The 121,896-nt window shown below is 42.6% G+C and overlaps 3 protein-coding genes and 1 non-coding gene across 14 annotated transcripts; 1 reads left to right on the forward strand and 3 right to left on the reverse strand.

The window, feature by feature from the left end:
• Positions 1–17,251: 17,251 nt before the first annotated feature.
• On the reverse strand, positions 17,252–26,263 carry ets2 (v-ets avian erythroblastosis virus E26 oncogene homolog 2). Its single transcript, XM_020464328.2, has 10 exons — positions 26,032–26,263; positions 25,123–25,192; positions 23,611–23,731; positions 22,253–22,372; positions 21,013–21,213; positions 20,730–20,804; positions 20,424–20,627; positions 19,976–20,245; positions 19,682–19,800; positions 17,252–18,988 (listed from the first exon to the last, which is right to left on the reverse strand). Exons 2-10 carry the CDS (start codon positions 25,183–25,185, stop codon positions 18,773–18,775), a joined length of 1,389 nt encoding a protein of 462 aa, XP_020319917.1. The 5' UTR covers positions 25,186–25,192; positions 26,032–26,263; the 3' UTR covers positions 17,252–18,772.
• A 9,625-nt stretch (positions 26,264–35,888) lies between these two features.
• Positions 35,889–111,193, forward strand: erg (ETS transcription factor ERG). 10 transcript variants are annotated; one of them, XM_031807739.1, is made up of 12 exons: positions 35,891–36,000; positions 55,337–55,423; positions 95,520–95,737; positions 99,779–99,933; positions 104,561–104,764; positions 106,864–106,944; positions 107,397–107,471; positions 107,991–108,053; positions 108,338–108,394; positions 108,489–108,536; positions 108,869–108,931; positions 109,097–111,193. In XM_031807739.1, exons 2-12 carry the CDS (start codon positions 55,385–55,387, stop codon positions 109,615–109,617), a joined length of 1,524 nt encoding a protein of 507 aa, XP_031663599.1. In that variant the 5' UTR covers positions 35,891–36,000; positions 55,337–55,384; the 3' UTR covers positions 109,618–111,193. The 10 variants fall into 10 exon arrangements, with proteins under 10 accessions (XP_020319215.1, XP_031663602.1, XP_031663599.1 ...); XM_020463624.2 differs by lacking the exon at positions 106,864–106,944; XM_031807741.1 differs by lacking the exon at positions 108,869–108,931 and having other exon boundaries at positions 35,892–36,000.
• On the reverse strand, positions 89,973–91,237 carry LOC109872429 (uncharacterized). The gene is made up of 3 exons (XR_004205948.1): positions 91,153–91,237; positions 90,917–90,953; positions 89,973–90,824 (listed from the first exon to the last, which is right to left on the reverse strand). It is a non-coding gene; the product is annotated as an uncharacterized LOC109872429 (transcript).
• A 260-nt stretch (positions 111,194–111,453) lies between the features above and the next one.
• kcnj15 (potassium inwardly rectifying channel subfamily J member 15) lies at positions 111,454–116,060 on the reverse strand. 2 transcript variants are annotated; one of them, XM_020463631.2, is made up of 2 exons: positions 115,838–116,060; positions 111,454–115,195 (listed from the first exon to the last, which is right to left on the reverse strand). In XM_020463631.2, the coding sequence occupies exon 2, from the start codon at positions 115,151–115,153 to the stop codon at positions 114,131–114,133; it is 1,023 nt and encodes a 340-aa protein (XP_020319220.1). In that variant the 5' UTR covers positions 115,154–115,195; positions 115,838–116,060; the 3' UTR covers positions 111,454–114,130. The 2 variants fall into 2 exon arrangements, with proteins under 2 accessions (XP_020319220.1, XP_031663605.1); XM_031807745.1 differs by lacking the exon at positions 115,838–116,060 and adding an exon at positions 115,442–115,659.
• Between the last annotated feature and the right edge of the window lie 5,836 nt (positions 116,061–121,896).

A 121,896-nucleotide genomic window follows, 5' to 3' on the forward strand; every position in this document is an offset into this window, starting at 1 on the left:
GAAGCCTTTGCACTACTGTTTTGTCTTGGCCTCTACTGTCAAAGACAGATGGCAGCCTGCCACTTTAAACAAACAGCCAAGCCTAATTTGCTCTGATCAGATATGGGGCGATAAACTTCCCACAAGTTAGCACTGGCGGAGGCGTCAGTGTGGGGGCAGCATGCATAGTCTGCCCAAGGTTCCAAATACCTAAGAAATTTAGGGCCTCTCTCCTTTCACTTTGACTAAGGCATAGATTCAATCAGATCAAGTGCTACCCGCCGACAGCCGAAATCTGCATAGCTGATGTTTTTCCACTGTGGGAGGTGTAACTGCGTTTGAGCTGTCAAATAGTTGAGCAGCTGCTCTTGATCATTGCCACAAAGCCACATCGGTCTCAGTCGAGTTAGAAGTATAGAACAAGAAAATGTAGGCTATCTATGCAATATGGCCCGAGGGGGTGTGGAATATGGCCAATGTACCATGGCTAAGGGCTGTTCTTATGTGCCTGGACACTCCCCTTAGCTGTGGTATACTGGCCATATATCACAACTACCGAGGTGCCTTATTGCTATTATAAACTGTTTACCAACGTAATTAGAGCAGAAAAAAATAGCTGTTTTGTCATACCCGTGGAAAACGGTCTTATATACCATGGCTGTCAGCCAATCAGCATCAGGCCTCAAACCACCAATCAGCATTCAGGCCTCAAAACACCCAGTTTATAAATAGAAATAATGACACTCAAATAAAAAATAATTAAACTTAATAATGAGCATTTATATCAGCCTAATAGAGGTGAAGATTACATCTCACATTCCAGTGTTCAAACTTATAAAAAAGGCTGCATGGGATTTCTCTTTTACGCGACTCCATATAGCCAATGGCAGTGTCTGCTTTAAGTGTAATGCCAGGAGCAGCTTGTGGATTTGACAGCTCTAATGCGGTTCCACCACCGCCACCGCCAACCCCAAACCAACCCCTCGCCTCTGTCTCCTTCCCTCTATCTACCACCTCCCACTCTCCTCTGTCCCCTTCCCTCTACCACCTCCCTCTCCTCTGTCCCCTTTCCTCTGTCTACCACCTCCCACTCTTCTCTGTCCCTTTCCCTTGTTCTCCCTTGCTCCTCTGTCCCCTTCCCTCGACCACCTCCCACTCTCCTCTGTCCCCTTCCCTCCCCACCTCCCACTCTCCTCTGTCCCCATCCCTCTACCACCTCCCACTCTCCTCTGTCCCCTTCCCTCTGTCTACCACCTCCCACTCTCCTCTGTCCCCTTCCCTCTATCTACCACCTCCCAATATCCTCTGTCCCTTTCCCTCTACCACCTCCCTCTCTCCTCTGTCCCCATCTCTCTACCATCTCCCACTCTCCTCTGTCCCCATCCCTCTACCACCTCCCTCTCCTCTGTCCCTTTCCCTCTGTCTACCACCTCCCACTCACCTCTGTCTCCTTCCCTCTATCTACCACCTCCCTCTCCTCTGTCACCTTCCCTCTACCACCTCCCACTCTCCTCTGTCCCCTTCCCTCTACCACCTCCCACTCTCCTCTGTCCCCTTCCCTCTACAATCTCCCACTCTCCTCTGTCCCCTTCCCTCTACCACCTCCCACTCTCCTCTGTCCCCTTCCCTCTACCACCTCCCACTCTCCTCTGTCCCCTTCCCTCTACCACCTCCCTCTCCTCGGTCCCCTTCCCTCTGTCTACCACCTCCCACTCTCCTCTGTCCCCTTCCCTTTACCACCTCCCACTCTCCTCTGTCCCCATCCCTCTACCACCTCCCTCTCCTCTGTCCCCTTTCCTCTGTCTACCACCTCCCACTCTCCTCTGTCCATTTCCCTCTGTCTACCACCTCCCACTCTCCTCTGTCCCCTTCCCTCTATCTACCACCTCCCACTATCCTCTGTCCCCTTCCCTCTACCACCTCCCTCTCTCCTCTGTCCCCATCCCTCTACCATCTCCCACTCTCCTCTGTCCCCATCCCTCTACAACCTCCCTCTCCTCTGTCCCCTTCCCTCTGTCTACCACCTCCCACTCTCCTCTGTCCCCTTCCCTCTATCTACCACCTCCCAATATCCTCTGTCCCCTTCCCTCTACCACCTCCCTCTCTCCTCTGTCCCCATCCCTCTACCATCTCCCACTCTCCTCTGTCCCCATCCCTCTACCACCTCCCTCCCCTCGGTCCCCTTCCCTCTGTCTACCACCTCCCACTCTCCTCTGTCCCCTTCCCTCTATCTATCACCTCCCTCTCCTCTGTCCCCTTCCCTCTACCACCTCCCACTCTCCTCTGTCCCCTTCCCTCTACCACCTCCCTCTCCTTCGTCCCCTTTCCTCTGTCTACCACCTCCCACTCTTCTCTGTCCCTTTCCCTCGATCTCCCTTGCTCCTCTGTCCCCTTCCCTCAACCACCTCCCACTCTCCTCTGTCCCCTTCCATCCCCACCTCTCACTATCCTCTGTCCCCATCCCTTTACCACCTCCCACTCTCCTCTGTCCCCTTCCCTCTGTCTACCACCTCCCACTCTTCTCTGTCCCCTTCCCTCTATCTACCACCTCCCACTATCCTCTGTCCCCTTCCCTCTACCACCTCCATCTCTCCTCTGTCCCCTTCCCTTTACCACCTCCCACTCTCCTCTGTCCCCATCCCTCTACCACCTCCCTCTCCTCTGTCCCCTTCCTTCTGTATACCACCTCCCACTCTTCTCTGTCCCTTTCCCTCCATCTCCCTTGCTCATCTGTCCCCTTCCCTCGACCACCTCCCACTCTCCTCTGTCCCCTTCCCTCCACCTCCCACTCTCCTCTGTCCCCTTCCCTCTATCTACCACCTCCCACTATTCTCTGTCCCCTTCCCTCTACCACCTCCCTCTCTCCTCTGTCCCCATCCCTCTACCATCTCCCACTCTCCTCTGTCCCCATGCCTCTACCACCTCCCTCTCCTCTGCCCCCTTCCCTCTGTCTACAACCTCCCACTCTCCTCTGTCCCCTTTCCTCTGTCTACCACCTCCCTCTCCTCTGTCCCCTTCCCTCTGTCTACAACCTCCCACTCTCCTCTGTCCCTTTCCCTCCATCTCCCTTGCTCCTCTGCCCCTTCCCTCGACCACCTCCCACTCTCCTCTGTCCCCATCCCTCTACCACCTCCCTCTCCTCTGTCCCCTTCCCTCTGTCTACAACCTCCCACTCTCCTCTGTCCCTTTCCCTCCATCTCCCTTGCTCCTCTGTCCCCTTCCCTCGACCACCTCCCACTCTCCTCTGTCCCCTTCCCTCCATCTCCCTTGCTCCTCTGTCCCTTCCCTCTACCACCTCCCACTCTCCTCTGTCCCTTTCCCTCCATCTCCCTTGCTCCTCTGTCCCCTTCCCTCGACCACCTCCCACTCTCCTCTGTCCCCTTCCCTCCATCTCCCTTGCTCCTCTGTCCCTTCCCTCTACCTCCTCCCACTCTCCTCTGTCCCCTTCCCTCCATCTCCCTTGCTCCTCTGTCCCTTCCCTCTATCACCTCCCACTCTCCTCTGTCCCCTTCCCTCTACCATCTTCCACTCTCCTCTGTCCCTTCCCTCTACCATCTTCCACTCTCCTCTGTCCCCTTCCCTCTACTACCACCAATCAAATGTATTTATAAAGCCCTTTTTACATCAGCTGATATCACAAAGTTCTATACAGAAACCCAGCCTAAACCCCCAAACACCAAGCAATGCAGGTGTGGAAGCACAGTGTCTAGGAAAAACTCCAGAGAAAGGCAGGAACCTAGGAAGAAACCTAGAGAGGAACCAGGCTCTGAGGGGTGGTCAGTCCTCTTCTGGCTGTGCCGGGTTGAGATTATAACAGTACATGGCCAAGATGTTCAAACGTTGATAGATGACCAGCATGGTCAAATAATAATAATAATCACAGTGGTTGTAACAGGTCAGCACCTCGGGAGTAAATGTCAATTGGCTTTTCATAGCCGAGCATTCAGAGTTAGAGACAGCAGGTGCAGTAGAGAGAGAGAGTTAAAAACAGCAGGCCCTGGACAATGTAGCTCGTCCGGTGAACAGGTCAGGGTTCCATAGCTGCAGGCAGAACAGTTGAAACTGGAGCAGCAGCACGACCAGGTGGAATGGGGACAGCAAGGTGTCATCAGGCCGGGAAGTCCTAGAGGGGAAAGAGGTCCTCCGGGAGGGGAGGGAGAAAATGAGAGGGAACATACTTAAATTCACACAGGACACTGGATAAGACAGGATAGATAAACCAGATATAACAGACTGACCCTAGCCCCCCGACACATAAACTATTGCAGAATAAATACTGGAGGCTGAGACAGTAGGGGGCGGGAGATACTGTGGCCCTGTCCAATGATACCGCCGGACAGGGCCAACCAGGCAGGATATAACCCCACCCACTTTGCCAAAGCACAACCCCCACACCACTAGAGGTATATCTTCAAACCACCAACTTACTACCCTGAGACAAAGCTGAGTATAGCCCACGAAGATCTCCCCCACGGCAAGAACCCGAGGGGGGTGCTAGCCAGTACTCGCGCTGTAACATTCTGTATGTTTTGCAGTTGACCAATGGCTTTCTTGGGTAGGCCAGACAGGAGCGCATTAGGCAAGCCTGATAGTAATAAAAGCATGGATGAGTCTCTCTGTATCAGCCTGAGAGAGAAACGGCTACACCTTGGCAATGTTGCTCGGGTGGTATAAAGCTATTTTGGTCACATTCCTAGTGTGTGATGCCAAATTGAGTTCATAATCTAAAATAACACCTAGGTTTTTTACCTGGTGTTTTATCTTTATTGCCCGTGAATTAATATGTGCGGCCAGATTCTCTCCCTGTGCTTTGGCTCCATTTAGCTTTGTCTTATTTAGCTGGAGGAAGTTATGTGCAATCCAAGTATTTAAATCACTAATACAGTCTAATAATTTATCAGTGGAGCTGAAATCCTCTGGTGACACAAATGTAAAGTTGTGTATCGTCTGCGTAGCAGTGGAAATTAACGGTGTGCTTTCTGATAACGCTGCCACGGGGTAACATGCTGTATATAAACTGGACAGAACCGGACCCAAAATCGAACCTTGTGGAACGCAACATGTGATATGTATTTATCATTCAGTTTGAAGTGTGCTGTGTGCTGCCATATCAACTCCTTTACAGTGCCTTCATTGTAAGAGTGACATGAGGCTGACCGTGACAGCTCCAATGACTAACTGTCATTCTCTAATGACCACATAAATCTGTAATGACACATGAAACTGACAGCATGGTATGTTTGCCAGGCACTGTGTAAACGTGCCATCACCTAATGCTCTACTATCATACTATTCAACTAATGAGAGAGATATGATGATGAGTATGGTGACTGATGAGTCTATGAAAGGTACAGTATGTTTCCCAGGGTAAGCCTAAAGCCAATTTCCCCTTGTTTGTAGGCCATGCTTCGCCTGTGTAATAAAACCATGTTGCAATGATTCGCTTGAGCACATTAATGAACCTCTAAATGAACACTGGGGATGGTTACCATAGAAGCCAGACATCACAGCCCAGTCTGATGATAGGGAGAGGTTTTTGGTTTCTGACAACCTGACTACTCATAGTGTTTTGGTTAGAGCTACTGTGTAGGCTACGATGTAGTGTCACAATGATTTTAAGCACAGACAAAAAGGAGCACCAAAATAATATGTAGATAAAATGTTACATTCATATGGAAATTGCAGGGGTTGATGCACTTTGCTGCTATGAAACTATATTTTTGGTAATCTTTTTGTGTAACTAAAGTGAATGTGTGATAAAATAATTTTTCCTTACAATGTGTAATATACACTGTAGGTGTGAGGACACCGTCTATTAACCAACAAATATAAAAGTGCATCAGGAATTCTATTGGTTCAATCTGAAGTTCTAAGGACACCATGATAAAGCAGTAAAAGCTACCAGAGAGCCATTGGACTAAGGAAACCCTTGCATAAGCTAGCTATTATGTGTCATTGTCTGGAACTAATGGAGGAAATCTGTAACTCTAAACAGGAAAAATACCAGAGCAATGCAAGGTTTACTTCTACAGCCAACTTAAACTTGAAGAGACATGAAGAGACATTTTAAGATCCAAGAAAATTATACATTTTGTAAATATCAGGGTATATGTTTCTTGTCAAGTTTTTAAGAAACCACTTTCAAGCAACTAATTTTTCTGAGCACTAAAATTGGACATTTTCATATTTCCTTCAATGCTGATACGTGGTAAGGATGGCCTAAAGGATGACACTGGGAGACTCCCATCCTATAGCTCCTCCAACCAGCCTCCAGAGAGCTCTAGTCCAGGGAAAGCACTTGTGTAACAGTACCTCTGACTCAGGTTGCAATGTAGTGCCGTTTTCCCCCATAATGTGTAGCTCTCTGTAAAGACAGTGCTGACTTATGGAATGTTCTTCCAGATGTCCTCAGTTACTGCTTGCATTCCATATTCTAAGATAAAGCACACCTACCCAACCGACATGCCAGCCCACTCCATAACAACGTAAACATCTGAAAGCAGTGGGTTTTGCTTTGTGGAAGTTGTGGTCTGAACGTAAACAACAACTACAATATATGGCACTTCCCCATACCTCTAGTGGCAGTGTGTACATACTAGAGGTCGACCGATTATGATTTTTCAACGCCGATACCGATTATTGGAGGACCTTAAAAGCCGATACCGATTAATCGGCCGATTACAACAATACTGAATGAACACTTATTTTAACTTAATATAATACATCAATAAAATCAATTTAGCCTCAAGTAAATAATTAAACATGTTCAATTTGGTTTAAATAATGCAAAAACAAAGTGTTGGAGAAGAAAGTAAAAGTGCAATATGTGCTATGTAAGAAAGCTATTGTTTCAGTTCCTTGCTCAGAACATGAGACCATATGAAAGCTGGTGGTTCCTCTTAACACGAGTCTTCAATATTCCCAGGTAAGAAGTTTTAGGTTGTAGTTATTATAGGAATTATAGGACTATTTCCCTCTATACCATTTGTATTTAATTAACCTTTGACTATTGGATGTTCTTATAGGCACTTTAGTATTGCCAGTGTAACAGTATAGCTTCCGTCCCTCTCCTCGCTCCACCCTGGGCTCAAACCAGCAAAACAACAACAACAGCCACCATCGAAGCAACATTACCCATGCAGAGCAAAGGAAACAACCACTGCAAGGCTCAGAGTGAGTGACGTTTGAAACGCTATTAGCACGCACTAACTAGCTAGCCATTTCACTTCGGTTACACCAGCCTCATCTCGGGAGTTGATAGGCTTGAAGTCATAAACAGCGCAATGCTTGACGCACAAGGAAGAGCTGCTGGCAAAACCCACGAAAGTGTTGTTTGAATGAATGTTTACGAGCCTGCTTCTGCCTACCACCACTCAGTCAGATACTTAGATACTTGTATGCTCTGTCAGATTATATGCAACGCAGGACACACTAGATAATATCTAGTAATATCATCAACCATGTGTAGTTAACTAGTGATTATGATTGATTGTTTTTTATAAGATAAGTTTAATGCTAGCTAGCAACTTACTTTGGCTTACTGCATTCGCGTAACAGGCAGTCTCCTTGTGGAGTGCAACGAGAGAGAGGCAGGTCGTTATTGCGTTGGACTAGTTAACCGTAAGGCTGCAAGACTAGTTCCCCGGGCTGACAAGGTGAAAATCTGTCGTTCTGCCCCTGAACAAGGCAGTTAACCCACCGTTCCTAGGCCGTTATTGAAAATAAGAATGTGTTCTTAACTGACTTGCCGAGTTAAATGAAGGTATAAAATCGGCAAATCGGCACCCAAAAATACCAATTTCCGATTGTTATGAAAACTTGAAATCGACCCTAATTAATCAGCCATTCCGATTAATCGGTCAACCTCTAGTACATACAGTATCTACCTCCATCACTACAGTATTTCATATTTTCTCATCTTATTTCTCGTTTTTTTCCCCCAGTAATACATTGCTAGTGTTGGGTTTTGAGTTTGCGAGAAAGGCATTTCACTGTACTTGTGCATGTGACATTAAAGCTTGAAACTTGAAATACCTTTGTCAGATAAAACTGCGAAACTAAGAATTGATGCTATAGCTAGGTATCAAGAGGAAACTGACCGAACAATTCAAAAACTCCCCACCTTATGCTCTACAACTGGACGGTAGTTGTGAGGCCCGAGATGCATTGACTTTTGTTCGTTACATGTCGGAGAATGCAATTCACAAAGACATATTGTTCAGTCTCACGATTCCCGAGCATGAATCGGCACAGGGGATGTTCAGTGCGCTGCATGGCTATATTGATGATTAACAGATTCCATGGGATCGAATGGTGGGCTTTTGCACAGATGGGGCTCCATCTATCACAGGACGGCAGGCCGGCCTCTGCACTCTAGTTATGAATGTGTCTCCTTCTGCTAGATGAACACATTGTATGAACGCACTGAGCTATTATGGATAACATTTGTTTCCATTTGTTTTGGACACTGCTGTTACTCGCTGTTTATTATCTATGCATAGTCACTTCACCCCTACCTACATGTACAAATTACCTCAACTAACCTGTACCTCCGCACACTGACTCGGTACCGGTACCCCCTGTATATAGCCTCGTTATTATTATGCTATTGTGTTACTTTTTATTATTTTATACTTTAGTTTATTTGGTAAATATTTTCATAACTCTCCTTGAACTCCACTGTTGGTTAAGGGCTTGTAAGTATGCATTTCACAGTAAGGTTTACACTTGCTGTATTCGACGCATGTGACAAATAAAGTTTGATTTGATTTGATACACCGAGAACAACTGGTAGCAAAAGAGCTGAGCGCAGAACTTTGAGATGTGCAGCAGGTAACTTCAACATGCATCAAGCACACCCATCTCATTAGTGGTTGTGAGATAAAATAAATGATGTCAGATGATGGTGAGTTGAGAAGACAATCAGAAATGCTGTTAGAATGTTTTGCAATTGACTGCCATAGCCCCAACGAAAAAAACGAAACATTGGCTGTTAATTACACCATTTTTTGCTTACATGGTTGGGTCCGCACAAATGTTCAGATATCAAAATGGGGTCGTGAGCCAAAAAAGTTTAGGAAACCCTGACGTATGTGTATATATATCTCTGTGTTTTTTAGTACCAAAGTGTGCATTGGAGTGGGACAGAGTATTTTTTCTGTATGTAAATCTTTGAATGTTTGAGGTGGGGAGATTGTCTCTGAGTGTACATGAGTGAACAAGTGCAAGAGGATGGTGTGTGGCTGGGGATCTGCTCCCACCTCTATTGATTGGAGGCCAGCAGCACATAGCCTTATTCTCATTTAGGGTGTGACGTCGGTGGCAGTGCCAGGGGCAGTTTCTCAGGAAACGACTTGCAGATGCAACTGGCTAGCTGGGCCTCCCATAACTCTGTTCCTGGAACTGAACAGCCACCGGGTGCCCTGAAAACAACACAGCACACAGTTTAGTACAGTACACAGCACTGTTTGATCAGAGGGAGTTTTTACTGTGTTTGTGAGCATTTTACTTTGTCTAACTAGCATATTATGTTGTAGCATGTCTGCCATGCCATAACATGTTTTGCATGAGAATTGTAGCTGTGCGTAATGAAGGTGATGAAGTGTCCTACTGTAGTGTACAGTAACACACCTTTCATTGCATGGTATTAGTGTGTTGTGTTATCTGCCTGTCATCTCTCCCTGAGGCAAAAACATAGTCCGTGAGTAAACGTCTGACAATTCCATATGCTCATTGTAGGTGGGCTTACTCATTGTGTCAATGTTTCATAAGAATATGTTATCAAAGATAGTAGAGGGTAATAAAGGGATATTTAAGATTGTGCTATCTGGTGTGTTGTAAAGTCTATTGTCACAGTCCATGAATAATCAGTTGTGCTGCCCATTGATGGTAACAGTCCAGATATGAAAAGGAGTTTCCAGAAAAAGGTTATTACAGTGTTATTGGAGTACGCAGTGGAATCCTCCGGTGGCTTGTTTCAATTTGCCATGTGGTAGAAACAGGCATGCTGGTTCCATTCATCTTTGTAGAGCAATTGAGACATGAGGTAGAAACTCAAAAACACCCCTTTTTAAAAAGCATACTGTCTGAGCATTTGCCAAATGTTAACTAACACTGTTATATAATAACAGCAATCGGGGGAGAAGGACGAAGGGAGAAGGGACTTGGTCAGGGAGGTGACCAAGAACCCGATAGTCCCTCTGACAAAGCTCCAGAGTTCCTCTATGGAGATTTGAGAACCTTCTAGAAGTACAACCATCTCTGCAGCACTCCACCAATCAGGCCTTTATGGTAGAGTGGCCAGACGGAAGCCACTCCTCAGTAAAAGGCACATGACAGCCAGCTTGGAGTTTGCCAAAAGGCACCTAAAGACTCTCAGACCACGAGAAACAAGATTCTAAGGTCTGATGAAACCAAGATTGAACTCTTTGGCCTGAATACCAAGTGTCACATCACGTGAAGCATGGTGGGGGCAGCATCATGCTGTGGGGATGTTTTTCAGAGGCAGGGACTGGGAGACTAGTCAGGATTTAGGGAAAGATGAACAGAGCAAAGTACAGAGATCCTTCATGAAAACGTGTTCCAAAGCGCTTAGGACCTCAGACTGGGGAAAAGGTTCAACCCTAAGCACACAGCCAAGACAACGCAGGAGTGGCTTCGGGACAAGTCTCTGAATGTCCTTCAGTGGCCTAGCCAGAGCCCGGACTTGAACCCGATTAAACATCTCTGTAGAGACCTGAAAATAGCTGTGCAGCCACACTCCCCATCCAACCTGACAGAGCTTGAGAGGATCTGCAGAGAATAATGGGATAAACTCCCCAAATACAGGTGTACCAAGCTTGTAGCGTCATACCCAAGACGGCAGGGTAGCCTAGTGGTTAGAGCGTTGGACTAGTAACCGGAAGGTTGTGAGTTCAAACCCCCGAGCTGACAAGGTACAAATCTGTCGTTCTGCCCCTGAACAGGCAGTTAACCCACTGTTCCCAGGCCGTCATTGAAAATAAGAATGTGTTCTTAACTGACTTGCCTGGTTAAATAAAGGTAAAATAAAAAATAAAAATAAAAAGACTCGAGGCTGTAATCACTGCCAAAGGTGCTTCAACTAAGTACTGAATAAATTGTCTGAATACTTATGTAAATGTGATATTTCAGTTACTTATTTTTAACAAATCTGCAAAAATTTCTTTACCTGTTTTTGCTTTGTCATTGTGGGGTATGGTGTGTAGATTGAGGAGGGGAAAAAACTATTTAATCCATTTCAGAAGAAGGCTGTAACATAACAAAATGTAGAAAATTCAAGGGGTCTGAATACTTTCCCGAATGCACTGTATATCTATAGGTTACTTACTTGAGGACATACTCAGGCATCAGCCAATTTCAATTGACAGTTCACTATCTGAACATGAGCATGAATCACATTACAGAGGGTGAAGCAGCAGTTGCTTCAGTAATAATTGCTTGTAGATGACAGACCTGTACTCCTTCAAACCATATATGCTACTACTTCCTTCCAGAGTATGTGAGCGGAGCTGGAGCGGAGCTAGGAATGGACCATGTCCGATTTCACTGGAGCTCAGAGAGAGTTTCCTAAATGCTGGAATGTGAGCCTTCTCGCTTGATCCAATTTCGCTCCAGTAGCGCTCCAAGTCACGAGCTCATGGCATGCCCGGCCCAGCATGCAATTGTATTATACTTGTGTACTGCTATAGGCTCCCGAGGAAGGCCCCTAAGATTCTTTGACAATTTTTAGGGCCTTCCTCTGACACCGGCGGGTATAGAGGTCCTGGATGGCAGGAAGCTTGGCCCCAGTGATGTACTGGGCCGTACGCTGGGCCGTTCCCTCTGTAGCGCCTTGCGGTCAGATGCCGAGCAGTTGCCATACCAGGCGGTGATGCAACCAGTCAGGATGCTCTTGATGGTGCAGCTGTGGACTTTTGAGGATCTGAGGACCAATGCCAAATCTTTTCAGTCTCCTGAGGGGGAATAGGCATTGTTGTGCCCTCTTCACAACTGTCTTGGTGTGTTTGGACTAGAGGTCGACCGATTATGATTTTTCAACGGCAATATGGATACCGATTATTGGAGGACAAAAAAAGCCGATACCAATTAATCGGACAATTTTTAAAAATGTATTTGTAATAATGACATTTACAACAATACTGAATGAACACTTATTTTCACTTAATATAATACATCAATAAAATCAATTAAGCCTAAATAATGAAACATGTTCAATTTGGTTTAAATATGGCAAAAACTAAGTGTTGGAGAAGAAAGTAAAAGTGCAATATGTGCTATGTAAGAAAGCTAACGTTTCAGTTCCTTGCTCAGAACATGAGAACATATGAAAGCTGAGTCTTCAATGTTCCCAGGTAAGAAGTTTTAGGTTGTAGTTATTATATGAATTATAGGACTATTTCCTTCTATACCATTTCTATTTCATTAACCTTTGACTATTGGATGTTCTTATAGGCACTTTAGTATTGCCAGTGTAACAGTATAGCCTCTGTCCCTCTCCTCGCTCCTCCCTGGGCTCGAACCAGCAACACAACGACAATTAGCGCGCGCTAACTAGCTAGCCATTTCACTTCGGTTACACAAGCCTCATCTCGGGAGTTGGTAGGCTTGAAGTCATAAACAGCCCAATGCTTGACGCACAAGGAAGAGCTGCTGGCAAAACGCACGAAAGTGCTGTTTGAATGAATGTTTACATGCCTGCTTCTGCCTACCACCGCTCAGTCAGATACTTAGATACTTGTATGCTCAGTCAGATTATATGCAACGCAGGACACGCTAGATAATATCATCAACCATGTGTAGTTAACTAGTGATTATGATTATGATTGTTTTTTTATAAGATAAGTGTAATGCTAGCTAGCAACTTACCTTGGCTTACTGCATTCGCGTAACAGGCAGTCTCCTTGTGGAGTGCAACGAGAGAGAGGCAGGTCGTTATTGCATTGGACTAGTTCACTGAGCTGACATGGTGAAAATATGTCGTTCTGCCTCTGAACAAGGCAGTTAACCCACCGTTCCTAGGCTGTCATTGAAAATAAGAATGTGTTCTTAACTGACTTGCCGAGTTAAATGGTATAACATTAAAAAAAAAAAATATTGCCAAATCGGCGCCCAAAAATTCAGATATGAATTTAGTTATGAAAACTTGAAATCGGCCCTAAATAATCGGCCATTCCGATTAATCGGTCGACCTCTAGTTTGGACCATGATAGTTTGTTGGTGATGTGGACACCAAGGAACTTGAAGCTCTCGACCTGCTCCACTACAGCCCTGTCATTGTGAATGGGGGCGTTCTTGGACCTTGTTTTCCTGTAGGCCACGATCACCTTTGTCTTGAGGAAGGGGTTGTTTTCCTGGCACCAGACTGTCAGGTCTCTGACCTCCTCCCTATAGACTGTCTCATAGTTGTCGGTAATCAGGCCTTTTTACCAGAGCGGTTGGAAAGGACATGGAGTGCCCGCTGTGAGCGATGAGCAGGATTTTCTAAACACTCAACTGCACTCACATACTCTGCTTCCTCCACTCATTCCTTAGAAACCATGTTCTGTACACTTCAGTGTTGCCCTTCACTGTAGAACACCATGTTCCACAAAAGATGAGTGTGTATTATATGTTATGTCAGGCACACAATGCAGAGAGAAAGTCATGTGTTCGTCTTAGACTGCAGGATCAACACAATAGCTGCAGCATGTTAGGTTAAGGTTGTGTGTGGGTGCTGCTACTGTAGCAGCACTTGAGTTGAGTCTGTCATATGGAGGTTACTGCTTCCAGTAAACACTATGTTCACTTTTCATTTCCTTAGCAGTATTATCTCACTATCTTTGACCAATATTATTTGTAAGACTATAAGATGTGGGAGAGTTTGTGAAAATGATCAGAAATATAGTATTGTAATTCTTATGGCATGTATTTTGTTAACTCAACATAAAAATCCTAAGAGGTATGATCAGTCAAGCAAATGTATGTTTAGTTACTTTCCTTTAGTTACTGTTCTTAAACACGGAACCCAAATGGCTGCGCACGTGAAGCATCTTTTGCCATCGTGCATAAATTAAATTTGTGCCCCCACACCAAACGCGATCACAACATGCAGGTTAATATATCAAAACAAACTCTGAACCAATTACATTCATTTGGGGACAGGTCGAAAAGCATTAAACATAGATGGCAATTTAGCTAGTTAGCTTGCACTTGCTAGCTAATTTGTCCTATTTAGCTAGCTTGCTGTTGCTAGCTAATTTGTCCTGGGATATAAACATTGAGTTGTTATTTTACCTGAAATGCACAAGGTCCTCTACTCCGCCAATTAATCCACACATAAAACGGTCAACCGAATCGTTTCTAGTCATCTCTCTTCCATCCAGGCTTTTTCTTCTCTTGACTTTATATTGCGATTGGCAACTTTCATAGATTAGGTGCATTACCGCACTGACCTCGTTAGTCTTTCAGTCAACCACGTGGGTATAACCAATGAGGAGATGGCACGTGTGTACCTGCTTCTATAAACCAATGAGGAGATGGGGGAGGCAGGAATGCAGCGCGATCTGCATCAGAAATATTTTAGCCCTTGGCGTCGCAGACGCTTGTTGGCGCGCGCGAGCAGTGTGGGTGCAATAATTGAATAACATAGATTTCTAAATGTATTTTGCAACACTTATTTTGCAACACTCCATTGCAGCCGTTTATATCTCAATACCAAAACATTTCTGGGTTACAATTTAGTACCTTACTGTGATTGTTTTCAATTAAAATGGTAAAGAATAAACCAAAATAGCTTCTTAACAAAAAGCAATTTCTCAAGCAAGAATTTTGCTATGACTATCTACGACTGTCTAATGTCACCAGGAATGCCAAAATTCCATCCCACCAAAACAGGCTGAACTATCAGGCGATCTTTTCAAACAGCTCTTACACTAAAAGGGCATCATTATCATTTCACAGTATTATTCCAACCTCAGTGTGGAAATATATATAAAACATAGGAAAATCACAGTTTTGGCTGCACTGGGCCTTTAAATTGAACTTTGTTTCTGAGTTTGAATATGTATGAGTAGTGTTTTAAGGCTGTTGTTAGTGTGCACAAAACAGAGTAGTCTACAATCAATTTGGAGCTGGATCAACTATTAACAGTATTAGGCAGTGGCATACTGTACAGTGTTCATTCTTGTTTGCATTGACAGACCTGCCTATTGTGTTGCGATCACACCAACTTGTGGTTTGTGTTGCTCAATAGAGGTTATTATACAGATAGAACTCATTGTTCTTATAGCATTGACAGTAAACCCTACTCATATATGTGTAATCACGCATGCAGGCATAGACACACACACTTTATTGCGGAGACAGATGTTGACAGTGAGTCTTTGAGTCATGTAGGTGAATACCCTGGACCACGACAGGGCCCAGTGTAGGCCATGTTGACACAGCTGTCGGAGACTCGCTGGACTGTGTGTGGAGAGTGTGTTGTGTACAGTTGTGTACAGAGCCGGGACTGGGGAGCTGTCTGGACATATCAGATATGTGAGAGATCTCACTCCACATGCTCTCAAAAGGAAAGAGGCAGCACGTCTCATGTAGCTAAAGCTTCACGTGACTATTTCATATTTCGATTAATGATCATGAGATTATTATGTTCCAGCCATTATTATGAGCCGTTCTCTCCTCGACAGCCTCAACTACTTAGTAAATAGAACGCTGAAAGTGCATAAAGATGTCGGCCCCCATGTACTTACCAAAAAGGCATCGTTTGCTAAGTTCGCCGTATTGTACATTGCTCTCTATACATTATCCAAATTCTATCTCCAAGACGCAGCAATTTGAAAAACCAAAAAAGGAGATTGTGTTGATTTACTGGAACATTGATGATTTACTGGCACATTGAACATGTCGCACACCGTAGTTTAAGATCTCTGTGGGTAGTACTTAAAACAATGACGTCATACCTGAATTCCTCCATCGTTATGCACCTTCCCTTTGGAATGTATCCTTTTACATGGGTGTTTTTGCCTGGGTCAATCAACGCATAGGGCTGTGATGATTAAGGAATTTTGGATGACGGTAATTGGCCAGCCAAATGACCATGGTCACCGTTACTAATAACTGTTGAAATTAGTTTTTTTTTTGTGCACATTTTCTCCTCTCCTCCACTCCTGCAGCTATTGAAGCCATATAAATAGTGAGCTGCTGCTGCATTGTGGGGTGCGTTGCTTAGGCAACTGAAGATTCCTTTGCTTGTTTCAGGAATTATTAAGAGTCCATGTTACGGCAGAAACGGACTCAAATTCACAAATATTGTCCCGTCTTCAGTCAACAGTTCCACACATGTTTCTTCTTCTATAATTTTAAAACGGTTATGGCGGTTATTTATGATGGTCTTCATCCATAACCGTTGGTTGCACGGTTATACGGTCATTGCGCCAGCCCTAAAACTACACATATTGATCAGTAGCTATAAATGACTGATAATGATATACAAAAGACAACATGATTATAGTGCATAAATATAATAAAGTGCGTCATTCCCCAGCCTTGAACATTGCGAGCTTCACAACGAAAAGTCTAACCTTCCTAAGCTTATCCATGGGCTTACATACAGTAGGTGTTTGATCATTGTTGGGCTCCTGAGTGGCACAGTGGTCTAAAGCACTGCATCTCAGTGCTAGAGGCGTCAATACAGACACCCTGGTTTGAATCCAGGCTGTATCACAACCGGACGTGATTGGGAGTCCCATATCGTGGCGCGCAATCGACTCAGCGTTGTCTGGGTTTGGCCGGTGTATGCCGTCATTGTAAACTATAATTTGTTCTTAACTGACTTGCCTAGTTAAATAAACGTTAAATACATTTTAAAAATGTAAAAATCCTGCACACATACACTATGAAGCAATTTATTTCATAAGACTATGCACTGGTGAGAAATTCATACCGTACATTGCATGGCATTTTTGAAAATGGCAAAGGTGCTGGAGATGGAAGTAGTATCCGATAAGATAAAATGTTCAATGGTCTAATGTGCATTGAGACTAGCTGTGGATTGACAATAGATTTAAAACAGAGAAACAAAGAAAAAACCCAGTACTTTGGCAATTTAAAAAAAATCACTTCTTAATTCTTGGTGTGACAGATATTTATCCTAAGGGCTTAAGAAACTCCCACACATTTTGGTACTCAACTAAGTGTTCTTTAAAAACCATGGCTCTTTAATTAGCTACCCCTCCTTATATTAAGCTACCAAAAGTCAATAAAAGAAACATAATACCATATAAAAATAAAGCTTTTATTAAAATGTCAAAGCCATTTTCCATTTAAAAACCACTGAAATGCTGACAAAGTAATTTAAGTAAAGTCATTCTGATGAATAAGTTACACAGGTCTTTGGCATGCCGATGACATGCACATCTTTAGTTACAGCAAACAGCACAACATGTCACGCTGCCAATGATATATTCAGAGCTTAGATGTTGTAGCAAGACCAACATTCTATTATAAAACAATATACAATAACCCTGTTGCTTCACATGTCAGTTCAAAATGTTCTATTTTTATTAAGATTTCAACAACAGAATTCTTAAGATGATCTTACTTTTCATTGTGTTATACAATATCAATTAATAGAAGACGGCTAAAATGATTAAGAGAACAGCATAAACACACATGGGCTAGACCGTACCCATGCCAAAATTATGCCATTTTTGTGTGTCTGTCATCTGTACAACAACTTCAAAAAGGCTGCTTTATCTTCTTCAGTAAAACACACAGTGAATATTCATCGTATTTATAACAGGTACAGTAGTACCAATATAATATATACACAGGGACTTTGGTGCAGAATATAAAAACATACAACAAAATGCAACTATAGTTTAGAATAAACCATATACATCCACATGTCGCTTTGGTCACATCAAAATAAATAAACAATCAATTCACAAATTTATCCCTGATAAACCTGCTACAAAAATAAATTCTGATAGCTGCTACACCGTTACATTCAACCTTTAAAGCCATATTCACCTGTGAATTGTGTATAACTCGCCAAACATGACAAAATATTCATATTTATAGAACAATAATTAAATGATTTCCTTTTTGATAGAGGAGAAATGCAATAGCCACAATGACTGGTATTCCAGTTGCGCTGCAAGCTTGTCAGCAGGACAATGCATTAGTAAAAGCACAACAGTAAAGGCAATCTTAGCTATTCCGTAAAATCATGAATACATTCTCCATCAAAACTCCTATTTAAGGCGCTGGATCCGCCACCTCAAAAGCATTCTTGTATGGTAACCTCAAGATCTTTCACAGTAAGTCTAAATGTCCAATGCTCAGACTCTGTAAACACCATACTTGCTGAGTATAAAGCAAGAATGAAAAAATCAGCTATGTTACATTGATCACCATTGTCATCTGTGCAATTAACAGCTCTCCACTTTGCAGATGGATACAGAGCTGATCCATTACAACTTGCACAATAACACTTTCACCCAGAGGGAATGCTTGATTTAAATACTGGCACCCCTCTCAACCAAAGCTTGCACAACGATGCACATTGATGGCACAAGAGCCGAGACATGAGCTGCCTCTCCAAATTAGAGATGCTCACTGTCTGCCCACCAGTGTAGCCACTATCAGTGGACATCAATCAGTGCCACCTGTTCAATGACCAGAAATGACTTTCAGATGGCCTGTAACATTAGCAACTTCTGCTAAGTTGGGGTAGTGAAGCCCCACTGGCTACATCTCCAACCCCTTCCCTTTCGATAAAACACCAGTTGGTTCAATCCTCAGTGTCAGGCTGGACCCCTAGCATGATGTGGAGCTCTTCAGCCGAGTAGCCCAGAAGATTCTGCAAGTCACAGACGAAGCGGTAGACGTATCGCTTGCCCGAGGTCTTGTGGATGATGTTCTTGTCGTAGTAGTATCGCAGGCCACGGCTCAGCTTCTCGTAGTTCATCTTGGGCTTGTTCTTCCTGCGGCCCCAGCGTCTAGCCACCTGGAAGAGGAAGGAGAGAATGATAAACACCAATGGAAAACAGAGTCTTACACTACATCTTGATGTCTTCTGATGGCTCTTTTGTTGAAGACTTTTTTAGTCCTGTAAACTAGAGGTGTTGCCAATCTCGTCATACTCGTATTTGTAATTGTATTAATATTTATTTAAGCTACTCAGTAAGTACACAAACAAAAACAAACATATGTCCTCAGCAAAGTATAACTAATATAACTAGATTGATAGCTAGAACAACAATCACTAGCAATTCTGATTCACACACAATGTTTGTAGAAGTGGTGTAATGTGCCCTGAGATGAGTGAGAGAGACGGAGCGCCCCGTATGTCTGTCTGGGGAAATAAGTGCAGAGGGAGAACGGCTTTTTCTAATCCAATCGTTGCAGCAGGCTCAAACGATACCCTGCTTGTTTCTTACAGATGGAAGAACTAGCCAATAGTTATTTAGAGCATAAAGGGCTTCACACTTTTTGAGGGACAGAGAGATGCGTGCTGGCAGCTGACAATTACTATTTTAATTACAAAAAATACTTGTCATAATCGCATTCCGAAAATTCTCCATATCCGTTGCAATACTCTTTTTATCAGAGTACTTGGTACACCCCTACTGTAAACCCTTGTGGCTATCTCCTCCACAACCTGATATACACATATTGTATGAGGCCAATTGACACTCACCTCATCTGGGTCAGTGAGTTTGAACTCCCAGCCGTCTCCGGTCCAGCTGATGATGGCCTGACAACTCTTATCAGTCAGGAGCTCCAGCAGGAACTGCCACAGCTGGATAGGACCGCTTCCTGTTGAGAGGGAAAAAAAGGCATAGGAGTCAGACGGCGATCAAAAGGCATAGTTTGTGTATACACAACTGTAGTGTACTGTTTTGAACTGGAGTTAAAACTGGGGTTGACAGAGAGATAGATAGTATTTCATACAAGATGAGCTGGGTTTGACTGTGTGGGTTCATAAACTCACCAGTGAAGCCAGCCAGCACGGCAGCAGGTATGACAGGCTTTCCCAGTTCCACAGGCTCGTTCCTCTCCTGGACGTAGTCCTTGAAGGATAGGCCCTGATTCCCCAGGCTCAGGGTGCTGCTGTTGCACTCGTCCTCAAAGCTGTCGTGGGACGGCACCCTCTGGTTGTCCGCCAGGGAAGACTGGCTACCCCAGGATTGCAGCATGGACTCTGGCCCCTCAAAGCTGTCCATGCTCTCCAATGAACACAAACTCTGGTCCTGGGGCGAGACTGTAGATAAACAAAGCACAGAGATGGTTAGTTCAACTGAAACTGAATCAAGTTAAGGAAATATCACTGAATTTAAATATCTGTTGGGAATCGCTTACATGTGTTCCCTTGGAAAATGAACACTAATGAATTAACATTGATTAATAGCTTCTAGACAACAGTGAGTTGGCCTACTCACAGGCTTTGCAGAGTTGCCCTGCGTCTGGGTTGCTCCTGAGGTAGCTGACATTGACCGTGCTCAGTTGGGGCTTAGAGAACATGGAGAACTCCTGATCTCGGGTCAGCAGGGTAGTCTTGTCCGCAGTCTCAAACAGTTCTCTCAGCAGACTACCGCTGTTGTCAGGCACCTGCAGGGCACACTGGGTCTCCTCCAGACTGAAGCCTGTAAAGAAGAACATATGCCCACTTAACTGTTTTGTCTATCTGATGTTTACTTGGATTTGAACCCTCTGGTGCTCAGTATGTTTTTCTAATGGACACTCACCGACAGAGCTCATCCAGTTGGTTACTGAGGGCACAACACTGCTGAGGCTTTTGGATTCTTCTCTCTCTCGACATTCTGGAAGAAAACGGAGGATAAAGTCAGGAACCGTCAGAAATACTGTTATTTGATTTTAGAGTGTATCATTTACCTAAGGGGTACAGTAATTCTACAGAATAAAGAAACCCTTTCCACCTGAATACAAAAAAAACTGACGACTCCACCTATTCTTTCCCCCATCTTCCTTCCTCACAAATACCATCTGACAAAAAAATTCCACTGTTACCTTTCATCATCTGGTCCAGGTGCTCCCACAGGATGTCGCCCACAAAGTCTGGGGCCAGGTCCAGGAAGCTCTCCTTGCCCAGGTCACACAGCTCCTGGCCGTTCATGTCAAACTTAAAGAAGTGGACGTTGGCCAGGCTGAACTCACTGGCTGCCCAGTGGAGCCACTGCATCACGTGCTGCTTGGTCCACTTATGGGGGTCTGTGAAAGCGAGGAAGAAAAAATATATGGCTTAATATACAGCCATTTTAAATTACTAAAAAGTTCATTCACAATTCCATGGAAACGTCACCAAAATCCACCAGTCTTTGACTTGATTTTAGTTAACTAGGCTTACTTTTTAATGATTAAGGGACAGGCAAAATGTTTTACCAAATCTCAATTTTTGATGTAAATGGCATGTTATAGAAGAGTCCAGACACAGTTTTTTTTTTCCGATTTCACTTGGTTTTGAGAAACTTACCCCACCAGCAATATACTTCATTATTGCTTGTTCTGCAGTATAGATAAACATGAACAAATAAGTCATTTTCCGAAACGGGCGATACTTTTCTGTGTGCGAGCATTTATGTATTTTTTGATTCCCATTGTGGTGACACGAGAAATGAGAAAGCATGTGCATGCTCGCACATGGAAAAGTATCGTCTGAGTCCAATAAAATGGAATATAAAGTTGTGTATAAAGTTTGGAATTACACAATTTCATGTGTATAACATCTAAAGACCTGCATCACTATGCTGAGAGCTTTGCCATTTCTAAAAGGGGATATTTGGGTGTTTTTGGAGCCTTTGTTCATGTTTATCTGTTGCTCCCATATTGCAGAATGAGCAATGAGGAAGTCTATTGCTGGTGGGGAGCTCTCTTTCTCCAAACCAAGTGAAATTGCAAAGAAAGTGTCTGGATACTTCTATAACATGCTATTTACATCAAAAATAGAGATTTGGTTAAAAAAGGTGAACCTGTCCTTTAAAGAGGGGAAGAAAAGAAAAATACTTAAACACTCAACAAGTGGGAATATGTCAATCAAACATGGTGTTAACGAGTAAGAATCAGGAGTTAATCTATTGTGGAAGCTGGAGTAAGTGCAAAGCTTTCGAAATGAGCCCAAAATGACTGACTTCCAAACCAGTTCAATATTAGCTAGGAAATGAGCAAATTGTCATCCTTGTAGAAAACATTTCAATAGAAATGAAGAAAAAGGGAGGACAATGAGACTGAGCAGGTGTAGAAAGTGACTCACTGTTGGAGATGCCACAGCAGCGTTGGACCTTGGAGAAGCCACTGAAGCTGTCCTTCAAGGCCTGACTCATCACTGCCTTACTGCACGGGGTCAAAAGTGGAACAGAGCAAGGGCCCATGTCTGGAGAGTTTACAAAAACAAATGTTTGATTACTCTATTAATCAACCTTTCTAGACCTTTCTTATGTAATAACATTGCTTTAACAGTGTGATAATTGTTTAAAGACCCAAATCAGTAAAAAACACACATTTCCTTTGTGCCTGCGTATGTGATTACACATATATGAGCAGGGTTTACTGTCAATGCTATAAGAACTTTGCCTTTTAGAAATGGCAAAGCTCTCAGCATAGTGATCTGTATAATAACCTCCATTGCGCAACACAAACCACAAGTTGGTGTGATCTCAACACAATAGGCAGGTCTGTCAATGCAAACAAGAATGAACACTGTACAGTATGCCACATCCTAATACTGTTCATAGTTGATTCAGCTCCAAATTGGTTGTACACTACTCTGTTTTGTGCACACTAACAACAGCCTTAAAAACACTACTCATACAAACTCAGAAATAAAGTTCAATTTAAAGGCCCAGTGCAGCCAAAACTATGATTTCCCTGTGTTTTATATACATTTACACACTATGAGGTTAGAATAATACTGTGCAATTTTGAAAATTATGACGATGCCCTTTTAGCGCAAGAGCTGTTTGAAAAGATCGCCTAAAATGTCAGTCTGTTTAGGTAGGATGGAGTTTTGGCATGCCTGTGACATCACCAGGTGTTAAATTAATTAATAGACCAATAAGAAAGAGGTCCAAACCACTCTGCCAATAAAAGCTCGTTTTCAGTTTTCCCCTCCCCACTCAGACCACTCCCAGCTAAATTCTTGCTTGGGGAAATTGCTCTTTGCAAAGAAGCTATTTTTGTTTCATTTTAATTCAAAACAATTACAGTAAGGTACCTAATTGTTACCCAGTAATGATTTAATATTGAGATTGAAAAAAAACCCAGCTGCATTGGGCCTTCAAAAAAAATCTAAATAGGGTTCAGACAATTTAAGTGGGCTAGCTGCCATGCAACCGGATGAGCTTGATTAACAAAGTTTGGGTTATGGATAATTGTTAACCACAAATAAACACCTGTTTTTCTGTTAATCATGAATTAAAACAGTTTGTATGCCAGCAATCACTACATTGTTAACTTTGTCACCTCATGTCTCGCAAATAATCTTCCTAATAGAGTTTGGTCTAACTTTGGCCTGGGGTGATTAGTTGGTATTGGTGTTATGAAAGTGTTTTGGTGTAAAGTAGAAGGCTAGAGTGATGTGGCACTCATTGGTAGGTTGTGGTGGTGGCGTACCATGTGAGACACAGTTGAAGCCAGAGGGCACCTCCTGAAAAGACTGCTCATCGTCTGAGGGGAGGAAGTATCCCGAGAACAGAGACATGGGATCTTCAAAAAGATCGAACGCTGCCTGCCGCTGTGGAGGACAAACACATAAAAAACAACATACTGTTAGTTTAAATTAAAAGACACAAAACATGTATTTTGCCTGATGATTTGAGAAAGCCCCATTCTACTGTATGTCTACATAATTGGATATATTAGGTGAGACAAGCATCGTCCTGAACGGATGACCAACACCTGATCACTCACAGATACTGTGAATCATTTAGGAAATACCTTATTCACTTCTTTAGACGGAGTCACATAAAGTGAGATAAAAGACAAAAGATAACAGAGCAGGCAAAGTATTGACAGAAACAACTCTGTATGTGGGCACTCCCTTTCAGTAGAGCCAATCTGTCATCATTAGTCAAACACATCAGGCCTTTCTCATTCTCCCAGCTAAGCCTGGCCCTGAACCGCTGGGAGAGGATGACCATACATAGTCTTCCTGTTCCGTAGCAGAACTAGAAACTCCCCTTGATGCAGCTGGCAGCAGTTCAGCTCTGAGGGTTTATAACACAGCGTAGGCTGTTGCTTTTTGAGAGAAAAAAACTCTACCCCCTCCTCCCTCTATCCTTCTCTCTCCCTTTTCACTCTCTCTCGTTCCCCCTCTTCAAATCAGGTTAGACAAACCAGGCTCTTCTTCACAATTCTATTAGGTAAAAACAAGCCCTTTTAAGATGAGCTCTGCTTGAATCTGCACTGTACCCATCTCAGCATTTTACAGTTGCTGATGAGACTTCTTATGACGTTATACAACCAAGCCGCACATGAAACGTTAACAAATCATTAGGACATCTATAGTAAAGATGTACGCTAAAGTGCCATTTGTGCACCTGACTAATACAGTAAGGCACAATGATTTTTTATTCAAATAACTCCCCACAAAACATCATCCTTTTTTATCCATAAACTGTTTAATAGGCTGGCACAAACAGGTCCCTCAATGTCTTGAGAGCCTTTTTTCTTGCTAGTTACCAAGGGGACCAATTGAGTTAGTGGCCATAGAGAAGGTGGAAAGACTGGGAGCCTCTCCTCCATCAGCTTCCCAATTATCTTCACATTTAATATGCCTGGCTTTGTCCTCTTACTTTTCATTTATTATTTTATGGTTAAAGTTATGGGGAGAGGAATAGCAGACTCAAGTGTGCTGCAACACACAGGATTTAAAAATACATCTCTGCTGATATTTGATATTTGGAATCCGTGCTTTCTTAACTCCCCAATAGCCTTGAGTGAAGGGTGCTCCAATTCCAGTCCTGGAGAGCTATTGGGTGTGCAGGATTTTGATCCAGCCTTGCAGAATCAGTTGTGATACAGTGGTCCTATATCTACTATACACAACTCCATCTCCAGCACTACGATGTATGTGATTTTCCTACTTATCTACTATATTAGATGCACAGCCTTGTGAAGTCTCACCTTGAGGCTGGAGCGATAGCCAGTGGACAAGGGGGCCACTTTGTCCATGCTGAGGTCACACATCAGTAATCTTCAGGTAAATTACAGAGAGAAACTTTATGAGCAACACTAATCACATCAGTAATGACATCACACTGAATGGAAATTTGTATGATACTGTATCTGTCTCTGAGGGTTGTAATACGTTTCTCTACAATGACAATGAATTCACATGCAACCTATAGATCAACTGTTCTCCTAAATAGCAACAACAAAATATGCAATGTATAAATATGAGAATATTACAATGTCTTATTTTATACCGAGCACATAATGGCTTAATAGTGCCTAAATTGTGTTAGTACATTATATAAATAAAGCCTGCACATTGAATTCAATATCCTAATGCATTGGCACACTTTCCAAAGCAACCTGAACACAATTGAATAAATAGGCTATTGATTTGGCTAGTTTGGGGAATTACATGTTAAAAATATATGTTTTACATTAGGCCAACAATTACACACACACTATCATTATGACATCACGAATGTCTGAGACAGAAATATTGCATAATTCTCTCATTGGTCACAAGTTTAATCGGTCCCGAAATGACTCAAGGCCCCTCATGGGGGGGTGGGGGGGGGGGGGGGGTCTTCATATTAGATTAGCGGCCACACGTTCAATAGTGATTCTATTGACATAGCCATGTAGAATAATTCGTAAAGATATATTTAATATCATATGTGTCGCATAGACCATAAGGCATGGAATGGGATTTACCGTTGGTTATTATTCCACCAGAAACAATTATCGCAAATGTCATGTAGAACAGAAACAAACTATTCAGGAAAGCAGTACAGAGTCAAATGGCACATTGTCTGGGAATAGATCAAAGAACGAGAGAAGAGACACAAATCAGGGACCTACCTGTTGAATTGATCGGCTGTTCTTCAAAACAGCAACAGTGTAACGTTAAATTGTATTCCTTTTCGATATTGAATATTTATCCTATTCAGTGTTGTATGTGCGCAAGCCTATGCTGTATTTGAGTTTTTGTACCTCCCAGATACACTGACCAGTATAAAATCAAAACAATGCACAGCCTTGTTTCTTCGTGTGTGCTTGACGAGTGTATCTAGGCAATGAGGAAGTGCAGCTTTTTTGTTGCTGTTTTCATAGCGCGCTATGTAGCTCAGTGGGAGGAGCGTGTCGTTAGCAATGGAAAATGATCATAGTGGAACATATTCAACGCGCTTTACCGGATGTAAACAGTGTTACAGTTCTGTCAAAATAAAACATTTATTAACGCTGAAAACGTGCAGAAGCCAAGCAACTCTGACGCACTTATCCAGAAATATTGTCAGGGATGAATGCTGATCGAAAACACACTCAGCTCAGTAGTTCATATTAGCCAATTGTGGAATGGCCCTGTCAATCTTATACTTTGAGGTTTCAAAGGCAGTGCCACTTGAGAATAAATAAAAAAGATGAGAAAAGTTTCCTCAAGGATATCAATCAATCAATTAACCAACAGCAATATTTTTGTTCACTGATATGTTTCAGCCTAGATCCAAAACATGGGCCAAAGAAAGATCAGGAAGTTATAGAACAAGAACATTAAGTATGGCCTGATTATTTTGTGTTGGTCTATTTAAAACTTCTTAGGGCTGCAATCCCGTTAACAGGATCGATATGACAATAGTCAGTGAAAGTGCAGGGCGCCAAATTCAAAACAACAGAAATCTCATAATTAAAATTCCTCAAACATACATGTATGTTATACCATTTTAAAGGTAATCTTGTTGTTAAACCCACCACAGTGTTTGATTTCAAATAGGCTTTACAGCGAAAGCACCACAAATGATTATGTTAGGTGACCACCAACTCACAGAAAAGCACAGCCATTTTTCCAGCCAAAGAGAGGAGTCACAAAAAGCACAAATAGAGATAAAATTAATCACTAACCTTTGATGATCTTCATCAGATGACACTCATAGGACTTCATGTTACAAAATACATGTATGTTTTGTTTGATAAAGTTCATATTTATATTTAAAAAATCTCAGTATACATTGGCGCGTTATGTTCACTAGTTCCAAAAACATTTGGTGATATTGCAGAGAGCCACATAATTTGACAGAAATACTCATTATAAATGTCGATAAATCCAATTGTTAGACATGGAAATATACATATACCTCTCCTTAATGCAACCGGTGTGTCAGATTTAAAAAAAAACTTTACGGAAAAAGCAAACCATGCAATAATCTGAGACGGCGCTCAGAAAATAAATACAATTATCCGCCATGTTGGAGTCAACAGAAATCAGAAATCACATTATAAATATTCCCTTACCTTTGACGATCTTCATCAGAATGCACTCCCAGGAATCCTAGTTCCACAATAAATGCTTGATTTGTTCGATAATGTCCATTATTTATGTCCAAGTAGCTACTTTTGTTAGCACGTTTAGTACACAAATCCAAACGCTCATGCAGGTCCATCTAAACTTCGGACGAAAACTTCAAAAAGTTATATTACAGGTCGAAGAAACTTGTTAAACTAAGTATAGAATCAATCTTTAGGATGTTGTTATCATAAATCTTCAATAAAGTTCCAACCGGAGAATTCCTATGTCTGTAGAGAAGCCATGGAACGCAGGTCGCTATCATGTCAAATGCTCATGACCAGGACCTGGCTCTCTGCCAGACCACTGACTCAAAGAGCTCCCATCCGCCTCCACAACACAGTAGAAGCCTCATTCAAGTTTCTAAAGATGGTTGACATCTAGTGGAAGCCCTAGGAAGTACAACTTTATCCATATCCCACTGTGTATTCAATAGGGGCTGGGTTGAACAGTCTACCTGGCCATGCTGCTGCTCCAGTTTCAACTTCCACCTGACTGTGCTGCTGCTCTAGTTTCAACTGTTCTGCCTTATTATTATTCGACCATGCTGGTCATTTATGAACATTGAACATCTTGACCATGTTCTGTTATAATCTCCACCCGGCACAGCCAGAAGAGGACTGGCCACCCCACATAGCCTGGTTCCTCTCTAGGTTTCTTCCTAGGTATTGGCCTTTCTAGGGAGTTTTTCCTAGCCACCGTGCTTCTCCACCTGCATTGCTTGCTGTTTGGGGTTTTAGGCTGGGTTTCTGTACAGCACTTTGAGATATCAGCTGATGTACGAAGGGCTATATAAATAAATTTGATTTGATTTTGATTTGATTTGAAACTCGACCAACCTCAGATTTCCCACTTCCTGTTTGGATTTCTTCTCAGGTTTGTGCCTGCCATGTGAGTTCTGTTATACTCACAGACATCATTGAAACAGTTTTAGAAACTTCAGAGTGTTTTATATCCAATACTAATAATACTATGCATATATTAGCAACTGGGACTGAGGAGCAGGCAGTTTACTTTAGGCACCTGTCATCCAAGCTATTCAATACTGTCCCTTGCAGCCATAAGAAGTTTTAACATCTGTATATCACAGCATTTCCCATCATGTCTGCATGAGTGGATACCTCCATCCCTAAATGATACAGTGTAAATGATATTGACTGTTGACACATCCTCCCAGACACACAACTGTGGGGGACAATGCCTGGACAATAGAGAGATGTACAGTGTGTGATGAAGTGTCACCCTTTATTCTCACCTCGACAACGAGAAAGACGGTAGGTATAGACCCCCTGCTACAAGTGAATCAGTGAATAGGGTGTATCCGTATTGTAAAAAGTGCCCTCCCCACTACTTTCAGTCAAATGTAGTTGAGAACTCTTCCAGAGGTGTGGAATTTGGTAAACCTCGTTGTGATTGGTGGGGCTTTGCTCTTATGTTCTCTATTGCTCCTCTATTGTTCCTCAAGCAAAGGGGAGACTGATGACATCAGAAATTCCCATCAGACCAACTCTTTGAATGCCCTTCACCTTGAAGTTTTTTGATGATAACATGTCTTTTACCCTTTAGTGTGTGTAATTTACTGTATTTATACTTGGGATATCGCTTTTCAATAATAAACGTTTAAAAATCACTGGAGGACGTCTTTAAATGAAACCTTTGGAAGAGAAGTTTTAGATTAGTAAAGTTTCAATGTCCAAGCTTGGTTGAGAAGGTTGTGTTTTGATTTGTAACAATTAACCTCAAAATGTGCTGTAATTATTTTGAAACATGTAGTATTTGTACATGCCAGTCTGTTGGACACATGCAGTATCTAGCATGGTTCTACAGGCCATGGACCATTTTCATCAACATAAAGTATATCAGGTGTTTAGTCAGTTCTACCTCTATGTGTGGAATGCTTTGACATATTTCAATCCATTTGGAGGATGGGGTTCATCTTTGGAATTGTACCCACGTTTCAGGTAGTAGAATAGTAGAGGGCCAGACTTTGGTAGCCTTCATTGAACATAACAGAGGGCTCAAATAAAGTGTTGCCATTTGTGTCTTAGTGAGATTGAGGTATTTCTTCTTATTATGAGGTCTGTAAGCCTGCAGTGACCACCTTTAAAAATCACACTTACATAAAAACCAGGAAAGAATAAAAGGAAATCATTTCAGAATGCTGGCACATAGCCTTGAAATTAATTGCTGATCTACAAAAGTTGTGGAGCACAGTACTAACCCTTAGAATGTCTACCTTGATATCACATTTACGCCGTTTAGCAGACACTCTTATCTAGAGCAATTAGGGAAAGGGGATACCAGTTGCACAACTCAAATGTATTTATCCAAAATGTGTCTACCGCATTTAACCCAACCCATCTGACTCAGAAAAAAGATTTGGGGCTGCCTTAATCAACATCCACAGTGCAGTTGTTGGGGGTGAACTGCCTTGTTCAAGGGCAGAACGACAGACCTTTCACCTGGTCAGTTTGGGATTCAAACCAGCAACATTTCGGTTACTGGTCCAATACTCTTAACCACTAGACTACCTGCCACTGCTTATATTATAGACATAAAACCTCACTGAAGGACGCCATGCTCCGTTTCCCCTTTTCTCTTGTATTGAAATCAACCTGTTAATTCATACATACAGTATGATGAAGATGAGGATCCCAATGACTATTGCTTAATTTCAATGGACAGCAGCCCTGTATTGAAACAGCCATGAGAGGTCAGATGACAATGAGAAATTATGTAAAGCACTCATTTTTATGTAACATCGTTCAACCAATGAAAATATTAATCTGCCCTATTGAAAACATTGTTGGGTCGCAGGGCAAGTTGCCCGGGTCTGCAAAACATGATTTAGCTTTTCATTGCACTCATTGCATCTACTGTTGCTAAGCAACTCCCAACTCCTTCTCTGTCTGTTTCAGTGCTAAATGTGAAAAGAGAGGGAGAGAGATGAAAGAGAGAGCGATGAGGGAGATAGAGATAAGGGGGAAAGAGAGATGAAGGAGAGAAAGGTATGGAGGAGAGAGAGAGGAGGAACACGAGATGGAGAAAGAACTAGGGATGGGTGTGTGCTGACTGCTGACAGGACATAGACCTGCTTTGAAAATAGTTTGTTTAAGGATGTTGATACCTGGCTGCCAATTAATCTACTGCAGATCTGGAGCCTATCACTGATTGATATAAAGAGCAGCATGTGGAAACAGTTATCTTGGAACCGTGAATCAAATTCTCTTGTGAACGCTGGCCTCCGCCCTGGTCAGTTATGGATGTTGGGAAAGACTACAAAAACAGTGGCAATGAAAGGTTTCTCATACTCACGACCAACCATCACGACCCATCACTCATCTTCATTTTTTGGTACACATAATGTCTAACAAGAGGGCAATGTATTTAATGGCGCCTACACAGAAGACCTCTCAAACTACTCCCCATAAGACATTCTATGTGTTTCCCAGATAAGCTTATCCTACAAAATCATGACACATTCTAACATGACCAACACATCACACCCTGAGTGATGCTACTTTCTTTTCAGTGTTTTTCTTTTCACGGCTTTGTTTTGGCCTCACCATTTTATTTTGCATGACTCATCAAGTTTTCTTCTTTTCTTTTCTTGGAGTATTCGCAAAGCCTGAACGATTGAGCGTCCAAGTTCAACAGAAATAAAAGCTGAGTACAGTGCACACACAGCAGTGAAATGTGCTCAGGCATCTGGATGGACAGATCCCTGCCCCACCGTCAGGCCCCCCTGGAGTGAACCCACCATGAGAAATTCCTCCATAAAATCATCTCCCAGAGTCGATCTGCTGCTTCGCTCAGAACACTGCCACTCACCGACAGAGAGTCTCTCAGCAGATGACTGCGCGGCATACCAAAATAGGAGTTTGCATATTTGTATTTTCACTGGAGTCGTTTTTCAGTCCTGAGTGCATGATGGCTTTTCCATAGAGAACGACACATGTTGAAGCTGATACTCATTGTATAGTAACGTTTCCCCTTTTTTTGAAGTTTTACTGAAGCGTTTCACACTTAAGAGGCAGTCACTGTTACCATATCGACTCCTGGAAGGATTGGTGCCACTGTGTACCATTAAAACCATTGTGTATTACATGTGGTCATGACTTAGCTACTGTATGTTGGAATCAAATGTTCCTCTCCTTACTAAATATCTCCCCTGACGAGCACTAGCCTAGTTCTCTTTAAGATCCACTGGTCCACAGAAACACAGAGACTCACCTGAGCCTAAGGCTCAATCTGTGGAATGAATGTAAGCCTAATGGGCATTGTAAAAGGTAGAGTACCAAATACATTTGAATCTTGACACTAAATCTACCTGGTCATCTGTCCATATAAAACTTTTGTTATGACTGACATCATCATCTGTGATAGAATGACCCATTTCTACATCTCCATTCGATTGACAGTTCTGTGAAAAGTACATGCAGCCATTTGTTTTTATTGGCTGGGGTTTATTTGCTTGGCTATACCTCCCTCTGTTGGTCGAAATCAACTAAAATTAGACTTTGCAAATGTATACCAGAAAAAAATTGAAATGAGCTGAGGTTTTCAGTCCAATTACTCTGCTTAATTTTATGGCTGAAATGTACATACCGGTTCACACATTTATTCATACTTATTTATGCAATAATTTGATTATCATTTGCTAAAATCATAATACTGAACTAGTCTTCAATTACAAAAATACCACATTATAGTTTAGATGGCCTTGTCTAGGGGCTTGTATGATTTGACACACTGGAGTGTACATTAAACATTTACATTAAATGTATCCAGAGATAACAATATATCCATACAGCATAAACAGTTAATAAAAAGGCTATTGACAATGGGCACACAATTCAGCCTCCAACTATACTAATACTGATATCCCAAAACATGATCTGGGCACAACAGCTTATTCAGAGCCAGCCTCCCCCACCCAGTTTTGTGTGTAAAAAAAACAAGAAGCAAAGTGAAAAAATTACGTGACCATTTTTCATGTGTAATTAGGCAGTGAAATGCGATCCCTTTCTGCAGAGAGAGAGAGGCAACCCCGAGCACCGAGCTGGAGTCAATGGCTTCCAGATTTCAATCCCAACCTCCACTGTCTAGACTCAACGTTGCTCTTTTTCTCCCTCCCTCCCTCCCTCCCTCCCTCCCTCCCTCCCTCCCTCCCTCCCTCCCTCCCTCTTGAAAACAGATTCTACACAGAACAGACTCTACACAAAACACCAAGAAGCCGGGAGGTTCGGTTCTCTGCCCCCCACTCCTTCTCTCGCCTTCTCCCTCTCTCTATTTGGGGGGAGAGAGGGATGTGAAACACATTGTGGCAGGCCAGATGTGGCAGTGTTGTCGCTCTCTCCTCACACACCACACGTGTCATCTAGGAGCGGCGAGAGTGGCGTGTCTTGGGTGCCATGGCGGGGTCACACAGACCCCCTTTTACACGGGACAGTCTAGCCCAGGTCCCTATCACTCAACACTAACCACTGGACCATTAGGCTCTACAACCTCAAAGTATCTACACATGACATAGCTACTGAAAAATGACAGAAAGTGCAATAATGTCAGCAACATTCATGCTTGGTTTATTTGAACTTTTCCTGATGACAAGACAATGGTTAATATTCCATTGAGCATAGATGTTTAATGTGGGGATGAAGCAGATATGGTGATGAATGACAACAGATCAACAGTTTTTTTTCTCATTCAACAGATCATTTGATTGTCTTCATTCAAACCAAAAGAGCTCAGATCAAGGGTCCTGTTGGTTTATCCAATAAGACATTGTACATCGGTTGTCATTGTCAATCAGCACTGTTAGCTCTCTGAGCTAAAGCCTATAATTTGCAGGCAAGATTACACATCACAGTAGGCTAGCTCTGTGAACTAACTTTTCTACACAGGTATAGAAAAACTATCTCAGACAGCAAAGTGCCATTGAGCCATCTGGGTACTTTTTCAGATAGCCAGTGTTCATTTTGCCATCTGGTAGTTGTCAATTCTGCACCACTGTACTCTGTGTGCCTCAAGCTATCTAGGGGAGGATTTTAATTCCCTAAATATTTCAATTTTGTTTGTTTAGAGGGAAGAATTCTATGTCTGCATTCTTTGTGTACTGTATAAAAGGATTGATGTTTGTTTCCATGATTTTACTAAAGTGGAACGACCTCTGCTTGGCTGTCACAAGAAAGTAAATCCTGGCTCAGTCTGCCAATATTCTGTTTACTGACTTACTGGGACAATAGATACTTGAAGGAAGGGCACATAAGTGTATCAAGCACACCTTACCTGGATGCATTGCAGGTCTGGGGCAAATTGATGTAAAATGCTTTTAAATATGTCAGGTGCACTTGATTTAGCTTTCTCAGCACAATGGAACCAATAGAATAGCCCCAAAATTATTAATTCCACCTTGTCTGCCGGTCAAGCTAAAACAAATGTACCACAAGTAATTGAAAGTACTGTATTTAAAAAATGTGCAGGCATGCCCTAATATCAGATTACAATATACACTGAGTGTACAAAACATGCTCTTTCCATGATATTTTGTAGACTGACCAAGTGAATCCAGGTGAAAGCTATGATCCCTTATTGATGTCACCTCTCCACTTCAATAATTGCAGATGAAGGATTTAAAAATAAGGATTTTTAGCCTTGAGAAAATTGAGACATGGATTGTGAATGTATGCCATTTAGAGGGTGAATGGGCAAGACAAAATATTTAAGTGCCTTTGAACGAGGTATGGTAGTAGGTGCCAGCCGCACTGTTTTGAGTGTACTAAGAACTGCAATGAGGCTGGGTTTTTCATGCTCAATAGATTCCCATGTGTATCAAGAATGGTCCACCACCCAACGGTGGACATCCAGCCAACTTGACACAACTGTGGGAAGCATTGGAGTCAACATGGGCAAGCACCCCTGTGGAACGCTTTCTATACCTTGTAGAGACCCTGCCCTGACAAATGGAGGCTGTTCTGAGGGCAAATGGGGGTGCAACTCAATATTAGCAATATGTTCCTAATGTTTTGTACACTAAGTGTACTACATGATTCAATATTGAACTATCCATCTACTGGTACATTATTGGTGGGCGGATCTTTTCGGAGTAAAAGTGCTCTTTAGATGACCATTAGATTACTCTGGTGTCTCCCATTTTGATAATGCAAATGATTATAGAGCATCTAAGAAAATATAGACAATTGCCATAAGTTGTTTTTGCACAAGCAACAAGTATAGGGATCAGAATGATTCAGGGTGTTCAAACAGAGGTGGGGTGAGGGGAAGAGGGGGAGGACGGGGCCCTTAGTGCCCATTGCATCGCCCCTGACCCAGACCTGGGGGTCCATGTGTGTGTGTGTGTGTGTGCGCGTGCGTGTGTGTGTGTGTGTGTTTCTTTCGTATTCTACCTTTTTTCCCCTCCTCCTCTTCATTTTCTGGCAGACTGAAGGAATGTCTGGGTGCAGAGGGGATTGAGCCTTCACTCGTGGTGCACCATTCTGAAATGAGAGAGGGAAAAAATAGGGAAAGAGGGAAAGTTAGAGACTAAACCACAGAAATGTAAACATGTCTGGAGCTAAAATAACTTAGCTTTCATTGAAAACACCCCTCTGTCACAAGCAGACTTCTGTGTGCTAGACCCTGTCCAAAACTGTCACCAAAGGGCAGTTTGTTCTGCAGAATGGTATTGTTTTGCAAATAAAAACACAAAGTATTTTCCCTTTGAAACCTTAAACCTTGAAAACAGAGCGCCGAAGTGGATATTACAAAAATTATTATTATTATAGTGTGTTCTTGCATAATGTAAGATTTGTGATTATTACCATTATTACCATGTTTTTCAATGTTTGAAAAATCATTATTTGTAGGCCTATCAATAATTGTGGTTATTTCAAAGACAAAAGCCATGCATGTCAGTATGCAAAAACAAAATGCATTAAAATGTTTTTTTGTATATGTAAGTCACTGACATTTACATAAATTATTACAAATAATTTTGTGGTCATGTCTTATCATTGGACCTTTGAATATATCTTGCTTATTACTGCTGATTATCATTTCTACCACATCTCTGCTCTAAGAGACACTACTGTTTTAATATAGGAGACCTCTCACCAGGAACCTGATGCTTGACCTCACATCGTGAGGGGGATTCTTTAAGCCTGGAGAGTTAGCAATTTGACACAATAACTTTATCATTAAAGTCAATTAGCTCTGTCACATGTATTTTACTCCTCAGTTACGACTCTAGCTGCCGACCAACTCTCTCCCTCCCCCATCCATCCATCCATTCTCTCTCTCTGTCTCTTTCTCTCTCTCTCGCTCTCTCTCTTTCTCTCTCGTGCGCAGTTGTGTTTTGTGTGTGACTTGCCTCCATTCTCCAATACTTAGTAGTAGATGCAGTTTGGTCGCATTGAAGAGCAGTTCATTGAAACATCGTGGCAGCTTTAGTTTTTCTCACCGACAACGATTCGACGTTTCACGACCAAACCGTAAGTCCAAGCGATATTATTTTTCTTTTACAAAGATAGTTGATGTAAGTTGATGCGCCGAAGCTGAGCTGGAAGCTAGCTGTTTAATATCAATGATTAAATTAATATGTTTGCTATCACAAATTTTTTATGAAAACGTTTTTGTGAACTTAAGGAAGGGGTTGCATTGAGTATTCTCAATGATGATGCATGATGCTCTGAAGTGATGGTCCGTGAGTGACAGTTGACAGGTAGGATATTTTGGTCACTCCCCGATGAGAAGGCTACATTTATGGCAGAACTTTTAATCAAACTATTACAAAGCACGGGAAAGAAGGAAAGAAATTATAGAAATGGGTGATGCAATACTGACAAAAGTTGTTGTGTTGTGGTTATGGTAATTGTGAGCTAATAGTGTATAATTTTGATCAACAATATGAATGATTGTTCACCACTTACTGTTTTATCCCACACCCGTCCTTTTTGTTGTTTTGCCTTCTTACCTCTGTGTTTACATGTGTAGGCCCTATCTTTTTTACTTCTATTTTGTATAATTTTCTACTATTGTTTTCTGCTGACTTTATAAGTATGCTGTGGCCTACTATACAGAAACTATTGTCATTTTGCTGACACTTTTCTCCAAAGCGACTTAAACCACTGTCACTATTGACATTGATTCAGTATATCACTGCACACTCTTGGCCAGGTCATTATTGTAAAAGACAATGTTCTCAATAATCTACCAGGATAAATGAATAATAATACTTTTCTTTAGTGTTAGTCTGAGACTCTTAAATATTAGTCTCATGCTCTCTGTTAATTGATCTATATTTCTCCTGGATTGAAGGAAAGGGCCTTGCTTAATCTTGGAATGGGCTTGATCCAACCATAGACATTACACATTAAGACAATTAAATCTTTCATTTACTTGTTCAATAATGAGTTCAGTTAATCAGCTACTTTTATAATGAACACAATATAATATTGACATACCTTTTGTAACTAAGCTTTCAATGGCGAATCACAAATAATTAAATCAATTTAGAATTAAATCTACACAGTGATTTAAAAATGTTATCAACCGCTTATAAACCACCAAAATGAGAGTTCAGGTCACGTAAGAGGGTTGACCTTAAAATGAGGGACAAATGTAAATAAATTAATATATTAAATAAGTAATAATCTTCTGAAATTACTTTGTCAAAGCAACAAAATAACTAGGGCTTTACAATGATGGTGATTTTGGGGTTAAGTGGGTTAAACATTTGGGGTTAAGTGAATCTTCCTAGAAGTCACAGAGGGTGCACAGAGGGACATGTCAAAATGCTGAATTTTAGCACCTAAGCAAGTCTTTATTCATATAAAAAAATCAGATTTATTGAATTCTCCATGTGGTCTATAGTAAAAGGCACTTCATTTAATATAACAGGCTTTTCAAATGCAATATTGGTACACAATTTCCACAATATCAAAGGCACTCTTTTCATGGAACGACCCAAAAAGCAACTTCTCTGGTTGAAAACATTGATATTTGTCAGAAACATTTATTCCAGTGCCAAAATTGACTAAACAGTATAAGTAGGATCATTTTGGTAATAAAGTCAGTATATTCCAAAACAGAGTTCTGACTGATGTTGTCATGACTTACATGAGGGTTGGGCTTGAATTACAATCATGCTCACTTGCCCAATAACACGGCATTGTACAGCTGCGAGGATTGCACTCTATCAAATCATATTAGCGAACCTCCAGACAGTGAGACAGACCTGCCCAATATGCAGCACCTCTGACTCTGACTTGTTTACATAAGACAACATATCGCCAGGGAGCCCATAGGCTTTAGGGTGCACTAAGCAAGATTTGGTTGGGAGGCCTCTCAGGCAAAACGTTTTAGTGCCCCCCCTCTTGGCAGTGCATCATTTGTTTTGCAATGGTAAAGATAATTTCCTACAATTCTACACATTTTGCCATGAGGAGGATAAATATTTTCAGGATTAAAGCTAATTTCCTGCAGTTCTACACATTTTGCCTTGACGTGGTGAGAAACTTTTCCAGTTAGAATTTTTTTTTTCCTGCAATTCTACACATTTTACCATGACTTATGCCATGTTCATGGGGCGGCAGGGTAGCGTAGTGGTTAGAGCGTTGGACTGGTGACCGGAAGGTTGCAAGTTCAAACCCCCGAGCTGACAAGGTACAAATCTGTCATTCTACCCCTGAACAGGCAGTTAACCCACTGTTCCCAGGCCGTCATTGAAAATAAGAATTTGTTCTTAACTGACTTGCCTGGTTAAATAAAGGTAAAATAAAAATATCTGAGTGAGTGACTAACAAAATCAATGGGGCCCCCTGGTGGTCAATGCTAGACTACCTTACCTAGCTATCTAAAAAATTGCACCTTGTCTATTCTACTTGTATAACTCTCAACAGTAAGTTGAGACCCCTGAGTTCCTTTTTTAGGTCAGGCCCCCTAGCGGCCGAGGGGCCCTATAGGCAGAGGCGGCACTGTACATGCCCAATGTTGAAAGAACAAGGGGCGGACAAGAATTCAGCATTTTATGCTGAATAATTCCACCCCAGACATTTTATTCACACCAGCCCACTGTGCGCTCCGCCAACTCACCCCCCCAAATCAGGAGTAATCATGGACGGATCCCAAATCATGACTAATCATCTTATAAAGTCATTCATAGTCTTTCTTAAGTATTATAAGTATAATAAATTGACTGCTGAGGTATTCAAGAAATAAATTGTGTCATCTAATACGTCCAAGCAGGAATATATTATTCAAGATTTTTTGATGTGCAACCTGATCCAGGGATTGTCATGAATTTTGGGTTGAGAATTAGACTATAGTTGCTATATTTTACTGTCCAGAATGTTTTGTTTTGTTCAATATAGATGAATTACATACATAATTCATTTTGGTTTTAACAACTCAAAACACTTTAAATAGACTGCTAACTCTAAATATAAAACCCACTGCGCGTAGCCAAGTATTCATCCAACAGTAAACGTAATATCATAAAAATATTTTTTTTCAGTTGCAGGCTACTACCCACGAGACCTATAGGCCTATACCCTCACAATGGCTGGTGTGCATTTCACACACCAGCCATTTCGCTCCATATCTCAAAGCCATATCAAATTGCTTGGTTGTAAAATAGTTGCTATTGAACTGAAAATTGAGAGTTAAGAAATATAAATTATACCCACAGAAAGCTGAGACCCTCCTCTCATCGGCAGGGACAAGGGATGAAGCTTCCAAAGCTCATCACAGCAGCAGGTCCCAGCAAGGGCACAGGATCAGGGGCAGAGCAGACACCTTCATTACAGGAGGATATTGCACTTTACTGTTTGACCAAATCATGGTTTTATCTGCACAAAACATTTGAAGTTTGGAGTGAGGTGACAATGTAGAATGTGCTCTTTCTACGTTATAGACACACTTTCAGTTTCTTACGATCTATGATCTTGGCTGTCTAACTGATGACAGAGACGGACTAAGTCTCTTTGCTGATGTCGCATTTGAATTTGAATGTGAGTTTGCGTGACATCAGCTCAGCGTCAGCTCAGCCTATCAGAAAACGGTAGGTGAGCCAGCCATTGTCCACTGATCAGCCAAAGGCTAGTTATAGATTAGTATAACAGAGAATTGCTCAAAATCTTAAAAAAAAATCCTAACAGGCCCATGGGCCGCCCGGCCATGTCACTTTTTCAATGTTTTATTTTTAAATATAACATATTTTTGTGTGTGTCAATTTCAAACAGCCCACCCAACAAAAATATGGTCCAGCCCATCTAGCATTTACCAGAATTGCCAGATGGCCAATCCACCCCTGGAAAGAACACTTGGCTCCTAAGCCACTGTTTTGGGCAAAATGAGAATTGATACTATGCGCACTTGCATCCCAACTGCCACTTGTCAATATTCCAAATTTCAAAAACCATTCGCGAGCATCTTGTGACCCGCCGCGACCTGTTTTGTAACATGATTCCCTATGAAACACTGCCAGACACACACACACTCTGGTAATAGATAATGAGAAAGTTGTAACAACAAAATGTCACCGAAGCACACGTCACCTCTTGCCAGTGACTTGATAAGATGATTTAGCTAATGTGGCCGGCCTGCCTGCTCAATGTGCATGCTAGCTAGTAGTAGATAGCTTCATTGACAAACACAGAGATGGAACAGCTAGCTAGTGATTTTGGGCACTGATAAACAGTGTGTAGCAGCTTGTGCTTCATTTACGATAGTTTGACAGCTTGCTGATGATTACGTTTTAGACGTTCTTAGAAATCAGTCCTGAGCGCAGCCAGCAGCAGTTGACTTGATACTGTTGACTTGATACTGTCTGCAGTGCACTGACTTTTTCATGCACATTTTTTTTACTTCAGAAAACTGCACCAAACACCTCAGCTAGATGTAAAATTGTGAGACTAAGACCTCCTCGGCAAAATTCATTACAGATTTCTTGATTTATCTTAGATTAATTTGGACTTTTTTGAGGAAGTGGTAGTGGCTATGTTGTTCCTACCGTGACTCAAGAGGGACAAACAACAGTAACTGCCAGGATACGATAAAGCGAACATAACACACCCACATTGAACCACACCCCCAAGACTCAAATATTTTTTTTCATAATGAGCAGCAGAAAAACACATGCGGAATCAGCCGCTCTTTCAAGCCCATTTGACAACACACACACGTACGCACGCACGCACACACACACACACACACACACACACACACACACACACACACACACACACACACACACACACACACACACACACACACACACACACACACACACACACACACACACACACACACACACACACACACTCCTGACCATTATGCATAATTAAATCATTTACTGCTGTTTTGTAAGCTTATGTCTTGGTGATTTATGTGGTGGGGATCATTTTTGCAACATCTGGTTTGCTCCTCTATCGTATCAAAATTTAGATCACCATTCCAAAGGCAACATTTAACATTGGGTTGCCAGGTCTTTTCCAGCCCATTTGTCACATCTTCTGAGTTCGATTTTGGCTGAACATTTACCCAGCATACTCTTTGTTTTTGTGTGAAAGAACTGATCCAATAATCCAACAAAGTGCACATGTTGGGAAAATATTCAATGTCGTTTTTTCATTTACACCTAATTCCAAATACGTTACTTTTCTTACCTGCCACTAAAATAACTCATTGTGAGAGGTGTTGATATCTTTTATCTGCCAAAATATTTCCTCCACTTCAAATGGAAAATCCGTTGAAGCAGAGACATCAGCATCATAATTTGCGGTTAATGTCATATCGATGCATTTTTAAAAATGTTATAAATGTTTATGTAAATTGTTACAGCCAGTCAATGGTTATTAGTGATTTAAGCTTCACACATAATACTACATGTATGTGTACCATCCAGGGGTGGAATTAGGTAAAAATCACTCCAAGAACTCACCACTGTCAGGGCACCTGGCAGACAGCTTAACCAATCTAACCCCTGTCATGTTCCAGCCGCCCCAACCTCGATATTGAGTAACATATGAGTGAGTGGTTGGGCTGGTGATGGTGAGGAAGGTGTGATGCGAGTGTTGAGAAGTGTGGTGTGGCTGTGGTGATATTTAGTCCTCGTTGCCTGTGGGGCTGCTTTGACTCATATTGGCCCCCCAACACACCCTCTATCATTTAGTCTAGCCTAGCTCTTTCCTCACCTCAGCCACAGGCCTGTCTGGTCACCCACAAGCTGTGGCACAGTAGTGGAAAGGAAGGGTGCAGAGGACATGAGAGGGGCCCAGGATGGTCCTCATACAGTAGAAATACAGTAATGATAGTGTGTATAAAAGGATTGAGTCTGTCTGGTTATGGGAATGCATTTACTCTCAGGGTTGTTGGTTCAATGTCACAGGGAGAGAGAGAGAGAAAGAGAGAAGCGGGAGAGAAAGAGAGACCCACTTTCTATCATTGTACAGAGGAGATGTTATCGTCCTCTATCACTGGTATAGATTAACAATTGGTTAATAGGATAGACAGGCCTTAGCAGCCAATGTTAAATTACGAAGACCAGAACAAATACTGTAATGACCGTTTTCATTGGGCTAAAGAACGAGCCAAACTTGTTGATGTTAAATGTTTCTTACGTGAATTATTGCTTTTTTTTTTGTCAGAATAGAAATATGGAAATGGTATTTCTTACAATTATAGCTTGAAGTGTCCTCTTCTGCTGAAGTGATGTGGGCTGGGTCTTCGCCACATCTTTGAGCTGAGCAGAGTAAAGGCAGTCTAAGGCCTTCTAGTCCTCACTGACACCACATCCTGTACTGTTTGTGTGTCTGTACTGTGTGTGTGCATGCATGCAAGTGTGTGTGTGTGTGTGTGTCAAAAGAGAGTGAATTGAGATACGGCTATGTTACAGAAAAAGAGCAGTAGAATCTTCAGAGTTACAGCCATACAGTAGTACAATGTGAATATCTGTCTGTGTATCAGTGTATCTGTTTGAATGTGAACATGCACGTATATTTATGTGTGAAATGAAGAGCAGCAGTGTCGCAGCCGGCCACTGTGACACATTGCAGGCAGCTACAGTATAAAAGCGGAGGAATGACTCTGTACACGGCCATAAAGGCCAGGCCTGGCTGAACCACTAGGAAGGAATGACTTGCCTCTGCACAGACACAGCACAGGCATGGTTGGCTAATTGAAAACGTGTGTGTGTGACGTGTGTGTGTATGATTGAGTGTGAGTGGAGTGTGATCCTGTATGTGCATAAGTGTGAGCGAGACATCGCACAAGTATGAGTCTGTCTGTGCTCATGGCGATATGTTCACCAGTTGTTTTGCAACACCAACGTCCCTTATCCTGTACCCCTCTACCCCAGCTTCACCATCCACATGAACCAGGGCCAGTGCTTTTGTTTTTGTTCAGCAAGCTGCAATTTCTTCACCCAGAGACTGCAAATGAAACCATCCCGCAAATCTTCCATTATAGGTTGTAAAACCTAATTTTAGATATCCTGCTCAGCACATCATCGTGGCTAATTGCTAGCATACTTGCAAGAGGGGGCCCGAGCCATTACGAGGGCAGTGGCTGTGCCGAGGGTGTGACGTGCTCGGGGGCCATGGTAAACCATGGTAAAGAGGTGCTTTATGGGCTGCCCCTCGCCCGTTAAAAACCTTTTATCACGTGGTAAACTTGCTGGACCACACGACTGTACACTGAGCTTACCGGTCAACTCAGTAACCACAGGACTGATGGTCATCTTAATATGTATTTGTGTTTTTATTTATTATGCCAAGGCAGCAGCTACTCTTCCTGGGGTCCAGCAAAATAAAGGCAGTTACACATTTTTTACAACAATACAATAAATTCACAACAGATTTCACAACATATTAAGTGTGTGCCCTCAGGCCCCTACTCTACTACCACATATCGACAACACAAAATCCATGTGTACATGTGTGTATAGTGTGTATTGTATTGTGTGTTTGTATGCATGTGTCTGTGTTTATGTTTGTGTTGCTTCACAGTCCCTGCTGTTCCATATTTGTATCTGTTTTTTAAATCTAATTTTACTACTTGCATGAGTTACTTGATGTAGAGTTCCATGTAGTCATGGCTCTATCTAGTACTGTGCGCCTCCCATAGTCTGTTCTGGACTTGGGGACGGTGAAGAGACCTCTGGTGGCATGTCTTGTGGGGTATACATGGGTGTCCTAGCTGTGTGCTCGTAGTCAAACCAAATCAAATCAAATTGATTTATATAGCCCTTCGTACATCAGCTGATATCTCAAAGTGCTGTACAGAAACCCAGCCTAAAACCCCAAACAGCAAGCAATGCAGGTGCAGAAGCACGGTGGCTAGGAAAAACTAAACAGACAGCTCGGTGCATTCATCATGTCAATACCTCTCACAAATACAAGTAGTGATGAAGTCAATCTCTCCTCCACTTTGAGCCAGGAGAGATTAGCATGCATATTATTAATGTTAGCTCTCTGTGTACATCCAAATGCCAGCCGTGCTTCCCTGTTCTGAGCCAATTGCAATTTTCCTAAGTCCCTCTTTGTGGCACCTGATCACATGACTGAACAGCAGTCCAGGTGCGACAAAACTAGGGCCTGTAGGACCTGCCTTGTTGATAAAAAGGCAGAGCATCGCTTTATAATGGACAGACTTCTGCCAATCTTAGCTACTGTTGTATCAACATCTTTTGACCATGACAGTTGATACAGCAGTATCTTCATCTCAACAGCTCAATTTCTACATGATTTATTACAATATTTAGTTGAGGTTTATGGTTTAGTGAATGATTTGTCCCAAATACAATGCTTTTAGTTTTTGAAATATTTAGGACTAACTTATTCCTTGCCACCCATTCTGAAACTTACTGCAGCTCTTTGTTAAGTGTTGCAGTCGTTTCAGTCACTGTGGTAGCTGATGTGTATAGTGTTGAGTCATCCGCATACATAGACACATAGACGCTTTACTGGCACGTCGTTAGTAAAGATTGAAAAAGTAAGGGGCCTAGACAGCTGCCCTGGGGAATACCTGATTCTACCTGGATTCAGATTAAACAATACCCTCTGTGTTCTGTTAGACAAGTAACTCTTTATCCACAATATAGCAGGGGGTGAAAAAGCCATAACACGTGTTTTTCCAGCAACAGATCGATAATGTCAACAGCAGCACTGAAGTCTAACAAAACACTCCCCACAATCATTTTATCATCAATTTCTCTCAGACAATCATCAGTAATTTAAACAGCTACACCTCCACCTTTGGCATTTCGATCATTTCTGTAGATCAAAGTGAGTTTCAGAGATTGTCAGAATATGAATGTCATCTGTTACTAGCAAATTATTGATTTCATGAACCTTGTTTCTTAAGCTACAAATGTTAACGTGGGCTATTTTTAACACTTTTCTGGGATGCTTGATTGTTTTTCTTTCTTTACAGGGAAGCTTAGCAGAGGTAGACATGCTCGGGTTATTTATGCACACAGTGAACTTCCTGCTAGGGCACACCACCTCAGTTCTAACAGTATAACCTTGGTTAATAGGCATATGATTACTGCATACAATAGGTGTAGGATCAGCAGAGGCAGTAAGAGGGACATCAATTAGGTTACTTACATGGTGTCTTCCAACACCCCTGGGATAATGTACATTTGCTGAAGCATTCTTACAACTCAGCGACACAATGGTATCGATTAAATGAGCTGGGCTTGGGTCATTAATAAGTCATTGTCTCAACACAGCCTTACATGATTTGGGTGGATCCCATCCTCCTTATAATACAAGCTTTGTTTCCAGAAGGTATCAAAATTGTCAATAAATGTTACACCCACAGAGCTGCAATAGTCTCATAGCCAGTTACAGAGAGATAAATGTCTGCTGAACCATTCAATGCCACGAGGGCAGAGGGGGGTCAGATATTATGGGGCGTTTGTTGGTGTCAAGTAGTGACCCAGTAATTTCTTTAAAATCCATCTTCAGATGTTCTGAGCTGCCGTTCATAATGTCATTCAACCCCACATGAACCATGACAGTATCAGCCCCCGGTGACTGACTCACAGCCCCGGAGAGCAACTTGGTGATATCCTGAACTTTTGCCCCAGGAAAACAAAAAGTGTTTGCCCCAGGTACAGATACAGTGGGGAGAACAAGTATTTGATACACTGCCAATTTTGCAGGTTTTCCTACTTACAAAGCATGTAGAGGTCTGTAATTTTTTTTATCATAGATACACTTCAACTGTGAGAGACGGAATCTAAAACAAAAATCCAGAAAATCACATAGATTTTTAAGTAATTAATTTGCATTTGATTGCCCTTACCATTTTTTATTGCCCTTACCAGCGCCCCTACAACTGTGTTGTTGTCTGTCTCTCATTGAATGTGAAGCGCGAGAGAGAAGTGCAGGGGGGCGGGTGATGGCTGGGTCGGTTGTCCGTGGCAGGTCGCCGGCTGTTCCTAGCTACGCACTGGCCCGTCTGCGTGTTAGCGTTCCTAGCTACACACCGGGCCCGGCTGTGCTTGACACAGCCTCTCAGAGTTGTGTCGGGAATGTCCCCGGTGTCTGTAGTCGTGGGGGATACAAAACATACAGTTACATCATGTACTGGCCAACAACTGGAGTCACACTCACACGCTGGAAATAAGCACTTTTCTTTAGTAGTTTTATAAAGAGCGTTGTATGAGTTGAGCTCTTGCTATTCAGGTACTAAAGCGTCCGGGGTGAAAAAGTTGAATGAAAGAAGTTGAGCGAGGAAAAAAACAAATGGTTATTAAAAGTAAAAAACAAAAAGTTTGTCAGGTAGCCAAGTTGCAACAAACAGCACAGCAGCACGACACCGCAGAAGTGTGAAGTTTTCCCACTGTGAACAGAGATGTGGTTTTGCAAAGCAGGAGCAAAACAAGGGGGTCACCTTAATGACAGCACTGACTGTCATTTTAATGAGCGGTTGATGTCAATAGTTTAGACCCCAAAACCAACCCATTGACTCATCCTGAATGAGTTGCCGTAAAGGTATTGTTACTTTGGCCCTGTTTCTCAGCAGTGGTATGGTGTAGATGGTGATTTGAGTTTGTGATTTGAAACACTTTGTTAGCATAATCATCACCATTCTCATAGTGGAAGTATATATAGTCTCCACTAGATAAACAAGTAAAATAAATCAATGTTGGGACCACAGACAAAACGATGAATGGCTTGCAATGATGTAGACTATTCAGCCTACTCAGGGCTATTCAGACAAGTTCATATACTGTACGGTATATCACAACATAGAGATTAAGTTGGTTTCCACTCATATGGAAAATACAATTTGGCAGCGAAGAGAATGTAGTACATGGAAATGTACAGAGCTGATTTACTGTAGAAGTGAAAGTTCAGTCAGATATGAGTAATCTACTTTGCTGGAATATACTGAGTGAGTGAGTGAGAGAGAGGAGGAGAGCTCACCCCACCTGCAAGTAATCACCTCCTTTCACAGCAGAGTCTCTCTCTCTTTCTCTCTCTCCCTCCTCTGTAGTGGACATGTTCTATTGGATCGGTAGGGAAGTACAAAGACATGCCGCCTGTCATCAAGCCGCCTGCTACTACCCGAGAACCACGTTTCTTAAGGGGAATGATACCAGCTATGTCAGATGATGCCAGAGAATATCCGATATTATATTGTAGCCGTAACTAGGGTGGTGCTTTACCTGTACAATTTTTTGATTGTCCCATAGAAATAAATATATAAATATACACATAAATATACACATGCATACATGCATACTAATAAACATGTGTTTATTAGTAATGAGGGGACAAATTGATACCGTTACATATCGGGAAAGTATTTTTGATGATATATCAATCGTGTCGTTTTGACAAAAGCACAATATTATTTTTGCACTATTTGGTTGTACCTGCACCAAAACTATAGTATTTTTCCATCATAACTATTTTTTCAGCACTTTTATTTCTATGATAATTTTTTATTTTTTTTTCCTGGCTCTCTCTTGTCCCTCTGCAGCAGACATATGGTGAGCAATATGTTTGGAATTGAGTGGCAATACATATAGAATTGGCACCTAAGTATCGTGATGATATTGTATCGCGAGGTCCCTGGTAATGCCAAGCCCTAGCGTTTATGTTCTCAACTTACTTCAATATGAGTCATTGTATTGGGGTTATGTGTGTATATTTATTTGGCTTAATTTTACTCTGCATAAGGCTCCTTGACTCTTGTATTCAAAACACAGATTTGATTTGACATGTGATGGCAAAAAGCATGTGGATTTGTGTGTGCACTTATTTTCAATCAGCCATTCATTCACATTGCATTAGTTTTCCCAAAGCCCATTTTTCAATGTAAAGTGTCACAGTGTTCACGCTTTTCTTCATGTGACATATAATACCTTAATACCTCTTTAGTGGTATTAAGTATTTATGCTGTTTTCTTGTTTCTCCCTCTCAGCAGCATACTGACACTGTTACATTTCAAATGAAAGAGGTTTGTGGTTAGTTGGGAAGGCTGAATAATTTGCCGCACTGATCTAGAAAATATCCAACGCATGCATAGGTGGACTCAAAGCAATGATATTGTTACAGCTTTACATGAAGCCTTGAATGCAGTTATTTTACCCCAGGCTTAAATTCCACCATCCCAGCTATACTCATAGAATTGATACAGATTCTCTGTACATGACCAGATTGTCTGTGTATTGGTTTAATTTCTGTGAAGCTATGCACACCGAGGCAGACAGCCAGCCTGACAGACAGAGGACGACAGACAAACACACAGACACAAAGACAAAGAGCCAGCAAACTAGCCAGATGGTTGGATGGATGCATGGATGGATTTATGGTGAGCTCTATTAGAAATGTATACGAAGCCAATCATTGAATAAGTTCTACCAAGCAGTCGTTTTCCTATAGTTGAAAGAGAGAATTAGTTTGTTAAGTGAAACTTATCGTAGTGTTAGTGGTCCACAGGGAGTGAGAAGACTGGATTACCCTTCTGTTTTTAGCCTATATGTGGAGAGTACCACAGAGACCATGAGGGCCACAGGCATGTATGGGGTTAGAATGCTATGCTTTATGGCTCCAGGCAGCCAGATGAGATGACGCTCACCATGCACTGTGAAAAGCTAAAAGAACCCAAAGTTATTGGTGCTCATTATACATTTGTTTAGATGTTGTGTTCACCAGATTGGCCTGTGCTATTCTAAGCATAGAAGTGGAGACAGACCATCCTTGAGGAAAGTGAGATAGATGACATGGACTATATCTGCAGATATAGACATCAACAGGCATACTATATAATAATATACTGTATCTTTTAGTGACATGAAAATATCGATACAGTTGCATATTATTTTTTTTACGATGTATCTTACCGTTTTACCTATCGCATTATTATTTTTGCGGTAGTTGGCTGTACCTGCAATAAAACTCTTTTTTGCAATAAAGCAATAGAAAATTTCTTTCATAACTTGTTCTCCATCTTCTTTTCAAATAGGGAGCAAATTTTATTGCAGAACTTTTATTTCCATGACTGATCAAAACTTGTTTTCTCATAGCTCTCTCTTGTCCCTCTACAGCAGACATATGGTGAGCAATATGTTTAGAACATTTAATTGCAATAAATCACAGTATTGAATCGCAATGCATATCGTATCAGCATTTAAGTATCGTAATAATATCGTATCGTGAGGTCCCTGGCAATTCCCAGCCCTAGTATCTTTCGAAAGAATATTGTGGTAGTATTTTGTCAGCAAACATTTAGGGTGGTGTCTTTTCCTAGACAGTGCTCATATAGCGCTTGTAAGTAAGTTATGTTGATGCCTTGCACTTATAGCTTTGCACCTTCATCATGTGGTAAAAACAACAGCACAACAGTGAGCAATGAGGCAACATTTCTGACAGGCAAATCGCTAGACCAAAGTGTGTCTGTGTGTGTGTGTGTGTGTCTGCGTCTGTGTCTGTCTGTGTGTCTGTGTGTGCGAGCCAACCTTTCTCCACAACCATATGTGCCTAATTTGCTGAAAATATGCTAAGTAGTGTAATTCTTTAAGGACTATTAGAGCAAGGCTGATAAGACCACCCGCTCTACTGCTTTGGGTGGCTTTACCCTGCAGTGCTGGAGTATGCTGGAACAGTATTCCTTCAATAAGTATTGTTTTATTCCAGTACTCAATGCAAAGACACAGTTCACCTCACAAAGACATAGTTCACAACACACTCTCCAATATCTCATTGTTTGAAATTCATTATTTAGTTTTGTTTAACTGTAAACCAACACGGTCAGTTAGCCATGCAGCACAGCCACACACTGAGGTGTTGTGGCCATTATAGAGAAGTATGATGAGATAAAATATTAATTAGATACAGATGACTGAAAATGCTTGAGGTCGCATAAATTATTTAGGTTGTGCAAATTGCATTTTATGTGAGTGTGGGTGGGTTCCTCACTAAATGCCTTTAAATGGGTTTTAAAATAGCCAAAGATAGGTTGCGTGGGAGTCTGGGAGAGGTGATCGGGCACATTCTGTTGTTTTCCAACTGATGTGACATTAAATGGTGGAGTTTGTGGTCTCTGGAACCTAATGATGGCACCACTGAGATGGATTGGGACAGATGATGTCAGTATGGCCAGCTCTCCATGTCCTTTAGCTTTGGTTGTTAATATAACAGGCTGATTCTGAGGTTGTATTTACAACACACAGTGTCATCAGCAGCACCACAGCTAATCAAAATATATACCAATTATATTATAAGGTACTCCATTTCAGGGAATTTGGGAATTTTTAATCCACATTGCTGATTTATCATGTCCGTCGACGTCAAGGACAAATTAGTTATCAAAGCTGTTGTCATACTCAATTGTGGACATTGCTATGGATTTAGATAGCAGCGATAATATATTGGTTAAAGAGTCAGGCCGGCCTTTAATTTGTATTAAATTAAGGAAAATAGGCCATACTAACCAAGTCAATTTGTTGACCAAGCAGTCCCCCGTTTGCACATATAGTGTCCGTATGGTATTGAGTGTACGCTTGTTACGTTTCTTACCCCCATACCTTTTCAATTTAGTGCTTACTCAGAAATCTAAACCTGAGCCACTTTAAAATCCATTACTCGGCCGTGATGTCACTCGCCACTCTTTTCCTCGCCTGGGGCGTTTTTAAATCTCTGGAAAGTTTTATTTTGGTCAAAGAAAACGGGATAATTATAAGTGCTCTGGCTGAAATGACATGCCACTGGCTGCAGTAGCAGCACAGCACTACTTTTCCCCTGGGTCTGCCTGTCACTCACTAAACCTAGGGCCACATGTGCTGGGGGGGGGGAAGAGTGTGTGTGTCTCTCGGTTGGGGGTCCCCACTAGAAACATCACCAGAATGAGAGGGGTAAGGGGTTAGAGGCTCAGTCAATGAGAGGCACTATGTGTTTTAATCTTAGTGCCATGGTCTATTGAGACTTCCTAATCATGAGCAAAATACCTAGATGTGCAGATGAGAAACTGAAAGATTTGAGGAAAACTGCGAGAGTCTATTGTAATGATGGCTGAATGGTCATTGCTAATATATCATTAAGCACGGTTCTGGGCGATACTAGAGACAGATAATGTTGGGTCGAATGTAACACTAGGTCTTTACAGTTTCTGCCCAGAAAACTTGCTATGAAAGAGATTATTGGCTGATACCAATATCATGTTTCTTATAGGCCATCACCAACTATATAATTGTGTAAGTGTGTATCTGTGTGCTACGTTTGCTGTGGTGGCTGTCCTCGTGGGTGTTCTGGAATGTGTTGGAGTGTTCTCTGTGTTCTCTGTGTGCCGTGGCTCCATGCTCAGTGTGTGCTGTTATGATAAGTGTGTGTGCTTTGGCATATATGTGTGTGATGATAAATCGGCACTCCGGTTGCCTTTGGTTCCCCACAGGGTATCAAAGTACTACAGACAGTAGGGCAACAGAGTGAGTGGGAGGCCACTATGGTCGGACGAAATGGGTATGATGTCACCAGGCCTCTAGGCCATCGTCGTAGCAACACCTACCTTTTATCCAAGCTCCACTGGTGCCTGTACCAGTGTGCCTCAGAATAAGAAAAAGAAAGATGCACACACTCTTTGGGTAAGATGTTTTTTTATATAAATAATAACCTAGGAGCTGCTTAAACTGCCTGCCCCCCCCCCCCCCCCCCCCCACACACACACACACTCACTCTTGGGGTGAGATGTTTTTTCTATAAATAATCTACATGTAGTGTAATTGTTGGAGGTAAGTGGCATTAGGGTAACACAATATGCTGCGATTGCGATTTGACTTGTGATATACACTGTGTGTATAAACATTAGGAAAACCTGCTCTTTCTATGACATAGACTGACCAGGTGAATCCAGGTGAAAGCTATGATCCCTTATTGATGTCACTTGTTAAATCTACTTCAATCGGAGACAGGTTAAAGAAGGATTTTTAAGCCTTGAGACAATTAAGACGTGTGCCATTCATAGGGTGAGGGGCAAGATAAAAGAGGGGCAAGACAAAATCTTTAAGTGTCTTTGAACACTGTCGTGACTTGATTTGAACATTTATTTGAAGAATTATATATCTAATTAACTAACTATGTTTAATTGTTACCCAATTCAATTAATCAAGTAACAATTAACTCATTAGGATCTGTGGCACCACGAGAACAGATCTTAAAGAGTTACCATCTCCCGAATTAAACTCTAAAAGGTCTTTACCTATCACAGTCAATTTATTTTTATTATTTCATTATTATAACCTCGTATCATATCACCATTCTGAACAGTTGTAACCTCCTTGCATCTGCAAAAACCCGAGCCTTACTTATGAGTCAGTACTACACAAATTGGTTTAATTATTTATTTACTAGCTAATTAAATGGGAACTCAGGATAAACATACACACTCTGCACTATTTATTGATTGGAAATGTAATACTCTAAAAACAGGTCCCTAGCAGAATGACAACAACGTGGCTTCTTGTTAACCTTTCTGGGAACGGTGCTAGCCCTAGTGGAACACCTGGCCTACAGCCAGTGAAATTGCAGGGCGCCAAATTCAAGCAACAGAAATCTCAGAATTAAAATTCCTCATTTTAAAGATAAACTTCTTGTTAATCCAACCACAGTGTCCGATTTCAAAAAGGCTTTACGGCGAAAGCACTCCATGCGATTATGTTAGGACAGCGCCTAGCCAAAAACCATACAGACATTTTCCAGCCAAGGAGAGGTGTCACAAAAGTCAGAAATAGTGTTAAAATGAATCACTAACCTTTGATGATCTCATCTGGTAGCACTCCCAGGACTCCATGTTACACAATAAATGTTTGTTTTGTTCGATAAAGTTCATCTTTATGTCCAAAACCCCCCGTTTAAATTGGCGCATTATGTTCAGTAATGCATTGTCTCAAACAAAAATCCGGTGAAATTGCAGAGTCAAATCAAATTACAGAAATACTCATCATAAACATTGATGATAGATACAAGTGTTATACATAGGCTTAAAGATGAACTTCTTGTTAATCCAGCCGCTGGGTCAGATTTCAAAAAAGCTTTATGGCAAAAGCACACCATGCGATTATGTTAGGACAGCGCCTAGCCACAAAACCATACAGACATTTTCCAGGCAAGGAGAGGCGTCACAAAGTCAGAAATAGCGTTAAAATTAATCACTTACCTTTGATGATCTTCATCTTTGATGATCTTCATCTTGTGGCACTCACAGGAGTGTTAGAGTTTCAGCGGGAAAAAGGTCTGTTGAGACAAAGACATTCCATTGGTGAATTTGGAGAGGGAAAGTCTGGATCTTCTCCGTTGATTTACAACAGGACGTGAGTTGTTTATCCCCATTAGTTCTTGAGTGTGTCAAGTACTGCAACGCTGTAGTGTTTTTCATGCTCAAAAGTTTCCCATGTGTATCAAGAATGGTCCACCACCCAAAGGACCTCCAGCCAGCTTGTGGGAAGCATTGGAGTCAACATGGGCCACCATCATGGAAAGCATTAGACATCTTGTAGAGTCCGTACCCCAAGGAATTGAGGCTGTTCTGAGGGTAAAAGGGGGTGAAACTCAATATTAGGAAGGTGTTCCTAATGATTTTTACACTCATTGTAGATCAAAAAACTTGGGTGAACTGTTGAAATCATTCAAATAGAATGGTTTATATTAAGAAGCAAAGAACAAAGCAACATTGTTCTTGTTTGGAACAATCTGTTGACTGCATTTGACCTAACAGAACAGCATGCAAACATAAAGTGAATCTAACAGCGTGGAGGAGGAACTGAACTGCTTGATTTACGGGGGCAGGGCTTGGTGTATGGGGTGAGCAGCCGCAAGAGGAGAGTGGGACGCCCTTACACATCTCAAATTTGCAGTTCGTTGTGTTGCTCTGGATGTCATTAGTTTCAATGGGGTCTGTCCGCAACAGAGTGGCATCTCAGTGCCCCCTTGTGTCCGAGGCTCCATAGGAAATAGATGGCGTATACTTTGAATTTCTTCTAACTCTGCTTGGTCTTCAGTCCGAAAATAGAACAGTAAGTTACCAAACCATAGTATGAGGTACTAGAAATTATTACAATTTTAATAATAATGTTGAATAATAGCAACAGTATCTTCAACTTAGCCTAGCTTTTAGCTAGCTAGTGCTAAGGTTAGCTGCTCTGTGTAAGACAGCTTGACTTGCTAGAAAGTAAGAGATAGTAAAAGAAACAAGTTGAGGAAAAAGCAACTAAAATAAAACATGTTTTATTATCACCTGAAACAGTATGCTTCTCCTTTCTTGAATTAAACTTTTTTTTTTGCAAATTTGCAATATCACAAAATAAATGCGATCTCGGATGAGAGACAGGCTCTCCTCCATCTTGTATTACAAACACTACCAGTAGCGGGGAAATACTGGGTGAAAAGAAAATCGGTCCAGTTGTGTACATGCTGAGAGAGACGATAAACGGAGTAATCTATAAAAATGGATGTTACACGCAGTGTCGTTTCAAAATATTACATGCGATACAGTATGGATCTCTTGCAATATGAATATTACACATGTGAATATTGCAATTGTTATGTGAATTTGATTAATTGTGTGTGAGCTGTCCAGGAGCTGCTTAGCCTGCCTACCTCCTTCTCCTACACACACGCGCACACACGCGCGCACACGCACACACACACACACACACACACACACACACACACACACACACACACACACACACACACACACACACACACACACACACACACACACACACACACACACACACACACACACACAGCCTATGATTAATAAGTAATTACAACCAGCTCAGCTCCCAGTGGCCACGGGGCCGCTCGCTGTCTGTTCCCTGATGGCTCCCAGATGTGTCCTGTAGGACGGAGGAGGAGAGCCCATAGAGAGTGGGAGACGTGCCTATCTCTCCAGCCCTACTGCTTAACCCTAATGGGCCACATATTATAACACAATAGGCCTTTACAGGCCTGACATTCACAGCGACAGTCAGTCGTGACTGTACAAGCTGTTTATTTCTGGAACTGAGAGGGATCGCCAAATCGCTCTAAATGGAGGTCTCTGTCGAGAGTCGTTTCCCCAAGCCCGGGTTAGCGTTCATGCAGGGTCTCAGCAGTGTGTTGACTATGAGGGTCCTGCCAAGGCTAGACACCCTTTTTAACCGATGGGTGTTCTGTCCCCCAGTAGCTAGGGGATGCAAGCCATTACCATCATGATTTGAAGAGGCCCTATAATGCACAATAATACAGTACATCCACAAAGATATGTGTAATGAATGACAATATACCCATCTCTTTCTCACTCTCCCACCTCTCCCTCTCGCTCTCTCAGGTAGAAGGCTGTGTGTGCTGCTCGTGTCTCTGATGTCAGCCGGGGGTCATGATTCAGACTGGAACAGACCCTGCAGGCCCCACCAAAGTAAGTCCACTAGTCCAGACAACATCTCTACACTAAACCATGGCCATACTGCATTGGATCAGCTGTACCATGAAAATATTGCTTTTCATTTATTAGTAGAGAGTACTTGCCGAACCATATTGGACATCCTGTGACTGAATCTGAGTCTCTTCCATTCATTTCGATACTGTGAATGGAGGATATACACAAGTGTATCAAAGCAGAGAAGTAGAGTGTGTAAGCAGTACCTACACTGTGTGTGTGTGTGTGTGTGTGTGTGTGTGCATGCATGTACAGTATGTGTGTGAGTGAGTTAATCCATGACCTCTTCTGGGAATAATTGACCTGGACTGCTTTTCCAATCCTCCTCCTCTCTCTCCATACCAGTGGATTAGAGTGGGCCAACTGTCTCCACCAGTGTTATGTCTGCTTCTGGTAAAGCCATGACAGTGTACTGTGTGACTGCTGGGCGTTAATTTTACTGCTACGTGGTAGCTGGCTGCAGAGACGCTTTTTTATCTCCTTAAATTCCTCTTCTCTCCTCAATAATACAGAGGACAGCCAGATGGGGGTCCCCCAAGGATCTTTTTCACAGGATAGGGTTTCATATCAGCCTAGAGAGTACTGCTCCAAAAGGAAATAGTCCAGAATTACAGCTTTTCATGGTCCAGTATTAGACAATGAAGCCTGAGTTTAACGTTTATTTTGTGGTAAAGTCTGCAGGTGTGGGCTCCCTATTACCCTTGCACCTGTGTGTAACGCTATTGTGACGTTATTGTAGAGGTATTTCAACACCTTTTGCCGTTTTAGGTTAGATCTGTGAATGCATTGCGTTGAGTCAATATTATGCTATCCATAGAGGGTGTTGCAGTGGATGACAAGGAGATGTCTTTAGGGGAAGCAATAGGGCCATTGTGGATTGTGCCAGTGTGATTATGAGGGTGGTCCCGAGGGTGGAGTACTTATTCATTGTCATAAAGGTCTAGAGCAGAATTTCATCTGTTTGGTTTGGCTGCAGGCCCAGGACCGTTGAGTCTGCAGATTGCAGTCTACGACGTTGTCTACATGTACTGTACCTCACTCATACACTCTTAACAAGTCTGTCATGCATGACCTAGCATTTGATCATAACAAGTAACAACTTAATGACATGAAGACATGAATAAGTATAAGTTAATTGTGATTTGATGTCCTCCATAGGTCTGTGCCTCATTATGGTGCTGAATGACAGTACACTGAAATAAATGAAGGTTATTAAATTGTTGTTCCTTATCTCTTAAGGTTCCTGGAAGAATTCATGCTCAATAAAGTATCTTTGAATTAAATGTGGGCTTCTTGACGTGGCATCTACGCTTCTTCAGAATTCTAAAACTTTATTGAAATGTATGGAAACCTGCAGATGTCTCCATTTCAGTGTAACATTTCTATTGCTGCGCCACCCAGGACCCCAGGTATGCAGTGAAATCAGAAAGTATTCATACCCCTTGACTTATTCCACATTTTGTTGTGTTACAGCAATGCCATGGATTAAATCAATATTATTTTTCTCACCCATTGACCCAAAATACCCCATAATGACAAAGTGAAAACATGTAAAAACCTTTTTTTTGCTAATTTCTTGAAAATAAAATACAGAAATATCTAATTTACTTAAGTCTTCACAGCCCTGAGTCAATACTTTGTAAAGAACCTTTGGTAACGATTAGAGCTGTGAGTCTTTCTGGGTAAGTCTCTACGAGCTTTCCACATCTGGATTGTGCAACATTTTCCCATAATTATTTTCAAAATAATTCAAGCTCTGTCAAATTTGTTGTTGATAATTGTTACACAACCATAGATTTTCAAGTAGATTTAAGTCAAAACTGTAACTCGTTTACTCAGGAACATTCATTGTCTTCTTGGTAAGCATCTCCAGTGTAGATTTGGCTTTGTGTTTTAGGTTATTGTCCTGCTGAATGGTGATTCATTTCTCAGTGTCTGGTAGAAAGCAGATTGAACCAAGTTTTCCTCTAGGATTTTGCCTGTGCTTAGCTCCATTCCGTTTCTTTATTATCCTGAAAAACTCCCCAGTCCTTAACGATTACAAGCATACTGTTCCTATAACATGATGTAGTCACGACTGTTCTTGAAAATATGGAGAGTGGTAAATCAAATCATTAAATCAAATGTATTTATATAGCCCTTCGTACATCAGCTGATATCCCAAAGTGCTGTACAGAAACCCAGCCTAAAACCCCAAACAGCAAGCAATGCAGGTGTAGAAGCACGGTGGCTAGTAAAAACTCCCTAGAAATGCCAAAACCTAGGAAGAAAGAGAGGAACCAGGCTATGTGGGGTGGCGAGTCCTCTTCTGGCTGTGCTGGGTGGAGATTATAACAGAACATGGCCAAGATGTTCAAATGTTCATAAATGACCAGCATGGTCAAATAATAATAATCACAGGCAGAACAGTTGAAACTGGAGCAGCAGCACGGCCAGGTGGACTGGGGACAGCAAGGAGTCATCATGCCAGTTAGTCCTGAGGCATGGTCCTAGGTCCTCAGAGAGAGAGAGAGAAAGAAAGAGAGAAAGAGAGAATTAGAGAGAGCATACTTAAATTCACACAGGACACCGGATAGGACAGGAGAAGTACTCCAGATATAACAAACTGACCCTAGCCCCCCGACACATAAACTACTGCAGCATAAATACTGGAGGCTGAGACAGGATGGGTCAGGAGATTTAAAGTAGATTTAAGTCAAAACTGTAACTCATTATGTTTTGGATTGACTTTGCCCCAACATTAACACTTTGTATTCAGGACAAAAAGTTAATTGCTTTAACACATGTTTTGCATTGTTGCATACAGGATGCATATTTAGGATTATTTTTTTCTTTACAGGCTTCCTTCTTTTCAAATCAAATCAAATTGTATTTGTCACATACACATGGTTAGCAGATGTTAATGCGAGTGTTGCGAAATGCTTGTGCTTCTAGTTCCCACCATGCAGTAATATCTAACAAGTAATCTAACCTAAGAATTCCACAACAACTACCTTATACACACAAGTGTAAAGGAATGAATAAGAATATGTACATAAAAATATATGGATGAGCAATGGCCAAACGGCATAGGCAAGATGTAGTAGATGGTATAGAGTACAGTATATACATATGAGATGAGTAATGTAGGGTATGTAAACATTATATAAAGTGCCATTGTTTAAAGTGGCTAGTGATACATTTATTACATCAATTTTTCCATTATTAAAGTGGCTAGAGTTGAGTCAGTATGTTGTCAGCAGCCACTCAATGTTAGTGATGGCTGTTTAACAGTCTAATGGCCTTGAGATAGAAGCTGTTTTTCAGTCTCTCGGTCCCCACTTTGATGCACCTGTACTGACCTTGCCTTCTGGATGATAGCGGGGTGAACAGGCAGTGGCTCGGGTGGTTGTTGTCCTGGATGATCTTTTTGGCCTTCCTGTGACATCGGGTGGTGTAGGTGTCCAGGAGGGCAGGTAGATGAGTGTGATGAGGTGATGAGTTGTGCAGACCTCACTTCCCTCTGGAGAGCCTTACGGTTGTGGGCGGAGCAGTTGCCGTACCAGGCGGTGATACAGCTTGACAGGTTGCTCTCGATTGTACATGTGTTTTTGGTGACAAGCCGAATTTCTTCAGCCTCCTGAGGTTGAAGAGGCGCTGCTGCGCCTTCTTCACCACACTGTGTGTGTGGGTGGACCAATTCAGTTTGTCTGTGATGTGCCAAGGAACTTAAAACTTTCCACCCTCTCCACTACTGTCCCATCGATGTGGATAGGGGGCTGCTCCCTCTCCTGTTTCCTGAATCATCCACGATCATCTCCTTTTTTTTTGTTGAAATTGAGTGTGAGGTTATTTTCCTGACACCACACTCCGAGGTCCCTCACCTCCTCCCTGTAGGCCGTCTCGTCGTTGTTGGCAATCAAGCCTACCACTGTAGTGTCATCTGCAAACTTGATGTTTGAGTTGGAGGCGTGCATGGCCACGCAGTCATGGGTGAACAGGGAGTACAGGAGAGGGCTGAGAACGCACCCTTGTGGGGTCCCAGTGTTGAGGTTCAGCGCGGTGGAGATGTTGCTACCTACCCTCACCACCTGGGGGGCGGCCCGTCAGGAAGTCCAGGACCCAGTTTCACAGGGCGGGGTCGAGACCCAGGGTATCGAGCTTAATGACGAGTTTGGAGGGTACTATGGTGTTAAATGCTGAGTTGTAGTCGATGAACAGCATTCTTACATAGGTATTCCTCTTGTCCAGATGGGTTAGGGCAGTGTGCAGTGTGATTGCGAGTGCATCGTCTGTGGACCTATCGGGGCGGTATGCAAATTGGAGTGGGTCTAGGGTGTCAGGTAGGGTGGAGGTGATATGGTCCTTGACTGGTCTCTCAAAGCACTTCATGTTGACGGAAGTGAGTGCTACGGGGCGGTAGTCATTTAGCTCAGTTACCTTAGCTTTCTTGGGAACAGGAACAATGGTGTCCCTCTTGAAGCATGTGGGAACAGCAGACCGGGATAAGGATAGATTGAATATGTCCTTAAACACACCAGCCAGCTGGTCTGCACATGCTCTGAGGGTGCGGCTGCGATGCCGTCTGAGCCTGCAGCCTTGCGAGGGTTAACACATTTAAATGTTTTACTCACTTTGGCTGCAGTGAGGGGATTCGGTTTTAGGTTTTGGTAGCGGGCCGTGTCAATGGCACTGTATTGTCCTCAAAGCGAGCAAAGAAGTTGTTTAGTTTGTCTGGGAGCAAGACATCGTGGTTCGCAACGGGGCTGGTTTTTCTTTTGTAGTACGTGATTGACTGTAGACCCTGCCACATACCTCTCATGTCTGAGCCCTTGAATTGTGACTCTACTTTGTCTCTATACTGACGCTTAGCTTGTTTAATTGCCCTGCGTAGGGAATAGCTACACTGTTTGTATTCGGTCATGTTTCCGGTCACCTTGCCCTGATTAAAAGCAGTGGTTCGCGCTTTCAGTTTTGCGCGAATGCTGCCATCAATCCACGGTTTCTGGTTGGGGAATGTTTTAATAGACTCTGTTTGTACAACATCACTGATGCACTTGCTAATAAACTCGCTCACCGAATCAGCGTATGCATCAATGTTGTTGTTCGACGCTATGCGTATCATTTCCCAGTCCACGTGATTGAAGCAATCTTGAAGTGTTGAATCCGATTGGTCGGACCAGCGTTGAACAGACCTGAGCACGAGTGCTTCCTGTTTTAGTTTCTGTCTATAGGCTGGGAGCAACAAAATGGAGCCGTGGTCAGCTTTTCCGAAAGGAGGGCAGGGGAGGGCCTTATATGCGTAGCGGAAGTTAGAATAACAATGATCCAGGGTTTTGCCAGCCAGGGTCGGGCAATCGTTATGCTGATAAAATTTAGGGAGCCTTGTTTTCAGATTAGCCTTGTTACAATACCCAGCTACAATAAATACAGCCTCAGGATATGTAGTTTCCAGTTTACATAGAGTCAAATGAAGTTCGTTCAGGGCCATCGATGTGTCTGCTTGGGGGGGAATATACATGAGTGTGACTATGATCGAAGACAATTCCTTTGGTAGGTAATGCGGTCAGCATTTGATTGTGAGGATTTCTAAGTCAGGTGAACAAAACGACTTGAGTTCCTGTATGTTGTTATGATCACACCACGTCTTGTTAATCATAAGGCATACACCCCCGGCCTTCTTCTTACCAGAGAGATGCTTGTTTCTGTCGGCACGATGCGTGAAGAAACCAGGTGGCTGTACGACTCCGATAGCGTGTCTCGAGTGAGCCATTTCCGTGAAACAAAGAACGTTACAGTCTCTGATGTCTGTCTGGAAGGCAACCCTTGCTCAGATTTCGTCTACCTTGTTGTCAAGAGACTGGACATTGGCGAGAAGTATGCTCGCGAGCGGTGCGCGATGTGCCCTTCTATGGAGCCTGACCAGAAGACCGCTCCGTCTGCCCCTTCTGCGGCGCCGTTGTTTTATGTCGCCGGCTGGGATCCGATCGATTGTCCTGGGTGGTGGACCAAACAGAGGATCCGCTTCGATCTATTGTCCTGGGTGGTGGACCAAACAGAGGATCCGCTTCGATCTATTGTCCTGGGTGGTGGACCAAACAGAGGATCCGCTTCGATCTATTGTCCTGGGTGGTGGACCAAACAGAGGATCCGCTTCGATCTATTGTCCTGGGTGGTGGACCAAACAGAGGATCCGCTTCGGGAAAGTCTTTCCTGGTTGTAATGTTGGTGAGTTGACGTTGCTCTAATATCCAATAGTTCCTCCCGACTGTTTGTATTAAATCTAAGATCTAAGATCTAAGATTTCCTGCGGTAACAATGTAAGAAATAACACATAAAAAAACAAAATACTGCATAGTTGCCTAGGAACGCGAAGCGAGGCGGCCATCTCTGTCAATTAGTAACTGCAATGTTGTTGACACCACACGTCCCGCTAGGGCACCTTCCCCCACTGCTCAACTGACACAGTAGCACACAGAACGCCAAAAATATTCTTAGAAATATTTAACCTCCACACATTAACAAGTCCAATAGCTCAAATGAAAGATAAACACCTTGTTCATCTAGCCACCAAGTCAGATTTCTAAAATGTTTTACGGCGAAAACATAGCACATATTTATGGCAAACCACCACCAAAGATAGGCTAATTTACATAGCCATTTTGTAGAACAATAGATGCAATCACAAAAGCAGGATTAAAAGTAAAATAATTCACTAACCTTTTGAAAATCTTCATCAGATGACAGGAATAGGATATGTTATACAGTACATTTATGTTTTTTTCAATAATATGCTAATTATATCCATAAATCACGGTTTACATAGAAGGTCATGGCTAAAAAATGCTACAACAATGCCCGGAGAAATTATGGTAACTCTGCCAGATAACAGAAATACACATCATAAACGTTGACTAAATATACATGTTCTACATATACTTAGAAAGATACACTTCTTCTTAATAAAACAGCTGTGTTACATTTATTTTTAACGTTACAGAATTCGTTCACTTGTCAATAATATGAGACGGCGCTCATAGATTAGCAATATGGCTTCGCTATTTCGGAGTCCACAGAAACACATAATAACCACATAAATCTTCCCTTACCTTAGCCGTTGTTCGATCAGAAGTTGTGGAAGAAGTCATACTTACCAAAACCAGCGTTTCCCTTTGAAATGTGTGTCTTTGTGTTGTCAAACGAGACTAATTTCGGCTGAAAAGCACTCAAAAATCTATGGGTTGCGCATCGAAACTTCAAAATTACATATTATATGTCGACTAAACTGGTCAAACTAAGTTCAAATTCGAGCTAAAACATGTTTTAATCATATATAAAAGATCTAAACTCGAAAGGAGAAGCCTACGTCGTTTGGTGGATCTTGGAACAAAGAGAGAGAAATTGCTGACGCACATACGTATTATTGCATGACCGGAGGGTTTCGCCCCGCCAAAGGGTGAGGGAGCGCGCAATCTTCACAAGGATGCGCCCCATTGAAAGAGGACATCGCGCTGAAGAGATAGAAACTGTTTCCAGATCTGTAGGTGGTTGGGAAGGGTGGGGGCGATGACGTCAAAGTTGGGCCAACTTTTCTGATGACAGAAAGAGTTTGGAAGAATGGATGCCCTGTGAGTTCTGCTTTACATAGAGACATCATTTAAACGGTTTTAGAAGCTTTAGAGTGTTTTCTATTCAATAATATTTATTATATGCATATATTAGCAATTTCTTACAGATTTTTTGTCAGTTTACTATGGGCACGCATTTCACCAACGGGGGCAGTATTCTGCCCTGGCCTTAACAGGTTTTAATCCTCAGTTTTCTCCTATCACAACCATTAAACTCTGTAACTGGTTTAAAGTCACCATTGGCCTCATGGTGAAATCCATGAGCGGTTTTCTTCCTGTCCTGCAACTGAGTTAGGAAGGACGCCATCCAAAGTGTAATTAATAACTTTACCATGCTCAAAGGGGTATTCAATGTCTGCTTTTTTATTACCAATGCCAATAGGTGCCCTTCTTTGTGAGGCATTGCAAAACCTCCTGGTCTTTTTGGTTGAATGTGTTTGAAATGCACTGCTCGACTGAGGGATCTTACAGATTATGTCATGGTTCCACCTGTCACCAGAGGGCGGCAGAGACCGTCCTAGAGACATTAATGACACTCAGGTGTGTCCAATTTACTCATTATGATTTCCCTGTTAAAAAATGTGTGTTTTCTGTTGTCCTTTGCAGAAGCTTGAATTATTTACTGTGTGGTGGCTGGCTGGCTGGCTGACTGGCTGAGATTTAGTGTTTATAAAAAAAATTTTTTTTTACTGTGATCCTGCGGCTACTGTATCTCAGTAAATTATTATGTTTATCTTTAACCACTGATTCCTCGTCTGGTCTCATCTCTGCACCTGGGTCCAACCTTACATATCACAGATAATTGTATGTGTGGGGTACAGAGATGAGGTAGTCATTCAAAAATCATGTTAAACACTATTATTGCACACAGAGTGAATACATTATTTATTATATTAACTTATTATGTGACTTGTTAAGCAAATGTTTACTCCTGAACTTATTCATGCTTGTCATAACAAAGGTGCTGAATACTTATTGACTCAAGCCAGCTTAGAATTTTTTATTAATTTGAACATTTCAAAAAACATTATTCCACTTTGACATTATGGGGTATTGTGTGTAGGCCAGTGACAACAAAAATATACATTTAATCAATTTTAAATTCAGGCTGTGTAACAACAAAATGGGGCAAAAGTTAAGGTGTGAAAACCTTCTGAAGGCACTGTTTCTACTAAAAGTTTGGACACACCAACTCACTCCAGGGTTTTTCTTTTACTATTTTCTGCATTGTAGAATAATAGTGAAGACATAACAATGAAATAACATATATGGAATCACGTACAGTAGTAGCTAAAAAAGTGTTAAACAAATCCAAATATGAGATTCTTCAAAGTAGCCACCCATTGCCTTGACAGCTTTGCACACTGTTGGCATTCTCTCAACCAGCTTCATGAGGTAGTCACCTGGAATGCATTTAAATTAACAGGTGTGCCTTGTTAAAAGTTAGTTTGTGGAATTTCTTTCCTCAATGCATTTGAGCCAATCAGTTGTGTTGTGACAAGGTAGGGTTGGTATACAGAAGATGGTCCTATTTAGTAAAAGACCAAGTCCATATTATGGCAAGAACAGCACAAATAAGCAAAGAGAAATGACATTTCATTACATTAAGACATGAAGGTTAGTCAATCTGGAAAATGTCAAGAACTTTGAAAGTTTCTTCATGTGCAGTCGCTAAAACCATCAAGCGCTATGATGAAACTGTCTCATGAGGACTGCCAAAGGAAAGGAAGACCCAGTGTTACTTCTGCAGAGGATAAGTTAGTTACCAGTTTCAGAAATTGCAGCCCAAATCAATGCTTCACAGAGTTCAAGTAACAGACACATCTCAATATCAACTGTTCAGAGGAGACTGTGCTAATCAGGCCTCAGTGAATCATGGTTGAATTGCTGCAAAGAAACCACTACTAAAGGACATCAAGAAGAAGACACTTGCTTTGGCCAAAAAACATGAGCAATGGACATTAGACCGGTGGAAATCTGTCCTTTGGTCAGCCTGTCCAACCGCCGTGTCTTTGTAAGATGCAGAGTAGGTGAACAGATGATCTCCGCATGTGTGATTCCCACCGTGAAGCATGGAGGAGGAGGTGTGGGGGTGCTTCAATTCAATTCACACTTAACCAGCATGGCTACCACAGTATTCTGCAGTGATACACCATCCCATCTGGTTTGCGCTTAGTGGGACTATCATTTGTTTTTCAACAGGACATGACCTAACACACCTCAAGGCTTTGTAAGGGCTATTTTACCATGAAGGAGAGTACTGCATCAGATGACCTGGCCTCCACAATCACCCGACCTCAAGCTAATTGAGATGGTTTGGGATGAGTTGAACTGCAGAGTAAAGGAAAAGCAGCCAACAAGTGCTCAGCGTATGTGGGAACTCCTTCAAGACTGATGGAAAAGCATTCCAGGTGAAGCTGGTTGAGAGAATGCCAAGAGCGTGCAAAGTGGCTACTTTGAAAAATCTAAAATATACTTTTTTGGTTACTACATTATTCCATATGTGTTATTTCATAGTTTTGATGTCTTAACTATTATTCTACAATGTAGAAAATAGTAAAAATAAAGAAAAACCCTTGAGTGAGTATGTGTCCAAACTTTTGACTAGTACTGTATGTATTGATTGCATTTTGATACTGCTACAGTGTTATTTGGGTTGTTAATTGGATTAGTCCCTCCGTCATTGATTTCTTGCCTCTGTGTTGTATTTTTCTTAAAATTGTTATTGTTTGACATTTGACTGCATTGTTATGCGCTAGTAACAAAGCATTTCGCTGCACCGCTATAACAGCTGGTAAACTGTATGTGACCAATACCCTTTGATTCAATTTGATATCTTAAGTCTTCCCAACCCTGGCAGTCATTCTGAATTAAGGTTGTGAGTGAATACAATTTCTAATTGTTGGGTATCCCCACTCTTGTTGAAATCCAATAGGAATTACACATGACTTTGCAAGCCAGCATAATGTGACTTGCAGGCCTGATGTGCCCTGTAAACTATGCGTTTCAGGCCACTGTATTAGCTCAATTTCGAGAACTTCTGGAGCAGATGGAGTTAAGGAAGAGAAAGAAGCGAGATCGGACGATGACGTTTTCCTCCTTTTATGGAGATGAGATCTGTCGGACATTTCCACCTGACCTAATTAAAGTGCCCCTGGCCCAGCTGAGTAAGTGGCCATGAATTAAAGGATTATTCCACCAACTCCATGGGCTTTTTCTACAAGGTTGATCCTGTGTTTTGCGGGGACTCAGACACTCCGACAAAGAGGAGCGGGCCAGAAGCCACACCAGCCGTTCCAAGAAATCTGGCATTCAGGAATTGTATTTGTGCGGAGATCCGACCATAGCCCCTTTCTCTTTCTCTCTCTCTCTTTTTTTCTGTATTTGGATTTTTCAGGCGTGTGTGTTTTTTAAGTCTGAGGAGGGGGAGTATAGGGTAGAAGCAAACTTGTGGTCTGGTCACGTTCGTTTAAATTCTGTGCAGGCCAGGCATGTGGAGCAAAGCTGGGTAGATATTTCAGTCATTTGTTACCCGGCAGCCTCGGCGCGGGGCCGGAGTGGTTGCCAAGTTGTGACCGAGGCGCTGACACACGCACTCACATGTGTGCACAGCCCCGGCTGCAGGCAGCAAGGCAGCCAGGCCAGATGTGCTGCTCAGCTTGGCAGCTGGAGACAGAGAGAGAAACAGACAGGGCTTCGCAGCGCACAGAGGTAACCGATCCCACACTCCTCCTCTCTTAGATTCTGTTTTTATCTCTTCTCTGCTCTCTCGACTAATCTCCCCTGTTTACTTTGTTGTTCCCACTCTTTCATTATTTCCTCTCTCATGTCTTTTCCTTCTTCTTCTCTCATGTCTTGTCCTGTTCCTCATGTCCTCTTCCCAGTTGCTTCCCAGTTTCTCCTCTCTGATCTCTCTTCTTATTCTTCTCTCATCTTTTGTCTCTCACCCTGTCTGTTTCTCTCACTCTTTTGCTTCTCCATTATCACATTTTGTGGATATCCTTCATTGATGTCAATGGGAGAGTTGTGAGCCTCAAGTTAGGATTCTCAATTTATTACGTAGTCCTGTCCAACCACAGTGGAATAACTAGACCATAAACTACAATCCTATACAACTACAATCCTTAACAACTAGATGTAGCTATTCCATCCTCCATACAATAGTATTTCCCTGTCATTTTCTACCTAATTGGCAGCACAAACTTCTGGTTTCATGGATGCGAAGAGCATAATTAAACCTCAGAGTCTCTCTAGGGTCAGTGTGCAGGCTCTGGGTCCAGGCTCAGGCACAAGCACAAGCACCGGCTGGGCCAGTCTGTTAGAACCAGAAGCAACAACAGCAGCAGTCAGGAATTATTGTTTATTTCCACAATCAGGATGACTGATGCTGTCCCACTTAGGGTTCCAAGTGCTCAGCACACTGTGTGTAGTGTCTCAGGGCCCCGCCTGCCCCAATCAGCTAAAAAACATTAAGTGCTTCATTCCTGGCATGGCGCGATGGACCAAGGCAGAGGCCCTGTCTGGAAGCCAGCCTGCAGCAGGTTGCACTCAAAGGCACCACTTGTTGCAGCACGCCAAATTACTATTGGAGTGTCTGGTAGTGTCCCGGCAGACAGCTAGAGGGATAGACTGGACTGGAGGTTCTGGGAAATCCCACTGGTTGGGTTTGGTTGGGGTTGGGATGAAGGGCTTTTTGTTGTGGCCGATACACTATGTTGCTGCTTGTCTTCTAGCACGGATTGTTTGTTTGAGGGCTCACCACCCTATGTTGGAGCTTTTTACAGTGTGATCTTCAATGTCAAATCATTCCCTCAATACTTATGTCTTGGTTACATTTACTGTTCAGGTATGGTCTATATTGGGTTTATAAAGGTGTTATAAGTCATTAATATGTATAGTCATTAGGAATTGTATTTCTTAAAATAATAAATCACAATTATAAAGAAATAATGTCTGACATGCACTCAAATGTATTGAACCTTTTGGTATTGGTGACTTGATTGTCTGTTTGCACATTTGGCTTAAGCGTAGGTTGCCACCGAATATAAAAGTATCTATGGATACATGACAATGGACCATTGATGCTTTCATCATCATACCATATTTATAATATCATACTTCATAACCTGCTCAGCGCAATACAGGACTAAATCCGTTGTTTATTGTTGACTTGGTCCTGGCTGAGTATGTAGTATAAATTGGCACAGTGACGCGAGAAGGCAGGAATCCTGTCCCTCTCCCCTCCTGGCCATGGACATTCTTTCTGGCGGTGATTTCCTGCTCTGTGGCTTGACCCCGAAAGTCTTGTGGCGTGACTCATGGAGGGCTAGCGTGCCAGTGGTCTGGGTGTGGCCAAATGAAATCTATCACAGCGTGGCAGGCAGTCTGCCTGGGTCTCTGCCCTTGTGATAACACAGGTAGACTTATAGGTATCTACTCCAGACTGGCCAGTAGAGAAGAATGTTTCCCTTTCAAGAATCTACACTACAAAAGTATGTGGACACCCCTTCAAATGAGTGGATTTGGCTATTTCAGCCACACCCGGTGAATAAAATCAAGCACAGTGCCATGCAATCTCCGTAGACAGACATTGGCAGTAGATTGACCCATATTGAAGAGCTCAGTGACTTTCCATGTGGCACCATCATAGAATGCCACCTTTCCAACAAGTCAGTTCATCAAATTTCTGTCTTGCTAGAGCTGCCCCGGTCAACTGTAAGTGCTGTTATTGTAAAGTGGAAATGTCTAGGAGCAACAACGGCTTAGCTGCAAAGTGGTAGGCCACACATACTCACAGAATGGGACCCCTCGAGTGCTGAAGCATGTAGAGCATTAAAAAAAAATCGCTTTAGTATTTTAGTATTAATTAGGATCCCCAATTAGCTGCTGCCAAGGCAGCGGCTACTCTTCCTGGGGTCAAAACAGGAAACAACACAACAAATCAAATAAATAATATACATACATAGCACTACATTTACATCACAATTTAGCCATTCAGCAGGTGCTCCCATCCAGAGCAACCCACAGCTAATGCATTCATCTTTGCGAGACAACCACATAATATCACAGTCGTATCCAACCACATTTCGCATACATAATGCAATACATAATACAATGTAAAATACAATAGAAAATGTGCTGTAAGATGTTCTTTTATCAGTTTTTGAAACTCTGGTTTTAATGCTAGCTTTAGTTACCTGGGGTGGCAGAGTTCCATTTAGTCATGGCTCTATTTAATACTTTGCTCAGGAAAGTGATATCACAACTTAAACCTTCTACCTTCCTTCTCCATCATATCCCCACCACCTTCTTCCTAACAGTTTTTAATTGCATATCTGAAGAAGTGCAAGCTGCACTAAAACTGCTATGGTGAAACAGGGAAAATAAATCCATAGTGCCTTTGCGTGGTGGACTAGGGCACATATCATCAAACTTGTCATCAGGTCTTCCTTGACTCATACCCAGCCGAATTGGTTGGATATCTTATCTCTGAAATATGCTGCAAACCCATCACATTTAGATGTGGAGGAAAGTTCACATAGGTTTGAGGAGTAGGATTTATCAGGCCATCAATGGTCAAGAAGAGCACTCTCTCATTATTATGATTAGTAGTGATCAAGTTAGAAAAATGAGCCCGTCTTGCATTTCTAATTGTCTTGTTATATATGCCAAGATGCTCTCTCAGAATATAACAATGGACCTGGAACTTTGACTTTCTACACTTCCACTCTGCCTTTCTGCAATTTCTTTTTAATTGATTAGTTTCCTCACTCATCCTCCATTTGGATGTGGCCTTTTACAACTTTACTGGAGCTATGGCATCAATGGTTGACCGTAATTTGCTATTAAAGTTATCAAATAAATCAATACAAGAGGAAGGCAGAATATGTGGTGGAGTATTGTTCATACACTCAATGAAATCTGTAGCAACTTCCGAGGTAAGATAGCATTTCTTAATAATGCAGTATTACCCTGTGCTATGGGTAGCAAGGTAGTAAAAAATAGACAGTGGTGATCAGAAAAAGCTACACCAACAATAAAGGATATGTCACTAGAAAATCCCTTGGTAATAACCAGGTCCAGAGAATGGCCGTGGTTATGGGTGGGCCCAGTAACGTGTTGGATAGAGTCTATAGAGCCCAAAAGATTCATAAATTCAATGGCCTTGGAGTCAGTCTCTTTGTCAACATGAATATTAAAATCGCCCAACACAATGATTTTATCATAGTTCTCAAGGACAATAGACAATAGTTAAGATAAATCAGTAAAACAAGTGGGGCAGTGCTTTGGTGGCCTATACAGGGTTATGGCCAGCACTGGTGCCTGACATTTAAACAGTATAGCATGATGCTCAAAAGACCCAAAGTCGCCAAACGAAATCTCCTTACAGTTGAGAGCATTAGTAAAAATGCTCTCAGTTAGTATGAAAAGCTGTAGTCCGGGGGGAGGCTTCAATAAGAGTGGCACTACAGTCTGATGACAGCCATGTTTCAGTGAGAAACATACAATCAACTTTGCGCTCAGTAATGAGGTCTTTCATGAGAACAGTTTTACTAGTGATTGCGCTAACATTTAAAAGCGGCATATTCAATGAGTGTGGCCACTCTTCCCCTGGGGCATCTGCCTCGAGGTAACCAATGGAATAACAACCAAATTATTAATGTTACAACCATGTTTTCATGTCTCCAATCTAACAGAATGGTAGGAGATGATAGTTTGTATAAACTCACTAGAGGTCGGAGTTAAAGGAACATAAATTAGGTTACTCACAATAACCGTAGTGCCATTTCTACAGGAGTTGATATGCCTTCCAAGTCTTCTGTTGCTTTTTCTGACAGGGAGAACTAGACTAGCACAACCAGACCCTGTCTGTCAGTCTCGAAAACAGTTTGCGATGTGGCTGGAAATAATCCTGGAACCCCTGTGATTAGGGTGAATCCCGTCTCTTTTAAAAAGTGCTGGTTGCTCCCACAGCAAATCAAAGTTGTCACAAAAAGAGACATTCCTGTCATTTCTTCAGGTACTCGTTCGGGGCAAAGAGTCTGATAAAACGTTCCGAACCCCTTCGGTAGCACGGGAGGAGGCCAGAGAAAATGATTTTCTTTCCTGTGCCAGCGAGGGTGTTTAAAACCTTTTTGTAGTCCTCCCTCAGTTCCTTAGATTGCCTAAAACGAAGGTCAATATTGGAGTAGTTGGCCAGAACCGTGGGCAGGAGAGAGTTGATGTCATGGACACGGGATCCTGGTTGACAGTGGACCTTGGTTGGTCCACAGATCGTAGGCAGGCCAAAATCTCTCACCAGTTGCCCACAATGATGGTGGTCATGATGGAATCCGATGAGGAAGCTACCTGCTGAACTGCGGTGGCCGTGGGGGAGGGGGCCACTGGGCGGCCGCCGGCTGTTGGTACAGAGTCTTCATAATATATATATATATATATATATATATATATATATATTCTGCACATCTAACATTCCAGTGTTTAATTGCTATATTGCAATTACTTCGCCACCATGGCCTATTTATTGCCTTACCTCCCTTATCATACCTCATTTGCACATACTGTATATGGACTTTTTCAACTGTATTATTGACTGTATGTTTGTTTATTCCATGTGTTGTTGTATGTGTCGACCTGCTTTGCTTTAGCTTGGCCAGGTCGCAAATGAGAACTTGTTCTCAACTAGCCTACCTTGTTAAATAAAGGTGAAATAAAAATAAAAAATATAGACAGGTGTGTGCCTTTCCAAATGATGTCCAATTAATTTAATTTACCACTGGTGGACTCCAGTCAAGTTGTAGAAACATCTCAAGGATGATCAATTGAAACAGGATGCACCTGAGCTCAATTTCGAGTCTCATATCAAAGGGTCTGAATACTTATGTAAAGGTATTTCTGTTTTTTATATTTAGTACATTTGCAAAAATATATGGGGTATTGTGTGTAGATTGATGAGGATTTTGTATTTATTTAATCAATTTTAGAATAAGGCTGTAACTAAACAAAATGTGGAAAAAGTCAAGGGGTCTGAACACTTTCCGAAGGGACTGTATACACCCATGATCCATGCTGACTCCCGTGGCTGGTAGGACCGTCTCAAGCGGGGCAAAACTGTTTGATAGCTGAATTGGATCTTCTTGGATAGATGATGGGTGGCCAGACTTCCTCTCTGATCTCCTATACCTTGCGAGTGTCCAGTCTCCCATGAGCCGCGGCGTTGATCTTAACATCGGTCCGTTGGATTGGAACAGATCGACCGACAGCTTTGCTATAGAAGACATTTCAAACTGAGATTCGGTTTGCCTGGGTTACAGCATGGTCGGTGTATTTAGAAAGCAGTTTATCCTTTTCTCCCAGCCTAGCTAACAGCCGGAGGATCTCTTCCCTAAGCTGCTTGATGGTGATGCAAGCTGATTTAGGGCAGACAAATCCCTGTCCATTTTCCAGTTCCACCTTATCTTCATCTTTTTATTGTGTGGAAATCATCTCACACCTGAAGCATTTGTTCCCAGCCGTGGATATAAACACCGTTGGGCTAGTACTGCTAGCGTTAGCCTGCTCCGTTTCCATGATGGCAGCAGCTAACTGTTACTTAACAGGAATCTGGGACACAAACTTGCGGTCCCAGCCGTAAAGGCTGACCGCATCGCGGAACCCATAGCAATACAAACTTTAGCTATGATTAAACACGATTTAATGAAAACTATTTCATAAAAACAACTAACCGAGTGTAGACAGTACACTGTTCTGTTGTGCACTTTGATGACGTCTGTTGCGTAAAGGGTGCTTTGCTATTTTTGTTCAGCGGAATGACCTTTGCCTCTGTCCAGGCCTGAGGGCATACTTCGTCTTCTAGGCTTGAATTGAAGATGTGGCAAATAGGAGTCGCAAAGTATTCCGCTACCAACCTCAGTAATTTACCATTCAGGTTGTCGGTTCCAGGTGGTTTGTCCTTATTTATAGACAGCAATGTTTTCACCTCGTCCACACTAACTTTGCATAATTCAAATGCTTGTCTGTCATTTTTTGGTCCGTTATGCATGAACATGAGGGCTCAGCATTTGTTGTCTGCATTTCATACCTAAGTGTTTTTAATCTTGTCAACAAAAAAGTTATTAAAGTAGTTGACAATATCAAAGGGCTTTGTTATGAATGAGCCAACAGCCTCGATGAAGCTGAGTTATTTAAGGTATGCCAGAGATTTTTACTATAATTTTTTATGTCATATATCTTTGCTCCATCGTATAGTTTCTTCTACTTTTTGTTTACTTACGTGATTTATCAATTTACTGTACAGTATGTTTGCCAATCTGCTGTGTTGCCAGACTTATTTGCCATTCTCTTGGCCTCATCCATCTCAGTCATTACATTTTTCAATTCATCATCTATCCATGGAGATTTGGCCATTTTAACAGTCAGTTTCTTTATGGGCGCATGCCTGTCAGTAACCGGAAGAAGACATTTCATAAATGGTTCAAGTGCAGCGTCAGGATGTTCCTCATTACACACATCAGACCAACAAATATTTTTCACATCTTCAACATAGGAATAATTGCAAAACCACTTCTATGATCGCTTATACACTCTTTTAGTTCCAGTCTTTGGAACTTTGTTTTTCCTAGATATGGCTATTATATTTTGATCACTACATCCGATGGGTGTGGATACTGCTTTAGAGCATATTTCTGCAGCATTAGTAAAGATGTAGTCAATACAAGTGGATGATATTAGTTCATGTTCTGTTTGTAAATACCCTGGTAGGTTGACTGATAACCTGAACCAGGTTGCAGGCTTTTCGTTGAGTGGACAGCTTGATGAAAGCCAGTCACTATTTAGGTCACCTAGTAAATATACCTCTCTGTTGATACATACATTCTCAATCATTTAACACATATTATCCAGATACTAACTGTTATCACTTGGTGGTCTATAGCAACTTTCTACAAGAATAGGCTTTAGGTGAGAAAGGTGAACCTGTAGCCATATTACTTCAACAGCTTTTGACATGAGATTATCTCTAAGCTTTACAGGAATATGACTCTGAATATAAACAGCAATACCTTCTCCACAGGCATTCCTGTCTCTTCTATAGATGCTATAATGATGTATTGCTACCACTATAATCAAAGGAATGATCTAAGTGAGGTTCAGAGATAGCCAGTTTATGAATGATTTATGTTGCTAGCAAGTTATTGATTTCATGAACCTTGTTTCTTAGGCTACACATGTTAATGTGGGGTATTTTTTGTGTTTTCCTGGGATTCTTGATTGTTTTTATTGCTTTACTGGGAGGCTTATCAGAGGTAAACTGGACAGCAATATTTATATTTGAGCTGAGGATGAACTGCTCACAGTGGGCTTCCTGCTAGGGCAAAACGGTATAACTCAGGTTCATAGGCACAACTCAGGTTCATAGGCACATGATTAACATGTTTGTCCAGAGCACCTTAAATGTTATTACATACAACCGTGAAGAACTATTGGATATCAGAGAGATGTCAACTTACCAGCACAACCAGCAACCCAAAGTGGATCCTTTGTCTGCACCTCTCAGGGCATTTGAACCAAAACAATGCCACCAGAGTAGAGGGTGCTGGAGTCTTCGGATGCGAGCACACCACGCACCACTTCAGAGTATATTACTTGCTAATGTCCAGTCCCTAACTAACAAAGTCGACGAAATCAGGGCAAGAGTTGCTTTCCAAAGAGATATCTGGGATTGTAACATTTCACAAAAACATGGCTAGCTGGCGACATGCTGTTGGAGTCCATACAGCCAACGGGATTTTCAGTGCATCGCGCCGACAGGAATAAACATCTCTCCGGTAAGAAAGAAGGGCGGGGGTGTATGTTTCGTGATTAACGACTCATGGTGTAATTGTAAAAACATATAGGAACTCAAGTCCTTTTGTTCACCTGACCTAGAATTCCTCACAATCAAATGCCGGCCATATTATCTCCCAAGAGAACCCTCCTCGGTTATCATCACAGCCATGTATATCCCCCCGAAAGCGGATACCAAGACGGCCATCAAGGAACTTCACTGGACTTTATGCAAACTGGAAACCATATATCCTGAGGCTGCATTTATTGTAGCTGAGGATTTTAACAAAGCTAATTTGAGAACAAGGCTACCTCATTTCTATCAGCATATCGATTGCTGTACACAAGCGAGTAACACGCTCAACCATTGCTACTCTAACTTCCGCGATGCATACAAGGCCCTCCCCCACCCTCCTTTTGGTACATCTGACCAACATATCACCTCCACCCTACCTGTGACCCTAGACCCACTTCAATTTGCTTACCACCCCAATAGATCCACAGACGATGCAATCGCCATCACACTGCCCTAGCTGGACAAGAGGAATACCTATGTAAGAATGCTGTTCATTGACTACAGCTCAGCATTCAACACCATAGTACCCTCCAGACTCATGATTAAGCTTGAGACCCTGGGTCTTGACCCCGCCCTGTGCAACTGGGTCCTAGTCTTTCTGACGGGCCTCCCCCTGGTGGTGAAGGTAGGAAACAACATCTCCACCCGGCTGATCGTCAACACTGGGGCCCCACAAGGGTGCGTCCTCAGCCCCCTCCTGTACTCTCTGTTCACCCACGACTGCGTGGCCATGCACGCTTCCAACTCAATCAATCAAGTTCGCAGACGACACAACAGTGGTAGGCTTGATTACCAACAACGACGAGACAGCCTACAGGAGGAGGTGAGGCCCTCGGAGTTTAGTGGCAGGAAAATAACATCTCACTCAAGGTCAGCAAAACAAAGGAGACAATCGTGGACTTCAGGAAACAGCAGAGGGAGCACCCCCCTATCCTCATTGACGGTACAGCAGTGGTGAAGGTGGAACATTTTAAGTTCCTCTGTGTACATATCACCAACAAACTGAAATGGTCCATGCACACAGTGTGGTGAAGAAGGCGCAACACCTCAGGAGGCTGAAAGAATTTGGCTTGTCACCGAAAACCCGCACTAACTTTTACAGGTGCACAATTGACAGCATCCTGTCGGGTGGTACGGCAACTGGTACGGCAACTGCACCGCCCACAACCGCAAGGCTCTCCAGAGGTTGTGCGGTCTGCAAAATGCATCACCGGGGGCAAACTACCTGCCCTCCAAATCATCTACAACAATACCTGATTTCAGATGAAATCAGATGTGAAATCACATATATTTAATACAAACATTTTCCGTCTGGTTTGCTTAATATAAGGAATTTAAATGATTTATACTTTTACATTTGATACTTAAGTATATTTTAGCAATTCCATTTACTTTTGATACTTAAGTATATTTAAAACCAAATACTTTTAGACTTTTACTCAAGTAGGTTTATACTGGTTAACTCGTATTTGGGACACTTTTTATGGGGTACACATAGAAAAGCCTGATCTGTGCTTATTTTGAAATAGCCATGGCTTAATATCTCCTATTAAATCAATGTAGGTGGAAGGACACGTGCAAGGTTGTATTATCAGTCGATCAAACCTACTGTGTACAAAACCTTGTTTGTATTAGGAATGAGTTGCAAGGTATTGTGTCTAAAACCTTATCCTATCACTTCAGGGGCAGGGTCCATACAGCCTGTGCTGTGACTGGTTCCCTGTGTCGTCCAATCCTGTCAAATAGAAAACGCATGACGGTTGTGTGAGTTGCCAGAAAAAAAAACTGAAAGCGCCCATAGCCCATTATACCGTCAGCTTCAGGCCAGTGTTTTGTCAAGCAACAGACGAACCATTGTGACCGAAAGCAGGGGGAAAAAATGTTATTTTTAATATAACTGTCTGGCCACGGTGATTAATTAAAATCATATGGTGTTTTCTCCTCTCTCTCTCTCCCTCCCTCCCTCTGTATGAAGGCAATGCTACAGGAGGCTGTAGAATGCTAAATGAGCATCTGTGCAGTGCTGCTGCAGGATACTGCTAGGCTGTGTTTAGATGTAAGTGATCCTTAAATGTCCCCTTTCACTCCTTCAGCTTCAAAAGGAACACTTCTGGGCTGGCGGGATGACCGTGCTCAGTCAGCGTTTTACTGAGGTTAAGAACCGAGAAAGAGCTAGCCTGAGGGAAACCAATGGTTAGAATTCATTTGTCATCATATTTTATTGTGTATATGATACTGTTCTTAAATGGAAATGATACATGCCCATCGGTTTTGTTTTATATATTAATAGCAAATCATATTGATAACTTTATTTTACAGTGCATTTCATGCATTGAGCTCAAAGCTCTCACACATTGGCTTTCGAGAGTCAAAAGCTGCTCTTAAATTTGATGCACATTCTCTGAAATGTTGTTTATTTAGATCCTGGGCCTAAAGTATTTACTTTTTTTATACCCCTTTTTCTCCCCAATTTTGTGGGATCCAATTGTTAGTAGCTACTATCTTGTCTCATCGCTACAACTCCCGTACGGGCTCGGGAGAGACAAAGGTTGAAAGTCATGCGTCCTCCGATACACAACCCAACCAAGCCGCACTGCTTCTTAACACAGCGCACATCCAACCCGGAAGCCAGCCGCACCATTGTGTCGGAGGAAACACTGTGCACCTGGCAACCTTGGTTAGCGTGCACTGCACCCGGCCCGCCACAGGAGTCGCTGGTGGGCGATGAGACAAGGATATCCCTACCGGCCAAACCCACCCTAACCCGGACGACGCTAGGCCAATTGTTCGTCACCCCACGGATCTCCCGGTCGGTTACAACAGAGCCTGGGCGCGAACCCAGAGTCTCTGGTGGCATATCTGGCGCTGCAGTACAGCGCCCTTAACCACTGCGCCACCCGGGAGGTCACGTCTTTACTTTTTATTGTGATTGCTGCTGAAGTAATACTGCAGTAAATAGGAAAACCAATGCAGACTAGCATGATATAGCCATTAACTCTGTCGTCCGTTCCAGAATTATAATACTTGGCATGAACTGTAATCTAACCTGCACATTGTTTATGCACAATTTGTTACGCCACTTAGGAGCCTTACTAATGTTAACGACAGGTCATAAACACGCATATAAAGCATCACAATAGGTGCACTACTACCCATGCTGTAGGTATCTCCATAAAAGCCGGTGGCCGCCGGGCATGTAGTGTACGTCGGAGGGTGGAGGGATGCTGGTTTCCTGCTCTCGCTCTCGTGACCAGCCTGCTTCCCCACCGGGCTATTACAGCTAGACCACCAGGCAGACTACCAGCACACAGACTGAGATCTGTTCAACCCTTCGCTCCCAGACAGTGATGGTGGCGCTCTAGGAGCCAGCCAACTGTTAATGGAGTTTATGATCCCTGTGCCAAAAGAGGCATACATACCTGGCCATTAGGTTGAACGTTAGAGAGCAACCTTCCACTGTTTACAGTAGTTTACATCAGATGAGGTTCAAAGGAGAAGCCCTATTAAGCTCCAGTAGGAGGTAAACAGAGAATAAGTTATGTAGCTTGATTCAGAGTGGGAATCATTCATTGATAGAGGGAGAAAGAGAGAAAGGTAGATCGTTAGAGCCTTAACACGGCCTGAAATGTAAATATGTTTCTCTCAGGCTACACTTTTACCTCACCTACTTACATGGACGACTTTTCAGAGACGCATACCATTGAGACTAGTGAAGGCTGCTGAGGGGAAGACGGCTGATAATAATGGCTGAAACAGAGCAACACATAGCAACCATGTGCTTGATACTATTCCACTGATTCTGCTCCAGTCATTACCATGAGCCCGTCATCCCCAATTAAGGTGCCACCAACCTCCTGTGATTGAGACACATCTTAGGAACGCTGCCTGTGTAAGAGGTATGTGGCAGGGTCTACAGTCAATCACGGATTACAAAAAGAAAACCAGCCCCGTCACGGACCAGGATGTCTTGCTCCCAGGCAGACTAAATCACTTTTTTGGCCCGCTTTGAGGACAATACAGTGCCACTGACACGGCCTGCAACCAAAACATGCGGCCTCTCCTTCACTGCAGCCGAGGTGAGTAAAACATTTAAACGTGTTAACCCTCGCAAGGCTGCAGGCCCAGACGGCATCCCCAGCCGCGCCCTCAGAGCATGCGCAGACCAGCTGGCTGGTGTGTTTACGGGCATATTCAATCAATCCCTATCCCAGTCTGCTGTTCCCACATGCTTCAAGAGGGCCACCATTGTTCCTGTTCCCAAGAAGGTAACTGAGCTAAACGACTACGGCACTCACTTCCGTCATCATGAAGTGCTTTGAGAGACGAGTCAAGGACCATATCACCTCCACCCTACCTGACACCCTAGACCCACTCCAATTTGCTTACTGCCCAAATAGCTCCACAGACGATGCAATCTCAACCACACTGCACACTGCCCTAACCCATCTGGACAAGAGGAATACCTATGTGAGAATGCTGTTCATCGACTACAGCTCGGCATTTAACACCATAGTACCCTCCAAGCTCGTCATCAAGCTCGAGACCCTGGGTCTCGACCCCGCCCTGTGCAACTGGGTACTGGACTTCCTGACGGGTCGCCCCCAGGTGGTGAGGGTAGACAACAACATCTCCACCCCGCTGATCCTCAACACTGGGGCCCCACAAGGGTGCGTTCTGAGCCCTCTCCTGTACTCCCTGTTCACCCACGACTGCGTGGCCACGCACGCCTCCAACTCAATCATCAAGTTTGCGGACGACACAACAGTGGTAGGCTTGATTACCAACAACGACGAGACAGCCTACAGGGAGGAGGTGAGGGCCCTCGGAGTGTCAGGAAAATAAAACTAAGGAGATGATTGTGGACTTGAGGGAACACCCCCCTATCCACATCGATGGAACAGTAGTGGAAAGGGTAGCAGGTTTTAAGTTCCTCGGCATACCCATCACAGACAAACTGAATTGGTCCACCCACACAGACAGCATTGTGAAGAAGGCGCAGCAGCGCCTCTTCAACCTCAGGAGGCTGAAGAAATTTGGCTTGTCACCAAAAGCACTCACAAACTTCTACAAATGCACAGTCGAGAGCATCCTGGCGGGCTGTATCACCGCCTGGTACGACAACTGCTCCGCCCACAACCATAAGGCTCTCCAGAGGGTAGTGAGGTCTGCACAACGCATCACCGGGGGCAAACTACCTGCCCTCCAGGACACCTACACCACCCGATGTTACAGATCATCAAGGAGAACAACCACCCGAGCCACTGCCTGTTCACCCCGCTATCATCCAGAAGGCGAGGTCAGTACACGTGCATCAAAGCTGGGACCGAGAGACTGAAAAACAGCTTCTATCTCAAGGCCATCAGACTGTTAAACAGCCACCACTAACATTGAGTGGCTGCTGCCAACACACTGACTCAACTCCAGCCACTTTAATAATGGGAATTGATGGGAAATTATGTAAAATATATCACTAGCCACTTTAAACGATGCTACCTAATATAATGTTTACATACCCTACATTATTAATCTCATATGTATACGTATATACTGTACTCTATATCATCTACTGCATCTTTATGTAGTACATATATCACTAGCCACTTTAACTATGCAACTTTGTTTACATACTCATCTCATATGTATATACTGTACTCGATACCATCTACTGTATCTTGCCTATGCCGCTCTGTACCATCACTCATTCATATATCTTTATGTACATATTCTTTATCCCCTTACACCTGTGTGTATAAGACAGTAATTTTGGAATTGTTAGTTAGATTACTTGTTGGTTATTACTGAATTGTCGGAACTAGAAGCACAAACATTTCGCTACACTTGCATTAACATCTGCTAACCATGTGTATGTGACAAATACAATTTGATTTGATTTGATTTATGTACTGGGTGCTGTTTCACCAAGCTGCCTGTAGATGGAGCCGTTAATAGGGGATTATGTATTAGCCCTGTGCCCAAGTGCTCCATAATCCACAAATACCCAGCATGTGACCAAGCACCTCACACTCTTCCTCTATTGTTCAGCTGCCACCACACTAACCCCCATACAACAAGACATTCAATTGTGACATCAAGCATTTTTCCAAGACCATCATCAATCTGTCTCTTTACGCACACAAGTCTATACTGAAGCTTCCTCATCCGGATCTTCTGAAGTAGAGGATGTGTTGTGGGGAGCAGGGCTAGAGGGGGTGAAGCCCAGCACCGTCGGAGGCTGCTGTATTTATAGATGGTCCCAGAGAAAGGTGTTTGTGTCTGAGCATATAGTACAGGACATTCTTATGAGAGGGAGAAGCATGGCTTCCCAGCCCCCTGTGGAGTTAGCACTTCCAGGTCATGACTGCTGGTGATGGGGTGGAGGGTACAAGAGTAGGGGGGTGACTGGGGGTATGCCGAAAATGGGGTGGATGGAGAGTAGGCTGGAGATGGGGTGAGGGAGATAAGGTGGAAATGTATATGGAAGAGGGGAGTGAGGGGTATGGTGGTATTGGGTGACGGGTACTAGAGGTAGGATGGGTGGGATTTGGTGAGGTGGAGGGTTGGGATGGTTGAGGTGTGTGTGTGTGTGTGTGTGCGTGTGTACATGTGTGTGTGTGTCAGCATTGTTGGGTGGCCTAGATTTAGTGTGAGAGGAGAACAGGGGTCACATCCTACAGACTTCCTGCAGGAGGCCATAAAACCAGTCAGACAACAGGAGATATGGATGGGGGAGGAGGGAGAAAGAGAGAGAAAGAGACTGAAAACTGAAATAAAATGAAAGACTATAGATGTAGGCCTAATTTGGCTGTTGGAGATTCTCACACACTTCATAGTATTACTTCATTTGGTGATGCAACAACAAACAGCAGAAACTTGTGAAAACCAGCACAATTTGAGCAACACAACATCCTCCTGTTTTTCTTAATGCTATTTGGGTACATCTTGTGATCATCTGTTGAAAGACAATACGCAAAATAATTGCAACATTTCAGTCTTACAAAATGTACACCCATAGACCGTAAAAAAGACATTCCCAAAAATGCACACCCACCAATAATACTTGTAACACAAGTTAAAAGTGCTATCATATGTTTGTTGGTTTTGGTACAAAATACTACAACTGCGACCTGGCCAAGATAAAGCAAAGCAGTATGACACAAACAACACAGAGTTACACATGGGATTAACAAACGTACAGTCAATAACACAATAGAAAAATATATATACAGTGTGTGCAAATGTACTAAGATTAGGAGGTGAGGCAATAAATAGGTCATAGTAGCGAAATAATTACAATTTATCAATTAAACACTGGAGTGGTAGATGTGCAGAAGATGAATATGCAAGTAGAGATACTGGGGTGCAAAGGAGAAAAGAACAACAACATGGGGATGAGGTAGTTGGATGGGCTATTTACAGATGGGCTGTGTAAGCTGCTCTGACAGCTGATGCTTAAAGTTAGTGAGGGAGATATAAGACTCCAGCTACAATGATTTTTGCAATTTGTTCCAGTCATTGGCAGCGAGAACTGGAAGGAAAGGCAGCCAAAGGAGGAGTTGGCTTTGGGGATGACCAGTGAAATATACCTGCTGGAGCACGTTCTACAGGTGGGTGCTGCTATGGTGGCCAGTGAGCTGAGATAAGTCTTTGCTAGGTAAAGCCCTGCCTTATAGGTGACCTGGAGCCAGTGGGTTTGGCAATGAATATGAAGCAAGGGCCAGCCAACGAGAGCATACAGGTCGCAGTTGTGGGTAGTATATGGGACTTTGGTGACAAAACGGATGGAACTGTGATAGACTACATCCAATTTGCTGAGTAGAGTGTTGGAGGCTATTTTGTAAATTACATCGCTGAAGTCAAGGATCGGTAGGATAGTCAGTTTTACGAGGGTATGTTTGGCAGCGTGAGTGAAGGATGCTTTGTTGCGAAATAGGAAGCCGATTCTAGATGTAATTTTGGATTGGAGATGTTGGAGGGAGAGTTTACAGTCTAACCAGACACCTAGGTATTTGTAGTTGTCCACATATTCTAAGTCAGGACTGTCCAGAGTAATGCTAGATGAGCGGGCGGGTGGAAGACCGTAGCCAGGTGGAACGCATGGCCAGCCGTAGGAAAATGCTTATTGAAATTCTCGATTATTGTAGATTAATCGGTGGTGATAGTGTTTCCTAGCCTCAGTGCAGTGGGCATCTGGGAGGAGGTGCTCTTATTCTCCATGGACTTTACAGTGTCCCATAACTTTTTGGAGTTTGTGCTACAGGATGCTAATTTGTTTGAAAAGCTAGCCTTTGCTTTCCTAACTGCCTGTGTATGTTGGTTCCTGACTTCCCTGAAAAGTTGCATATCCCGGGAGCTATTCACTGCTAATGCAGTATGCCACAGGATGTCTTTGTGCTGGTCAAGGGCAGTCAAGTCTGGAGTGAACCAAGGGCTATATCTGTTCTTAATTCACATTTTTTGAATGTGGAGGTATTTAAGATGGTGAGGAAAGCACTTTTAAAGAACAACCAGGCATCCTCTACTCACGGAATGAGGTCAATATCCTTCCAGGATACCTGGGCCAGGTCGATTAGAAAGGCCTGCTTCTGAAGTGTTTTAGGGAGCGTTTGACAGTGATGAGGGGTGGTCATTTGACCGGGGACCCATTACGGACTCAGCCAATGAGGCAGTGATCGCTGAGATCCTAGTTGAAGACAGCAGAGTTGTATTTAGAGGGCAGGTTGGTCAGGATGATATCTATGAGGGTGCCCGTGTTTACGGATTTAGGGTTGTACCTGGTAGGTTCCTTGATAATTTGGGTGAGATTGAGGGCATCTAGCTTAGATTGTAGGACTGCTGGGGTGATAAGCATATCCCAGTTTAGGTCACCTAACAGTACAAACTATGAAGATAAATGGGGGGAATTAATTCACATATGGTGTCCAGGGCACAGCTGGGGTGCTGAGGGTCTATAACTATAACAAGCTGCAACAGTGAGAGACTGATTTCTGGAAAGGTGGATTTTTAAAAGTAGAAGCTCAAACTATTTGGGCACAGACCTGGAAAGCATGACAGAACTCTGCAGGCTCTCTCTACAGTTAGGGATGGACATTTCAGAATTTTTGGTGGCCTTCCTAAGCCAGGATTCAGACATGGCAAGGACATCAGGGTTGGCGGAGTGTGCTAAAGCAGTGAATAGAACAAACTTAGGGAGGAGGCTTCTGATGTTAACATGCATGAAACCAAGGCTTTTACTGTTACAGAAGTCAACAAATGATAGCGCCTGGGGAATAGGAGTGGAACTGGGGGCTACAGGACCTGGGTTAACCTCTACATCACAAGAGGAACAGAGGAGGAGTAGGATAAGGACTGGTCGTCTAGTGCGTTGGGGACAGAGAATAAAAGGAGCAGATTTCTGGGCGTTGTAGAATAGATTCAGGGCATAATGTACAGACAATGGTATGGTAGGATGTGAGTAGAGTGGAGGTAAACCTAGGCGTTGAGTGATGATGAGAGAGATTTAGTCTCTAGAGGCACTAGTTAAGCCAGGTGAGGTCTCTGCATGTGTGTGGGTTGGGACAAAAGAGCCATCTAAGGCATTTTGAGCGGGACTGAGGGCTCTACAGTGAAATAAAACAATATGAACTAGCCAAGACAGCAGTAGACAAGACATATTGACATTAGAGCGAGGCATAAAGCAATCACAGGTGTTGATCAGGAGAGCTAAGACAATAATGGGTAAATGGCGATGAATGGGCAGAGCGGGTCAGTTAGGTACATACAGGACCTGAGTTTGAGGCTGGGGCCGACAGGTAAACAAAATGAGCTACCGTGTTATTGAAACAGTCCAGGGGGCATCAGCTGTGTAGCCGAGTGATCATAGGGTCAAAAGAGCAGCAATAGGTGAGTCAGGGTGCCGTTCAGTAGTCACTACTACACTATGCAAGCAGGAGACATAGCGTTCAGAAAAGCTAGCGGGCCGGGGATAGTAGATGGTTTTTAGGCAACATCGTAACAGAATAGCCTGTTAAGACCACATCGGGCGATCACGTCGGCAGTCCAGTCGTGATGGATCTGCGGGGTTCCGTGTCGACAATAAAGGGTCCAGGCCAATTGGCAAAGAAGGTATTGTAGCCCAAGAATTAGCTGGTATATGGGCCTAGCTCGAGGCTAGCTCAAGGCCTGGCCGGGGTATCCTGGAAGGATATTGATCTCATCCCGTCAGTAGAGGATGCCTGGTTATTTTTTTTAAATGCCTTCCTCACCATCTTAAATAAGCATGCCCCATTCAAGAAATTTAGAACCAGCAATAGATATAGCCCTTGGTTCTCTCCAGACCTGACTGCCCTTAACCAACACAAAAACATCCTATGGCGTTCTGCATTAGCATCGAACCGCCCCCATGATATGCAACTTTTCAGGGAAGCTAGAAACCAATATACACAGGCATTTAGAAAAGCCAAGGCTAGCTTTTTCAAGCAGAAATTTGCTCCCTGCAACACAAACTCAAAAAAGTTCTGGGACACTGTAAAGTCCATGGAGAATAAAAACACCTCCTCCCAGCTGCCCACTGCACTGAGGATAGGAAATACTGTCACCACCGATAAATCCACTATAATTGAGAATTTAAATAAGCATTTTTCTATGGCTGGCCATGCTTTCCACCTGGCTACCCCTACCCCGGTCAACAGCACTGCACCCCCCACAGCAACTCGCCCAAGCCTTCCCCATTTCTCCTTCTCCCAAATCCAGTCAGCTGATGTTCTGAAAGAGCTGCAAAATCTGGACCCCTACAAATCCGCCGGGCTAGACAATCTGGACCCTTTCTTTCTAAAATTATCTGCCGAAATTGTTGCAACCCCTATTAGCCTGTTCAACCTCTCTTTCGTGTCGTCTGAGATTCCCAAAGATTGGAAAGCAGCTGCGGTCACTCTTGACCCAAACTGCTACAGACCTATATGCTACAGACCTATATCTATCCTACCCTGCCTTTCTAAGGTCTTCGAAAGCCAAGTCAACAAACAGATTACCAACCATTTCGAATCCCATCATACCTTCTCTGCTATGCAATCTGGTTTTCAGAGCTGGTCATTTGTGCACCTCAGCCACGCTTAAGGTCCTAAACGATATCTTAACCGCCATCGATAAGAAACAATACTGTGCAGCCGTATTCTTTGACCTGGCCAAGGCTTTAGACTCTGTCAATCACCACATCCTCATCGGCAGACTCGATAGCCTTGGTTTCTCAAATGATTGCCTCGCCTGGTGTTACGTTCCCTAGGCTTCCTGAATTCTCCCCAAGCAGCTGATTGGTTGGCCCCCATTGATTGGGGAGTTGAGTTGAGTTGTAGCAGGGTGTTGCGTTCCCTCTTCACAGTTGTGTGTAGTACCTGGTTCACCAACTACTTCTCTGAGGGTTCAGTGTGTCAAATCGGAGGGCCTCTTGTCCGGGCCTCTGGCAGTCTCTATGGGGGTGCCACAGGGTTCAATTCTTGGACTGACTCTCTTCTCTGTATACATCAACGATATCGCTCTTACTGCTGGTGAGTCTCTGATCCACCTCTACGCAGACGATACCATTCTGTATACTTCTGTCCCTTTGGACACTTATCAACCCTCCAGATGAGCTTCAATGCCATACAACTCTCGTGGCCTCCAATTGCTCTTAAATACAAGTAAAATTAAATGCATGCTCTTCAACCGATCGCTGCCTGCACCTGCCCTCCCGTCCAACATCACTACTCTGGACGGTTCTGACTTAGAATATGTGGACAACTACAAATACCTAGGTGTCTGGTTAGCCTGTAAACTCTCCTTCCAGACTCGCATCAAACATCTCCAATCCAAAGTTATTTCTAGAATTGGCTTCCTATTTCGCAACAAAGCATCCTTCACTCATGCTGCCAAACATACCCTTGTAAAATTGACCATCCTACCGATCCTCGACTTCAGCGATGTCATTTACAAAATAGCCTCTAATGCCCTACTCAATAAATTGGATGCAGTTTATCACAGTGCCATCTGTTTTGTCACCAAAGCCCCATATACTACCCACCACCGCGACCTGTACGCTCTCGTTGGCTGGCCCTCGCTTCATACTTGTCGCCAAACCCACTGGCTCCAGGTCATCTACAAGTCCCCCCTTATCTCAGCTTGCTGGTCACCATAGCAGCACCCACCTGTAGCACACACTCCAGCAGGTATATCTCTCTGGTCACCCCCAACACCAATTCTTCCTTTGGCCGACTCTCCTTCCAGTTCTCTGCTACCAATGACTGGAACAAACTACAAAAAGGCTATCCAGCTGTCAGAGCAACTCACAGATTACTGCACCTGTACATAGCCCATCTATAATTTAGCCCAAACAACTACCTCTCCCCCTACTGTATTTATTTATTTAGCTCCTTTGCACCCCATTATGTCTCTCTACTTTGCACATTCTTCCACTGCAAATCTACCATTCCAGTGTTTTACTTGCTATATTGTATTTACTTCGCCTCCATGGCCTTTTTTTGCCTTTACCTCCCTTATCTCACCTCATTTGTTCACATTGTATATAGACTTATTTTTCTACTGTATTATTGACTGTTTGTTTTACTCCATGTGTAACTCTGTGTTGTATGTGTCAAACTGCTTTGCGTTATCTTGGCCAGGTCGCAATTGTAAATGAGAACTTGTTCTCGACTTGCCTACCTGGTTAAATAAAGGTGAAATAAAAATAAATAAATTAAGGCTAGCTGGTGCTTGCTTCGGGACAGAAGCGTTAACTAACAGTAGCCACTCGTTTGCAGCTAGCTAGCTGTGATAATCCGGTGTAATGATCCAGGGCGGCAGGAATCCGGTGATGTGGTAGAGAGAAGCAGTCTGATATGCTCTGGGTGAGGCTGATCCGTACCACATTGGGTGAGGCGGGTTGCAGGAAAGTATATTTAGTTCGATAGAAAAGTATATTTAGTTAGATAGAAAGTGAGATGAAGATATATACGAAAAAGACTGGCTATTTACACGGGATAAGACAAAGACAAACACACACGTCCTACTACTACGCCATCTTGGAAAATAATTCCTCTGTGTAAATGATATGATGCCACTCCACGATTGGTTTACAAACACTGTGAACCTCACGGCTCACACATTTTTGACCCTGGCTATGGCCCTGAGCCTCACAGTGGTCAGTTGAATGGAGTACTACCTCGAGGGCTTTCTGGTCTGAACTGTGGTTCAACTGTATACCTGAGAGTGGTCACAGGTCAGAGGTCACAGTGCAGTGGTTCTGCCCCTGCCTGTTTGTGTGTGTGTGTTTTGTATGTGTGTGTGTAATCAACGTACAGGACCAGGGGTGGTCAGTCACGGGTGTGTTTTGACAGAGGTCGGCAGCAGGATGTCAGGCTGCGCTCTGATTTCCTCTCTTACTTTCTCTTTGACTTTCTCCTTGACTTCACCTCCTTATCAGGCCTGCTCAGGTTTGCTGCTTTCTCACCTCTAGTATCCAGACCCAACCAGACCCCCTGAAGAAAGGAGGGCCGGGCTGCTCACATCTCATTCTCCATTCAATTAATATTCATTCATTGTGTGGACATTCAGTTTTTCTGTTTATTATGCAGGTAGCCTACTAAATTGATGCATACATGTAACCTGTTATTTAAGTGAGTTTATAAAGGTTAATTTCTACTGGAATATACTTAAACCTTATTTTAAAAATGGTTTAAGTGTAGTAATGTTGAAATGCCCCTTTTTCTAAAGTGGTGAAATTATCTTAACAGTGTTGAGTGCTCTGTGCAAGAGAGGTTGGTGCTGTACTCACTGTAGCCATCTATAGAGGCACATGGCAGGCAAGCGTTTTCAAGTATGGATCGTATGATCAGACATTTGCATCTTGTCACCGGTTTATGTGTGTGACACACACACACACACACTTCACATCTGCCTGCCTCAGTAGAGAACATACTCTTAGATCAGCCTTTAGTTAGTCTCCCCTCTACAACCTTACCCCTCCTTACTTAAAAATAAAAACTACTAACACACATCAAGAATAACAACATTGTTTTTAGCCCTTCTTATCTCCTCTCTCCCAAATATCCTGTTTCTTCGAGTTGCGGTGGCCAGAACCAATAGAAACCTCTTCCTGCTATTGGCTGACTTCACTTCCCAACGTTAGCACAATCTCATCCGCTCCAAACACCGCTTAGTGGAACCTCAACTAGCTTGCTGTCCAGAAAAAAATTATATTAGAATTTATACCAGTGTGTTTTACCAGGACTGAGAGGTCCTGAACAAATATGGCCAGCACCATTAAGGTAAGTACATTTGTATTTTTTTTTCGCCAAAGTTTTGGCTTTTTATTGGTTATTTTCTGTAGTGCTTGGGCATTGTTTTAGTTTTCGTGGCACTTTAAAGAAACACCCAGAAGGGTAACACCCTTCTGCCATAGAGGTGCGACAAGATTTCCTTGCAAATTTCCTTTTTCCTATGCGGATGGGTTGTACGGTTTCAAAAATCTTTGGGTTAATGACAAAATCTGAGATTTCGTTCTTTCGGACGCTGAATTGATTTGACCTGGCTTGTCTTACAAACAAATGAAACACACCGTAATTTACATTTCTTGAACATTTGATCCATTATGGAGAGGCACCAATTTTAACGTCTATTATGTTTTTGATGTTGATATTTTTACCTTTACAAAAAAAATACGAAAAGGAAATTGACATTTTTTTTTGCATTTTTATCTATTGGTCTTTTTTGGGGGGTGGGGTGGGGGGGTGAGTCATAAGTATTTGTCTTATCAAAGAACCATCTGCGAAAATTATACTTTGAAATGAAAAATGCAATCCTGTGCTGAAGGAACTGAAATAATGGGAGGTTTAAATTCTCTGAAGAAATGTTATCATGCTACTGTTATTGTTGCATTAATGCCTATGTTAACATCATAATCAAAATGAATGGTAACTAGTAGTAGTAAATAGTTCATACTTTGACATGGCTATCCTAGTGCTATCAAGTAATTACCCTTGTGTAGTTACTGTAACAACACCAATTAGACAATGGACAGAGGACAAAAGCATTTTTTGCTTTTTATAATAATCAAATAATCTAGGGCACAACATGCTTCGTAAGTAGCTAGAACTCATAGGCTATATCTCAATCAATATAACAAAAATATTTTTTCTGGTGCTCCTACATTTTATGTTGTGCTCCTAACTTTAAAGTTGGGAGCTCCAGTGCTACGCATTACATGTTTTAATTTAGAGTCCTGCTAGGGAGTCAGTCACCTGCAAACCTAATTCAACATGGCGTCTAATATTTCCACCCTCTGCGTCTGCCAGTGGCAGCACAAGATGTTCACAGCCAAATCACAGTGTGAGCAATAAAACAAAAGCAGGGAAGCCATAATTACATAATCAGCTGTCTTGCTGGTATTCAATGCAAACAGGTACAGTTTGGAAGTAGAACCCAAATGTTTGGCGAGGGAGCTTGCTCCTTCGTGACCCGTGATATTGTGGCACTGGGACCGTGGTTGAGTTGAAGTCCCAGGCAGAGAGGAGAGTGACTACTGTTTATAAACGCCTTCTCGATGCACTGGCTGTTTTTTTGTGGAACAGGTTTGGTGGTGGCGAACTTCATTGCATCTGATTGAGATTATTATAGATGACTATAAGAGTATTCTGAACAACGGACATAGATACTCTCTGTCACAATAGCACAAGACGATTGGGGAATAGTTTTACTGAAATGAGCATAACGCAACCAACTGAAAAGCTGCGTCATGTTGTTTTGATAGTGTCACACTAGTCACACTATTCTCAGCTTGAAGACACGTTATGGCACCAGTGGACAGTCTATCATCTTAGACAGTTCACCTGGGGTCAGTGAGTTGGGTCCTCTAGTATCTAGTACACACCTAGAAGGCAATGTTCACAGAACATAAGGGAGAAAAACATCAGAGAACAGATCTCATCCCTCACCAATCAGAAATGTTCTTGGTAGACCAACCTGTTAACTTTGCTGGTCCACAGCCACTTCTTTAGTCCTAAATGTGTTAAAAAAAATAGAAATACACTTAATACAATGTACAATTAATTACACAATGAAGAGTGTAGCATTCAGTTCAGTGAGTCAACCACATCAGGATATCAGGACACAAACAAAACAGTTTATCATGCCCGCCTATGGACAGAACTGAGGCAAACAATGCAGATAGTGTGTATATGTGTGTGTAATACACATACCAGAGGGGGATCCAGGAAGTTGTGGCCAACCAACCTCTGTGTCTTTGTGAGGTCTGAGGCTCTGGCCAACCTTTGTCACTGACCTATGGAAATAAAAATACCCATAATTTTTCTAATTGAAACTCTCCAGGCTTTTGCCGTTCCACGCTTCATCCTGTACTATAGTTTCACACATAAGCTCCGTCTCTTTCTCCATAACACATGTTACTGCCAAATCAAGGCCCCTGGAAGTTATTCATCATAGGATCTCTACTAGGCAAAAACATTCTCTCTGTGGTATCCTATTGCGAAACAAAACATGTTTTCAAGCAGTCATGTACAAATCAGACTGCTTTTCAATGCTAACAAAACGGCTTTCGTGGAAACGTAACACAGGTGTTCTTCCTGTTTGAAAAATAACAGATCTTGTGTTTTGGACGGGGAGGTTTGTCTCTGTCAATTCATAGTAGGACACCCCAATATTGCCTGTCTGACCAAATGAAAATGAAGTTGGTCTTAATTGGTGAAATCAGGGAGGGAGCTACTAAAACAACATCCAGAATGGCTGCCCCAGATTGAAGGCCATTACCTGCACTACTGATGTTACTGCATCTTGTTCTGGAGGCAGCCCTGCAAAGTGGTCACTAGCTCTCATAGCCACAAAGCCATGACATCTGATTTCAAACCTAACCTTAACCCTAACCCTTTAGACCAAAAAGTGAATTATTACAATTGCCAATGTTGCAGCTGGCCTATCTAAGGGGAAATTGCTCAGTTCTGCCTCCAGGACAAGACTAAAATAAACGTCAACCTGCGGTGAACTGCCCAATGGCCTGCTGTGTAGAAATTGCAGGGCGAACTCCCTCCCTCCCACTCCCTCTTTCTATTTCTCCCTCTCTTCATCCGGCCATCAACTCCATTAGTGTTCCAAATCTCAGCCACAATCAAAATGCCAACGATGAGCACTTCCTGTTATGCGCTCCCCACCTCCCGATATCCCTCCCCCTAAAAGGAACTTTAAACACAGGAAATGCTGGGAGAAGGGGAGCTTCCTGTCTTCAGCCACACCACACCATGTCTCATTGGGAAGGCTGCCTGGGACATTCTCCATGAATGGGTCCAATGGCTCCATTGAGAGGGAGTACAGGACTAGAGCTACTCATACACTGTGAATATGGCTCTCTATGTCACTTTATAAGGTCAGAATGACCCTGGAGACACTGGAGCATGTTTAGGAAGAATTGTTTTAGGACAAAATGTGCACCATAAAGTACTGTAAACCAGCTCAGGCTAACATGATTTTGACTGTTGTTAAATGTGATATACACAACATTATATGAGGTGAAATTAAGTGTACTATACCAATTTCCACTTATAAAGCACAATATTTATGGAGGGTAATTTACTATACTGCTTCAGAGGGGCTCAAGTTCTGATTTGAACCAGCTGCCCTCTGGTCAGCAGTTCATTTCCCTACCCAGACGGCCATGCTGCAGCCCCTGGAACTCCACTAGAGGACCCATAGAGGACCTCCCTGAATGTGTACATTATATGACTTATTCTATGGTGGACACTGTTCGGTAGGAAAACTGGGCTCAGCACAGCCTCATTCTTCCCTGCCTAATTCTGTGTTCATTTTCTTTGACCATGACACTAAGGTTGTGAAACTATCTCTCATTTTCCATAGAAGAGGAATAATGGACCTTAGAGGAATGTACTGTACTGAGTTGGGGCAAGATGGAGACCTGGCCAGACTCTTGTGTTGTTGTGATCTAAGCTAGTTTAGTTTAAATCTAAAGGCGAATTATGTTTGCTTCATTTTGTCTTGGTGTTTATGGAATATCTGAATCTTCTCTATGTTGTGATCGCCAAATCTAGTATTTACTGTCATGTTATTTTGTCACATTATTTCTGTTGGCTTCAGGATGGCCAAATATTTTATAACTGGTTTCCAGTGTTTACAGTTGTAGGATCTTAAATTGATCCAGTTTGCTACAGCAGGAAAATAATAGTCCTACAGCAACAAGACATGTGAATTATTATGTGGATTATAATTAGTGGACATTTTTGTAGGGGTTGATACATTTTTCATAAGCGTAAATCAACTCTGAATTTTCATAGTGGAAATTACAAACTTCTGAAGCCTTTTTAAACCTCAAATACACTACAAGTTGAGCATGTTCTACATTTCAGGCAAGTTCTCCTGCAACAGGGTGATCACATTAAAATCTTACATCTGTAAATTGTTCCCAGACACAATGTAAACAGACTGCATTAAAATGGCACTCGATGGCTACACATCTATCAGAAATCCCAGCTGTGATTGATGATGGATCTCTTTGTGGCCTATCTTTTGGTTGTTTTTTGGTCAGTTCCTGGCTTTATGGTCTTTTCCATAGGATCAAAGCTCAGGAAGTATGGAGCTGTGTGGCTGAACATTAGCTGTGAATGGATGTGGTTTTGTTTTGTTTGCATTTGGTGAACAAAAGCTGTGTGTGCCCCTTATTCATGCTGGCTGGGGTCACCTCGTGTATATTATGCTCTGCTCTCCTCTATCTCTAACCCCTGGACCCGCTCTCAGATGATGGTCAATGAGCCGAGCCTGCTCTGTAATGTGGTTTGCAGCTGACATATCAGGGAGGACCAGTCCCCACTAGATTAATCTGCTTTCCGACACAGCTTCCTTTTCCTCCTAAGTGATTTGAGATCAGGGTGGGTCACTTACACCGAGATGTTGGAGGGGCACTCCTTCCACGAGAGAGAGAGAGAGAGGAGGGCAGGTTGAGGAGGGCTGACGAGCTCAGAGAAAAAGAGAAGAGAAGGGTTGGTGTTTGACTCAGATGGAAGCCCTCTGAGGTATATGTAGCAATACAGGATTTGGCTAAGAGATTTTATGAACAATACTGGGAAAATTAGAGACAGGTTGCCATGTCATGGCATTTGTGGGAAAATATGTGTTTGTGTTAGTCATTGGTGTTGAATGGATTTTTACTGTTGGATCCCATTCATTTGAGGTTGATGGGAGGAGACAGGAATGGCTTTGAAATAAATGAAGGATAAACACTAGATTAATCAAGATTTAATTAACTCCTTGGCTAGAACATGCATTTAATCTTTAAATGTACAAATCCTAAAAGCGTTTTGTATTGCATATGATTCCATCTTTCTTGGATGAAGGACACATGGAGACCTGACTGAGGCCTTGTGGTTAGAGGGTGTATACCCAGTGATGAGATAATCATGAGTGTGGTCTGCACTGTGGTCTCCTGACATCACAACAAATGGATGTTGGAATGAAAGTTGAAGTAGAGTCTCAATTTACATTTCCCCCAAGAATGGCTGAATATGCTTAGAATGCCTTGACCTAACCCAATAACCTAAAGAATACCTGGATTTTTTTTTTTAACTCTCAGGTCTCTCTACAGCTAAATTGGGGGTCTTGGGATAGGGAATAACTGAACAGTTGAGAAAGTATAAAACACTTAATAAAATGTTTGTTGTTTTTGAACTTTTTTATGCCATTGGCACAGAGTATTTAATTATAAATCAAAAGTGTAAACCCCCTAAAGCAGGCTTTGGGCGACAGTGGCTAGCAGGGGAACCTAACAGATTTCTCATGTAAAATATATTTAATTTCAAAATGAATAACCTGTATAAATAGAGGGGAAAACTAAGAAAAAAAAGGGGAAAACATCCCCCAAAAATTACAGGAAGTAACCCAGACTCTTTAGGAGGCCTATCCCATCTAGATGGCACCGGGTGAACTTAGCTCAGACCTGTGATGCCAGGATGTAGCAATTGTCCTGTGAGGAAGACAAAAAGTTGGACAAAATGCCTGTGAAACGTTAATGATCAAGAGGGTTAGCATGTGGTAGTTTAGAGGGTCAGGTTGGTTAATATTGGTACTCTTTGCCCATGTTGTCGATCATATAGAGCCTGGTAGACACCCAGCTGGTTTAATCATAGCGTATACTTCTGTGCTCTAATTCAACCCAGGTAGAAGTGAATGAAACTGGAGCACTTTTACTGGCCATGGTAATCCCTCTATAATGAGGGGGCCTGGTTTTCAGGTGAGTTTTCCAGGGGTCATTCTGTCTGCCATTTTACTCACAAAACAATGAGCTCACAAGGAGGTATTCATCAGACTGCAATCTAATGTTATATCCACCACATATGTGCATAGAGCTTAGGGTTTAAATCACAGACCGGTCCCAAATTACCTGCAATTTGAGCAGAGCCCCTAGGATCACAAATCAATCATACTCGGTTCATGCCAAAATCCACACTTAATGAATCTGAACCAGTTGATTGTAAACCAAGTGAATGGAGCTTTGATTGTAATAGAAATCTAAGAGGGATATGTCTTTGCGCTTTCTTTCTGCGTACAGGAAGCGTTGTCGGTGGTGAGTGAGGACCAGTCGCTGTTCGAGTGCACCTACGGAACGCCCCACCACGCCAAGGCTGAGATGGCGGCGGCGGCGGCCAGCGAGTACGGCCAGACGGCCAAGATGAGCCCCAGGGTGCACCAGCAGGACTGGCTGTCCCAGCCGCCCGCCCGCGTCACCATCAAGATGGAGTGCAACAGTGGACAGGTCAACGGCAACAGGTACAGCAGTCCACTTTTAGCTTAACTTTTACATATGTCTGGCCCATATCGTGTGAGCTCTGGAGAGTGCTAGCATTAGAAGGGGCGAAGTGACACAGTGCTTTACACCCTGGGGTCCACTGTGCACTGGGCTGCAGCCAGGCTGCCTGTGGCCCTGATTTCCTGTTTATTGTCTGCATTTCTATTAATGTACTTTAAACAAGTGGGTCGATGCGGCCTGAAATCGAACGTCGTAATGTAAATATTTTGAATTACGGTGCCAGAAAATTCAATGCGGTGGTACAGAGTCAGTTAAAGGGACGTCTGCTGTTTACGCCCATCAATAGTAAAGAGTCTCGCCTGGCTTACACAGTAACAGCCAGCAGCCAAGCTACTTGACAAACAGACGAGGAACTTGACTGAGGTTTTCAGTGGGTGAAAAAAAACTGGCAAAGCTGTCTGAGACCCAATCCAAGACAGAGTTGCTGCTGTTGGAAACCCAAACTCAAAACAGCTGTACCACAAAAAAATATAGAAGGACCGCCACTGCATTCATATTTCTAACACATCTCACACGCGCAAGAACTCCCCCCTCCATCCATCTAGCCACCCTCCAATCACCACACAGCCATCTCCATCTTTGGAGCAGGCCTCTCCACAGACACCCAGGCAGAGGGCCTTATTTATCTGGCGGTGAGACATGGGAAAGATTGTTCCAATTAGTGACGAGTCATGGAGCAGAGGAAGATTTACAGCGGAGATCAACACAGACAGCACTGCTGCTCCTGCACACACCACCATCCTCCCCTCCATTCACTAGGCTACTAGAGGGAGGCCTACTGTACTGCCACATAAATGTATGTGTGTGTTTGGAGAGGGGAAGACAGGTGTGTGTGTGTGTGTGTGTCTGTGTGTGCGCACACCATGTGTATGCTAGCATCTGGGGACCCAAAGCTCAACCCGGAGTGTTCCAAAGCACTCCGACATCCCAGGAGTTTGGTCCTAGTTTCCAGAGTTGATCATCTTAAAGATTGTGTTACATGGCATGGCAATGGGGGTTTTATGGCTGAAGCTTTAGAAAAGGGAGGTAGCGTAAGGGTACAGCTGGGTGACAGATAGCCTCAGCGATGGAAATTATTACGGGGAATGTTGACATGGGGGCTAGCAGGGGTCCTGAGGCTACCCTCATTATCTGGATTTAATGGGTTTGTGGACCTCCCCTCTCATGCCCCCCTCCACCACCCCCCACCCAGTACCCTCAGTGAGCAGCAGCAGGGTTTATGGGAAGTGAAGTGGGCCCGGGAGCCCAACCTCTTGGCAGATTAATTAGCTGACCCAAACCTGGAGAACAATGAACAAGTTAGCTTCAAGACAAGGTCGACGAGACGCCTGCACTCCTCTACGCTAGGATTCCCTTGGATTGTTTGTTCTTTCTGTCTACCTCGCTATGTCTCTCTCTCTCTCTCTCGCTCATTCTTATCTTGATATCTGTCTCCAGTCTTTGCCTCTCTGTATCTGTCTCTTTCTTTCTCTCTACAGTGATAGAGGGTTGAATGTGTTTTAGCATGTGTCTGGGCCCAGTGGAGAGCAGTTTACAGTTGCTTGGCCTCCGTAAGCCTCTGATGGTGACTCATACTGGGTGGGAGACAATAGAGTAAGTGAACTTGTGTCCAATGGGCTCGGACACACACACACACACACACACACACACACACACACACACACACACACACACACACACTAATCAGGGCTGAACTGCAGCGCACTTCGCTGCATCACATACAAATGCATATGTCTACACACAGACACTGAGACTTCCACAGTAGAAACACAGATATACCAGTTTTCCATCGATCCCATTGCGTTCATCTTCAATCAGACATTCTAACCCAACATAGTTCATTTGTTTTGGCTAATTAGCTCAAATTTACCACAGTCGCCGCCCTTTGAATACAATCTCAATTCATTTCACAATAATAGATAACATCCCCAGTTCTTGTGATATTTTTCGAACAGCCCATGTGGTGACATGGCTGCTCTCCATAGTCAAATGAACATCAGATACTTTCACAATAAAATGTTGGAAGGGTGCAGTAGTATGATCTTCTGCCCAAACTGTTAACCTCAATCATGCTTAAATTGTTTACATAAAGGAAATCTCGTTGTCTCCCTCTGCAGTTGCAAAAGATACTTGGTTTTTCTTCTGAAACTGGGAAGCAAGAAAAAAGCATGCATTTTGAATTAGCAAAGATTAATTCTGTTGCTTATTTTCTCTCTCTCGCTCTCTCTGTATTGATTGAAATGAAATATGATAAAAAAGTATGGGCATTGTGCATTACATTTTGGGAATGCATGTAAAGTATGATTTGTGCATGAGCAAATGTTCTATAAAACTAATTGGTCTAGGCTTGTTTTGAACCTTAAAACAGGGTTGCGATAGTATATAAGACCATTTATTCCCCCCAATTTCCTGTTCATATTTAATGTTTTATTTTGGCTTAGTATCAGACGTTCTTTTCAATTTCTTTTGTCAAACTCAAACTGGCAGAAAGTTTTTCAATCAGACAAATTCCAAGGGACTTTTTAGTACAAGTCACACCTTGAACATCTCTCACCCCTTGCTCAACTCGTAGATCCAGATTCCATATCTTTATGGCTTAATGATGGATTCCCTAATGATGAGAGTTCCATCTTCTGGGAAGAGGAAGGTAATCACTCAGGTTATGCTGTTTGGCTGAAAGCGGCTATTGTCTTCCACGGGAAATATTTGTAGTGAAGCTTTCACCTGGTTTTTTATGTTGACCTTCTGAACCCCATTGAATGGGGTCTCTAGTTTCTGTAGTCAAGTTGTTAACATTTATGGACACAAGTGAGACCCCCTTTGGGAGGCAGAATTTCTGCCAAGTGAAAAACAAGGTATTTAAGGTGGTCCACTTTGCAGCAATGTGGTAATTTCAGTTCAAAGTCTCATGTTAACATTACAATCTGGAAACTGGATCATTCCGGTTATAAGAATAATCCTGTAGGAAAAATAAATGGCTATCAACATTTTGTCAATGGACAGTCTGAGACTAACAGCAGTATAGGCAATTAATTCACAGAAGTATAAAATGTCTCTTTATGAAAGTGCCATAAAATAGTTACTGTAATCTTTGGGACTAAGATTATTGAAATACGACTGGATTAAAAAAATCCCTCCTCCAGCAGATCTGAGAATAAATCACTTCTATGTGTTTTTACTTTGAAACAGCTATTCCCAAATGACATGCATCTGGGGGCTGTACCCGTGGCAAGGACATATTCTCCATCAAGGCTGGGTCAGGAGAGGCCAACAGTTGGTTGACACATGACTTAGATTCCAAGAAATGGTTCCAAAATGGTTCATATCTTGGCCACAACAGGTTGATATGAATTTATATGACATTCCATGGGTAATCCATCCCATCTGGTGGCCGCGCCCCAGGGGAATCAGAAGCTATGATAATGGCAGAAGAGTCATTTGGAATGGGGTCACTTATGGGGCCCAGGGCCCCTGGCACGCCTCCCTCCCTCCACTTTATTTGAGTGGAGATTCGTCTTTTAATGTGGCTTCAGGAGAGCTGTGGGCACAGGTTGCAGCCATAGCTGGGATATTTGAAAGAATAATGGATTGGAATGATAGATACGAAAAATCTGAGAATACTTTGTTTCGCAATCTGTGGTGGGAGGAGAGTTGACATCACAATTACACGGTCTCCTCTGTTTGAGCATCAAGGCACACACTAGCAATGTTATGGGGAGATTTTTGGGTCAACATGAATGCATGGGATAATACATAGATTCAGATAGATAATCATCAACCAACATTTTACTAACGGTTTACAAACAAATTACTAATGGTTTATAAACAGTCTTTTAACAGATGTTCCAGTGTAGTGTTACCAGTTAGGTAAACCAATAGTCTTGATGAGCATTGCAGGTGTGGTTGACTCCGCCCCTCTGGGATTGACTCCGCCCATATGTGGATGACTGCGCCTCCCTGTGACTGACCCAACTCCTCCCCTCTGTGTTTTGTCCTGACAGAAACTCTCCTGACGAATGCAGCGTGGGGAAGAATGGGAAGCTGTCCAGTGGAGGAGAGGGCAGCACCCCTGTCACTTACAGCAGTTACCTGGAGGACAAGCACATCGTGCCCCCCAACATGACCACCAATGAGCGCCGCGTCATTGTTCCCGCAGGTAACAGAGCACCTTAACACATCAAATGACACCACAGTGATTTGAACACCAGAACACTTTTCTTTAGACAGCTGAAGCTCTTAGTTAGATCTTCTCAATTACCTTGGGTCGACTCACCTGTCTTCAGTTGAGATGATAATAAAAATGGATATCTCGTCTGATGTGTCCTATGTACACATGTAAACATAGCTAAAGAGGACCTGCTTTAGAATGAGAAGCAGGGCGTTGCCCTCTGCGGTTAAAGGAGCCTTCAATACCAGTCCCAATCAGTCATGTGAGTCACTCACTGCTTTCGATTAGGGGACCTCATGTCTCTCACATATATTCATCTGTCACAAGGAGAGACTTCCTGTTATCTGCAGCACAGAAGCCCCAGCGTTTTGTTGCAGAGTGTGCTTTTCCTTGTCTAGACGGTTTCCTATGGTGTCGGTCCAACTGGGTGGAGTAAGGAGCAGGGTAGAGGGGGGATGTGAGTCCCTGCCAAATGGGAGAAAAGTATTCTTATCAGTTCCCCATTCAAAGACACACACCTAGAATACAGCACTGAATCCTGACTGGAACATCCATGAGGCTGTGCTGTGTCTTTTGGGTAAAAAGAGGTATCAGAATAGCCAAAATAAAGCACCTTTGAAATTAGGTGCTAACTTCGTAAATATTTCAGAATTGACACTTTTTTCTTTGATATAAAGTCATAGATCTGCATTAGATAGTCACTTCTTGATGCATCAAAAATAAATAAAATCCTGGCCTATGTGCATAGTTTTTTTTTCTTTTTTGTGTGTGAATTTTACCCCTTTTTCTCCCCAATTTCATGGTATCCAATTGTTTAGTAGCTACTATCTTGTCTCATCGCTACAACTCCCGTACGGGCTCGGGAGAGACGAAGGTTGAAAGTCATGCAAGAACAAGGATTTCCCTACCGGCCAAACCCTCCCTAACCCGGATGACGCTAGGCCAATTGTGCGTCGCCCCACGGACTTCCCGGTCAGGGCCAGTTACGACAGAGCCTGGGCGCAAACCCAGAGTCTCTGGTGGCGCAGCTGAAGTATAGCGCCCTTAACCACTGCGCATCCCAAGAGGCTGTGCATAGGGGTTTTAATGAATACACTTTTTGTGAACTACACTACCGGTCAAAAGTTTTAGAACATCTACTCATTCAAGGGTTTTTCTTTATTTTTACTATTTTCTAAATTGTAGAATAATAGTGAAGACATCAAAACTATGAAATAACACATATGGAATCATGTAGTAACCAAAAAGTGTTAAACAAATCAAAATATATTTTATATTTGAGATGCTTCAAATAGCCACCCTTTTCCTGCTTCAAATAGCCACCCTTTTCCTTGATGACAGCTTTGCACATGCTTTTCTAACAGTCTTGAAGGAGTTCCCACATATGCTGAGCGTATGTTGGCTGTGTTTCCTTCACTCTCTGGTCCGTTTCATCCCAAACCCCATCCCAATTTAAATGGTTGAGGTCGGGGGATTGTGGAGGTCAGCTCATCTGATGTAGCACTCCATCGCTCTCCTTCTTGGTAAAATATCCCTTACAACAGCCTGGAGGTGTGTTGGGTCGTTGTCCTGTTGAAAAACAAATGATAGTCCCACTAAGCCCAAACCAGATGGGATGGCGTATCGCTGCAGAATGCTGTGGTAGCCATGTTGGTTAAGTGTGCCTTGAATTCTAAATAAATCTCAGAGAGTGTCACCAGCAAAGCACCCTCACACCATAACACTTCCTCCTCAATGCTTTACGGTGGGAAATACACATGCGGAGATCATCCGTTCACCTTCTCCACGTCTCACAAAGACACAGCGGTTGGAACCAAAAATGTCCAATTTGAACTCCAGACCAAAGGACACATTTCCACCTGTCTAATGTCCATTGCTTGTGTTACTTGGCCCAAGCAAGTCTCTTCTTCTTATTGTTATCCTTAAGTAGTTGTTTCGTTGCAGCAATTCAACCATGAAGGCCTGATTCACACAGTCTCCTCTGAACAGTTGATGTTGAGATGTGTCTGTTACTTAAACTCTGTGAAGCATTTATTTGGGCTGCAATTTCTGAAGCTGGTAACTCTAATGAACTTATCCTCTCCAGCACAGGTAACTCTGAGTCTTCCATTCCTGTGGCGGTCCTCAATAGAGCCAGTTTCATCATAGCGCTTGATGGTTTTTGCGACTGCACTTGTAGAAACTTTCAAAGTTCTTGAAATCTTCCGTTTGACTGACCTTCATGTCTTAAAGTAATGATGGACTGTCTTTTATCTTTGCTTATTTGTGCTGTTCTTGCCATAATATGGACTTGGTCTTTTACCAAATAGGGCTATCTTCAGTATACCCCCCTACCTTGTCACACCACTACTGATTGGCTCAAACGCATTAAGAAGTAAATCAATTCCACAAATTAACTTTTAAGAGGGCACACCTGTTAATTGAAATGCATTCCAGGTGACTACCTCATGAAGCTGGTTGAGAGAATGCAAGAGTGTGCAAGGCTGTCATCAAGGCAAAGGGTGGCTATTTGAAGAATCTCAAATCTAAAATATATTTTGATTTGTTTAACACTTTTCTGTTCACTACATGATTCCATATGTGTTATTTAATAGTTTTGATGAAAATAGAAAATAGTAAAAATAAAGAAAAACCCTTGAATATTCTTAAACATTTGACCCATAGTGTACATGAAGCTCAAACCAAAGGTCACACTAGATACTATGTTAGCCTTTGTCACAGTGTAACCTTTATTTAACTAGGCAAGTCAGTTAAGAACAAATTCTTATTTACAATGACGGCGAACAGGGGAACAGTGGGTTAACTGCCTTGTTCAGTGGCAGAACAACAGATTTTTTCCTTGTCAGCTTTGGGATTTGATCCAGAAGCCTTTCGGTTATTGGCCCAATGCTCTAACCACTAGGCTTCATGCCGCCCCACAGTAATGTATCCAATGGGAAATAACCATAGAGAAACGTCGTTTAGAGTAATTTTCCCAAAGACAAACCTGTCCATTGACTGCCCGGGGCAATGTACTCTCTATCTGGAGGTTGTGCAACACAGTTTTTCTGGCATAGTGCAACTTCCTCTCCAACTGAAGCTGACAAGGACAATGACGCGACATGTTAAGAACATCCTGTTTTTGCTGTTAATTTAGAGGACAATAGCCACACACTGCTCCACGGAATGTAATGGGAGGTCAATATTAAACTGGCTTCTCTGCTCTACGTATAGGAAACACATTCCTGATATTTTGGTATAGGGACTTGGGGAGGGCATTTCAACTTCAAATACATACAGATCTGTTCCTATATGATGCGCAATGCACCCATTAGTGCATTTTAAGAGGCCCTAGAGCCCCACCCAACATCTCTGCCATATAGGATAATATATTGTTGGAGAGAATACAGAAACTTTATACAAAAGTGTATTGCCTATGATATAATTAAGCAATAAGGCACGGGGGGTGTGGTATACTGTATGACCAATATACCACAGCTAAGGGCTGTTCTTAGGCACAATGCATCGCGGAGTGCCTGGACACAGCCCTTAGCCGTGGTATATTGGCCATATACCACAAACCCCCGAGGTGCCTTATTGCTATTATAAACTGGTTATCAACGTAATTAGAGCAGTAAAAATAAATATTTTGTCATACCCGTGGTATACGGATGTTAGCCAATCAGCATTCAGGGCTCTAACCACCCGGTTTATAATATGTAGTACTTGAGTCCACCCCTCTATAGTTTCTGTCCCATCTGAATTCCATCTGCATTACAGTGCATTCACTGCTTAATGCCACATCCACTATATTGTTTGGATGGTTAAGTCCTCCAATATTGCACTGAGACAGACCTGAGGGCTGAGGAGAGCGAGTGCTGGCCAGCCTCCCCTTCGCCCAACTGATCATTGCCTCGTGTCTCTGTACCGCGGGATGAGTTACCGTTGCCCCTTGCTCTCTGAGCCTGTGTAAGTACTCTGGCTTCCAGCCCCCCCAAAAAAAAATATTTAGAGGCTCGTAGTCTCGTTCTCAGAGAGCTAGGGTTACATCTGCGTTCTAAATAGCACCCTATCCCATATATGATGCACTACTTTTGATCAGAGCACATAAGGCTCTGCTCATAAGTAGTGCACTATGTAGGGAATAGGGTGCCATTTGGGACACAGAAACAGTTACAGGTACTGTTAAATATTGCTGGAACGGAGGACCAGACGACAGTGTGGTTTGTTTCTGTACCTGTCAGCTGTTTTTTAGATCCTGTTAAGTTTGTTAGGTGTGTGTGCGTTTGGTAACAGTGGTCTTATCTCTGGAAAAGAGAATGTCATCATTCTAAATACAGTACTCATGTAATTGGACTGCATTTGCACAAATGAACATTTATTTATAAAATGTTGTTTGTTAAAACCAGTTTCATTGCAAATGTATTCTCAACTATTATCATATAAATAATGAGAGGAAGTATGAACTGTAAGAAAATAGGTAAGTATAAACGTGAGAGTTTACTATGAGAGTTTCCATTCTCTTTTCTCTGTGGTGGGATAAGTTGCTCCAGTTAAATATTGCTACTCGCTGCATCTTACCCCTTCTATAGTGTTAACACATCCCCCTTCCTATGTTGTGTCCATGGCCTTGCAGATCCCACACTCTGGTCCACGGAGCATGTGCGCCAGTGGCTGGAGTGGGCAGTTAAAGAGTATGGCCTGCTGGACGTGGACGTGGCTCTCTTCCACAACATGGACGGCAAGGACCTGTGCAAGATGAGCAAGGAGGACTTCCAGAGGCTCACGCTCAGCTACAACGCAGACATCCTGCTCTCCCACCTGCACTACCTCAGAGAGAGTGAGTCTAGTATCTTCCTTCTCCTCCTCATGATCCCTCTCTCCTCTCCTCCCTCTCCGTGCTCCAGCCTTCTGTCCTTTTTCCCCAGCTGACCAACACAATGCGTTGGCAGGTGGTAAAGAGAAATACTACAAAGGGCTACTACTGAAGGGCTGCTGTAGTCTGGTGGTCCATTCTTTACCTCTATACCAGGGGTAAGGTAGGAAACTTGTCCTGGGGGATTATAAGGTAAACAGGCATAAGGTGCTTTAAATTTTGACCTGAAACCAAAGCCTTTACACACTCTGGCTCTCTAAAACCAGACTTGCCTAGATTATTAAGGAGAAAGGGGAGTGTGAGATACATGATACACTTGTTCCATTAACAAAGTGTCTGCTTGTTAAAGTTAGGGGAAAGGGCAGATCCTGCAGCCTTCCAGTAGCCTTCCAGTAGCGAGCCTCAGTAGTCCTGTCTGTGTGTTGTGTGAATCAAACTTAGCTCTCACTGACATACTCCAGAGGGCCTCAGACTACAGATTAGAATGCAACCTGGTGAAGGAGTCCCTGTTGCTGCTGCTTCTGCTGCTTTGGCTGAATGACTCACTGCTCCAAGGCCTGCTTTCCTGTCCACTGCACCTCACCTCCCCTCTACACACACACGTTTTTTGTGCATGTCATCCACATGCTCGTTCACTTGCGCGCGCACACACACACACACACACACACACACACACACACACACACACACACACACACACACACACACACACACACACACACACACACACACACACACACAGTTTTTAAATTGTTAGCAATAGATGTGACAGTAGTAGTAGTTGGGTAGTAGTAGTAGGATTAATGGTGGCAGTAGTGTAACAATAATAAAATCATTAAGATGTTTTTGAAGAGGAGTAGATATACTACATCAAAGTCCTAATTGACACCCATCTTAAGATAAGTATCTGTTTATAGTCATTGGAGAAGGTTTGTCAGACTCTTGAGATTATGTGTATCTTTGATAGTCTGTCTCTTTCTGCTCTCCAAGTATAGGGTAGTCCAAGTTCCATTTGATCGTGCAGACAACTTTCCAATGAACCATTACTCTTCTCATGATGACTGCTAATGGTTTTGTTTGTTTGATATCAGTGTTGGTTTTGGTAGGGTTTAGCCACAGATGTACAGATGAGGTAAGTGATGGGAGAAAGAGAGGAACAAAAACAGAAAGAAAACCAGACACACAGACCACACAGACAGACAGATGGAGGTGGAGGAGTCCAGAGTTTAGATTTGCGTACCACCACGTTCTGAACTGGGCTGTTGTTTGTGTTATTCCACAATCCTGTGCTTGAAGCTCTCTTGAAACACATCTCATCAAAATCTTTTGAATTACCTTTTCTTATACATTCCTTTTAGTGCAATCAACAGTTCCCACCCCCTCATTTAAATACTGTGGGCAGTTTGAAATTGATAAGAGAGAATTGCCAATAGGCCTACTTATTTTCATTTGGCTTTAGATTTAAAATGGTCTGAAGGGAGTGGGTAGGCACACCTACACTATTCACAGACCCTGACGGTGGCTGGCTTTGAATTTGAGGTCTCTTCGACTGGAAAAAACACTAGTGATGGGAGGGAAAGGAAGAATGCCCTCTCCTCCTTTTGTTTTTGGTAATGGTTTCTGCTCCTCTTTCCCCCTTGTGTGTACACACGCTCGCCGAATTTACTCTGGAGGAGGGAAAATTGGGAAAAGCGATGGATTCTCACAGACAAATGTGGGCACGAGTGATTAACTGTTTATTTGGGTTGGTCCTCCCTGCCATTGTCTCCCCTCTCGCTATGGCGATGTGTTCCACACTTACATGCTCTCTCTCTTTCTCGCTCTCTCTTTCCCACTCCATTTCCCCTCTCCTTACCCACTATCTCCCTGTACTGCTCCTTGCCTGTTGAATGTTGCCTCTATGGCAGTTCTGAGAGCAGCCCTTACCTTAGTGCATCGCTAAAGGTCTGTGTTTATCATGGCTGACGCCCCCCAACGCATCACTCCTTGCACATCATAGGTTGTTTTGAGCTGTTTTCTTTTTTTGGTTCATCTCTTTTTCAAAAGAATGTTTTATTTCTCAGCTCCACTTCCTCACTTGACTTCCGATGATGTTGACAAAGCCTTACAAAACTCCCCGCGGTTAATGCATGCTCGCAACACAGGTAAGGAGACCCCTGCCCCCCCTTCTCTACCTCTGGCTTTGCTCCCGCCACCACAGTATCCTCACACTCACACAGTGCCCACCTATGTATATACAGTGCACTTTTTATATACTGTACATGCACACTGCTTTTTTTGTATTCATATGATTATCAGATTATGCATCAAGTCATCTAATCTGATACTGGTTGTTATTATTTCTAATGTGTTTTTGTTATGTGGTGCAGAAGTTACTGTATGCTGGTGCAGTAATGCATTGTGGCTGTAGAGCGTAGATGAAGGCATGTGCTAAAGTCTAACGTTGATGCATAGTGCTGTAATTACCCATTTGCTGCACGAAATCCCTCCCCACATGGATATGGAACATTCAGTCAATGTCATGAAAAGTTGTGACATTACGGGTACATAATAATTCACGTAATTCATTAATTATCCTCTCTTTCACTCTCCACAGGAGGTGCAAGTTTTATTTTCCCCAACACTCCCGTTTATCCCACTGACAACTCCCCCAGAGTCTCCACTAGGCCAGGTGGGTGATTCATCACTCCTACAAGTTTATGTAGATGAGGCATAAGAGCTTACTGTGAACCCATCCAATTACACTTAGAGGAGCAAAGTACATGGGTAAAGGAGAAACAAGGAACCACACACCTTGCAGACAAAGTACTACATTTTGATTATTGTACAAAAATACTCATATACAAAGGTGTTTAGAAGACGTTCGTCAAAAGAATATTTGAGGTGCTTTAATTTGTTTATATTCAACACAAGCATCTTCTGCCCTTAAAATAATCCTCCAGACTGCAGTAATTGTGCCTATGTGTTTAGGCCCCTTGTATTATGGAACGTTTCTGACAATCAACCACTCTCACCTCAGACCGATGAGGTGACCCACTGAAATGCACTGTATCTGTCCCAAGCCTGCAGGCAGAAAAGGTGTCAACACACCTTTTCCACATCATGTTTTTGTTTTTATCATAGGGCCATCTAGGGGTAAGGTTCATAACTGCAGGCAGCAGGTTGACTTGTCATTACTGTTATTTTACAGACCTGGCATATGAAGCAGCCAGAAGAGCTGGATGGCCTACACAAGCTGTGTCTTCCACCAAAGGTAAGGAGTCACAATGTCCTATACATCAGTCGTATGTCAAAAGATGGCACTCGCTTTGCTTTTCATCTGTTGGGAAATGTGTCAACGTACATCACAATTCATTTAAGAGGGTACATCTTTACAAGCCTGTGGACTAGACGTAAACAAAACAGGCTGGGCAGAATCAGAGAACAGGAAATTGTATACCTCAATATAATAATATATTTCTCCACTGTATACACTTGGAACATTGCCCTCAAGGAAACCAACCCCCTGTTAATATTTTGGGAACTTTATCCCTCAAGGTTCCCTGCCCTCCCCAGTCATTGTCACCAAAACAGAGGAGCAGAGGCCTCAGCTAGGTAAGATATTAGCTTGATCAGTACTCTGAAATAGATGGTGATTGAGCTGAATAAAATATTTTCTCCTACTAATGTGAATGTTTTCCCTTCTTAGATCCTTACCAGATCCTGGGGCCCACGAGCAGCAGGCTGGCAAACCCCGGTGAGTTTTATGGATGGTGTGAGTGATTATCACTTCATTAGATAAAATGTACGATTTTAGAAATTCATTAACAAAGGAACCATTTATATGAGCAGCTGTTATGGTGGTGACTGTTGCAATAAGTTGTTGTTGTGGTCTTGACTGTAACATGTCTGTATGTAGTTGTTATGGTGATGACCACCTGTCTCTCTCCAGACTGTATTATAAATAATTACGTGCTGATTCCTTGTCTCTGTCCAGACTGTATTATAATTGTTACAATATTGACTCCCTGACTCTGTCCCGACTGTATAAGTAACTGTTACACCTGTTGACTTCCTGTCTCTGTCCAGACGTTGGCCGGGACTCAAACAAACCGCAATCCGCCGACATCGCACTACTCTTGAGCTTTAAAGGTAATTTACGCTTGAGCTGACATCCGCAGCGTTTACCCTGAATGCGATCGTGAACATCAAGGAAATTGCCTTTGAAAGTGAAGTGCAGTGCGATGTCGACATCCCGGTTTGAATCCCGGCCTGAATTAGTCATTTTAACTGTGTTGACACCTTTTCTGCCTGTAGGCTCGGGACAGATACAGTTGTGGCAGTTCCTGCTGGAGCTCCTGTCAGACAGCACAAACTCCGGCTGCATCACCTGGGAGGGCACCAATGGCGAGTTCAAGATGACCGACCCTGATGAGGTGGCGAGGCGCTGGGGTGAGAGGAAGAGCAAGCCCAACATGAACTACGACAAGCTGAGCCGTGCCTTGCGCTACTACTACGACAAGAACATCATGACCAAGGTGCACGGCAAGCGCTACGCCTACAAGTTTGACTTCCACGGCATCGCCCAGGCCCTGCAGCCCCACCCGCCAGAGTCCTCCATGTACAAGTACCCCTCCGATCTGTCCTACATGAGCACCTACCATACACACCAGCAGAAGGTCAACTTCGTCACGCCCCACCCCCAAGCGCTACCCGTCAACTCCTCCAGCTTCTTTGCTGGCCCCAACCCCTACTGGAACTCTCCCACTGGAGGTATCTACCCCAACACCCGGCACCCAGGCGCTCACATGCCCTCCCACCTGGGCACGTACTATTAGACCTGCCAAGGGAAGGGCATCTTGCTATGCTAAAACTGGAGGAAGAAATGGGAAAACACAAAGGGTTTCTGTTTGGATAGTGTCAGAACCAAACAAAAACAGGGGCAGGGTCAATAATGAAGAAATTTGGTAGAGGTAGGGTAACTGGTGTAAGTCTAGGGCATGAGCAGGTGAGGAAACTCAAGGTTCTGTAAAGGATTAAGAGGAGGGCTACAGACACGTCGCTATAAGATGATAGGAGGGAAAACTGTAAATGTAAAAAGGGCAATAGTGGACGTTACTATGAGCAAGGGCATTGTGCGACATGTAGCTTCTGAGAACAGTGAAAGATAAGTCTTTGAGTAGAATTAAAAGGGAGTTATCAGTGGACTATATAACATGATCATGTCCTTTTTATAAAGGTCGCTAAATATACCCCAAAAATACAATAGCTGCATGAACAGTTACTTATTATATATGTTTTAAAACTATTAAACTACCTTATTTAATGAAGTAAACATATCAAAGACTGTAATGATGAGGCAAGATAAGTAAGATGTAAGTGTGGAGAAGGGTGTGGTGTGGTGTGGCAGATGAGTGTGTACTTCAGAGGAAGTAGGGATAAGTACTAAACTTGGCTTTAGTAAACTGTGAAACAAGCACCAGCAGGAAACACCTTAGGTAGATGTGTGCTAGATGGTCATGTCACATGACCATGCATGTACTCACAGACTGTTTGTGAACAAAGGTGGGGCAACATCAGAGAGGACGGCGGATCATGAAAGACACTGAAATATGTGAAAAATTAAGTATTATTCCTTTGGATATAAACTGCCTTATGTCTTATCAGTATTATTATACTACATAGTAGTGCGTATGGCATTATTGAACGTAAAGGGAAGATTGTTTTACTTGACTGTTATTCTTAAAGAGAGTGCCTTGAAATCAATTAATCTGTGTTTTGGACATTTTGAAAAACTGGAATTAAGCACGATTCGTAAAATGTTGTGTGTGACCTCAAATCTTTTTATAAGGAAGGAGGAGTTTTCTTGACCACAGTGACTTACCACAGAAACTCCCAGTTCAACTGAAGAGATTTTACAAAGTTCCAATTTTGTATTATTGTTTTTCTGAGTCGCGAACGCTGTGCGTTTGTTAGATTGAAGTATACAAGTCAGTGTTATATTTCTTTTTATATGATACATTTATAACTTATGCAATATATACACTACGAGTTGATCTCAGCCAGCCAAAGACACAGACAATGTTTTTATAATAGATATAGTGACAAAAAAGTCATTGAAATAGACTAAAGAAGGCAGTTGTGGCCTTTGAACTTTATGCTCTGTAAACAGTTTACAACATAAACTATATATACTAATATAAAACTGATTGTGTCGGCCAGGCAAGTCATTTCAGACCTGTTCAGTATTATTTTATGGGATGCAGGCTTGGGTAGAACACTTATAAGCTGCCAGCCTTGAAAGCTGAGAAACAGGACTGAGATACTGAGATTGTTTACTAAAGGGACCATAAAAATGATATACTTTGATAGATTTTCTACTGTGTCATTTCTAATAAAGTATCTTCAACCAAAGTGCTGTCCTCTCTTGTCTCGGAAGGTGACAGATTGTGTGTTATTGTGCCCTGTCTGCATGCAGTATAAAGAGGAGTTGCCCCCATTATTTTGACCCAACACAGTCGATGTGTTCCAACAACCAAACGACAAACCTCCTTTGGCTCTACCCTGAGTGTTGCCACAACAACAGAGATGAGGAGTAGAGCAGTGTGGGATGGGGGTAATGGAATCTTCTAGAGCTTTTTTATATATAAAACATCCTTTCAATCTCATTATGGTATATGGATCATATATTCTTGAAAGCCAATGGTTTATTCAGAGATACAGATGGAACACAGCTTTTAAGCATTACACAGCAATTATCTCAAACTAGTTTTGCTATATCCCCATCTACCTTTTGAGTGAAATATGTATAATTCATTAAAATATACAACTTGCGTGATAAAAAGTAACAACATCTTGTTCTGTTTTCCTGGAATCCTCCATAATTTTTTCTAATACAGTTACTGCCACAAATTCAATTACACAAACACCAGCACCTGAGACGCAGTCCTTATTCTGAATGCATGTCCACATACTCCTATTATAAAGCTTGTAAATACAAACAATATGCCAAATATACGGTACACAGCACATGAATGTACTCTGACCAGATACACACTGATCAGGTACATTATTTATTTTGCGTAAATTTGTCAGCATTCACTCATTAGGTGTATAAGTTATACAAACATATATATTTCTGTACTATGCCCAGCTAGCACATAACGTTCTGAGAACCATATGGTTATTAGAGCTTGTTGAGAGTGTGGTTGTCCTATGGTTATTAGAGCTTGTTGAGAGTGTGGTTGTCCTATGGTTATTAGAGCTTGTTGAGAGTGTGGTTGTCCTATGGTTATTAGAGCTTGTTGAGAGTGTGGTTGTCCTATGGTTATTAGAGCTTGTTGAGAGTGTGGTTGTCCTATGGTTATTAGAGCTTGTTGAGAGTGTGGTTGTCCTATGGTTATTATAGCTTGTTGAGAGTGTGGTTGTCCTATGGTTATTAGAGCTTGTTGAGAGTGTGGTTGTCCTATGGTTATTAGAGCTTGTTGAGAGTGTGGTTGTCCTATGGTTATTAGAGCTTGTTGAGAGTGTGGTTGTCCTATGGTTATTAGAGCTTGTTGAGTGTGTGGTTGTCCTATGGTTATTAGAGCTTGTTGAGAGTGTGGTTGTCCTATGGTTATTAGAGCTTGTTGAGAGTGTGGTTGTCCTATGGTTATTAGAGCTTGTTGAGAGTGTGGTTGTCCTATGGTTATTAGAGCTTGTTGAGAGTGTGGTTGTCCTATGGTTATTAGAGCTTGTTGAGAGTGTGGTTGTCCTATGGTTATTAGAGCTTGTTGAGTGTGTGGTTGTCCTATGGTTATTAGAGCTTGTTGAGAGTGTGGTTGTCCTATGGTTATTAGAGCTTGTTGAGAGTGTGGTTGTCCTATGGTTATTAGAGCTTGTTGAGAGTGTGGTTGTCCTATGGTTATTAGAGCTTGTTGAGAGTGTGGTTGTCCTATGGTTATTAGAGCTTGTTGAGAGTGTGGTTGTCCTATGGTTATTTTAGAAACAACCTTCCCACAACTTTCTGGGACTGATGCAAGATAGTTTCTTTGGAACATTCTCAGCACATTTAAGGAACTTATTTTCTTGGTATTTCATTACTTTAACAGAATGTTTCCTAAAAGTTCAAACATGGTTTTATTTCATTGGTAATGTTCTAGAAACGTTCTCCAACTGGTTTGACATTGGGAATGTTCTCAAATAGTTCAGAGAATGTTAAGAAACAACGTTCTTCTGTGGGAATTTCAGTACTTCAGCATTACAGTTCCTCAAATCAAATCAAATTGTATTAGTCAGATGCGCCGAATACAACAGGTGTAGACCTTAAAGTGAAATGCTTACTTACAAACCCCTAACTAACAATGCAGTTTTAAAAAATATTAATAAGAATAAGAAATAAAAGGAACAAGTAATTAAAGAGCAGCAGTAAAATAACAATAGCGAGACTATATACAGGGGGTACCGGTACAGAGTCAATGTGTGGTCATGGTCATGTTCAAAGTCACATTATCGAATTGTTCCAAGAACATTAAGAAACAATGTTATTCTGTGGGAATTTCAGGACTTCAGTATAATGTTTCCTACAGGCTTCCTCATGGTTATATTTAAAGTCATCCATTCTATCCATTCTATCCAAATCCTCAAGTAAACTTTTGTAACGTTTAGAGAATGTTCTAAGATTGATATTTAAAAACATATACATTATGTTCTCAGCATCTACAAAACTCTCTCTAGCCTGTATCTTGTTAAGTGTGTTCAGGTGTGTTGGCCGCGGCCACTAATTGGCCACGTCTGATCTTAATGAGTTCTCGTTTCCTTTGAAATTAGGTGTGTATGAGCATACTAAAATTAACAGCTTTGTATGTGTAAAAAATATGCCATGTTAGCTCCTTCTTGATGGCGCAGTGGACTAATTCCATGGATAGAAAACAGAAGATCAAAGGTTCAAAGGTTCAAATCCCACTGATGCTGTGTCACAATAAAAAATACATGTGTTTGCATGATTAATGCTCAAGGAAATGCTTCGAGTTCAAAAACATTAACCCAAAATAAGCTAGGGTTTAGGTTTAGGTTTAATAAAACCTCCCAGAAAAACTTTAAAGGAACCAGAGTAAAACTTTCTCAGGGTCTTCCTGCAACCTAAAAATAAATGTTCCCCGAACAGGTCAAAATGATAAACTTATGGAAACATATGGCTTCGTTCCCATAACCAATGTGAAACCAAAACATACGTTCCCACAACTTCCAAGGAACCAAATTTGCTAGCTGGGTGTATTTCCAAATTGTTTCTAGACAGTAACTATGGTAAAACAACCATTAAAGTGTATCATGTTCGTTACCAGTGTGCCCAACATGTTTGAGTGTCCTCCCTTATTCCTTCTTGTACACCTCCTCCAGTTTCAGCTTCTCTGTGTTGTTGCTGAGGAGTGTCGGGTCGCTGCTTAACTGCACCTTGTCAAAGAAGTTAAAGTCGGCCACGTACCGGCCACTGGGGGTGCTGAAGAGCACGGGCTTGAACTCGTAGCCCCACAGGATCTCCTGGGGAACGAACGATGTGCGGCTCTGACACGTGGCTGCCGTGGATTCCATGGTGGCGTTGAGGGTGACCAGCAGCTCAAAGTCGCGCGTCCGCAACCTCTCCGCGGTCAGCCCCACCAGCGGGCTGCTCTCATCCAACACGTGATAGAATGTGAGGGGCAGGATTAGGAAGGGGCACTCCCCGCATGAGTCCATGTAGAAGTCCACAGCTGTCTGGTGGATCAGAGTCTTCTCGCCCTCCTCGGTCACGTTGGGCGAAAGCAGCTTGCCAATCAGCTGGCACTGGATCAGCAGGCTTTTCCTCATGTTGGCCACACGCACCATCAGACATAGCTTGCCATCGTGCCGGCAGATCACCGCCGACTGGCTGAACTTGATAGTCTCGGCCCGCTTCTTGGGTCGTGCCAGCTTGGCCAGGAAGGCCCCGGTCACGAAGATCTCAGCCAGGCCCGTGGTGACCAGCTGGACCACCAGGACGAAGATGGCCAGCGGACACTCGTCGGTAATGTAGCGGAAACCGTAGCCAATGGTGGTCTGCGACTCCAGGGAGAAGAGGAAGGCGCCGGTAAGGGTCTCAACATTCATGATGCACGGCGTGTGGTTGGACAGCAGCTCACCCTTGAAGTCACCGTTGCCCATGCCGATGAAGTAGAAGATTACGCCAAAGAGGAACCAGGTCATGACGAAGGTGGAGGAGAACAGTGTGAGCTTGTAGCGCCACTTCATGTCCACCACTGTGGTCCAGATGTCGTGGAGATAGAGCTTTACCATGCCCTCCACATTGTCAATGCGCACTTGGTTGTGTCCATCCTTGGAGACAATCCTCCGCTGGAAATCTGCCTTCTTGGTGGACATCTTGGTCTTAAGTGTGTTCTCTTTGGTTGGTAGTTTGTCACCCTATTTGCATGGCAAGCAGTGAGGCAGAAAAAGAAGAAGTAACAATGTTAGTCAATTGCAACAAACTAGGACACAGTAGGTAACACAGTTCAGGAATAGTTCAAGCATTAACTGGCATTTGGACAAATGTCAGTAACAAGAACATTCTCACTGGAGCTACGGTAGTTAGTTGGTTTAATCCAGGAATTAGGAGATTGATAAAATATCTCCACACACCTAATTTCACAACGAGCATATGTGACTAACCTTTTAGATATGTCCTCCATCTGATGTAGACATAAGTATAGTACATCACTGAGCCAAAAACATTTCCTCAAATGTCTAAATATTGTGTAATACTGTATGTATTCCCCACTGTACATTCAAACAGGGTCTCTTTAATATTATATGCAAAACCATTCCATTTTTGTAAATCTAAGATTCTTTATTTGCTAGTTAGCATGACACCGCAAGTACAGAAATAGAGCTCCTTGTGACAGTTTAGGAATATTCTTTTCCTTATTGTTTTCCAGGGTTAATAAGCAATTATGTGAAGTTGTAAATTAACTCAGCAGGCAGCAACACTTTTTGTAGAATGTCTTATGTCATTAAATTACTTTTACCCCTCTAGATCTTAAAAATACAAGGAAGGTGTATACTCACATTTAGTGTTATTGCCTTCTCAGGTGTGTAGCTTCACTTGTTCTCAGTAGTTATAATCTGCAACATGAACCTGCTGTAATACCCTTCCTGGAGAGTTCCACAATGTCCCCACTCCTCTATTGCCCTTGCTTATGCACATTGAACTTTGGCATAATTATATTTAGGACAGTTTGTGAGAACAAAAAGGAGAGAGAAGAATGAGTTCTTGGCTACCTGTAGGTCAGCTTATATTTCAGGTGTAGGACAAACTCCACCTATCTACCCCACCAAACCAGGGGTAGGTATGGCAACAAGTGCTCCTTGTCACATTTTTTTTCCTTCTCTGACCTCATGGTTTGTTTTGTAGTTCCATATATGATTGTTGTTGCTTTATACACACACCCTGATTTACTATCTCCAATGACTAATTATGTACTGTCAGACATTCTAAATCATTGACCAGAAAATGAAAGGGAAGATACTGTATGATGTTGTTGCTAAAGACAAATGGAAAATTGTCAATGGAATTGGGTTAAATATAATGACATTTATTTAATTAAGAAAATGGCAAGTCAAGTCACAATCACACCATATCTAAAATCATCACATAAAAAATACAGCAATTGTTTTGCAAATGTATGTAGGGAAATAGGGAGTGGGGACCCATAACCCATGTCTAGCCAATGAGGAATCTGTGTAATTGGAAAACACAAGAAGTGTCTCTCCAGATTTAATGCAATCCTCTGTGTAACTATTGCTCTGTGACCTTGGATTAAGTTACAAGATGTGCAGATAAGAGCTCCTTGCGTTTGTCATTAACTGAGCTGAGGGCTGGTGCTACCAAGATATATGAACACTGGACTGTGGAAGGATGTCAATCCCTTGATATATTGACAGATTTGTGTCTGCTTTTCCTTTTATCTGTGTCAGTGTGTGGTTCAGTGTCAGTGTATGGTTCACTGACATGTTAATTCTATTCATATTCATACTCATATTGAATTTAATTATTTCACTTTTGTTATCTGCTCAGTAGCTATCAGGCCATGAATGGCTTAATGTTTCTGTGTGTGTGGGGGGACATTATCCTCATTAACTTTCATAACCAAGCACCCTGCACTTTGAGATATGCAACCAATGACTAAGGATCAGTTACACATTTATAAAGACAGTTAATAGCTAATGCATCCTGTGCGGCTACACACACACACACACACACACACACACACACACACACACACACACACACACACAGTCGGCATGGCCTGAAGCAAAGACATTCATTTGCAAGAGTATCTTTATCTAAGTGGGCAGAGCTGAATAGATCATTAAATGAGAAAGTCAGTTTGTCGGCACTCAGTAGAGCGCCGCACCGCCGGCCCTCACATCTATTTTATAGGTCAGCGGCGGAGATAAGTTGGCCCAGACAAAGAAGTTAAAAGGAGCCTTCTGCCTTGATCTTAACCAATTGTTAAATTCACAAATCAGCCTGCTTCCCCAGTGTGGTGGAGGGGAGGGGAGGGGAGGGGACGGGAGTGGAGTGGAGAGGGAAAGGGCAACCTGGTCTTGGAGCATTTCATATTATTCTGTACGTAAACCTGAGAAGTCTATTAATTTGTGATTACAATTTGTATGATATTCGTTACGAATTTGCAAAATATACAATATTTTACGAATTTGCAGAACATATGATATGTTACCTTTTTCAAGCCCCACCTGTTTAGCTAAAAATAAAATTGTATATACAGTACCAGTCAAAAGTTTGGACACACCTACTCATTCAAGGGTTTTTCTTTATTTTACTATTTTCTACATTGTAGAATAATAGTGAAGACATACAAACTATGAAATAACACATGGAATCATGTAGTAACCAAAAAAGTGATAAACAAATCAAAATATATTTGAGATTTGAGATTCTTCAAAGTAACCACAATTTGCCTTGACGACAGCTTGGCACGCTCTTGGCATTCTCTCAACCAGCTTCATGAGGAATGCTTTTCCTTTTGGTCATGTGGTTTAGGTCTATCTCATTAGTATCTTATTCATCATTTTAGGAAATGACAGAATGATTTCATTGTTTTGCTGACTGATTTCTTTTGATTTCCCCTTGATGTCAAGCAAAGGGGTGCTGAGTTTGAAGGTAGGCCTTGAAATACATCCACTGGTACACCTCCAGTTGACTCAAATTATGTCAATTAGCCTATCAGAAACTTCTAAAGCCATGACATCATTTTCTGGAATTTTCCAAGCTGTTTCCAAGCTGTTTAAAGGCACAGTCAACTGTGCAGCTGTTTAAAGGCAAAATGTAAACTTCTGACCCACTGGAATTGTGATACAGTGAATTATAAGTGAAATAATCTGTCTGTAAACAATTGTTGGAAAAATGACTTGATTCATGCACAAAGTAGATGTCCTAACCGACTTGCCAAAACTATAGTTTGTTAACAGGAAATGTGTGGAGTGGTTGAAAAATTAGTTTCAATGACTTCCTATCCAGATGGGATAGGCCAGTGTGCAGTGTGATGGTGGTTGCATTGTCTGTGGACCTGTTGGGGTGGTATGCAAATTGAAGTGGTTCTAGGGTGGCAGGTAGGGTGGAGGCGATATAATCCTTGACTAGTCTCTCAAAGGACTTCATGATGACAGAGGTGAGTGCCACGGGGCAATAGTTATTTTGTTCAGTTATCTTTACCTTCTTTGGTACAGGAACAATGGTCGTCACAATTAAGCATGTGGGGACAGCAGACTGGGATAGGGAGCGATTGAATATGTCCGTAAACACACCAGCCAGCTGGTCTGCGCATGCTCTGAGGATGCGTCTAGGGATACCGTCTGGGCCAGCAGCCTTGTGAGGGTTAACACATTTAAACGTCTTACTCACTTCGGCCACGGAGAAGGAGAGGGGGGGGCTGCAGTGCTTGGTAGCGGGGTGCGTCGGTGTCACTGTATTATCCTCAAAACGGGCAAAGAAGGTGTTTAGCTTGTCTGGAAGTGTAACAGTTTTCTTCCTCTTCTGAGGAGGAGTAGGAAGGATCGGACCAATATGCAGCGTGGTAAGTGTTCGTCATTTTATTCAACTGAACTGAACACAAAAAATACAAAGTAACAAAAGACCAACCAAAACAGTTCCGTCTGGTAAACTACATACAAAGACAGAAAGCAACTACCCACAAATCATAGTGGGAAAACTGGCTGCCTAAGTATGGTTCTCAATCAGATACAACGATAAACAGCTGCCTCTGATTGGGAACCATACCAGGCCAAACACAGAAATACAAACATAGATTACAAAACATAGAATGCCCATCCCAACTCACGCCCTGACCAAACTAAAACAGAGACATAAAAAAGGAACTAAGGTCAGGACGTGACAGGAAGCAAGACGTCAGGGTTCGTGACGTGGCTGGTTTTCTTTTTGTAGTCCGTAATTTCCACATAATTCTCATGTCTGGGCTGTTGAATTGCGACTCCATTTTGTCCCTATACCGACATTTCACTTGTTTGATTGCCTTGCGGAGGGAATAACTACACTGTTTATATTCGGCCATATTCCACAACCTCTTTCCATGGTTGAATGCGGTGGTTCACGGTTTCTGGTTGGAGTAGGTTTTAATAGTCACAGTGGGTACAACATCTACAATGCACTTTCTAATAAACTCACTCACCGAGTCAGCGTATAAATCAATGTTATTGTCTGAGGCTTCCCGGAACATTTTCCAGACCACGTGATCAAAACAATCTTGAAGCGTGGATTCCGATTGGTCAGACCAGCGTTGAATGGTTCTAGTCACAGGTATATACTGTTTGAGTTTCTGCCTATAGGACGGTACGAACAAGATGGAGTCGTGGTCGGATTTTCCAAAGGGAGGGCGGGGGAGGGCCTTGTATGCATCATGGAAGTTAGAGTAGCAGTGGTCGAGTGTTTGCTCGAGCGGGTACAACAGTCAATGTGCTGGTAGAATTTAGGTAGTCTTGTTCTCAAATTAGCTTTGTTAAAACTTGTTAGGGATAGGGTCCAGTTTCCTGAATTTGTGCCTGACTGCTGTGGCCAAAGTAAACTGCCTGTTACTCCAGGATATGCAGATAGAAAACACTTTTAAGTTTCTAAACTGTTAAAATAATGTCTGAGACTATAACAGAATTGATATGGCAGGCAAAAAAAAAATGTTTTTTGGGGGTCCCAGGTTCTTACAATGGAAACCAATTGTTTCTATGTAAATCCGTCTCCCAGATTGCAATTCCTATGGCTTCCACTACATGTCAACAGTCTTTATTCAAGGTTTCAGGCTTGTTTTTTGAAAAACAAGCAAGAATTCTGAGTTTTGGTGAGAAGAGCACCGGAACAAAATCATTCTTTCGGCGCGCAAGGGAGAGGGTGTACACTTCCTAATTTTCCTTTCCTATTGAACATACTACTTTCTGTATGAAATATTATAGTTTATTTACATTTTAGAGTACCTGAGGATTGAATAGAAACGTCATTAGACTTGTTTGGCTGAAGTTTAGCTGTAGCTTTTTGGACTTCTTTGTCTGCATGTTGAACAAGTGTATTACTGAAATTGATGGTGTCAACTAAACTGACTTTTGGGGATATAAAGAAAGATTTTACCTAAAAAAACGACCATTCATGTTGTAGCTGGGACCCTTTGGATTGCAAACAGAGATCTTCAAAAGTATGCGATGTATTTAATCGCTATTAAACTACGAAGTTTTTAAAATCTCCTGCTACAATAAATGCAGCCTCAGGATATATGGTTTCCAGTTTACATAGAGTCCAGTGAAGTTATTTCAGGGCCGACGAGATAATCAGAGATAATTCTGCGGTCAGAATTTGATTGTAATGAATTCTAGGTCAGGTGAACAAAAGGACTTGACTTCCTGTATGTTGTTATTGTTACACCATGAGTCGTTAATCATGTGGAATACACCACCACCCTTATTCTTACCAGAGATATGTTTGTTTCAGTCGGTGCGATGCATGAAGAAACCCGGTGGCTGTACCGACTCTGACAACATATCCCAAGTGAGCCATGTTTCCATGAAACAGAGACTGTTACAACCAACCAACCAACCAACCACCCTCCTTTCATTGTTTGCCTTAAGTAACCTTCTGTCTTATGTAGCCATGCCAAACGTAACATATTCTAATTTCAATATATCAGATTTATGTTTACTATGTTACGCTAGTCTATGAGATCAGGCTGCTAGGTGAAATGGAGCCTGACAAAAGCAATGTATTCCCCAGCCCCCGAGACACGGTCCATGCAGGTCTCCCTAGAGATGCCAGACGATAAAGAGATGAAAGAAGCAGGGAGATCAAGGAAGAGTAGTTTCAGGAGCATTTCATTTGTGTTCACCGGGTCAACAGGTGTGTGGACGGGGTGTTGATGGATGATGAAGGTGGTGAATATGGTGGTGCCACAGCTGTGTGAGGGGGTCCGACAGTGAATGTGTAAGGTGGGTGTTTACAGGTATTGCTACATAGTGGTTGGTATAAGTGATCCATCACCACAGAGATATTGACTAAAAGTGTGGAAGAAACAACGAGAGGAACAATAGCATTAGACAGTCATTTCTGGAGTCAATGGGGGAAAACAATAGTCCATATAGTCTATGGATAATTTAAAAGTAGACATTCACCAGGGTCGTTTATCCTGCTAGGTGGACGATGCCCTGCCTATCGCTAAAAACTGTATATTTAGACCAGTTAACCCACTTTATTGTAAAGCTTTTCATCCTTTGATGCTGCTCCCCATGTCTGTGAATACAACCAACCTCATAAGTCTAAAATAGAATGGACCAGACGAAATAACATGCTTGTTTTCCTCACATGTCTTTTGTCAATAGTCTAGGTACACAGATAGCTGCACTTTTGCCTAATGTAATAATAGCCAGAGATGTTTGTTGGCTGTATGTCTAAGTTAGGGGAGCAGTGATATTGACAGTGGTTTCTGCCTCTGCATCAAATTGCTATATTTTCCTGTATTATGAGCTAAGGCTCTGAGCCCTGTACACAGACCAAAGCTCTCAAACAATCTGCCTCTCCCAGCCTTCAGCTAGTGGATTTTCATTAGCCCCAT

This window comes from Oncorhynchus kisutch, linkage group LG28 (genome assembly GCF_002021735.2).
Source record: "Oncorhynchus kisutch isolate 150728-3 linkage group LG28, Okis_V2, whole genome shotgun sequence".
Taxonomy (NCBI): domain Eukaryota; kingdom Metazoa; phylum Chordata; class Actinopteri; order Salmoniformes; family Salmonidae; genus Oncorhynchus; species Oncorhynchus kisutch.

What these genes read in the sequence shown, in the direction of transcription:
- ets2 (XM_020464328.2), bottom strand. Translation starts at nt 25,185, where the DNA reads ATGTGTGACCTCAGCATGGACAAAGTGGCCCCCTTGTCCACTGGCTAT. An exon ending in CTTCAACTGTGTCTCACATG is followed by an intron (nt 22,373 to 23,610) that starts GTACGCCACCAC and finishes TAAACTCTCCAG; the next exon opens with ACATGGGCCCTTGCTCTGTT. An exon ending in AACTCACTGACCCAGATGAG is followed by an intron (nt 18,989 to 19,681) that starts GTGAGTGTCAAT and finishes TTCCTCTTCCAG; the next exon opens with GTGGCTAGACGCTGGGGCCG.
- erg (XM_031807739.1), top strand. Translation starts at nt 55,385, where the DNA reads ATGATTCAGACTGGAACAGACCCTGCAGGCCCCACCAAA. An exon ending in CCTGCACTACCTCAGAGAGA is followed by an intron (nt 104,765 to 106,863) that starts GTGAGTCTAGTA and finishes TTTATTTCTCAG; the next exon opens with CTCCACTTCCTCACTTGACT. An exon ending in CAGAGTCTCCACTAGGCCAG is followed by an intron (nt 107,472 to 107,990) that starts GTGGGTGATTCA and finishes GTTATTTTACAG; the next exon opens with ACCTGGCATATGAAGCAGCC.
- kcnj15 (XM_020463631.2), bottom strand. Translation starts at nt 115,153, where the DNA reads ATGTCCACCAAGAAGGCAGATTTCCAGCGGAGGATTGTCTCCAAGGAT.